The 144,179-nt window shown below is 43.9% G+C and overlaps 1 protein-coding gene across 3 annotated transcripts; it reads left to right on the top strand.

Moving 5' to 3' along the window:
• The first annotated feature begins 41,250 nt into the window (after positions 1-41,250).
• On the top strand, positions 41,251-142,814 carry PRDM6 (PR/SET domain 6). Of its 3 annotated transcripts, XM_041760411.1 has the most exons (9): positions 41,251-41,386; positions 41,841-42,432; positions 51,404-51,711; positions 109,678-109,805; positions 113,314-113,438; positions 124,135-124,477; positions 132,932-133,108; positions 139,779-139,927; positions 140,041-142,814. In XM_041760411.1, exons 2-8 carry the CDS (start codon positions 41,856-41,858, stop codon positions 139,912-139,914), a joined length of 1,794 nt encoding a protein of 597 aa, XP_041616345.1. In that variant the 5' UTR covers positions 41,251-41,386; positions 41,841-41,855; the 3' UTR covers positions 139,915-139,927; positions 140,041-142,814. The 3 variants fall into 3 exon arrangements, with proteins under 3 accessions (XP_041616345.1, XP_041616347.1, XP_041616346.1); XM_041760413.1 differs by lacking the exons at positions 41,251-41,386; positions 140,041-142,814 and adding an exon at positions 139,291-139,370 and having other exon boundaries at positions 41,720-42,432; positions 139,779-139,905; XM_041760412.1 differs by lacking the exons at positions 41,251-41,386; positions 139,779-139,927 and having other exon boundaries at positions 41,720-42,432.
• The last annotated feature ends 1,365 nt before the right edge of the window (positions 142,815-144,179 follow it).

The raw sequence follows: 144,179 nt of genomic DNA, 5'->3' as shown, positions 1-144,179 counted from the left end.
AGGACATTCAGCCCTGTGAGAAAGATTGTTGAGAGGATATTGACCTTTCTCTTAGTTCCACTATGTCCGAGGCACCTTGCTCACACTGCCCCTTTGATGCCTGTGAGGCAGATAGTAAGATAAAACTGAGCAACTGAACTGACCTTGAAGCTTCCAACAGTCATGCTTCCGTGAATTTCAGGTGAGACAGGGACCCCACAAATCTGTAATGTAAAGTAATGGTTCGAAATGGCGAGTGTAGGGGATATGAAAGCGTGGTTGGCTTTGAGTATGAGAGCTGGGAGGCCAGGAGACATGGCGAACCCATGAATACAGGTTTTGGAACTTAGAGTGAAGTCAGAGATTGATTAAATATTGATTATAGTCCAAACATTAGGGAAAATCCTTTCATGTGAGGGCACTATAGTCAAGGGCTGTGGAAGTCTGATGGTTCCTCCTTCGGGCTGTGTTGGGCTGAGTGCCCCGTGTGTCGACCCTGATGGTTCCCGCCACCCTTTATGAAACTCTCTGGACCGCAGCCCGGGTGGCTCCGTGGTTTAGCACCGCCCTGGGCCCAGGGCATGACCCTGGAGACCCGGGATCCAGTCCCACGTCGGGCTCCCCGCAGGGAGCCTGCTTCTCCCTCTGCCTGTGTCTCTGCCTCTTTCTCTCTCTCATGGATAAATAAATAAAATCTTTAAAAAAAAAAAAGATAAAAAGAAAAAGAAACTCTCTGGAGACCATCTCTTGTTTAATTGATTGTTTTCTCTCCTGTTCACAGTTATTTATTTTTCACCAAGGCTGCCAACTTTTAAACAGTCCTGGTATAAATGTGTGTCCCTAACCCTTTGTTGATAGATGTGCTTTATGTAACAGTTATGAAGTGCATTAACATGAAGCACTGAAACACAAAAAGAAACTGAAGAGATTTATAAGCATGCAAAATGCCCTCACCAGATACAACTGAAATAATAAATCCAAAGTCAAAGGGCCATTTATGAAGTTACTGTGAACATGTTTATCTACTTCAAAACCTGTATTGTGGAACTGAATCATACTCTCTATGAGGCTTAATTTAAATGACAAAATACAAATTAACTCATTTCTGGGGGACGACTTACTGTGTTGAAGGAAACCACGCTATTGTGGAAGAGAGAAATCCGACTGTAAATACACATATGTCAGATGCATTCCTGGCGAAAGAAATTGCCTGAATGACATTTTTCTTTAAAAATTAGAAATTTGGGGAAGTTCAAATGGTTAGTATTTTTAAGGGACATTAAAAGACTTCCAGCATGCCTGTTTTATAAAAACAATCCCTGGTAGCAGCAGTAGTCTAGAGGACAATTTCTCCTTGGCTGCAATTTGAGATAGAATTGGTGTCCTCAGAAACGTCCCCCCCCCCCCAAAAAAAGTTAGCAAAGTGAAATGGCGGCATCTATCTCCTCGTTAAAACATCACATTGACAAAATCCATGTACTGTTCTGTTTCAAAAAGTTCCAGCTCTTTTAAACATTGACATTCTTATCATTTTGTGCGCTCGGTGCTGGCCACTGGCTCACAACATCTGTGTGGATTTCTGCTTGAATATCTTTCCTCCATCAGCTGATAAGCCAGTCATTCTGAGGATTTCTGCTCAAGAGCCCTGATCGAGAAAGCAAGCTGATAGTACATATTTGAAATTGTTACCGAAAATGTTCCTTCTCCTCTTACTCTGTCCATTTGTGTGTTTGTTTCTGTTCGAAGGTAGGTCTGAAGGGCCTACAGCTTTCACGTTGATGTGGCCTGGGCACCATAGTGGCAGTTTAACATGCTTTCCTAAGAGAGAAAAGACACTGGTATTGTAAATCTGGCCTGTACTCACTGTCACGGGGCTAATCCGTGGCCATAAAATTAGAGTCAAATATAAGATAAACTGCAGGCCACTGTTTTCCTGTCAATCCAAACAAACAAGCCTAAGCGTTATTTTAGGAGTGAAAACAAAATTCTTAATTACTGCTTAAACATGGGGCTCTAAGTATGGGCCTACTCTAACAAACAATTTTGAGCAAAGGAATTTTTCTCTTGTATGTAAAAAAGAATTTTTTTTTTTTTTTACCATGAAAGAGGTTATTATGCTTCAGGAAAATGAAAGGAAAAAATATTTTTCAAAATCTCAATCCCCCGGTGCAAACACTATTAAGATATTAGTGTTTTTTCTTTTCAGGCTTTTGGTTACTCCACTCACCTAATTTTGCATTTCATTTTTTTTTCATTGCATTCAGTTACTGTACTGTCCTCAGATGTCTTTGATGATATAGAAGTTCTAAGTTTAAGATGGTTTTGGAAGATGTAAGATGTCTCACGGAAAGGAAAACACAGTAAGGTTTGTCTCTCATGTGATTAATAAAAAGGCGAAAAGATTGTTCAAAAGACAAGATTTTCAAATCCTGTCAACACCACATGGTAGTTTCCAAATGTAGCAACTGAAAATGGAATTGGAGTAGGGAGCCGGCAGTGGTGGAGAAGTATCCTGGCCAACGCAGGAAGGCCCTGGACGCCTGCTTGCTCCTCCAGGGAGGCCTGTGGCAGAGGCTGGCAGAAAGGCCCTGTCCCCTCCGCCTGGCTCCTCGAGCCTCCCCAGATGTCAGCGGGAAAGCCTTTCATCTAGTGCCTGGGGTTTGACAGCCGAGAGGGCGAGGCCTGGGCGAAGAAGGAACCCTGCGCCGGGCTGGCTGTGCCACCACAGGCCCACCTGTCCACCCTGCACAGCTGCCCGGAGGACGGTGCCTGGGCCCCGGTCAACCCGTCTGCCAGCGGGGGCCCCACTGAAAGGTTTTCAATCAGGGGGAAGGAGACCTTTTACCTCTCTTTTTACCAAGGGCACGTGGAAAGATGTTCAGAACGACTCCTTTTTTTTTTTTTTTTAAAGATTTTATTTATTTATTCATGAGAGAGGCAGAGACACAGGCAGAGGGAGAAGCAGGCTCCCCACAGGAACCCTGTTGTGGGACTCGATCCTGAGGCCCCAGGTCGATGACGTGAGCTGAAGGCAGAGGCTCAACCACTGAGCCACCCAGGTGCCCCTGGAATGATTCTGAGAAGTCTCCAAGGTTTCCATTCACGGAGGGCACATGCCAGGGGACCTGGGACACTGAAGTTTCCAATAACAGGGCCTAGTAAAGTGCTTTAAGCCTTGATGTAGATGCTTCTGTTCCGGACTCTCACTGTCTGAAGGGGCTTCTTCTGCGGACATTCTTGTTAGGAGCGGATGACTTCTAAGCTGCAGTTCCCAAGAAGCCAAGGAGGTTATTAATTCCATCGTCAGAGGTCACTAAGATTCCCTCCTGCCTTCCACAGCAGCTGTTACAAAATAGTATTTCAAGTTTTCTTTTTTTTTTTTTAATAAAGATTTTTATTTATTTATTCTTGAGAGAGACAGAGAGTTAGAGACACAGGCAGAGGGAGAAGCAGGCTCCACCCCGGGGAGCCCAACGTGGGACTCGACCCCGGGTCTCCAGGACCACGCCCTGGGCCAAAGGCAGGCGCCAAACCACTGAGCGACCCAGGCTGCCCTACTTCAAGTTTTCTGAACTCCCGGACGACCACTGGGAAATTAGTGATCACGATGATGGGTGTGTTTGCCGGTGCGCACAGGGCGGAGTGGCTGGATTGTCCCGATGCCGTTTTCAGTTCTAAGTCAGCCCCGGCTGGCAGGTAGCTTAATGACAACAAAGCCCAGCTCCCTTCCGGGTAGCAGGTGTCACGCGGGGGCTCCTCTCCTCCAGGGATGAGGCCCGCTCCCCGCGCCTTGCTGCCGGCCGGGCGGCTTTGCTCAGGGCAATCGCGGTGGGGTGAGGCGAGCTCCCGGGCTGCAGCTCATGCAGCCCTGCGCTCCGCCCTTGCTTCTGGGAGCCCTGGGGACACCGGGGGGACACTGAAGGCCACGTGGGGCGAAGCCAGCTCCAGCGCTGGCACCGATGGCCACGCCTGTGAGGGAGCCAGTGGGGACCCATCACCCAGCCAGCAGTGCCCAGCCACCCAGCCAGCAGCGCCCCATCACCCAGCCAGCAGCACCCAGCCGCCCAGTCAGAAGTGCCTCATCACCCAACCAGCAGTGCCCAGCCGCCCAGACAGCAGCACCCCATCACCCAGCCAGCAGCACCCAGCCGCCCAGCCAGCAGCGCCTCATCACCCAACCAGCAGCGCCCAGCCAGCAGCACCCAGCCAGCAGCACCCAGCCGCCCAGCCAGCAGCGCCCCATCACCCAGCCAGCAGCGCCCAGCCGCCCAGCCAGCAGCGCCCCATCACCCAGCCATCAGTGCCCCATCACCCAACCAGCAGCGCCCAGCCTTGGGGAGCACAGGGAAGGCTGGCAGAGGAGCTGCCCAGCCAGCACACAAACGTGTGATACCACGTGAGTTGTTGCTTGAAGGTGCTAAGTTTTGAGGGGTGATCTGTCCTGCAGCCGCTGTTTTTTTCTTTTTTTTTTTTTTAGATTTTATTTATTTATCCATGAGAGACACACAGAGAGAGAAGCAGGGACACAGGCAGAGGGAGAGGCAGGCTCCATGGAGGGAGCCCGATGTGGGACTCGATCCCAGGTCTCCAGGATCTGGCCCTGGGCCGAAGGCAGCACTAAACCGCTGAGCCACCTGGGCTGCCCCTGCAGCCGCTGATAACAGCTACACCCGGTCACAATCTTGCGTCTGTAATTATCCTATAGGAGCTTATTGCTTAAAAGAACCCTGTGCAATCCCTGCGCAATCTTCCATTATTCCTCGTGGAGAGAGGCTGACCCTTAAGGAAACCTGTTCACTTTCTTGTTTTGTTTTAGGATTTTATTATTTGAGGGAGAGAGAGAGCATGGGCAGGGAGTGGGGAGAAGCAGGCTCCCCGCTGACCAGGGAGCCCCACTGGGGGCTCAGTCCTGAGATCCCAGAATCAGGAGCCCTGCGGAAGGCGGATGCTCAGCCCACTGAGCCACCAGGTGCCCCTGTTCACTTTCTGAACAAGAGAATACTCCAGGCTTCCCAGGCTGGTGGCAAGGAGAGGCGCTCGTAGAGGAGGGGCTGCTCCTGTTCTCTGGGGTCGGTATCACCACCCAGGGGAAATCGGACCCCCCCCCCACAGCATGCCACCCCACCCCCACCACCCCCGGACACACAGCTAATAATCCACCCCCAGCTGACTGGTTCCAAAATCTACACTGTCAGCAGCTACACTCCACGGCCGCAGAGCCCTGTGTGGTGGCTCCCAGCTGCGGTCACCTCGAGAGCCCGGGGCACACAGCGCACCCTGGGGAATTTCCTGCTGTACTAGCTCCTCATCTATGCCCCAGCCTGCCTGCTTGGCCAGAGGCCGTTTGCCCCCCCGCCACCTCGGAGCACCCTCCTGCTACAGCCCAGGCCCCAGGGTGGGAGCTCTTCATGCCAGCTGAGTAATGTGGGGAATTCCTGTTCCCTTCCAGGCGGAGAACCCACAGGCCTCACGTAGTAGTACCTTGCTGATGTCCCTCTTAGTTTTCCTTCTGGTGCTGTGAAGGCTGGAATGCTAAAACTACATTCTCCCAAGGACTTCCTTGAGGCTGGTGTCCACGTGGGACCCAGCTTTCACCAATGAGCAGTGCTTTTTCGGATTAGAGGTAGAGATGCCAAATGTGGGTGGTGGCCCTGCAGGGAGAGCTCACACCTCGCAAGTGCGATGAGTAAGGCACCTGGATTTCCCGGTTCAGCTGTGCTGTGTGTTGGGCGTCTGTCCCTGGTGTCCAGGGTGTAGTGGATGGCAGTGGTAGAGAACTTTCACTAGAACAACCCAGTAGAGTGGTTGGCTATTTCTCCTGGTTGCTTTGAAACTGGCAGCGTAACCAGCCAGCCCAGATCTCTATCCTTTCCAGAAATTTTCTGAACTACTTTATATCTTGTAATAAACTCCTCTCTGCTTAAATGCATGTGAACTCAGTTCCCTGCAATCAAAAGGCCTGACCAATATAAGGTCATTCTGTACCCCCAACCATAGGAACGTGCCCTACAAGCAAAGCACATTAGAACACAGTAGCCCAATGTCCGTAAAAGTTAGCTGCAAGGCCATTTCCTTTTGATTCCAGTTTCCATCTGCCATCTCCACCATGATGGGGGAAATTCAGAGGTCATACTGAGGGAGCCCAAGAATGGGGCCACAGAACCTGATTCAAAAAGCAAATGTTGGAATGTTGGATTGGGGATAGGCTGAGCCAACAGTGAAGTCAAACCCACAGAGACCTCACGTCTGAGCAAAAATGAGCAAGAGAATCCCCATCTGAAGAGCAAGGTCAAGTAGGTTGGAGAAGTAAAGCCAGGACACCAGGTAGCATTTGGCCAAGTCAGGAACCCTTTATGAAGAACCCTAGGCCCCTATGACAGGCTTACACATACTACTCTTAGTGGCACAAGATATAGGAGATGTCTTAGAACGTAATTAGTGACCTTGTTCCGTGTGTCATGAGGGAATGAGAAAAATGATATCTCCAACCCAGACATTAGAGAGATTTTTTTTTTTTTAGAAATTGTTCTTTGGATGAATGAAGAGAATTTCATATTGAAGAAGCTAACATTAGATTGTGAATATATTTTGGTTTAAGATGTGAAATGAATCTGAAGTAATCTGGCGCAGCTAGCCAAAATATCATCAAAAAATGTTTCATTTCAAGTGTTACTTCGGTTCATCTTTGTGAAATCAAGTATAGTCAATGGGAAGACACAAAAGCAAGGCAAAGTAAAGTTCCAATGAGCCAAACCCTGTCCAGAGGAAGTATCAAGAACTAGTACTTCCTCTGATTGACAGGTGGTGGGGGCTCTCAGAGGGGAGGAAGCCTTATGGGGCGAGGGAGGGCAGTACTGCCAACACAGCTTGCTTGTCTACGGGGTGCTGTGGGCCCCAACTCAATCTTCATGGCCTCCGCTTTGGGACAAGCCCAGGCAGCTGACCATCAGAGAAGGCTCTCTCCATCACCTGGCATCAGCTTCATTTCTCTGAAGGGAGAATGTCATTCGCTTAGGGCTTCTTCTTTATCCTCTTTGCCCACAGCAATTGCAGTGAATATATTGGGGTTGTTTTCCTTTTTTTTTTTTTTTAAGATTTATTGATTTATTAGGGAAAGAGAGAGAGAGACTGAGAGTGAGGGGAGGGGAGAGGGAGAGAATCTCAAGCAGATACTGTCCTGAGTGTGGAGCCCTATTTGACCCAGGGCTCAATCCAACAACTCTGAGATCATGAACTGAACCAAAATCAAGAGTCTGACACTTAACTGATGGAGCCACCCAGGCTCCCCAAGGGTTTTTTTTGTTTTGTTTTGTTTTTTTTACATTTTAAGTATGAAGAACAATCGGAGACTTTTCATAAACTCTTTCCCTTTGCCCGGATTCTTCTAGAGATTCCATATGCAAGGCCCTGTGGCCCAGGTGACTGATACTGACTTCCTGGCAGGTGTCTTTGCCAAACTTAGGGGAGACATGAGAGGAAATGTGACCTGTAACAGGAGGTACCCTTTGTTTGGCACTTTCCACATGAATTCCTACTTTTTTGATGAACAAGCACTAAAAGAGTCATTGCTTTTAGGGGCCATCTCCTTTCAGATGTCCGCACGAGGAGACAAACATGCTAACTGCAAGGCTATAGATTTCCATGTTACTATATTGACTTTATTTCAATATTGCAACATTATAATATTCCAATATTCTAATAAAGACTTTGGTTTTTTAGCATAAAAAAACATGAAAGGGGACTGATTAGGGTTTGTCTCTATCAAATACTCAGTAAGGTAGCATTGATCAGTTGTCAGGTGTTTTTTTTTTTTCTCTGCAGCTTCCTCTCTCCATAGTGGTTTAGGGACCATTTAAGGGGGATTTAGTCTACATTTATCTTTTTTGAGTTGGTCATTTCTATTTTCCCTGTTGGAAGTTGGGACTTAAAACATCATGTGTAACACATTAAAATTCTTCCTCTTCCTTCCTCCTGTCCGACCATTGCTTCCTTTAAAACTCAGAATTTCTGGTCCTTACCTCATAGTTTTATCTGGTATGATGATTCTAGCTGGTTAGGGAGGTAATTCATGTAACTGTCACAGTGACCTTTATCATATAATCTTGTATTACACACTTTCCACCGTTAGCACAAATATTTATAGTGGAGTAGAAAGAAACATGGTAGAACTTTCTAGATGAAGTGACAGATTGAACCCACTTGTCCTATTTTGCTGCTTCCAGAAGCCCTATGAAACCACCATCAAGAGATTTCAAATAAAAGATAAATTTACGAGGGGCAGGGTGGATACAACAGGAGATAAGAACTTTTTGTAACCTGGAAAACAGATGGACAGGAGGCATCTTAGCAAATGCAGGGAACCAGATTCTCAACCCGGAGCCCAGGCAGGTTGAGACTCAAGTTTGCTTCTCTGAAAAATCCTCAGAGGCTAGGAACTGGCAGCCTAGGGGGCTCCCGGAACCCAATGGGAGGGGCTGGGATGCAGAGCAAAATCAGGAGGCCTGATGGGAGTTGTCGTGGGGGTAGAGGCCTGGAGTATTAGTCCCCGTGGAAATCCAGAGGATGTCTGGACTAGGAGATGCCAGGCGGTGGTAAACAGGAGGACGGGGGAGGGGGTGACCATATGAAAACAGCAAAATTAAGGAAATGTTTTGTGCACTAAATAATGAATCCTCTCAGCCTCTTCTGCTCTCTAGCTCTCTGAAGCCAGGAAGCCAGGCATTTACATTCTAGGCAGGAGAGAAAGGAAGGTACTCCAGCTAGAAACTGCCTAGCTCCAGAGGACAGGCCTGCACCTACTGATATCAAGACTCCCCCCGCCCCCCCATCCCCAAACAATCCAGCCAGATCATGCAACAGTGAAGCGCAACATGGATAAGCCCGAACCAAACATTTCAAAACTTCTGATCAGCTTTTGGGTTCCCCCTGTTAAACCTAAGCAGACAGCCAAGGACTGCCAGACTTCTGTGGGCTGTCACTAACCCTGAAGATAGAAGCTAAAATCAACCAACAGGGAGAAAAGCAACTCGGAGACATTAGAAGCGGTGCAGAGAGAAGAAAAATGACAAAACAACCCCCGCCCCCCCACCAAATCATTACTATCCTCAGAGAGTTAAGGAAAGGTACTGCATTTAGGGGCAAATGCTATTGTCCAAAAGCACAAAACAAAAACATGAAACAAACAAACAAAAAAACCCAATCAAAAAAACCCAAAAAACTTCCAAAGAATGAGAAGGAATTTTTAGAAACTAAAAGCAAAGAAACAAAAACGATAAAGGGTTGGGATTAGTAACGTTGAAAAAGGAAGTTGAATAAATTTTCCAGAAAACAGAAGGGGGGAAAGAGGTAAATGGCAACAAAAGATTAAAGACAGTAAAATCAGGTAACTAGTATAGATGTTTCAATCATAGCTTAGAAAGAGAGGAAACAGAAGAAAGAGGGGAAGAAAGCATTAAAAAAAAATCCTTTTAATTTTTAAAAGTTTCCCGGAACTGAAGAACATACACCTCAGCTAAAGGAGCCAGTAGGTATCCAGGATCATGAATACAGAAGATGAATACAGGTGAGCCGCAGGAAAGGAATTCATTCTAAAATGTCAGAATAGGAGGAAGAGCCTACAAGGTTAAAAAAAAAAAAGAGTCACATACAAAGATGCAAGAGTCAGAATTCATGTTTCTCAACTGCATCATGCAAAGCCATAAGGTGATGGAGGAAAGACTCCAAGTGTTGAAGCAAAGTTATTTCCAGCCTAGAAGGCATTGCCAGCCAAAATATCAATCAAGTATAGAATAAAAACATTTTCAGATGTGAAAGCTCTAAAAATTTTTACCTTCTGGGCACCCTCTCTCAGGAAGCTCCTGGAGACCATGCCCTACCAAGGCAAGGGAGTAAATAAGCCATGAAAGAGGAAGACAGTGTGCGGTACGCAGGGCTGGAACTGAAGAGCATAGCAACAGCAATGCTCAGGGTAATTGGGAATGGGATGCCAGGATAACAGCTGCACAACAGGTGAGGAGGGAAACCAGTCCCGACTAGAGCAGCCGTGACTCAAGAGGTAGACATAGTCCCTTATGCTCCCCTTTTCTCCTCATGAACCTATTAGAGGCTGTGTTCTGCCAAAACAAGAGTGTACACCAAGCATGAGAATCAGGAGACAGAGAATCTAAACTTGGAGATAGACAAAGGTAGTTCAAGGTTGGCAGCCAAGGGAAAGGAGAGTTCTCTAGGAGATTATGCAATATATATATATATATATATAATGTGCAATATATATGTGTGCTTTTCAAATATATACACATATATTATATATATGTGTATATATCATTGAAGTTGGTCTGTATTGGAAATGCTTTAAAAGGCTATTGTTGGTATGGGAGGCATTAGTAAAGAAACTAAGCAAAGACAGTAAGCAAATGAAAAAAATCAAGGCAGTTATTATTTTCAGGAAAAACAAAGAGTATACAACATAGAATATATATATATATATATATATATTTTTTTTTTTTTTTTAAGTTGTGAAATTCTTTTATTAGTTTCTAATTTATAGGCCTCATCAGTGCCCCTGGTGGTACTGTTGAGACCATTTTACCTAGTTTAGAACTGAATGGAGATTTTTCCATTGCAGTCACTTTCTTTTATTTATTTATTTATTTATTTATTTATTTATTTATTTATGACAGTCACAGAGAGAGAAAGAGAGAGAGGCAGAGACATAGGCAGAGGGAGAAGCAGGCTCCATGCACCGGGAGCCCGATGTGGGACTCGATCCCGGGTCTCCAGGATCGCACCCTGGGCCAAAGGCAGGCGCCAAACCGCTGCGCCACCCAGGGATCCCTGCAGTCACTTTCTACAGAAGAAGTTGGTCACTTAGCATTATCATAAATTTCAAAGTGTCCTGTATGCTTTCTGCCACGCTTCAAAGCAGCTTGAGAAACGAATTTCCCTTTCATAAAGCAGAAGTTTTAGGATCAAATAGGGTCTTTAAAGAATGCTCAAAATTTTAACCATTAGAATGTATTTAACCAAAATTGTACTATAATGATACTGGGAGGATGGGGGTTGTGAAACAGATGGTGGTGTAAAAACAAAACAAAACCAAATCTCAGTCCTCAAATCCCATAAACAGAAGTCCCATGACAATGTCTAAAAGAGAGGAAGGAAAGCTAGCATAACTTACATATAGTATTTAGGACAGAAGTGTCATGGTGATTTTAACTTACTTGCTAAAGAATTCATCAAAAATGTGAGTGTGTAACTACATGGATGTGTATTTCTAAGCTTTTTGTATTTTTCATGATAAGAACTTAGAGATAAAAATACATAACATAGGGCAGCCCCGGTGGCTTAGCCGTTTAGCGGTCGCCGTCAGCCCGGGTTGTGATCCTGGAGACCCAGGACTGAGTCCTGCATCGGGCCCCCTGCATGGAGCCTGCTTCTCCCTCTGCTTGTGTCTCTGCCTCTCTCTCTGTGTGTCTCTCATGAATAAATAAATAAAATCTTTTAAAAATACATGATATAGAAAAAGATGTGTAAATACTAGAGGCAATAATAACTCAGTGGTACTCCCTGAAGACAGAGACCAGGAGTATGGTGAAGAGGTAAGTTAGGGATTGGTGTTTTTGTGTTCACTTTTGGTAAGAAATCTTTTAGTTGTTACTTTCTGACTTTGTGAACGATGACCATGCTTCACTTAGATAAAAATTAAAATTTACTTAAAAATTTAAAGAAAGAGAAGAAAAAAAGGACGTGTGGTCCACTTATGTTCTATCACCATTAGCCATGTGACTGGGCGAGTTGTGGACCACAGAAGACCACAGGGTTCTGAACTGTTCCGTGAAGTCCCACTAGCCCTCACTTCAAGTCAAAACTGCCACTACTCTCCTCAGATACAGCTTATTTGTTTATTTAAATGTTGTTCTTCGTTGCTTTAAATTTTGCATGTCTGAAGGTCCAAACCGCTTTCCGCATTATCCATTCGCATTGAATAGTAAAGTAATTCTTAACAGTGATGACTTCAGCTGTTTGTCACAAAAATTGGCACTTGTCCCTGGGTCGATCCTCTTTACCGTCAACAAGAAAACCTGGTCTTCCTAGATTCCTAGTCTTTAACGTGGAAAAAAAGATGAAGCGTGTGGAACAAAAATAGCTCACATGTAGAATCGCTCAGGGAATAATTTGGACTTACATAGTTAAGTGAAAAATCTCCAAAGTCATATTCGCCAGAATTACATCCAAGAACAACGTTTTATTTAGCAACTAACTGAGATGAATAGCAGCTTCAGTAGCTCTAAGCAAAGGCCCTATTCATCAAATTTAAGGACACAGGCAAAGGAAATTGATTCATTTCTGGACCTGAATGAGTTTCCACAGTTGGATGCATTGGAGAGAGACACGGCCTGAATGCTTCAATTCTCTGGTCATTGCCTGCATGTCATCTGGTCTGGAACACCCTGCCCTTGTGTCCTCGGGTCCCATACGGAAGAGACTCTTACCGCCAAACCACTTTTATGATAATCAGTGAGATCTTTAGGAAATACTTGTGATCTTTGCATGGAGGCACAGCCTTCTCTGAGGAGATGCAGTTGATGGGCAAACTAGAGAAGCACGATGTTTTGGATCACCTTATGAAAAGGAAGGCTTAGCCTGGTGCCTTGGACTCCGTTGGTATCTGGCAATGCTTGTTAAATCAATCAAAGGTCTCATGTTAAATTTACTATGTTTGACACGGTTACAGGATTTATTCTCACCTCCTCCCCCTCATCCTGTGAGTCTGCTTGGGAACCAGAAGGTCCTTCTCCTGTGGCATGTTATCACTGCCCCTTCTGTAGTTCTTTTGAGTCACCAAATCACACTGGCTCTCGAGGTGTCTTCATCACCTCTAGAGCATCAAGGCGAAGACCATGTCTGTTAATTCACCCTTCACAAGGCACCTAGCAGGTGACTGATAAATACTTGTTAGAGGAGCAGGTTTGGTTCTGGCTTACTATTCTCATCACCCAGGAGGTTTGTTGGGTGTCACGATGGTAGTTTCCTTAGTTCACGCATTAAATTGGGTTTGTTGGGATCCCTGGGTGGCGCGGCGGTTTGGCGCCTGCCTTTGGCTCAGGGCGCGATCCTGGAGACCTGGGATCGAGTCCCATGTCGGGCTCCCGGTGCATGGAGCCTGCTTCTCCCTCTGCCTGTGTCTCTGCCTCTCTCTCTCTCTCTGTGTGACTATCATAAATAAATACAATAAAATAAAATAAAATTAAAAAAAAATAAAAATAAAAAATAAATTGGGTTTGTAAGCCTTGCCCCTGAAGTCAAAAGCCCCTGGGTCTGAGCCCCACCTTGACCTATTAATTATGGGACCTCAGACCATTTTCTTAAACCCTCTGAGCTTCGGTGTCTTAGTTCTAAAAAGAAAGTGCTAACCTTCACAAGATTTTGATGAGAGTTTAATAAGATGATGTATTTATGGTGGTCTAGGATAGAATCTAGTACATCATAAGTACTCAGTAATGCTAGGTCTTTTCTGGTCACAGATCAGGTTACTGATCAGTATCACCTGAAAGGAGCAAGAAGGGGCTGCAAACGTTTTAGCAGTTCGGAAAGACCAGTAGAATTGTTATAGTGACTTAGAATATTAACAAAAACGGTAAGCTCTTTAGGGAAATGTATCAACTCTCTCCTGTTATCCAACAATCTTCCTTCCTACATACATATCTCAGATTAATTACAAATGAACTACTCATATATGTAACTTAGTATATAAAAACTCAAAATTTATGAAGTATCCTTGGTTTCTTGGAACGACAGCAGACCTTCGGTTATTCAGAATCACCTGTTTCTTGGGCCTGGCTCCCAGCTCTGCAATTACAAAGAGCTTACAGAATTTTGGGTGCTGAGTGTTCACCACTGGACTTTGAGTATATTTAGTAATAAAACTGAGCCAATTTTACAACAATAAGAACATATATTCTGTCTAGACTGAGTATAATTTCGCCTGAAACTCGTAACAACTGCATAGGTCTAGTTTTTGTTAGAGGATTTTATTGCAAATTACTAAATAGTGGATGATGGATCATTTTACCATAGGCTTTTATTATCAGATGGCCAGAATCTCACAGTGGCATGAAATGACCATGGCATTCTAAAGAAAAATAGAGTTATATTTAAAGAGTCCAGATTACTTGTGAAATCCCCAAAAACTTTTAGCTCTCTTGCGTTTTACTCTTTAAAATGTTTCAAGAAGGCAGCCCCAGTGGCTCAGCAGTTTGACGCTGCCTTCGGTCCAGGGTGCGATCCTGGAGACCCGGGATCGAGTCCCATGTCGGGCTCCCCGCATGGAGCCTGCTTCTCCCTCTGCCTGTGTCTCTTCCTCTCTCTCTCTCTCTCTCTCTCTCTCTCTCTCTCTCTCATGAATAAATAAATAAAATCTTTTTAAAAATGTTTCAAGAAATTATCAGTGAGAATACTTTGGGGGAAATAAGGTAGAGATATAAAATCAAAGGAGAGTAACTATTTCCTAGCCTCCTGAATACGCTATACAAATCCTAATGATTTCATTAGACTTCACCTGGTTATTTGTTTATTATCAAATTCCAATGGGTCGGGGATCCCTGGGTGGCTCAGCGGTTTAGTGCCTGCCTTTGGTCCAGGGCATGATCCTGGAGTCCCGGGATCAAGTCCTACATCGGGCTCCCTGCATGGAGCCTGTTTCTCCCTCTGCCTATGTCTCTACATCTTTCTCTGTGTCTCTCATGAATAAATAAATAAAATCTTTAAAAAAGAATTCCAATGGGCCTGTTTATGGCATAAGAAAAGCAAAAGGGGGAGGAAGAGAGATTTTTTTAAAGGTATTATTTATTTATCTGAGAGAGAGAAAACACAAGTAGAGGGACAGAGACAGAGGGAGAAGCGGATTCCTCCCAGAGCAGGAAGCCTGGTGCAGGACCTGATCTCAGGACCCTGAGATCATGACCTGAGCTGAATGCAGAGGCTTAACCACCTGAGCCACCCAGGCGCCCCGAGAGAGATCTTTTGATGTGCTAGTGTATTTCCTTATTTCTCTAATAGGTGGATGATTTTTATGTTATTTTGTATTCTTATGTTAAATTTCCCATGATCCTGGTTTGAATTAGACTGAAGCTGGATTGAAATTGGGAGAAGGACATTTTTTTCTTTTTCTTTTTTTTTTTACTAACAGAGCAACTAAACGTTAAGTCAGTGCAACCATGAGATAAATCCTTACTTACGTTTCCTTAAACCAAAGATGTTTACACTGCCCCCTTCCCATATTTTTATCACTGCTCTGTTGATAACCATGAAAACTTGCTCCTGGGAAGACTGATAAACCACAAGTAACCATGTGTCGTATGTGCCTCTTGGGCCTATAACATGACTCACATTTCTGTCACCTGTCCCTAAAGAATTTGTGTTGTGTGTTGTATCTTCCTTCTGAGGATCAATTCCATGATGAGGCTTGATATTCCACAGTAAATCTTGAAGATGTTGGCTACTTATTTGGATAAGAATTGTCTCTTCTAATCTTTTGCTCACAATATATAAAATAATTAAAAAGAGTTAAAAATAGATCTGCCCTACGACCCAGCAATTGCACTGTTGGGGATTTACCCCAAAGATACAGATGCAATGAAACACCGGGATACCTGCACCCCGATGTTTCTAGCAGCAATGTCCACAATAGCCAAACTGTGGAAGGAGCCTCGGTGTCCATCGAAAGATGAATGGATAAAGAAGCTGTGGTCTATGTATACAATGGGATATTAGAAACGACAAATACCCACCATTTGCTTCGACGTGGATGGAACTGGAGGGTATTATGCTGAGTGAAGTAAGTCAATCGGAGAAGGACAAACATTATATGGTCTCATTCATTTGGGGAATATAAATAATAGTGAAAGGGAATAAAGGGGAAAGGAGAAAAAATGGGTGGGAAATATCAGAAAGGGAGACAGAACATGGAAGACTCCTAATTCTGGGAAACGAACTAGGGGTGGTGGAAGGGGAGGTGGGCAGGGGTGGGGGTGACTGGGTGATGGGCACTGAGGAGGGCACTTGATGGGATGAGCACTGGGTGTTGTTCTATATGTTGGCAAATTGAACACCAATAAAAAATAAATTTATAAAAAAATAATTAAAAAGAGAACGTTATGAGCACATTTACCACAACTTGGATCTTGTAAAAGGATGAAAGGAAGCTCTCCATTTTCTTACCGAGTGTACGTTTTAATGACGAATACAACAATAATCATCTCTAGCATCCCATAATACTATTACATGATATTCACATGTCACATACTATGTTTCATTTCGCTTCTACAATAACCCTATGATGTAGATGGTACAAATATGATGAGTATCACTGTATAGATGAGGAAACTGAAGTCAGAGGAAATCTAAATTACACGCTTGTAGTGAAATGGCCAGTAGGTAATACATCAGGACTCAGTCTCTGATCCTCTTACTCTTCCTTCTGTATTTCTTTTTCCTCTTTTAAAAAATGAGTTGAGGGGCGCCTGAGTGGCTCAGTGGTTGAGCATCTGCCTTTGGCTCAGGTCATGATCCCGGGGTCCTGAGATTGAGTCCCACGTTGGGCTCCCCTCAGGGAGCCTACTTCTTCCTCTGCCTGTGTCTCTGCCTCTCTCTGTGTCTCTCATGAAGAAATAAACAAACAAAAATCTTTTTTAAAAATGAGGTGAAATTCACATACCATGAAATTAACACTTTTAAAGTGTACAATTCAGTAGCATTTATTACTTTCATAATATTATGCAATCAGTACCTCTATCTGGTTTCAAAATATTTTCATCACCCCCAAAGAAAATTCTGTACCCATTAAGCAGTAATACCTAGCCCCTCCCAACTACCAATCTGCCTTCTGTCTCTATACCTCATCCAGATATTTCATATAAATGAAATCATACAGTGTGTGACCTTTTGTGTTTGGCTTTCACTTAGCATGTTTTTGAGATTCACTCACATTGTAACACATATGGGTAGTTCACTTTTTATGGGTGAGTAATGTTCCATTTGATGCTTATGCTACAATTTTTTTATTCACTAATGCATGTTTGGATAGTTTCCACTTTTTAGTTTTTGTAAACAGTGCCAAGAACCTTTGGACACGTGTTCAAATAATGCTAATTGCTGCTAATGGATATTTGAGTTCTTTTCAGTTTTTGACCATTATGAATAATGCTATGAACATCCGTGTGCAGACTTCTGTGTGGGCATATGTTTTCGATTCTCTTTTATGTATATCAGGAGTGGAAATGCTGGGTCATGCGATCATTCTTTAACTTTAGAGGACCTGCCAAACCCTATTCTTCAGTCATTGTACTGTTTTACATTTCCACCAGAAATGTGGGAAGGTTTGAATGTATTCACATTCTCATTTACGTTTGCTATTCTGTTGTGTGTTTTAATTATACCCGTCCTAGTGGGTCTGAAGTGGTATCTCATTGTGGTTTTGATTTGCATTTTCCTAATGACTAATGATACTGAGATCTTTTCATGTGCTTATTGGCCATTTGCATATCTTCTGTGGACATATATTTATTAAGTTCTTTGCCCTTTTTCTTTTTCCTTCGCCCATTTTTTAATTGGGTTGCTTCTGTATTTCTTTTTAAACAATTATTCTTTCTCCCCTAAAATTCCATATTTGCTCCCTTGGAAAATTTACCTTCCTGCTCTATCAGTGTGTACTTACATAAAGAAAATATGCTTACACATTCTTGAGCTATTTTTTTTAAAGATTATATTTATTTATTCATGAGAAACACACAGAGAGAAGCAGAGACATAGGCAGAGGGAAAAGCAGGCTCCCTGCGAGGAGCCTGATGCGGGACTTGTCCCAGGACCGCAGGATCACGCCCTGAGCGGAAGGCAGATGCTCAAGCACGGAGCCACCCAGGAGCCCCTACATTTATACATTTTTTAAATGATCTTATTTATTCATTCATGAGAGACAGAGAAGAGACAGAGAGAGAGGGGCAGAGGCATAGGCAGAGGGAGAAGCAGGCTCCATGCAGGGAGCCTGACGTGGGTCTCGATCCCAGGCCTCCAGGATCATGCCCTGGGCTGAAGGTGGCCCTAAATCGCTGGGCCACCCGGGCTGCCCCACTTACACATTCTTGAGCTGTTTTTATGTGTGTGTGTGTGTGTGTGTGTGTGTGTGTGTGTTAGGGGGTCACCCTTACGTGCGAAACAGATCTAGATCTCCACACGTGGAGCTCATAAGTTCAAACTCGAAGACTGAGATCATTCTTGGTCTCACGGTTCTCATTCATGGTCATTTGCCAGTCACCACGGTGCTGTCCTCAGGAACAGCCTCGAGGAACCAAGGCTGATGGCAGATTTGAGGACATGGGCTTCTATTTAACTGAAGCCAGAAAGAAAAGAATCGCCTGGCTTGCTGTCCTGTGTCAGACAACAATGTGCTTTGAGAGGGCAGCGGGTGCCCCGCAGCCAGGCAAGCGGGAGGGCGGGGAGGCTGAGCACCCGCCAGAGGAGAGGGCTGCGGAGCCACTCGGCTGCCTTCCCCTGGGGCCGCCCTGCCAGCCTCTGCCTTCACCCGTCTCGCGGGGCTGTGTTCCGTGGCCAACATGACTGGATAATACTCGGAGATACTAATTTACAGACTTTTTTCATATTTTTCCCCTTTTACCTCCCTGCTTCTTTTTTTTTTTTTTAAAGATTTTATTTATGTATGATAGACACAGAGAGAGGCAGAGACAGGTAGAGGGAGAAGCAGGCTCCATGCGGGGAGCCCGACGTGGGACTGGATCCTGGGACCCCAAGATCACCGCTGGGCCGAAGGCAGATGCTCAACCGCTGAGCTACCCAGGGATCCCTCACCTCCCGTCTTTTAATCAGATGGTTGGCTCTGGTCCACACTTTCAGGAAAAGGAGATAACTGACTAAAATGCAGAAACACCCTATCAATGACTTATTTTTGTGCTCCCATAACCCAGATACTTGGGGGGAGCTTAGAAGATGCTGGATCTGAACAAAATGCCTGGTGGGTAAGGGGTGTGCTTTCCTTTTACCTCCAAACTTGAAAAGAGATTCTCCTGGGCTGAGGTGGGGATGCGGAGAGCTGAGGTCGGTACAGGGACAAGATTGTGGATGGGGTGTGGGGCCCAGAGCAGTCGGGGCAGTGCCCTCCTTTCCGGGAGAGCCTGGGTGGTGGTGAGGTCCCCGGAGGGAACAGCTCAGTGAAGTGTGCCAGGACCAATAACGGCCTGTCCCGAAATGCCCACATTCTAATTCCACAGTGCACATGTGTTAACTTACATGGCAAGGGGGACTTGGCGGAGGGGCTTACGGTAAGGATCTTGAGATGGGGAAAATGAGCCTGGAGTACTCAGGTGGATGCTGTGTAACCCCCAGAGGCCTGCAAGAGGGACGCAGGTGAGCAGGATCCCTGGCAATGTGATGGTCTCACCTGCTGGCTTGGAAGATAGAGAGAAAGCACCCGGAGTCCAGGCATGCAGGGGGCTTCCAGAAGGTGGCAAAAGCAAGTTAAACCAACTTTTTCCTCTGGCGCTTCCAGGAAGAACCAGCCCTGCTGATGCTTTAATTGTAGTGCATCAGACCCATTTTGGGACTTCTGACCATTCATGAAGAATGGTGTGACCATTCTACACATTCATGTTGTTTGTAGTGATTTGTTACAGAGGCACCTGGGGAGAGGGACAGTGGGGTGGGGGAGGCTGGGATGCCCGGAGTCTGGGCCCCAGGTGTGTCCCAGCAGCAGCAGGAAGCCAGCAGGACAGCTTAAGAAGCCATAACACGCAGGGCCAAGGGAAGTCCCAGCACTGACTGTGTGGATTGGTGACCAAGGACCCAGTGCCCTGGCAGGACAGGAGCACCCCAGAATTGCCTTGTCACAGTCCAAAGGAAGCCTTGTTCCCTCCAAGTAACATTAAGTGTGTGTCACCCAACCTAATTGAGAACTGAAAAATTAAATCAAGTAGGTGATCGTTCTCATACACTGAACACGGAGGCTGAAATGCTTACTCTGTACATAATGTTTTCATTTCAAGTGGAGGGGAAGGAGCATCCACTGTGAGCTCTGTGCTTTATGTGTGTTCTAGTGAGTTTTCACAATCCAGTGAGATAAGTATCCCTCATCATTGATTCAATTTGCTCCTGAAAATGTGCCAGGTAGAGGATTTGCAAAATGAGACTATATTCCATTATTTTTAAATACAAGATGTTATAGTGAGCTCCAGTCTTATCCAAAAATTACAATCAACTCGCTCCAAATATCACCGAACGTCTTATCTATACAGCCATTCATCATGGGTTTTATATAAAGCATTAAGAACACCAGTCGTCTATTAAACACAGTAGTTATTTTGTGTGTGATACAGAATACTGTGCAGTATTACATACCGACTCTATTTTCCTTCTACACTGAAGTCAACTATAATGAAAATAACCGGTAAGCATCTATGGTAAAGATACACAATAGGTGCAGGGAGCTCTCGGCCTTTCTGCAGGGTGCACGTCTGAGATGACTGTGGCGCTCTCGACAGCGTCCAGGCCAGGCGCAGCTGCACACTGTAGCTGCTTCTCAGCCGTGTCCCTGAGAATTCCTCAGAACCTGGGTGCCCGTAGCATTCATGACCGAGTTGGGACATATTTTTGTTAGGGGAAAGAGAGGGTACTGCTGATAATCTTGATAATCACGCTGGGATAATAGGAAAAACTGGAACTCTCTGGGGCAAAGGGGCGTCTGTGGTCATTAGAGCAGCTCTGCACTTCGGAGACTGGATTTTGCATTTTATGGTAAACACATGGATAGTAAGAGTCCAGGGTTTTCTTATTCCTGTTTTTCAGGCAAGAGAAAGCAGGATCGAAAGAGAGTAAGCCAAGGCCCAGGGTCCCACAGGGTAGAAATCCCGACCTTCTCCACACTTCGTGCTGTGGTTTTTGTGAGTGGTTTCATAGACTTTAACTTGGACCTCTTTCCTGAGACCCCAGGGAGTCTGTTCCAGCCTCACAAAAGGCGAGGGCTACTCTTCCCCCCTGCCCCTGGCTTACAGCCTCTGCTGCTGACTTTAAGGGGCTGGTGGAGGGTCCTTCATCTGGAGTGCCTGGGTCTCCATCAGAGGCTTCTCAACCGCAGGGGAGACAGACAGTCATTCTACTGATGAAGAGCCATCAATCCATTCATCAATCCTTTGCACTGATATTTATTACCTTTTGCTTGGAACCACAGTTCTGTTCAGAACCCCTCCGTTACTTTGCTAGCGCTGCCATAACAAAGCATCATGAGCTGGGTGGCTTAAAACAATAGAAACATATTCTCTCCCAGTTCGGGGACCCGAAGTCTAAAGTCAGGGTATTGGTTGGTGGGGTCGTGCTCCCTTCAAAGCCTCCAGAGGAGAATCCTTCCCTGCCCCTGCCAGCTGCAGGTGGCTCCTGGTGTTCAGGGGCTCCGGGCAGCCTGCCTCCATCAGAACCCCTGTCTTCATGTGGCCATCCTCCGTGGGGTCTGTGTCTCTACGGGGGCCTCCTTATGAGGCTATTGGTCATTGGATTTCAGAGCTACCCTAATCCTGTATGACCTCATTTCAAATACTTGCATCTGCAAAGATCTTATTTCCAAAAGTGATCACATTCTGAAGTTTCCAGCAGACATTCACTGGTGGGTGGCCTGGGGGTTACTATTCAACCCAGCAACACCCCTTCAACTTCTCACAAAATCACCACCTCTGTGTTCCTGCCAAGGCATGACCTAGAGTGAAACATCACTGAACTATATATGGGGAGAGTCTCGGGTGCCACAGTTTGGTGGCAAAAGACGGGGTCGAGGAGGGCCAGGGAACTTGTCTGGAAACTATGTTGGCTTGGCTCTTATTACAAGATTGGAGAAAAGTCCATTTCTTTACATGAATAGGGGTTATGGGGTCAGGGTTTCTGGTGGAAATTTGGGATCCTTAAGAGTGCCCAGAGCCGAGGCACCTGGCCAGCTTAGTCAGTAAAACATGCAACTTTTGATCTCAGGGTTGTGCATTCAAGCCCCACTTTGGCCTAGAGTTTACTTAACACAAACAAAAAACAGCTCTCTAGAGCCATTTTTTGCCATCACCACTATTGGGAGAGTTCTTTAGAATGAAGAAATTCTTCTCCACCTTCTTTTTTTAAAACTCAGTCTCTAAAAAAATTAATTTTAAAAAGTCAATCTTGGGCAGCCCGGCTGGCTCAGCCGTTTAGTGCTGCCTTCAGCCCAGGGTGATCCTGGGACTGGGGATCGAGTCCCATATTAGGCTCACTTCATGGAGTCTGCTTCTCCCTCTGCCTGTGTCTCTGCCTCTCTCTCTCTGTGTGTGTGTGTGTGTCTCATGAATAAATAAATTAAATCTTTAAAAAATAAAAAAATTAATATACACAGACATGAGTTAAGTCACATACATATTACTTGAGTGATTTGAGTTTTTAGACTTAAGGAATTTGGGGAAAAAAAGTTTCTGCATTTTCCTCTCGATTTGTCTATGTCAGACCCTCAATTGTGGGGTCTCATCTCACACCATTTCCAACACGTAATTTAAAAATTTTATGTTTTCTTACATGAGGTGTATTCTTGCCGCATCTAGCTCTCACTGTGTCATGGGCCAAATGCTTTGTGTTATCACTTAGTTTTCCTACTTCACTTCGATACCTCGGAAGGAACTTGCTAGATCCCTCAGTGCAACGTACCCTCAGCTTCAGTAGACTGCACGCATGCTGCACACACGTACTTCTTCATCTTGGCACCCCCAGTAGTGTACAGCATGCCTGGCATGGAGGGTACTCAGCCACATGCTTGGTGAACGAGGAACTACCACAGGTGAGAAAGAAACAGATTTCACTCCATTGGCTAAATGCACTTGTCGCCTTACCATCGTGTCCCTCCTCTCTGGAGCTGCCCCACAGAATGACGCATTGCTGCTCTCACCTCTCTGTGCTGGTGTGCATCTCATGCCTCCACCTAACAGCTGTGGTGCCTCTGCAGACTTTGCAACAAAGACAATATGAGCTGCAAGTTCATCATGATCTGAATCTTCTAGATTCCAGGTACGTGTTCAGATGCAAAGCACCTCATAAACATAGAGAGGTGAGGCCTTGACACACGCCAGGTAGACCCCTACTCAGATTCCATGCAGGATAGGCACCCTGCCTTGCTGCCTTGGAAAATGGCTTGGGTTTTTAGAGTAAGAGAACAGCCTGATGAAGCTCATGCTCCACAAAGAGCACACAGGTGCTCCATGAAGACAGCCTGTGGGTAATTCATGACCCGGCTCTAGGACAAAGTTTGGATCTTGCCAGCCAGTGTGCCTCAGTCTGAGCCTTCAGCACTTACCACTTGGGAATCACAGATCTTAGGTCATCCTAATTTGCATGTGTTTCAAATTCTAGTTCCTTAGGGGGACTGTTCACAGCAGAACTCTCCTAACCTTGCTAAGTATCTAGTCTTGAGAAACACAAAGGATTAGTTCCCCTTCTCAAATCACCATCATATTACCCACCATTAATTTCGTTTTGATGGTGGAGAGGTATCCTGAACAAGTACATGACATATATCACATTTCAATCCAGAGAATTGAAGAAAAAGACTTTGATGCCATGGAAAATCAAGTGAGTTATCCACCTTCCTCCTTTCCTCGTGCTCACCATAAGCTATATGGCAACGTCAGAGCGCTGGGGGTAATGTTTGTTCTTTATTGAGAAAGAAAGGCTCCCTTTTTGACCTCATGTAACAAATGTCTGAAGAGACTTCACTAGGATCCAAACACCCATGTCACTGCCACCCTTTACTTCTGTGCCACAAAATCTGTAGGGAATTGTATGGCCAAGATTTTGGGACACAGCTGATCACGTCACCTAACTGGACAAACTCTCCATTCAGTATTCATCTTGTTTCATTGCTCTAAATGCAGTCACTGGGGGCAGGCTGGGTAGCTCAGTGGTTTAGCGCTGCCTCCGGCCCAGGGTGTAATCCTGAAAACCCGGGATCAAATCCCGTGTCGGGCTCCCCACATGGAGCTCTGCCTCTCTCTCTCTCTCTCTCTCTCTCTCTGTCTCTAATAAATAAAATATTTTTAAAAATAATTTAAAAATGCAGCCACTGGTGCGGGGCCACTCTAAGGTCTGCGTGTGGCCCTCGATACTGGGCAGCCATCACAGGATGGCACACTTCTGTTCCCACCTGGCATGGGGCTGAATGGTCCCCAAGTTCGGAGTTGGTCACCTCAGGCATAGCAGGGCATGGATATGGAGCTCTGAAACTCTGTACCTTACCACATGGCATAGTCATTCAAAATGTATTGAGAGCAGGTACTGTTCTAGGCACTGGGCAAGAGCAGGAAACAAAACAGGCAAAGATTCTGGTGTTTCAGGAGCTGACGTTCTCTTGTGGGAGGCAGATAAGACAAATAACAAAAATATGCACTGCATAAAATGATGATACACACCGTGGAGAAAAATAAATCAAGGAAGGTGGATAAGCAAGGAAGGAGAAATCAAGAGGGTGACATTTCCATAAAGCCTGAAAGGGAAGAGGGACTGAACCATAAAGGTATCAAGGGGAAAAACATTCCAGGCAAAGGAAACAGCAAGTGCAAAGGTCCTGAGGTGGGAACATGCCTGTGTGTCCCGAGGAATAGGGAAGACACCAGTTTAGTTAGAGTAGGACTGACAAGGAGGAGGGTAGAAAGATATAAGGCTTGTCAAAGACTTGAGCAGTAAGGGATTTAGCATTGTCCAAGGAAAATTGCATTTTTGGGATTAAAAAAAAACAAGAAATGTAAAGTATTTGATGGAGAGGAAAATAGATGTAACTATCATTGATAAGGTCAGGTGCCCTTTTCATAGCTCAAGAGTGACAAGGGTGGGAGAAGAAGAGGAGGGAGCAAGAGTAGAGGGGAGTAGAGAGAGGAAAGGAAGGAGATGGGAGAGCTCGCCCAGCCCAGCCTGGCTCTGTCTGGTCTCTCCAACACACCCAGATCTCTTTGCTGGTCCCCCTCTGCCCACAGTGGCTGCCCCTGTACAGGACATCCAGAAATCATGAAGAACTGGGCTGTCCAGCTCGGCCACTACTCCAAGGCACATCTTCCATCTGCCCTGCCTGCAGGTTCACCTTTGACAGCCACCAGCCAGCTCCTAGTGGGAAGGCAAGAGGGTCGTATTTTCCTGACCCTAATGGAGAGGGAGAGATTATAACGGACCTGGTTTATTTATCCAGTGTTTGTTCATTGAGCAAATACCTCTTGAAGTTCTATTATGTGCCAGGCACTGCTACCTAGGATCAGACATCCTTGCCCCTACACCCAAGGACCTTATATGCCTGCTACGAATGAAGGGCACACTATTCTGGTGTTGAGGCTGCATTTTTTTTTCATCTGAACGAAATGGGCTGAAATAAGCACATAACTGTCTGAACACCCTCTGGGCACCACTGAAGACCTATGTGTTGGTACTTCAGGCTGAAAAGGAGGAGACTCCAATCAGGATGCCCTAAGAGTCCATCCCAACCAAGGCTGTGATATTCTTTAAGAATCAACACAACTTTAGAGGATGAGCCTTTATGTTCCTCAACAGCTGGCATCTTTTTATTCCTCACTTCTCCACTATGCTACTATGGGGAGACTCCGTTTCTTGCTCTCTCCCTCCAAAGAACCTGCTTTAAAAAAAACAACAACTATATCTATGTCTATGTCTATGTCTATGTCTATCTATATCTATATCTATATTTATTTTAGAGAGAGAGAGAGTGCAAGCAGGAGGAGGGGCAGAGGGATAAGGAGAGAGAAAATCTCAAGCAGACTCTGTGCCAAGTGCAGAGCCTTATGTGGGGCTCCATCTCATGACTCTGAGACCATGACCTGAGCTGAAATTAAGAGTCGGGTGCTGAACCAACTGAACCACCCAGGTGCCCCTCCAAAGAACCTGCTCCTCAAGACTCAAAGATTTTTGTCTCAAATTCACACCACCTGAGAGAGGAGATCTGACAGGTCAGCATTCTCCTTCCAGCACAGTATGACTTTGGGCTGAGATCATGGACAAGGACACTGAGGCATGGATAGGTAGCTCTGATGTGTCAGGCTCTCATTCCTGGTTAGACTAGCTGTGGCCAGTGCACTGATTTCACAGCGTACACTTCAATGTTACATTTACCTGTAGCCAAACTTTCACTCAGGAAGTGGTAGAAATGATGGGCACAGTGAGGTTTCCCTATCAAAACTCCTGCTGGCTTTTTTTGAAGAATTTGACAGACTGATCTGAAAACACCTGTGAGAATCCAAAGGACCCTAGAATAATAAAGAGAAACAAATCTCAAAAAAGAAGGGCAAAGTTGGAAGACTCAGACATTTCAGTTTCAAACTTTGCTACACAACTGTAGTAATCAAGACAGTGTAATGCTAGTGTAGGGACAGACATGTACATTTGTGGAATAAAATTGAGAGTCCAGAAGTAAACCTCACCTTTATGGTCAGTTGATACTCCACAAGGATGCCAAGACCATTCAATAATGAAATAATAGTCTTTACAACAGAGCGTGCCCAGCCAAATGGATTTCCACATGCAAAACAACAAAGTTGGACCCCTACTTCATGTCATGTTAAAAAACTAATTCAAAAGAGATTATAGACTTAAATGTAAGAATTAAACTATAAAACTATTAAGAGAAAACAGAAGAGCAAATCTTTGTTTACTCTTCTATTTGATCATAATAGGACACCAAAAGCCCCATGACAAAAGAAAAAAATAAATAAAATTGTACTTCATCCAAATTTAAAACATTTGTGCTTCAAAGGACAGCACCAGGAAAGTGAAAAGACAACCCCCAGAATAGGAGAAAAAATTTGCATGTTACAGACTTGTATCCAGGATACGTAAAAAGAAGTGTGCACTAAACAATAAGAATGCAGATAACCTAACTTTAAAATGAGGAAAGGATTTTCAAAAGCATTGCTCCAAAGAAAATATGCAAGTGGTCCATTAGCACATAAAACAATGCTTAACATCACTAGCATCAGGAGAAAATATTGATGTATTTAGTTATATAAAAGTTGTTTTGAATAATCTGCTCTGCACATACCACCATAACAAATTTTAATACCAAACTCATCTGGAGAAAAGATACAGGCAGTTCCTATCCCAGAGCAAGGGCTTATCTCCTTAACCTGTTAGGAGCTTTTACAAGTAATCATCATAATAACAAATACCACATTTTAGAGAGGAAAACAGGCAAAGGACGTGAATAGAGTTTTTTTTTTTTTGTAAAAAGAAATGTTATTTTCTTGACAGAGAGTGTGTGTGTATGTATGCACTGGTGAGCCCCAGCAGGAAGTGGGGAGTAGGCAGGGAGAGGTGGAGAAGGGGAGAGAGGGAGGATCAAGCAGGCTCTGCCCAGGGTGCAACCCAATTGGTGGGGGAGCCAAGGGGAGCCGGGAAGACTCCATCTCACCACCCTGAGACCATGACCTGAGCTGAAATCAAGAGTCCGATACTTGATCCACTGAGTTACCCAGGCGCTCCTGTAGAAAGAAATTTTAAAACTACATTTAAAAAGATGTTTATTTTCAATAATAAGTGGTATATGGATTACAACCTCATTGAGAAACCAATCTCCCTGATCAAAATAGTAAAGATCAATAATTCTGATAACACCAAGTTATTCAGGAATAACTTTCATACACTGCTAGGAGAAACCCATGAAGGGTAATTTGGCTATATACATCAAGATTGCAAGCACTACGTACCCTCTGAATCAGCAGTTCCAATATTGAGAAAGTGTTCAGGGGAAGCTGTACATACTTAACAACCAACTATCCTCCAAAATAAGGGAATGGGGGCCTTTAATCTGTAGACAGTGCCAGTTTTAATGGTGTAAATACTTCTACATAGTTAATTTCAAGCTGCTCTCCTAACATCAGCCAGTGCTCAGAGTTCCTGAAATTTTAACAAATGGCTCTCAAAAGCCCTTGTGAGCCTGCAACAACACCTATTAAATATTCATTAGAATATGCAAAAGAATATATGCAAAATTGTACCATTATGTATAATAACAGAGAACTGCCTAAATTAATGATTAGATCATAAATTTATTTTATTTTTTAAAGGTTTTATCTATTTATTTATTTTACACATACAGACAGAGAGAGAGAGAGAGAGAGCACAAGCAGGGGGAGAAGCAGTGGGAGAGGGAGAAGTAGATTCCCCACTGGGCAGGGAGCCTGATGTGGGCCTTGAACCCAGGACCCTGGGATCATGACCTGAACCAAAGGCATATACAACCAACTAAGCCACCCAGGTACCCTATCATAAAGTTATTTTAAAATTTTGAGAAAGCTCTTTATTGATCTGGAACAACTTCTGAGCTATATTACTTAAGTTAAAAAAAACCAAGGGGCATCGGTGGCTCAGTCAGTTTAAGTGGGGCTTAACCATGGGACTGGGCAGGTGAAGAGCTTTTCTCATTTCCTCTCCACCTCTCAGGGATTACGGTCTTTCACTGCCTGATGGTCAATGTTTTGACAACTATCGTTTTACATATTTTGTTGAGTTTCTTGGTTGGGTTGGACAGAAGGGTGAATTCAGTCCTCATTATTCCGTGTTGGCTGGAAATAGGAGTCCAATAATGGTTATCAAGAGAAATATATGGTAGACTATATTTGTGACTTCAGGATAGGGAAAGATTTCTTAATGAAGCATTAAACATTGATCATTTAAAAACGATTAAAATTTTACGTTGAAGTAAGGCCCTATAAAGAAAGTGAAAATATAAGTCACAGAAGGGGAAAAGATATCTGGAGTGCATCCAATAAACAAAAGACTCCTAAATAGACTGTATGAGGGAGGGGGCGGGAATGTTGCAAATCAAGATCTAAAAATCAGACAACCCAAGATAGCAAAAGCCATTAATAGGTACCACTCAAAAAGAAACTCTAAATAGTCCATAATCTTATAAAGTGGTGCTCAACTCATTAGTAATCAAGGAAATGCAAGTTAATACTGAAATGTCAAAATTTGCTGAAATAGACCAAAAAAATGTAAAAACCAACTCCAAGGTTGTTTGTTTGTTTGTTTGTTGGACTTTGTTAACTCCAAGGTTAATAAAGTATGGTCCAGCAAAAACTCTGTTCTTCTGCTTGTGGGAGTAAAAGGTAAGGTAACTGTTTTAGAAAACAGTTTGGTATTTTCTAGCAAAGTCTAAGATACACAAACCTCATGATCCAGCCAATACACTTATGGGTCTGTACCATTCAGAACCTCATGCATACATGTACCAAGATTTAGGTTCAGGAATGTTCACAGCAGCATCTTTCATAACAACCAGATAATAAAAACCACTGAAATGTCCATCAACCTAAAATGGATAAATTATGATATATATTCTTATGATATGTAACCATAAAAATCAGTGAGCTAGGTCATATACAACAATGTGAATAAAGCTTAACCTTATAATTTTGAGGAAAAAGAGGCCAGATTCTAAATAAAGCATTTGGTATGATTCTATTCATAAAATTCAGAAACAGGTGAGATGAAGCATAATATTTAGAGATGTGCTCTTAAGTAGCAAAACTGTAAATAAAATAACATAAATGTTTCCCTTAAAAAGTAACTTATATCAAAATGGAAATTACATGAAATGATACATGAAAAGCACAACCCATTAGTTGGTGCATAATCTATGCTCAATAAATTTTAGCTAAAGCTATTTACCTTTGTCCTAAAACCCAGTCCTTTTCCTGGCAAACAGCATGTACTTGAGTTGAGGGTGAGGAGGTGATAAGGTAGCCAATTAACTCCAAGATGAGTGTCCTAATGATCAAGACAGTGACCTACCACTTAGCCTACTTGTTATAGACTCTAAAATGGCATGTATTCCTCCTGAGGCATTTCTTTTTGTGTGAAATATATGTGTTCTCAATCATAACTATTGATTGCATACCAGCCTTTTCTTACAGTCAATGAGAAAATATATTCAGCCAAGGCAAGTAAGTGGGCATTTAAGAGATCAGCCCAAACATTGGAATAAATTTCTTGAAAGTGACTGGAACCAAGTTGGAAGAGAAAGATGAGGTCTACGGTCAAGGGGAACTTGGAGATGGCACAGACTCTCTTGACAATGCAGTCTGTTTATGGATAATGTTGCAATTCATAAATAAAAGGAAAAAAACCAAAGGCAACCTCAGTTTTCAGCTAGAGTTGAGTAAGGAAGTTGGTGGCATCATTTTGGAAATGGAAGGGGAAAACAAAAGGGCAAGGACCCGGAACAGGTAACCATCAGTGTCTTGGTGCCATGTGCTCCTTGCTGAACCGTATGTGTTACCTGTAGTTATCTCTAGCATACCAAAAATGTAGGAGCCATAGAATCTTAAGCAAATTTTTTAAAAATATTTTATTTTAATTTATTTACTCATGAGAGACACAGAGAGAGAGGCAGAGACATAGGCAGAGAGAGAGACAAGCAGGCTGCATGCAGGGAGCCCAATGTGGGACTCAATTCCGGGACTCTGGGATCATGCCCTGGCCCAAAGGCAGGCGCTCAACCGCTGAGCCACCCAGGGATCCCTCTTAAGCAAATTTTTAAAAGGCAATGTACATAGGAAGCTATAACATATAGAGAGTGCTTTCTGCATTGTAAGCATTTTTCCAGGACTAGCACATTGAATGCTCGTGACACTAGGAAATTATAGATGAAGTCCTTGAGGAAAAGAAAAGTTTAAATAATTTATCAAGGGTTACACAATTACCAGTTAAAGTGCTGGAGCTAGGTTTGAAGCCAAATGCTCTTAGAGTCACAGCCACTAACTATACCGTCAGCTATACTGCCCGTGTAGACAGTACGCCTTTGTAAAACATGAAAACCATGAGCTCAGCACCTGGATAGCAAGAATAATTACTAAAACTCGAGTCATTAGGTATACCTAATTAATAAAACCCTTCTGTAAACCACGTTGTGAATTACACAGATGATTTGGAAGTTTGTGTATTAGTTAAGATTGCCTTTGGCTGCAAGCATAGGGTTTACTTGTCTTGCTTATCAAGAAGGCTAGGGGCAGATGGTCCAAGGCTAGGATTATAGCACAGTGATTCCACACAGGGCATGGGCCCTTCACTTGTAGTTCTCTTCCACAGCAGCGCAAGATCACTGCTATACCTTCACTCATGATGTTTGTGTTCCAGGATGGAACAAGACAAAAGTCAGAAGTCTGAAGGGCATGGTAGCTGAAGTTCTCTCCTTAAAAGCTTTGTTAGAAAGTTCACTCGTCTTTCTGCTTATATGTCCTCAGCTGCTTCTCTGTCAATCCTAGAAAGTGAATAGGAAAATAAGGGGTGCAAATGGGAGCCAGGTTGGTCAAGGACTGGTGTGGGTCACAGGATGACTTACTCTTAGAGCCAAATGTGATAGTTACAGCTCTGCTCCTGGGAGACATTTATGGTGGTTTCAGGACAGAAGGCCAACTATTGCTGCCTATTATCCAAGGAATGAATACAGAATTGCTATCACTTGCCTGGGCCTGTCAATGGCAATATTCCCCATTATAAGGGACTTGTAGCTATTAGCAGGCAAAACCGTCCTAGGGGAAGGGCCATCTACTTTTACTTATTTGGCATTCATTTCTAAATCCACTAACAACACCTGATGTTTCTTTGAAAAACTATTCCTGTCCTAATCTTAGTCTCTGGATTTGGTTAGGGTAACACCCAGGCTTGGCCAGTCAATACACTCCATTTCCTTGGTTGCAGTGGTTATTAGGTCAGGGATAGCTGGGTGACTCAAATGAGCTCGTTAAGACTTCACACCAGAACTTCCGTTGCAGCAATTGGAATGAGTGAACTTTCCCCCTCAGATTGCTATCTGGAAGAATCAGGTGAGTGTGGAATTGCTGGGAGCAACTACATGGCAGATTTTGCATAAACTTAAAGTCAGAACACAGTGAGGCATCTGATGGCTGAGTGGGTTAGGCATCCAGCTCTTGATTTCAGCTCACGTCATGATTTCAGGGTCGTGGGATCGGGCCCATGTTGGGCTCTTTGCTGAGTGAGGAGCCTGCCTAAGATTCTCTCTCTCTCTCTCTGTCTCTCTGCCCCTACCTTTGCTCACACACGGATTCTCTCTCCTCTCTCTCAAAATAAAAATAAAGTCAGAACAGAGGAAGGCAGAACCAAGAGATCAAAGGAAATATCGAGACTTTATGATGTTGTTTGAACCCCTGAATCCATCTCTATTTGAAACCCCATAACCTGGTTTTTCATATGCAAGCCATAAAATCCTTTAAAAAAAAAAAAGCTATTAGTAGTTGAATTTGATTCCTACTATCTGCACTTGAAAGAGACTTCAGTAATATGCAGCCAGACTACATCATTGCTGATTCCTCAAATCCCAGTGGCCCTCTGTCTTCACACACACAATACAGTCACTCAGAGACTCATGTGGGCTTGATCCTCTCTTTTTTGTCAGGGAGAAGGGAGCAGAGGGACCCATGCCATCTGCTTTCACAACTCTGTATCTGGAAATGAGAAGACAAATAGTGCCAATAATGGTATCACAAGTAAAATGCTATCTATGCAGATGAAACACTACTAAGTGTGCATGTACCTCCACTCCCTTTCTACCAAGAAAAAAATATCATCTTGAAAATGCTTACACTTGTCTTACAAAGCATTTGGGGGGCTAGCCTTGAAGAGCAACCCATGAAAATCTCTAAGAGAATGTGACCAATAGAAAATCTTGAAGGTGATGAAATCATAGTGATGAACGTATTGAAGAGATTTGCTGGAATGCTTGGCCTCCTCTGCTGGCTCCAAAATAAACATTTGTTTGAGGAAACAATTGTGAGAAATGCTTCTGTTTGAAAAACATTTGCTTATGGAGCAAACATTTGATGTTGAAATCTATACTTAAACTATTAGGTTGCTGCCAAATAAAATACTTGTCCACCCAAATATATGTTTCAATTGAAAAATGCTTGCCAATGTAGACAGACAAGAAGGAAATGCCCCAAACGTGGTCATACTTAACAGTATGTTTAAAAGTCAAGTTGTTAATTACTGAATTTTTAAAATGTTAATTTTCCAATCAATGTCCCAGTGTCCCTTGTCAATTACTATATTATAAAGATGGACTAAGGATGTATTACATGAGCATATGTAGCCTTTTTGAAGTTTCATTTAAGAATCTGGCAGTCTTGCCCATGAAAAAATGGTTATTTTTCTTTGTGTCTCAAGAATCTCATCATTGTTCTACAATTTCCTTTTTTTCTTCTTTTGAAGAGGGGTTAACAATTATGAATCTGTGAACATCCTTGGGAAATCTATCTGCCTATTCTAAAACATTTTCTTACATGATTTTTACCTCAGAAGGATCTTTTAAACTTCTCTCAGGCCTAATATATACGTATTTTTTTTAAATAGAAATGTATATTTATAATAAGTTTTGTATAATAGATAAGATATAAAAAATATAAAGTAGATAAAATAGGTAAAATTACATTTATATTAAATTATATATAGAGGTGCCTGGGTAGCATGGTTGGTTAACCATCTGACAATTGGTTTGGGCTCAGGTTGTGACCCTGGGGTCATGAGATCAAGCTCTGAGTCTGGCTCCATGATCAGCAGGAAGTCTGCTTGACATTCTCTCTGTCTCCTTCTGCACCTCCTCCCACCTCTCTCAAATAAATAAATATTTTTTAAATTTTATATATATATGTATAAATATAAAAGAAAATAAATATAAATACATAAATATATAAAATAAATATAAAATATATTAAATATAAATATTAAATCTAGAAAAATATATTTATATTTTGTACTAATTTAATATTTAATATATATTATATAATATTTAATATTTAGCTTTAATTTAAATATTTATGTATATTTATATATAATGATATCACAAGTAAAATAGTATCTACACAGATGAAATATAATATTTATATATAAATTTAATATTTATATATCTATTTAAATATTTACATATTTAATATATATTTATATATTTTTTATATATTAACATAGTTCTTTATAGTTTGATAAAAGCAGTTCGGACAGTCATAGCTTAAACCTTCCAGAGCCAGAAGTGGCCTTGCTGAGCTTACCAAATCATGGTCCAGGGTACTTTTTGCTGTGCTGATGGCTTTATATTGGAGCTTTCAGCAGTTTTCCACTTACCATACGTAAGAGTTGAGTCTCAGACTTAAACTTGAGTGTATTAGTTAGGCACAGTCTCATAAAAACATTGTTCTGAATCTATGGAATATAACTACAGGGCCCCCAGGGAGGTGGTGCTCTGCCTCTGAGAGAGGGCAGCCAGCCATCTGCTTGTTATTTTTGTGAACGGACGAAGAAAAGTCACCCAAGTCTCCCAGTTTATTTGTGTTGGGTCCTTTCTTTGTGTCTCTCTGGTTCCTCCTAGCCTATAATGCCTCACTTCCTCTCTATCTGCCTGAATGCAGACAATCCTTACAGCCCACATCGTTTGTGAAGCTTTGCCTCATCTTCTCCTGGCCTAGATGGTCTCCTCTCTTGAACTCTTATGTCATCAATTGGCTCCAGGTCCTAGGAACTGGACTGGGAAAGCTGGGAAACCATAAGATTTCCCCAGATCACAGAAGGGAGGGGCATGGTGATTTATCCGCTTTTGCTTTCCCCCAGCAACCTGCACAGGGTCTTTGTTTCAGGCTAAAGACAACGTTTCCTGGTTCCAAAAGGGAAACTGAGAGTAGGTTCTATTCATTCATTCATTCATTCATTCATTCATTCATTCATTTCCTGGGAGGCTCTTAGACGGAGAACATAGACTCACCAGAAATCATACAATAAAAACACACTGTAGTGTTATCCTTTGAGCCATAATTTGGAGGAGGGCAAGAACACCAATCCAGCCATCCAGGTGTGTGATGAGGGGGCAGACAGGCTTCCCAGGGCTCCCACAGGTGCATGCGAGAGTGTGGGCCCTATATGCCCAGGCTGCCTTGGGACAAAGCCTTCAGGGCCCGCTCATAAATGGGGGTAACTGGAAGGACTGTTGCCAGGAACTCAGGGGAACCCACCACACACTAGGAACCACCAACCCTCGGAATATGATTCAGAATATGAATCAACCGGAGAGCATATGTTCCTAATTTCAAACAGATGCACCGCAATATGCCTGCCTCATCCTGATTAGAACTTAAGGCCTACAGGCTTCAACTAATTCAGGCAAATCTCTGGTGAACAAAAGCAGACTGCATTAGAACCAGGTAGCATTTGCTAGAAGAACATCCAAGGAGATTGTCCCAGAGATCCCTACCAGTGGTCTCTTGCACACAGCAGGCGTCCACTGGATGATGTTAGGTATAGCTGTTAATTTGTAGCTAACTTCAATTGGTCTTGTCTCCTCTTACAGATTCTGGTAAAAATGGAAAAGCAATTTGGGGGCAGTGGGGGCAGGGAATAGATAATATGAGGGAGATAGTGTAGGAACTCTAAGGGTTTCTGAAGGGACAGTGCCCCGTGTCTAATTATTTCTCTTTTCTTTTCCTTGTCAAGACGGGACGAGAAAAGAACAGCTGGTTTTCACTCAATGGCTATTCATGAAATCTTTATGGGACCGAACTTCCTCGATATGTTTTAAAGTCACGAGGCCTCTCCAAATCATAATAGCTGACTTCCCTGCCAACGGAAGGGATATATTTAAAGGCTTTCCTGGGAGAATGAATGGGCCCCAGGGATCGGTAATGGACGGGAGAGCCTTTCACCTCGAGGTCAGCAGGTCAAATCCAAATCAGGCCTGGGGTGGCGGAGAGGCATTGTGTGAGTGACAGCTGTTGGGGGACCCTGGTGAAAGGCACTGGCGGGTTCGGCTGCATTTCAAGTGAAGTGAACAGGTGCTGTCTGCGGTGATGTTGGCAGTGGATGAAAGAGGGCGGTCAGAAATAGGCTGAGCTTGGGCTCCTGGCCCCAGAGGCCGTCCCTGAGCTGGCAAAGTGAAGCACTTGCTTTCCCCATCCAGTCGTGACAGGAGACGAGCAAGTGGAGATCACGGATCTGAACTGCCAAGGCCTCAGGAGGACACAGAGCCTCCTACTGCAGCCTCTGAACAAAGAGCTGACTTCCTCTTCTTCATAGGGACCTTTCCAGTGCCTTCCATCCCCCTCACCCCCCCAGCCCTGTATCTTACCCCTCCGCCTCTGTCTTTCCAGAACGCTACTTCTATCACCCCTAGTGGGGAGGAAGGAGTGAAGACAGAAAGGGGTTAGTGAGAAGATGGCAGTGATTAAGGTAAATGATGTGGGTTTCCTGGGTTCCAATTTCTCTGTACTTTTTACATACCACAAGTGTAAAATCTTAGTCGCGTGGAGGTGGTGTAGAAAATGGGTGGGAAAGAGCAAGGTCGGAATTTGGTAGCTCCTTTATAAAAACCTTAGGTCAGAAAGCCACATGAGTCCATCCTTTCATTTGAACATTGAAGAAACAGAGGTGGGGGGGGGGGCAGTGGGAGGAAGGTCACTGGATGAGGCTCTAAGTCACCAACAGAGGGGGCTTCCGGTATTTCAAGTCACCACGGGACTTCAAATGCTAACTGCCCATTGTAAATTCTTTCCCCTTGTCCTTTTAAAAAAATTTTTTATTTAAATTCAATTAATTAAAATATAATGTATTACTGGTTTCAGGCGTAGAGTTCAATGATTCATCAGTCTTACATAGCACCCAGTGTTCATGACATCACATGCCCTTGTTAATGCCCATCACCCAGTTACCCCCTCCCCACCAGCGACCTTCAGTTTGTTTCCTATGAGTCTCTTACGGTTTTTGTCCCTCTCTGATTTGGTCTTTTCATTTTTTTTCCCTCTCCTTCCCTATGATCCTGTTTTGTTTCTTAACTTCCACAGGAGTGAGATCCAATGATAATTGTCTTTCTCTGACTTATTTTGCTTAGTGCAATACCCTTTAGTTCCATCCACGTTGTTGCAAATAGCAAGATTTCACTTTTTGATGGCTGAGTAGTATTCCACTGATATCCCCTTACCCTTTCTTAATTGCTCTCCACAGCTCTTATTAGCATCTGACAACCCCGCATTCATTATTTCATTTTTGCCGCTGCTCTCCCTCCCCCCACCCCCACCTTTAGTGTAGACCTCATGCAGATCTGGACTTGGTGGTTCGGTTTTGTTTGAATGCCCCACTGTGCCTTTCAGAGGGGAGAGTGTCCACCAGAAGCTGCCTGTGCCCTTTGCAAAGGAGCATCCTTTTGATTCCATTCCACATGGGGGCAAGTTGCAAAGCTCCTCCTCTGGGAACTTTGTGGTGGGGGGGGTAGGATAGTCTCCTTCCAGAGATTTCCCCCCCTTTGCCTGCATTCCAGAGTCCTCAGATGACTCTTCCAGATCTTAAAGCTGGACAAATGGGGGCTTTGTGAATATGGGGGAGTGAACCAGTGTGCACATAGGCAAAAGGACTCCGGGGGGGGGGGGCAGAGTCCCCAGGCTGTGTTTGGATGCCACATTTTCTACCAAGTTTTTGTCAGCAGGCTGGAGTGACCTGCCCATGAATCTGGCTAAACAAACATTCCTCCCAGCTGTGTCCAGCTCTCTCTGCATTTCCCTTTTTCTCCTTTTCCCTCCTTTCACCTGCAGCCCAACACCTGCCCCCCCTCCCCTCCATTTTCCAGGAAAATAAATCTCTGGAAGGAGGCGGCAGAGCGAGTCTCAGAGAACCCTTCTGAATAAATGTCTATATTAATGAATTATTAACTCAGCCATCCATGACCTTAAACCTAGAAGCCGGAGCGCCGAGGGCAGACAGGAGAGCTGCTGAATCCTTTATTGGAGTCCTGTCAAAGGCAACCGACCATTTGTTCCCCTCCTCCATCAGGAAAAAAAAAATAATTAATATGAAAGGCAAACTTTAAAATTGTATGTCAAACGAAATCAGATAAAGGGTCTCCCTGACCAGATCCTCTCCTGGCTTTCCTGCCCCTTCTTGCCACTCCCTCGTGGCTCTGGCCTCCAGCTCCCTTCTTCCCCTCCCAGCTAAGGGTACAACGGGCTTCCAAGGATAATTTTCAGGGGAAAAAAATTGCTCGAGAAAGTGATGAATTTGGGTAGTTAATTTATTGATCCCGGCTCCTCTTCCCACTTGTTTTATTTTAGAGGTCATTAATCAATGAAGAAAAACACCACCGTGTCCCCCCGTTTGCATTTAATACACTCACGCTCCTTATTTATTCCTCTGGAACAAATTCCCAGCAAATATTCACGCATCGATTTGGGGGCCATGGATTTTTATAAAGGTTTGATCGTTTCCTAAGTGGTCCAAGTGATTTGTTTCCATGGCCTTCTTCTAAATAATGAAGAGGAGGGGAGCGCATTTGAAGGGTGCAGGTCCTGGCGGCCAGTGGGCTCACTTGCTAAAACCCCGGGAGGAGACGTGTGCATGTGGGGGGGGGGGGCGGTGTGAGCCGGCTGGGTGGGTGGGCGGCGGCCTCCACCAGCACCCATCGCCCCAGGGCCGAGGGCATTCCCGCCTACCGAGGTCTGCGCCCGCGAGGGAGCCGGTCTCCGGGGCCCTCCGCCCCATCCCGGCCCTTCCTGCCACCTCCGGGTGCCACCAGGGCCCCGCCCCGCGTCGTGGGCCCACTGGGCAATGCTCGGACTCTCGCCACGCTCCCCCGCACACCTTGCCTTGCGCTCCCGGACTCCGGGGCCTTCTGAGCGCCCTAACTTTTAACCACCTCCCTCACGGAAGTTCTCTTAGGCCTCTGGACCCTGAGGGGCCCGTCGCCGGGAGATCTGCGCCCGCCGGGGGCCCCTGGCGGCGGCGGGGACCGAGGAGCTCGAACCTGACGAGTCAGGCACCCACACTCCGGCACAGCACGCGGAGGCTCCGCGGCAGTCTCTGCTTCTCCCCCTGGCCCCCACAGCAAGGGGAGCCAAATCTCCCTCCAGGCGCCCCTACACCCTTCTGGCGTCAGTCTGGAGGGTGAGGGCAGAGGTTGGACTAGGACGGGCAGGAAAATACATGCGGCGCCTCACTGTCCCGGTGTCCAGCACTCAGTAAGCGCGTGACCTTCGGCAACCTACTTTCTGAGCCTCAGTGTCCCCATCTGTAAGATGGGGTTAACGATAACGCTTTCTCCGCAGGGCTGCGGGGCCGCATAAACGTGGTGGAAGCGCCTCGCCGCGCCGCGCCGGGCCAATCCGCGGCTCTCACGAACCGCTCCGCTAATCTGCCCGGGAAGGCAAACCCCGGGCTTCCCAGGGTTCGGGCGCCAGGAGGCCTCGGGAGCAGTTGATGCAAGCAGCCTCTTAAAATCTCGAGATTTTCAAGTGTGTTTGGGGGGCGGGCCGGGGAGGAGTTCTCTGAGCCGGCCAGTCCCGGGGACCCAACGCTCGTGCGCAGCCAGCTTGGCCCCAAACGAGAAGGCGGCGGGGCCGCTGCCGCGGCGTCCGGGCTCCCCTCCCCGGGGCTCCCCGTCTCTCCGGGGAGCCAGCGGTGAACCAGGAGAGTGTGAGAAAGAGCGCTCGCCCCTTCTCCCGAGGCCCGACAGCTCCCCTTTGGCAGTTCCTCCAGCAAATTAATTGAGACGGGCCTGGAACTCCCTAGTCTCCTCCCGGTGGAGTCGTTCAAAGCCCCCGCAGACTGCTCGGTTGGCCTCGGGGGCCACCGCACGTGGGTTTTCCCCCGTGGCGTTTGCCTTAAACTTGGGCATTATCAATCTATCCAAGAATGACTGATGGCCTTGTCACAACGACGCCAGTCAAAACATTTTCGGTCCAACTCTGTTCCAACCAGCGTCGAGGCATCCTGCGTGAGACTCGGACGAAGTCTAAACAGCGCGGTTCCCAGGCTCAGGCGAAATGGTGGGAAGACAAAAAGAAACAAGCAGAAATCAGGAAAGAAGGGCCATCAATTGTTCAGAGTGGCGGGTGCTAAATAAGGTGGCTTGTTTGGGGAAAGGCAAACGTCATTTCTTCCCTGAGAGTGGACAGAGCACCCGCGCTGGGAAAGCGCCCGAGCGCGTCGGTTTCACACAGCCCGGCCGCGCCCTGCCCCCGCCCGGAGGTGCTGCGGGCCGGCGCCCAGCGCGTGGATGCGGGGCCGCGCGGGGAAGGGCAGCCGCGGCCCCGGCACCTGGAGGGGTCAGGGTGGAGGCGGGGCCGCTCTCCCAGCCCGCACCTCCGACGCCGGGTTTGGGGCCCGAGGCTTCCACTGGACGCCCGCCCCCAACCCCGGGGGCAGCCCCTAGCAGCCACGGGCAAAGGAGCTTGGCGGGGTCCCGGAGCCCTGGAAAGGCAGTGTAACAGAGCTCGGGATACTTGCCTCCGATGCCCACAAGGAGAAGCAGCGAGTCCCCCGGGGAGACTTCTGGAGAGCGAGCGGGCTTTAGGGCTGAGCCCCGGGAGACTCCGCTGCGGCCGGGACCAGCCGCCCTTAGGCACCCGGGGCTCGCGCCTCCCGGCTCACCGCAGCCTGCCTCCTGGGCTGCAACCCGGGGTTTCACAGCAGCCCGCTCCCCCCCCCGCCTCCCCCCGCCAGGCTTTCTGTGGGAAGTTGCGCGGCGGGCCGGCGGACCCTGGCACCCGGCAGTGCTCCGGGAAGAGTGAGCCGGGCGAAGGCGCGAGCCGGGCGCTGGGACTTGGTCCACCCGCCGGCTGGGCGCGCCCGCTCCGCTGCGGACGCCCGGGCGCCTGCGGACACGCATCCCGCTTTCCGCTGCTTTCGGCATCCGGGCAGGGAGCTGGCACCTCGAAAAGACTTATCATGGGCAGAAAGAGACAACAGGCGAGCGGGAGACGTCACGCCAAAAACCGAGCAGGCGGGTGGGTGGGGGAGCGTGGAGGAGTCATCGGTGCGGGCGAGGCGCACGGGCGGCGTGGGCTCCACCGACTCAGAACTTCCCCCTTCCCCTCTCCCCTCCCCTTCGATTATTCCGGCCGCCTCCGCCTCCCCCACTCCCCACCTCTCTCTCTCTCTCTCTTGCCTCTCCCTCTGTCTCTGTCTCTCCCGTCTCTCTGTGTCACACACACACACACACACACACACACACACACACACACTTGTATTTTGTGCTGTCGTAAAACCCACGTGTCCAGCCGGGAGGCTGCCAGAGCGCGGAGCTGAGGAACCGGGACCCGGCGGCGGCGAGCGCAGCAGCCCAGCGCGGCTCCGGTCCGCGCCCCGCTCGGGCCGCGCTCCCCCGCGCGCTCCCCCGCGCGCTCCGCCGGCCTCCGCGGGCCTCCGCTCGCTCGCCCGCCGCCCGGGAGGGTCCCGGCGGCCCCACCACCTCCAGGGCTTTCCTTTCCCGCGGCGCAGGGGCATGTAGTGCACCCGGGACGCACACTCTCCCGCACGCTCGCGGACACACACGCGCGCACGCACGCACCCGCCGGCGGCCCCGAGTTTCCAGGTAAGGCGCGGCTGGTCTGGGGCCGGGGTCTGGGGCCCCGGGGACAGGAGGCTGGAGGTCCCGGGCTGGGGGCGGGGGGCGAGACTGTCCCGCCTCCTGGCGCCGGAGGCCAGCGCGGCTCCGGGGCTGCGCCACTCCGGCTCGGGTCGGCTCCGGGCGCGGGCCGCGGGCGGGGGTGCGTCCTGCCGCCGAGTCCTGCGGGCGAGCGCCCGAGCGCCCGGCTTCCGCGGGGCGAGGCGGGGTGCACGGAGCTCCCTGCGCGCCGCGCCGCGGCTTCAGAGTAAACTTTGCGCCCTTGGAGTTGGAGAGGGGGAGCGGCGGCTCCGGGCTGCTGCAGGCGGAGCCCGGGCTCAGCTCTCGCCCCAGGGTCTGGGCGGCCATCCTCCCCGGCCCTCTCGCCCCCGGCCCCGGGGCCCGGCTCAGGCGCCCTCTCCTCTCTGCCCTCTGCCCCCAGCTTGAGAGGCCGGACATGCTGAAGCCCGGAGACCCCGGCGGCTCGGCCTTCCTCAAAGTGGACCCAGCCTATCTGCAGCACTGGCAGCAACTCTTCCCGCACGGCGGCAGCGGCGGCCCGCTCAAGGGCGGCGGCGCCGCGGGTCCCCTGGGCGCGCCGCAGCCTCTCCAGCCGCCGCCGCCGCCGCCCCCGGAGCGCGCCGAGCCTCCTCCGGACCCCTTGCGCCCGCGGCCCGCCTCGCTCTCCTCCGCCTCCTCCACTCCGGCGTCCTCCTCCACCTCGGCCTCCTCTGTCTCCTCCTGCGCCGCCGCCGCCGCCGCGCTGGCGGGTCTGTCGGCCCTGCCCGTGGCGCAGCTGCCGGTGTTCGCGCCTCTGGCCGCCGCCGCCGTGGCCGCCGAGCCGCTGCCCGCCAAGGACCTGTGCCTGGGCGCCGCCTCGGGCCCGGGGCCCGCCAAGTGCGGCGGCAGCGGCGGAGACGTGCGGGGCGGCCCGCGCTTCCGCTGCAGCGCGGAGGAGCTGGACTATTACCTGTACGGCCAGCAGCGCATGGAGATCATCCCGCTCAACCAGCACACCAGCGACCCCAACAACCGTACGTAGCCGCAGCCCGCGCGCGCTCTCCAGGGCCGCTGGCGCCGTCGAGCGCGGGCGCCCATCGGGAAGGGGGTCGCGGGGCCGGGCCCCAGGGGGTGGGCTGCCCCAGGCCGCGGCCCCGCACCTCCCAGACCGTCGTGGCAAAATTTTCCCAACGTTAGAGAAGGAGAGAGAACGGATGGGATGCCGGGTGGCACCTCAGGGTTACCCCTACCTCGTCCCCACCTCCCCTCCCGGCTTTGCAAGCCTTTAGACCACAGCGGCTCGAGGACCCGGCGGACAGACCTCCGCCCTCCCGCGGGATTGAGCCCGGGGCCCGGCGGGCGCCAGCTGCGCACGCTGGGGGCTTGGCCCGGCCTCGGAGGGACGCGGGAGGGACCCTCAGCGTTTCTGGGGAGCGTGCACTCCTCCTGTCCCTCACCTCGGGAGTTAACTACAGCAGCTCACTTTCCACCCGTGGGGTGGGCAGGGGACGCGCCGAGAGCTGCTGGCTGGCAGGGCCTCGCCCGAGTAGGAATTTTGCATGACACTGGGTCAGTCTCTCCCTGCAGGCAGGCATTATTCTTAGGTCTTCTATTTATTTAGAAAAGGAGGAGAAGAAAACTTGCCAGCTGCTTAATGAGAAAACGTTTCCGACTTTGGGGTAGGGTCATTCCCAGCGGATCCCGCGTACTCCGCGCACCCTTGGTCGTTTAAACGTTTGTTCGCAATCCGTAGGCTCGCTTGATTTGCTTTTTTTTTTTTTTTTTTTTATGACTCTGACAGTAGTTCTGTATTAGCAGTGTACGCTCCTTGTTCCCGAGTAAATGGCAAATGCCTAATTGAAAAATTAAGTAAGTGCCTAATTCAAGCTGCACGGTTCTCCTTCCTCTAGCTTCGATTCCTGTATTCAGATTTTCAAAGGCTTCTCGCAAGTACTGCTCCGTTTTGCGGTCTTGAGACAAAACGCTAACTGAAGACCAAGAATATGTATTGCTCTGTATCCAGTCCTTTTGGTCGTATCAGAAGTTAGGATACTCTTACACCTAAGGCATTGGTGTCAGTGCTCGATACACTTCCAGAGATCTCTGGAGAGAGTATTAAAGGTTAAGAGAGTCAAGTTGAAAGCAGTAGAGGATTTGAAAGATCAGCGCTCACTTAGCTCCTTTCATCTCATTCCCTCGTTTAGTTTCTGCATGAGGAAAGTTGATGATAAACGAGTATAATCATTCTGTTCTGAATAAGTCCCTTCTTGTAGAATGTCTACCGCTCCATGAACTTCTTAATTCGTTGTAAAAGCAAAATAACTACAAATTTTAGTTAAAGGACTCTTGGTGTCACTACTTTGATGAGAAAACACTAGCCACGAGCCTAGTGATGGCGGTGGTTCAGCCTTTTCAAAAGGGATGGGGATCATTTTTCTGATGGAGATAATTATTACTAACCATAAAAAGCAGTTGTATTTACTTTTTTCTCTCCAGAGTTTGAGGGTAAAGTACTAGTTTAAAATGAGGGTTTCAACTCAAATTTGCCCTGCTGTTAGGAAGACGTTTGTATTCCAGAGTTTAGAAAATTTTATAAAATGATATCGTCCTAATGGACTTCAAAAAAATACTTCTCTTCCTCCTGAATTTCTTGAACGTGTTGTTTTCAAAGCAGTTCTTTTAAAAATGTGAATTAAAAAGACAAGAAATGCTTTGGAAAAGACAGTCCTTACTGCTAAGTGAAATACAGTCACTGTGGGCTGAGAGTACTTTATCAAACTTGCACTTTCTCTTCTGCATTAAATGATTGTTGGCAAAGATGCCAGCAGCACACCCCAAAGCCCTGGCTGTGCTCTGAGTGCCTGTATTGTTCACAATGCAATCTTGAGGCTCAGTGCATTTTCACCAGAGAAAAACCTAGATTGATCTGAGAAAGAACTGGGATAGATTGCTAATTAATATATGGCTATTGAGCCAGTTTATCATCCAGGTAACGTTTTCCTCTGACTGGAGGAAATGAATTATGATGTATTTAAATTATTCCCATTGTGTTATCTTCTGGTATCTCTTTTTGAGTCAGCTGGACTGCTTCCCCTGTGCGAAGTGCAAGGGAAAACACAGAAGGCAAAGAAAGTCAGATTGCCCTGTTAGAGTTACACTTCACATTGCTTCCTCATTAAAGGGCATTTGAGAAAGAAAATAGAAAGCTGAGGTAGCTTTGTGTAATGCTGGCCAGCCAGGCCTGCCTTTCTTGCAGAAACTTCTCTGGGCAAGAGCACACACTCGTTTGAAACCTTGGGGTGCATGTTTTGCAAAGATGGATTGAGAAGTGATTGGGTTTAATCTAACGAGGGGATCAAAACCAAACAGAAATGCAAAGGGTGGGAAACTGTTGGTCCTCCATGGCGGGGGAAGTTGGTCTGCTGTTTGCAAGGTGGTGAAAACCAGAGCTGCTCCCCATTCCCAGGTTGTATGCAGTTGGGGGTGGGGGTGAGGTGAGAGGCTGCTCAGAAGGGAAGTGCCCAGTGATTTTTATCCCTACCCGCCTCCCCCCCCCCACATTTTCCTAGTTTCAGGTTCCTGCCACCCATGCTCTTGTAAGAGCATTCTGTGAAATGACCACTCAGCATCGCTTCCCTTTATTAGTATTTAAAAGGTGTTGAGTCATTTTCTCTTTTGCTCAGGAGGCAAAGACAGGGACCCCCTCACTTCTCTTCCCTTTAGAAGAGTCGCTCTTTGCCTGCAAGCCGCAACCCAGTAACACGTGTGAATCATTAACACTCGCTTCACCTTGAAACTTTATTGGCATCTTTGGCAAAGGCCACAGTGAAGGCATAGCGGAGGGTCCTTAAAACACACACACAAAGACTTAAAAAACAGCAGACGCGGTATAAAGCTAGCCGGGTGAACTCTTCCAATACAGTGCTCTTATCTGTGTGGGTTAATTTATTCCACGGTGGAAGGACACTTTCCACGGACCCTCTGCAGGCTGCTGTGCCTCCTGCTTTCATCTCCCTAACACCGGTGGGCGGTTTGCAACAGAAAAGGGGGATGGGGGTGGGGGGCTTCCTTCCCTGTCCTGTGTCAGCGCCCGCACGCCTTTGCTCCCTGGTTGCCTAAAGCCATTGATTACGTCAGGCGCCTTCGCTGTGGCCTCCTCCCGGGTTCTGGGAGCCGGTGCCTTGCCTGAGACCCTGTCACTCTTCTTGGAAGGTAGCGAAAGGCAGCCACAGGGCGCCCCTGGTGTTTGTAGGCGCGATACCTGGCGGTGTGATGGGGGGCGATCACCTTTCCAGACCTTTCAGGGAAGGTGCCCCTTTTACGTATCTGGGAAGGGGTTGGGAGCTAAGTCCGCCCGGGGTCTCCGCGGAAGCGAGACGCTTCGCAGCTTCCCCAGCTGGAGGTCTCTGCCACTTTCCGTCTCGGGGGAGCTCTGCTGCGCAGGGAACAGTGGTGGGAACAGCACGCGCAGATGCTCCGGTGTAGGAGCCGGGCGCGAGGCTCTCCGGCTGGGTAGCGCCAGCCTTTCCGAGGGCTGGGGAGGGGCTGTGGGCGAGAAGGGAATGGGGGGGTTCGTCCAGAGGGGTTAAAGAGGGAGCTAAAAGGAGAACGAGTATTTTCTGACCTTCCCTAATCTCTTCGCACCCAGTTGGGAGACGCAGGTCCTGTCTTCGGGAGCCCCCGAGCCCAGCAGCCCCGCAGTGGGGTCTTCCTGCTACCGAGGCACGGACCGCGCCGGCCACTCCCGCCCAGCGTCCCCGCTGTCAGCCGCCAGCGACTTAGATTTCAGACCTGGTCCCCGGTGGGAGGGAGGCTCGGAGTCAGCGTGTGGGCTTTTGTGTTGTTCTATTTTTCTTTTTCTCTTTTCTCTCTTTTTGTGTGCAGGCCCAGCCCCATCCCGTAACATACATGATTTAGCTATTTTACATCATTCGTTATCTAGCGCCCTGAAACTGAACATAGAGCCATATATTAGATTGAGGTTAGAAGAGGTGGCGACTGTTTATTTAAGGTGATAAAATGGTCCATCAGCAGTAATCTCCATCGATATGTGCCACCAGGAGATGAAGGATGAGGGGACAAGCCACAATTAATTGCCCTATAGTTTTGTAGGAGAGAGTGGAGCCAGCCCAGACCCGCTTCGATCCCCTCTCCGTCCTATTCATCATCTCCGCATTGTATACGGCGGCCTCGCAGGGGCAGGGGCAGGGGCAGGGGCAGGGGCAGGGGCTGGCCAGGTTTATCTCGGCGCAATATTCTCTCGCCCGCACACCCTGGCGCTCCCATTTAATTTATTAATACGGTCATCGGAAGACAAATAAAATCCACATTGCCCCCCCCCCCGCCCCTCCGCTTTCTTTCCCTCCCCCTTTGTCTCTCGCGCTCGTCCCTGGGCCCGGCCGGCAGCAGGCGGAGCGGGGCAAGCCCAGCGCCTGTGCCACTCGCGCGGAGCTTTCTGCTGCCCTACGGGGAGCCCTCCCGAAGGCTCCGTGCGCCCACCGCTGGCTCCCCTTCCCGGCGGTGGCGGCGCTCAGCCCGCACGGCCTCCCGGACGTGCCTCCAGGACCCCGCGGGAGGGAGGCCCTCGCCCGGCGGCGGCAGGCGAGGTGGGGGGCGGCGCGCGGGAAGGCCGGGGCCGGCAGGCGGGGGCCGGGGCCTGCGCGGTTCCGACGGGGCTGCGGGGCCTCCAGCGGGCCCGGGCCCAGCCGTGCACCCCGCCCCGTCCAGCGGCCGGCCCGGGGCTGGCGGAGAGGGCAAGGCCGCAGCCCGGGGGCGGGGGCGGGGGCGGGGGCGCGCCGACCAGCTCCGCCGGCCCCGGACCCCGCCGGGCCTCGGGACCCCGGCGACCCCGCGCCCGCAGCGCGCACGGCGCGGCCAGCAGGCGGCACTCCCGGGGCGCTCGCCCGCGGGATCGATGCGCGGCCGCCCCGCCGGGCTTGGCCTGCGGGGCCGGGGGCCGCCCCCTCCCCGGCGGTCGGGGAGGATTTATAGCTTAGTTGTCCCTGCCGCCCGGGCGGAGAGGCAGGCTTCTCGGCTGCTCCTCGGTGTCCTTTCCAGAGGGGGGTGAGGGCGGGCGCAGGAGGCCCAGAGGCGTCGGGGAACCCAGGGTCTGGGTGGGGGTGGGGGGGCCTCCCGCGGTCCTGGCTCGGCCGGGCCCACACGAGTCCGTCACCTCTGCAAACAGGGAAGAAAAAAAAAGGTCTCGAAACGTTTTAAATTTCACCTTTCCTAGAACAAGAAATGAAACACCAGAAAAGAAAACCATGCCTGTTTTGCCCCCCTTTACCTTAAAAAATAGAGCCGCTTTCCATTGCCACAGTAGTGTACGCACTTGGGGAAATACTCAAGAATCCACGAGGATGTGAAAGAAAGAGTGGAAGTGCGCTCTTCGTGACACCGAAGTCAGTAGGTGGCTAAGTCTGTGACCTAGGGAGACCTCCTTCCCTTATTCAGGGCCACAGAAACAGGAGCCCTGACATCCATTCACGATGAGAGGAGGGACCATGATCTCTGATATTGCCTAATTCGAAAATGGCATTTCAAAGTATCTTGCTTGGAGAATCTGATATTTCTCACAGATAGAGAAAACACTTTCCAAATAACAATTATGGACTTTCAGAAAATAACCCTGATTTTAGGATAATCTAGGAACATTTATTTGCTTATTCTTTATGAATACAAATACACTTGTATTATGTATTGCTCGGCGTGGAATGCTGTATGTAACGTATGCATTTATTATGTGTGTGTGTGTATATATATACATGCACATATATAAAATACATTTGGGGGGTGCACTTTGGGCATCTAGCCAGCCTTCTCCCTCCAACCTTTTCTTGTAGGCGTTTATGGCTCCTTTCTGGAAAACACTCTGCTAGCATGTTTGTCTATTTGTGCCACATTTGTCAACCCCGGAGTAAGAACTTGTCTTAAGCATCCTCAAGCTCCTTTGGGACCCTGAGACACAGAGTCAGAGGCCAGTTATTTTCAATGGCAGGGGTTTTGTGTATTAAAAAACATCAGGATATAACGTGTATTTGGATGTAATTGGTCAACTTCTCCAGCAGAATATTTTGATATAGCACAAAGTGGTTTATCAGTTAAGACTCGTGTAATTAAAGTGGATTAGCCTCCCTTACTCTCTGGACTTTACACACAGGTAGTCTTCTGTATATTGGGAGAAACTCAGCTTTTTCTTTGGCAAAATGCCACTATTAAGTTTTTCAACACCTGCTGGAGGCAACTGAAATTTAGTTGGTAGAAGAGAGTTTTAGAGGACTTCTTAGAGAAAGGGCTAGCTGTAGTTTTATCATGCATAGCAAATACAGGGAGTGAGTTTGCTGTCTGTGGATTGGTGGCTGGAGTTCCTCCTTATTTTATTACTGATGTAGTTGGGGTGATAGTGCATGTTGTGGAGATGTTGGAAGTTGATGTAATCTCTGGTGTGGACTGGTAGGGAGTGAATACCAACTGCTTTTGCTTCTCACCATATGCCTCACTGAGCCAGCCAGAAAGGGAAAGTAGGTTAAGCAGCTCCTTAGGGTGATTTGAGTTTTATTTTTACAGGACATATTGTTTTTGCTTATTGTCATTTGTTTTAAGCTATTTTTGCTAACGTGCTGAAAGGTCATCTCTGAGGCTAAAATCCAAAGTTATGGACATAATCTGTTCACTTTGCAGTACATTTAACCTCCCCAAACCCACGAGCGTGGGAGAGAGATTTGGAAATTTCTGTTATTCACCGATGCTAGAGCAATTTTTGTGGCCTGCCAAATAGTGCTTTCAGTGAAATACTTCAATTGTACTGATTATGAGTTTGGATGTAAAATTTTCCCAGCTTTCATTAGTCTCCCTAGATCTTTAGATTTGGAGGCTTTGAAGTAGGCAAACTTGACCGTGAATCTTTCTCTACCACTTTCTGGTTTCTGATCCTTGGTCTAGCTACATTGCTCGTGAAGCCTCAAATTACCTCATCTACAAAATGGGGATCATGATATGGTGATTATTCTGAGGTAGGTGTCTGGAACACTGTAGACACTGGGTGACTTTGAATATTTATTGTCTTTTTTTCCATTCCCTCCTTGGTCTTGAAGTAGTTATTTTCACAGTCAGAAGCAAGAGAGGATGTGTGAAGTGTATCTGGAAGGGCTGACATGTGGTAAGGGTAGGAATACTTTCTGTCTAGGCCCTAAAGGCAAAAGTAGAGCCTGACACAGTATTTACATTAGTTGGTATCACTGGGAGAGGGGGCTTTTGTGGGATAGAGGTCCAGAGCATGGGCACCTCCCCACCTGTAGAAACAGGTTGTCTCTTGTCACTTGAGAGGCCTGGGGATATCTCCAAGAAGCTGCAGTCAGAAGGTCCTGTCCTTTCCTGGGCCCTCTTGGGAAGAGTGTGGGAGTAGGGGACTGAGGGGAAGGCACAGCCTGCTGGAGCCTTCTCCACTGAAATAGGATGTTCACATGGTCAACCCTGGGCTTGCTTTGAAAGAAACGGCAAAACCAGGGTTCGCTCTGGGCGGCTGGGTTGCCCTTGGGGATTCCTTCCTTGTAGATTCCTCCCTGACTCACTTTGTGAAAAGTTAGGTAGGCTTGCCTCTGTTTTAGGATGGATGGAAGCACACTGAGAGTGACAGTGCCCTGTGCCCCCAACCCTAGACCTGGCGGACCTGAAGCTGGGTGCAGGTGCTAGGAGGCCTCAAGGGCCACCCGTCGCCCAGCGCTGGCGCATCTACCGATGCCCCAGCTCCCGCCACCCACCAGTTGGTACCCATCCCACCTCCTGTTCGGTGCCCTAGGGCTCAGTTGCGTGGGGGGGCCGTGGCTCCCCAGGGAGGCTGGGCCAGGGAGGCTGGGTTGTGCTGGCGGGCGCCGAGGCTGCCTCTCTGAGGCAGGTCTGCAGGGCCGGGGCGCAGACACCGCGGCTCCGCCAGGCCCATTAATAACCCGGAGGGCGCTGCGATTCGACAGCGCGGTCGCCGCAGGCTCTGCTTCCTGCGGCCGCCTGGCTTTTTCCCATCCAGTTTGAGTCGAGGGACACCGGGCATCCACAGCCACCCGACCCAGAGGGAGGGTGAGGATCCCCTCCTCTGGGCTGCTGGCTGCCCGGGGGAACGTCGGAGAGAGCCGGGTTCACGGCAGTTCTTCCCTCGCATGTAATTCACGAGGAGGATCGCGTGCAGCCTGGGGACCCATCATCTGGGCAGCAGCCACCCTCTCCACTCAGCCATTACCCAGATCCTTAAATTCACTATGTAGTCCTTTTTGGCTTCTGGTAAGAGCTTGCACTCCAGCACAGGCACCCCAAACCGGCTAGAATGGTCCCCCTTTCTCCACCCTTTCCTCTCTGGCTGGAGTGGCCAGTGTCTGGGGTTCTGCACCACCAGGGGCCAAGGACGGCTCCCCACTTTGGTGCCGGCTGCGGGCCGTGGGAGCGGGTGCTTCCCCAGGAGTCGGGAGGGTGCTTCGTGCTGGATGGGTCGCCCGCCTGCCCCGGTGATTTTGGAAGCATCTTCTCTCATTGTCGGAAGAGGAAAACCAAATATACCCAGGCGACCAAAGTAGAATCTCTCTGGGACAGAAGGTTGAGCAAGAGATAGGCTCTTTTCATGGGACAGTGATAAACACACATGGAAACACCCTGGACTGAGAGGACAGGAGAGAGAGTCAGAGGGAACTAGAGAGAGAAAGGCAGAGGGAGAGAGAGATACCCCCCTCCCCCCCCCCCAGAAGCAGAAGGGAGCTGGGGGTTCCACAGAGACAGCCATGCCACCCACACCCAGCAACCAAGGCTTTTGGGGCGCCAGGGGCTCGACTTCCAAGGCAGGGGTGCAGAGGAACCTCTCCCCCATTCCTAGTGGCCCCGGTGCCCTGAAGGTGTCCCCTCCCTCGCAGGTGGCATACCCGGGGAGGGGATGTGGTCGTCTCAGGATTGGCCCGAGGATGGGCCGCCTTGAGCGGCGGGTTAACCGTCTTCCTTCCCTCCCTCCCGCTCGTTCTCCGGCAGGTTGCGACATGTGCGCGGACAACCGCAACGGCGAGTGCCCCATGCACGGGCCGCTGCACTCGCTGCGTCGGCTTGTGGGCACCAGCAGCGCCGCGGCCGCCGCGCCCCCGCCCGAGCTGCCCGAGTGGCTCCGGGACCTGCCGCGGGAGGTGTGCTTGTGCACCAGCACCGTGCCCGGCCTGGCCTACGGCATTTGTGCGGCACAGAGGATCCAGCAGGGCACCTGGATCGGGCCCTTCCAGGGCGTCCTCCTGCCCCCGGAGAAGGTGCAGGCCGGCGCCGTGAGGAACACGCAGCATCTCTGGGAGGTAAGTCACTCATGGCTCAGCACCTCGCCAAACCAGAGCTTTGGCCGGCAAACAGCCTGGCCCTTGGTGGTGGGGGTGGGGCAGCTTACGGGAGAGCCTCCCCTGTTCTTCAGTGGGTAGGGGAGGATAGATTTCTCAGGTCATGCACATGCCGGGTGTCTGCCAAGGTACAGTTCTTAGGTGCAGAGCTTGGCCTGGCGCCTCAGCAACCCAGCCAGGAAGACAGGGCCTACAGGTTCCTGAAGGTGGGATCCCCTTAACAAGCCTCTGTTCCAGCTGGGATGGATTTGAGTTGTCTCCCTGGATCTTGGGAAAAAGAAAAGCCAGCTGAGGTTGATAGAGCAGAGGAGGCCTGGCATTGGGGTGTCAGCTAGGTGAATGTCCCATTCTGAGCTCTTCCACAGTATGTTTTTTGGGCACTGGGCAAGAAGGGACATAGCATAAACAGGAGGAAGAGAGTCAGGCTCCTTTTCTCAGATAAAAACAATTTTGTAAACGTTGAGCTTAAGAGACTGGGGCATGTTTCATAACTTTCAAAGCATCCCGAGTAAGCAAATTACATTGTGAATCTGAAATCACAAATTCTGCTTCTTTTCTGACAAAGTACAATTAGGCAGCCTTCAGCAAGACAGAAAATCTAAACATAGGAAAACTTGGAGCACTTTGATATCACCCAATTCATGATAATACTTAAGTGGCACAATCCCATGTCATGCTATGATTTAAAAACAAGGAATGCATTTGAAAAATGTTCATCTGAGATTTCTTCCAGAGCTTTGTTGTTATTGAGATCCAGTTCTGAAGAGGCAGATTCTTAGCCGTAGGTAATTCCCCCACCAGGTTTAGCCACCCCTCTCACCCAGGGGGTGATTTATGAAATAGAAGATGGTGGAAGTCTTACTCTTAGGGCCATATGTAAATCTGCCTGAGGCCAGGCGGTACAATGGAGTGGGAGTAGCCAGAAAAGAAAGTCACTTAAGTGCTAGAGGCCAACTTGGCAAGGACCTTAGGTCTCCATTAATGGGTCATTTCTACAGCAGCTTGTCTCATACAAGGTTCAGTGGCCTGTCAAGATGGGCATGCTGGCTGTGAGCAGCCTCGTAGTTACTAACTAAAACTCATGGGACTTGGTAATCCACTCACATTTTTGCTGAGCGCTCTGGACAGCACTATCTTAGGCTCTGGAGACACAGTGTTGTGAAAAACAAACCTGGTCTCCACAGCCATTACATGACTGTTGGCATGGGATGCTGGGGCTGGGGCCTGTGCCTGTAAAACCTCCTTTGATGGTGTAGGAGCTACATGGTGAGCTTACAGCCCAGGAGCCCAAGATGGCCTCATGGCGGCCATGGGCTGCGTAGTCTATGGTTATCTTCTGGGGCCCTGTGCCTAGGCTCCCAGGTTCTGTTTCACTTCTGGATTGGAAAAACAATTACACATTTTTAATCTCTCAGGATAGGATTCTTGAACGAGGAAGAAAACGTTGGGCATGTTTATGTCACCAAATAGTGCCCCCCCCTCCTTTTTTTAAACAGAAATTTTTATAGGGAAACAGGGCAGAAGAGAATGGCTCGGTACATAGAGCCAGGTTAGAAGTGAGAGCTTTTTGGATCGGAAAAACTGACAAGTGGGAAATAATCAAAGCATCTGGTTTTGAAATATTTCCCAGTTGGTTTTTGTTTCTGACTAATTAGTTGTAACCTCCAGTGCGGTTTAAAGTTTATAAAACACTTCCAGGCACTTTTCATGTTCCAGTAGTGTTATTAGGAGCTCTAATACCATACAGTTAAAGGTCTGCCAATACTTTTCTGAGGAGATTGTTAAACGATTGTTCAATGGTACAGATTCACTCTATCAGCAAATGTTAAAACCAAACACTGTTATATTGCCCTCTCATGCCCCAGGTTTTGAGCTCATCTGTTTTTACAGTGCCAGGGGACGAAGGCATAAACATGAAAAAAATCCCATAGTTCATAGTTTTGTTATAAAGGACGTGGATGCTTGTGATGTTGGCTGGAGATCACTACACATATAGAATATAATGATACATATTAATACTGAAAGCTGTGGAACCTTCCTTTTGTACCTTTCCTTGAGCTTGATTAAATTAGCACTGTTGAAATAAGGAGAGCGGGGATTGAGAGTTGTTGATACCTCAGTATCAGAGGAGAGGAAATTCGTCTTACCTATTGTTTCAGGTACTAAGTTGGTTCTGTGTTAGAAAAAAGACTTGCTGGGTGTATGCATGCTTGAAGGATCTCCAGATCCCTCCTTCTGAATTCAGAACATGACCTATTTATTTTTATCATCTGTAAGAAGAGTTAGAATAAGCAAACATTTCGGGGATTGAAGGGATATTAAAACTGCAGTGGTGCAAAATCTATCAGTCTACTGGGAGATCCTATAAACTGTGACAGAGTACGGCCAGGTACCTTAGTGCCAATGTCCATTTGTTAAGATGAAACTTACTCTCATAGGGTTTCAGGTTTTTATTAGTATGATTATTTTTAAGCTATGAAGCCTTGAGTTTTTAATTTTTAAGCATTATGATTTATTTTTTTATGAAATGTGGTGATTTGAATTTAAATTTATAACAGGAGAGTCTAAATGCTGGATTGTTCCTTAAACGTTAGTCTTTGCTTTCAAACCTCAATTTTATTGTGAAAAAAAAGTGTAGTCATCGTATTAGGAAAGAATCCATAGTCGGAATACAAGATAGATCTATAGGAAACTTTTGGCAATAATTGTTTAATGACTCACATAATAATTATCCATTTAAAAAAAAACACATTCTTTTAGATATCTTCCAGAATAGCAGGTCGACATAGAGCAGATCTTTAAAAACTTAAAAGCAGTTGAATCATTACCATTTCATTTTAAAAGTCAACTGGAATCGTCTCTCTTCCTCACATTTTTTTAAGTCACTTGCTGATGAAGAAATGTCTTTATATTTAGAGTTCAATACTCAGGTCCTGATGGATCTTACCAGGGTTACTTATCTTTATTTCAGTACAATAAATGGATTGCTAATCTTTTCCCGTCACTGTTTCCAAGTAGATGATGGATTTTTGTTTCAGTTTACAGTTCATTGTTTTTAGTATGGCTGTACTTTATTATACACATGAAGGCTTATTACAGAAACAATCAGATTCACCTTAGTTACTCCCTTTGTTTAATCATTAAAAGCTCTCTTTGTACAAAATGACTTTTTAATATTTAACGTACCTCAGCCATTGAGAGCTTATTTGATTGTTTTGTCAGTGTGCTTTTAGTTAATATTTTCTTTGTGCTAATCATCCTGTTTCTTAAAAAATACAGCAACTTAAAGAAAGTTCAATATCATTCCATTATCTGCAGTATATTTTGACTCTTTGGGGTATCTATGGGCAATTCGAAGAGTTTTTTCTTTTTTTCTCTTTTAAAGCAAGAAGCCCAGGTGATTTTTTTTTTCCTTTTAAGGAGATGAACAAACTGAAAGCCCAATTACTAGTCTTTTTTTTTTTTTTGGGGGGGGGTCAGTTTCTTTTAGAATCAGATTTCACTGTGTTTTACAAAAAATAATAAATTCACAGAGTCTAAAACAAAAACATTACAGGACGGATTAAACAATCACTCGTTTTGCTTATATACATTTATTCCAGCAAGACTTGGATGCATGGTATATTTCTAGCTTATTTGGCCATAATGAGAAAAATCTTTCTGAATGTTTCGCAAAGAAAACATACTCTTTCTCAGCAATTAGGTCTTATTGATGAGAGTGAGATAATTTTGCTCTAATGTGTTTTCTAATAAAGAAGTGAAAAGACACGTTTGATTTCAGCATTTATGAAAACATTATCTCAATTATTAATGTGCCCTTTTTCCCTTGAGATAAATTAATCTAGTTGCACATGGTTTCCCCTTTCTGCTTAACATCAGAATTTAATATGACTGGACCTGAGGAATGTACATCGTGTAAACTTAAAATTCTAGTGGATAGAAAATACGGAAGTTTAAAATAAAGTAACAGTTTAAGATAGGCCAGAATTACCCAGGCCTTTCAAATCAAAGTCTAATTTGACAGGAAATTTTAGTGACAATGACAAAATAAATTGCACTTATTTTCATCCTAGAAAAATTATTCTGCTAATTGAAGTATGTTGTGACTTGTTAGGATTACGGTCAAGGTACCAGAAAGGGCTTTAATTTTATAGAATCTGTCTTTGCCTCTGTAAATTTGAGTGTCTCATTTTCGTTTACACTATGTGAAAACCTTCATTATTTTTCTTCAGAAAATCAAGGGGGAATAACATAATATGGGGTAGGATTTTTTTTGTGGTTTGATTTTATGCCATAATATTTTAGATTTAATAAGAGATTTGCTTTTAAGCAAATGGTCTATTTTTCATCATTACCATTTAGCTTAGGTCAAAAGACATTGATGAAACCAATATTAAAAATATATTACACGTTGCTAAACGTTTATATTTCAAAACCATCATAGGAAACTGGTGCTTGGAGGAAATGATATGACTTCATATTTTAAACGCATTACTTAGGTTTTGTATAATCACCCAATTCCATGTATAGTACTGTACTCATTTGTATATAAATATTTAGATGTTAAAAAATAATTTAAAATTAATTATTTAAAATGAAATTAAAACCACTTAAAAATTTAACAGGAACCATTTTAAAATTGTTCTGGTGATAGCACTATAATTATATAGTCCATAGCTTTGCTTAATAGATTTTGGCTTGTTGGGTCTGATTCACCAAAGCACTAGGGGTTAGAATTATGTGGCTTTTCCAGTTATAGTGAAGTAGAAATTGTGCTTCTTAGTAATTTATCATTTAATATACTAGATTGCTTGTCAGCTTGGTTTTGAATATGTCAATTTCATGAACTCCAAATAAATTCTTCCTAAAAAGAAGCCATAGTCATGTTGCTGTTATGTTTTAAATTTACAGAGGAACAGCTGGTGTATCTCTCTGGCTTTGCCTCATTTGATTTGAAGATGTCTGTGATAGTGGTGCCCATTTGATAGAGTGTGAGCATTTTGTAGTTTTACATAAACTGTAAAACCATCTGCCGCCTCTTGGAATGGTTTCCAGCATTGTGTTCACAATCAAAACTTGGTACTTAAAGTTGGCTTGGCAAAGGCCCGTTCAAGTCCTGGTTCTCTTTGGTTTATGTATCACCCTGCACAGTGCCACTCGTGGTTTTCTAAAATTCAAAAGTGATAGTGCTTTAAAAAAAAAAAAAAGACATCTATTGTAGCCATTTGGAAATTCTCACACTAGTGAGGTTCAATCCAAATATGCATGTGATGAGACAGTGTTTCAGTTGCAAATACTTTATGAAGAGTGATATGTTCTGTATCTGCGGGATGATTTCTCTCATTAGTTCATTTTATCTGTTGTTTACAGATCACTTCTCTTATTGATAATATTTTGTCCATGTGGAAAAAAAAAAAAACCTCATAAGTATTTCCTGTCACAACTGCATATTTCCTTACATCAGGTGATTCTCTCTGCCCCCCCCCCCCTTTCTTCCACACTGACTGGAAAAGAGGATCAAGGAATTAAACTCAGAACCTCAGTCTTCCCCACTGGTAGCCAGCGAGCCGATGAAAATGTGTTGATGGTCATGTTGGACCTGAGGAACTTGCACAGGAGCCTCTTTGTTTTATTATTTTACTGTGTCACTTAAGGCACTTTGAATTATTTGATTAATCTCTTTTGTTACCCAGAAATCACTTCATGGTGGTAGGGTAATATTACGGGTCTGACAAATGTCATGGAATACAAAATGGTGCTTGGTAGTTAGCTGAGGAATCAGGCCCACCATCTCCAGATCCAGCCTCCATCTGCCGATCTGAAGAATGCGGGGCCTGGAACCAGGGCGGGGACTGCCTTGCGTGCTCTCTCTCTCTCTCTCTCTCTCTCTCTCTCTTTCTCTCTCTCTCTCTCTCTTTTTCAGAATCTTATAGACTCCCAGATTTAATGAGTTTAGACATTCCTTGTGTATTTACACAAGAAATACAGACCCCGGCATCACTACTTAGCATAAAAGCCAAGAGAAGCCAGAGCAGAATATACTTTTCCTTGTAAGCATTTGCCACCTCGCTCAGATAAGTTACAGAATTCCATTATCCAAATTGTTACACATGTGTGACAGAGGTTGACCTTTTGTCATGTCAATCCTTTTTTGTGTAGGCTCCAGGCTCCAGCCTAATGGCTCAAACCCTGATTTACTCACTGTAATAAGGGCAGGAGGTCGAGCAATTGTCAGGCTGCCTGTTCGTACTCTTCTCGGAGTCTGGTTGAAGGCTGTTAACACAAAGCTTTTCAAAGTGAATTTACAACCAGCCCCACTGACAGAGGCCAATCAGTGCACCATAAATGTCAGGTTAGTGAGATTGAGCAGTAAGTAAAGTACTGACAGTACACCATTGGCTGGAATCAATTGGCCAGGGTTTAACCCAGAAGAGCAATCTACGCGTGGCGGGTTGAGGGAAGGAGCCAAGCGTGCCGCCTGGGTGTCCAGGTGGGAGAGCATCCGTGTACCTGTTAGGGGGCATGGGAGGGTGAGGATCAGGTCTCCTCCGAGGGGCCGTGCTGCACAATGCACTGACTTCATGGGGGGCTGCTGGCCGAGCCTGCTGACTCTGAGGCTGGGTGGCGAGGAAGGGCTCAGCGTTAGGACAGGGAGGAGAACTGACCCAGTGTGGTGCTTTCAAAACCAGAGGACGCAGGCAGTGCCTGACTATCTAGCCAAAAGGTGACTTTTGCTACTCAAAACTCCAAAACCGTGACCGGGATGTCCCCCGAGGCCTAGACACAGGTCAGTGGCTTCCTCCGCCCTTCCAGAGGCTGAGCAATGTGAAACTTTGGTGGAGGTCACTAATGAATGATCATGGGCTGAGGGCCTGAATATCCATGTGGTGTGGCTTCCCCACCACGCGGAATGTTTTTATCATTTTGTGTCCTGACAGCCTGGACAACAATTCATTCCGCTCTGAAGGCATCAGCATTAAAATGGAGGAATCCATTAAAATGCTGTATGCAAGGATTTATAAATTAGGCAATTTCCTTGATTATTGCAATCATTTACAAAATTGATTGTCCCAGTGTGGTATAGACAGATTTCAGCAACTGTCATTGACAACAAACACATTCTCTGATATCTATAGCTACTGGCCACTAAACCAGGTCACTGGTCCTCACTGCCCCTCCCCTGTTGTGTGTGGTCTCAAGGTCAGGCCGACTTCTAGAGAACCTTACAATGATCAAGTTTCAGTTGCCTTCAGAGGTGACTCACTTAGGCAGGCGCAGGTTCTTTTAAAGGTTGTAGCATTGTTTGCACAGGTTGAGTTCAAATTTTGGAGGCAGGTGCTGAGGATCCTAATGTGCTTGGGATCAGAAGCGCAGATTCTGAAACGATGCCAGCTTAAAAGGAGATGATTTTTGCAAATTGCGGCTATAAATATTTGTTTGATTGAAGATCTGAAAGTCAATAATGTGTTTTATTCGTTGGTCCTTAGAGTTCTAATTATCCAATAGATATATCGTAGAGTCACTGGATTTTAGGTCAATTAATTCTGGAAGGCATAATAAAGACATTGTTACAAGCGTGAGGCTCTCAAAACGCTGTAGATTTTCCTATAGGGGAACACACACAACAAGTCCACTTGGTGCTTAATCACTAACCACAAACCACAGAGTTGCCTTTATTCCTGAAATATCAGAGGTGGGCATGCCAAATGTGTCTGCAGAGCTGGGTCCAATGAAAGCTGGCCATGCGGTTTATGCTTAGTACAAAATAACTGACTTTAGACATTTGTTTTTAATCATCATTTTGTTTTTAATCATAAATTTTCCCTTTTGGAACTCTGAAGCAAAATGGGGCTTGTAAAATAATAACACTTTAGAAAATCATTTCACACTGTTGTGAAGACAAAGAAAGAAGTTTTTCAGTTTGTCCTCATTTGAATACATTAATATTTGATATTAAGGTAGTCCTTTGTTTAAAAGGGAAAAACGTCATGTTTTAGGAAGTCCCTTGGCTTGGCGACGTGTCGTTGGGTTTGTGTGGGTATTGTTGTCTGAGAAGTCAGAATTTCCTTTTCATTTTTAATTAGTTGTAATATTCATGGCTTAAAAATTCAGTAGAAAGGCAGTGTTTTCATTTCAGCATCTTGATAGTATCACCCCATTTTTATTTAAAACGTTCTCTTCCACAGGTATTTCTGATTTCTGTTAAGACTTAAAAGCCACGGGACCAGATCTGTCTTGGGTCAACTGTGAAGGGAGGCACTCACTGTTATAGATGTTTCTGCCAGTGCCCTTGCCTATTTATTTAATAAACCGAAATCTCCAGCTTGCAACTGTGAAATAATGATATGGGGCTAAGCCCATTTTATTAAAATGAACAGTGTTTTTCACTCTCTGTGATCACTTTAAATTAAAGCTGCCTCAGATAATGAAGTGTCTTCTATAGAAACATTCAGTGTAATCTAATTCAGCAGAAACTTCTTAAGTGCTTTTTAATTGGAATCAAATTAAATGTAATCAAGTCATGTTTTCAGGGTCTTGTAAAGCACTGAGACCTAAGTGTTCTTAGTACACTTGGGAATATTAATGTTGATCACAAATTTAGTAAAACAGTGCTAAATTCTCACATATCCGTGCAAACTCCAAAATGGTAGATAAACCATAAATAAGTTTTTGGTTAGAGTACAGTGCTTTTGGAATCTGTTTTGTTTGTCTCCAAACTTATCTTCAAATTCATTTGTGATCTTAATTTTAAAAAAAGCACAAATCATTCCTGGAGGCAGAGAGTTCTGGAAAATGTTAGACTAGTGAGAAAAGCACTTAATTTCAGTTTGTTGCAATTAATTGCAACTTAGAATTTGACCTGGATAATCTACAAAGTGGAAAAATCTAATAATGAAGCTTTAAAAAATGGAAATGAGCTTTTCTATGGAACGTAGTTTATGCTCATTTTAAAAAAATTCAAACTATATAGAAGTATAAATCAGTGGTAACTATTATGACGTTTAAAAAAAAAAGATTTAAAAAAAAAAAAAAAGATTTTTTTTTCTAAGTAGTCTCAACCCCCCAACACAGGGCTCGAATCCATGACCCCAAGACCAAAGGTTGCATGCTCCACCAACTGAGCCAGCCAGGTGCCACCACCCCACCTCCACCCCCATTGTTGAGGATTTTTGTAATGGCCTTTTGAGAGATGACTTGTAATATAATACATATTTATCTGATTGAAATCACAGTTTTGGTAAAGATATTTGCTCAGTGTCCTTGGTACTACAAAACACTTTGAAGGCAACAACCAATGACATTGTTTTCATAGGATTTTCCTCAAATGGTTAAATTTGGCTCAGCCATGAGTAGGCTTTGATTTTGAGGTCTAGTTCCATCCTCCTGTCTGTGTATTTCTCCTGGTGGGAAATTTCATTAGCGGTCTGCAGGCCCTGCTGTATTACAGAAACACTTCTGATATTTTTGTATGTTTTTAGTACGTGTCTTTAATATGACCAGAGGCTTTCTGGGGTGGATAGGGAGATTTTAGCGGTCCTCAGAGAGGAAAAAATTTCTGTGTTCCTTTTTATACATGAAGGTGTTAACAAAAAAGCATCATCAGAGCTCTGAAATGCTTTTCTAAGTAGGAAGACTCATTAATTTGCCTACTTTCATGTTAGACTTTAGGGAAACTACTAAGTTTCTTCGTGCTGCTACTTCTCCTTGTGTAAAAGAGAGTCATACTGTACTACTGTGCAATTTAGACAGTATTTATGACTTCTTAAAATAAGAGATTTTTTCCCTTTTTCAACTGAGATTTTTATGGTAATTTTTAAGTCTCTAGCGTATTCTGCACATAGTTATAATGCCATTATTTATCTGTTAAAACAAAAAATTGGGCAGAGTAGACCATGACACACAGTTTGAATGGATTTGATTACTTACTATAAAATCAGGCTTAAATAGTATTTAAATGTAAACTTATTTAGTGCTGTTTATGCATAAGAAAAGATTATGTATTAAAGAGATCCCCATATAACATGGGTGTGAAAAAAATCATTGGATGGCTTCAACTTTTTTTAAGGTTTATTTATTGTTTTTAAAGTTTATTTATTTGTTTTTTTAGTAATCTCTACACCCAGTATGGGGCTCAAACTTATGACCCTGAGATCAAGAGTCACGTGTTCTTCCAGCTGAGCCAGCCAGTTGCCCCTGGATGGCTTTAATTTTTAAAACCACATTTCCAATGGAGGGCAACAAGGATAACCATAAATATTGGACACATAAATAAAAGTTTGTAGGTGTATGATTTCACTAAGTGATTACTCTCCATCCTCATGACGAGAACTGACTTACAATATGAAATGTAAGGGGAATGACTGAGAAGCATCTAGAAAAAGTCACACAGAAGCCCCAAAACCTGAAGGTCCTTGGACCATAGACCTCAAACCAGGAACAAATCATTAGGTAGGATTGACACTGCATATTGAATTCTGAATAGAATAGCATCTCAATGCCTAGCATATTGTGGCTTGTCAATATATATTAAATGACAATAAGTCAACATTGTGGCACATTTGCCACTGTCCATAAAAACACATGTGCCACTGCATGTGGACTCGTTAGTACTGGTACACCATACGAATTTTGAATGTGTCAGTGTAAACCCTATGAAAAGCAACAATTGTAAACTTGTTTTTTTTCTTCCTTTAAAGACTTATTTATTTATTTATTTATTTATTTATTTATTTATTTATGAGAGAAAGAGGGAATGTGCACAGGTAGGGGGAGAGGTAGAGGGATAGGGAAAAGCAGAGTCCCACCTGACCATGGAGCCCATGCGGCTCGATCGCAGGACCCTGAGATATGACCTGAGCTGAGATCGAGAGTTGGATGCTTAAGCAATGAGCCAGCCAGGTGCCCTGAAAAGGAAGAATTCTATGTGACAGTTTGCAATTAGAAAACTTTAGATGAAAAAGTCAAAATAAAACCGAAACAAAAAATAAATAAATAAAACCAAAACATATCCTAAAGAACTAAAATTTAGATTGAAATTAGTATTTTTAAAAATATATGTTTATTTCATGTTAATTCTATTTTGGTATCTAGAGTTACTACGTAGATGGCATTCTAAGCAGGGGTGATATTCAAGATATTTGACAACCAACTCAGCTCAGACTTTGCCCTGTGAACTGGGATGCCTGCCATTGGATCTGTGTCCCACAGGGTTGTGTATCAGCTCTCAATCTAGGATAGTTAGCTGAGCTTTGACAAAACTATTAAATAAAATCAGGAAGAATAATAATCTATAATAGGTATAGGGGTTTGGTTTTATAAGGTAAAAAGTTCGGGAGATTGGCTGCACAACCGTGTGAACCTACCTTATGCTACTAAACTGTACACTTAAGAATAGTTAAAATGGTAAATTGTGTGTATTTTACCCCAACTAAAAAATTAATCTACATTTTCAGCGACTTTTCTTCTAGCTCAGTAATTCTCAAACTCTAGCGTACAGAAGAATTTCCAGGTGCAGAGAGCCAAGCAAAATTCAATCTGGGGACTTGCTGCTAAAAGATTCTGACTCAGTCATCCTCTACTGGGGCCCATCACTCTGTTTTCTTAGCAAATGTCTCACGTGGTCCTCCAGCTGCACTTTAAGAAAACGGAATATGCCAGACCCCACTTTTCTCTACCTTACTCCTGTGGTTGTCAGCTTCTCTTCCTGCTTCTTCTCTTGTTTTGGCGCCTCTGGAGCAAACCTGGCCTCTCCCTTGCTTTGTTTCTACTCCTGGTCTAGCCTCTTCTGTTCCTGTGTTAATTCTAGTCTCACTTTCATTCCTGCTACACCTAGGCTAATGTCCAGGTATTTTCCATCTCCTACCTTACTGCCCCCGTCCAGATAGATAGATGAATAGACAGAGATAAAGATAGCTCTAAATATGGATAGAGCTAACAGACAGCAGAATGCACTACGATGACTTTCCATCTTCTATATATTTTGGAAGCCTACCTGGCCAGGTGTCAGGAAGTGTCTAAAAAAGGCAGAAAGCTTTATACTACGTGTGCACTGCCGTGTGTCCTTAGCCCCCGGGTAATCAAGGTGTGTTCAGAAGGAGGCGGCCTTCTGGATGGCATTTGGTGATGTTCAGAGGGCCTGAGCTCCAGCTCTCTCTGGGGCTGAGCTCTGTGACAGCAAGCCGACCCCTTAGCTCCCTCAGCTCTTACCGAACACTCCTTACCTCTCTGCCAGTCCCTTCTGTGCGCAGTCCCTCCACTGTGTCTAGAAACCAGATGCTCCTTGCACAACACTTGCAGTCTGTAAATTGTCCATGTACCACCTCGATCTGCAAACTTGCTAATCTTTTTCTGTCTTTCTCCTTAGTTTCCAGTTTCTGCCCATTGACCGAGATGGTCTGCGGGCCTGCAGCCTGGCTCTGGGGCTTCTCTTCTCAGGCTCAGCTCACCTGTTCTTATGGTTTCAATTGCTTTCTCGGCAGGGCGGGGGGGGATCTCACATTTGGGTTTCCACCCCAATCTTTGCTAAGGCCCGTGTTTTCAGTGTTCTTTGGGACATTGCTGTTGGAAAATGTTTTCTTTTCTTTCTTTCTTTTTTAAAAAGATTTTATTTATTTATTCATGAGAAACGCAGAGAAAGAGAGGCAGAGACATAGGCAGAGACATAGGTAGAGGGAGAAGCATGTTCCCTACAGGGAGCCCAATGCAGGACTAGATCCCAGGACCCTGGGGTCACAACATGAGCCACCCAGGCACCCCAGTGGGAGATGTTTCAAATTGAATTCAGTCTCTGTCCTCTGCCCCATATCTCCCCAAGTAGGTGGCTCTTTATCCTTAACTTACAGGGCTATCATAGTCCTTTTTGCCCGTTGGGCCCAACGTTTTGCAGTCATGCTAATGGTTTTTAAAAATATTTAGATTCCATGGGGGCAGCCCGGGTGGCTCAGCGGTTTAGTGCCGCCTTTAGCCCAGGGCCCGATTCTGGAGACCTGGGATTGAGTCCCACGTCAGGCTCCCTGCATGGAGCCTGCTTCTCTCTCTGCCTGTGTCTGTCTGTCTGTCTGTCTCTCTCTCTGTCTCTCATGAATAAATAAACAAAATCTTTAAAAAAGAAAAAGAATTTTCTTAAAAAAATATTTAGATTCCTGGAAACTAACAGAGTAATACACAAAAGGCACCTGTTCAACATGATCTGCTAGCAATGATAAGAACTAACACAGGTAATCTGAGATGGTGAGCCGGGTGCTCTGCTAATAAACTTCACAGGGTTTGTCTTAACTGATCCTTAGAATAAGGACTCCTGTCACTCATTTTTCAGATGAAGAAACTTTTCAGATGTGGGCAAAAGAAGCTAAGTAACTTACCTAAGATTGTATGGAGTAAAGGTAGGATTTCCACTGTGCTGGTGTGGGCTGTAGAGTCCTTGCTGTAGACGAGTCCATTGCTATACTACCTGCCCCCTTCTCTTTTAACCTCTGGACCCCATTATATTATGGGGCTCTGATGTGTGCCAAAGACTTCTTTCTCCATGCAGCTGCCCCTAGCTTCTGGGCCTGGATGTGAGCTTTCCCTCCTGGGTAGACACTGCTTTGGTTTCTCAGACATCTACTACTTGGTCCCTTGAAATGACCAGTCTACCCTGTGTTCTAGGACCATGGGCACCATATTTATGATGCCAGAGAATTCAGACTTGCCAGCCTTCAGAGAAGTGCATTTATTGAAAAGCCTACAGGTGGGAGGTGTGGTGCAGGTCACAGAGATGGGCGCAACCAATTCTGCCCTTAAGGACCATAGTATGGTAGGGCCTTGAGGAATTCCACTTGGAAACAGGTGCAGAAAGTGCTATTGCAGTGCCCAGAGGTGGCTTCCTGCTGGGAAGGCGGGGAGGGGGGGGTTGGGGGGGGTGGGAACGCTCAAAAGGAGGAGGGAGATAAATGGTTAATACTCCCGGAGTTGGGGAATGGGTGGGAAGTGCTTCTGGGGGAAGATCAGCCCCCATCCATGGATCCAGTCTTTCTAGCCCCAGCTGTATTGTCTCTGCCTCTCCTTCCTCTCAGCAAATGGCTTCCTATTTGGTATACCTGAGTCTTGCTAGTTTTCAGTGTTGTGATTTTTGCTTGAGCTGGTTCTCTACTCAGACCACACCTTTGACTTTCTTAAGAGCCATGACTCCTCTAAGAATTCATTTTAGGCTCATTGCAGTTCTCTACCACCCTATCCATGTTCCCTTGTCTTCAACCATCCCCTTGAAGGTTGTTGAAATTTTGCTTTATCACCTAATGTTACAGTTGTAGCCTCAGGTAGTAAGCTCATATTTGGAACATACTTAAACCAAAAAATAATTGATTATCTACGTGTAATTCAACTCTGACCAGAAGTCCTGTATTTTTATTTGTTTAATTTGGCAATCGTATTGGGATGATAATTGAGGAGAGACCTCCCAGAAAAGGGGATGACCCTTGAGACTGTCAGGAAGGCCAGTATGCCGGAAACTAAGGGATTTCAGAGAGGTATGGTGGAAGATAAAGTTGGAGGGACTATGGGAAAGACCGCATTTTATTGTGGTGAAGTAAATCTTGGGCCAGAAGTATTAGGAACTGACTTACGTTATAAAAGGTCATGTTGGGTTCTGTGTGGAGAAGTCTGTGGTGGAGCAAGGCTGGTTGCTGATAGCAGGAACCCACAGTACAAGGTAGATTTGGAGTTAATATGGTTATTTCAGTCCATAAGACTCCTTGAGCTCAACTGAGATGTGTGGGAAGGCAGCGCTTTGGCTAGAGGAAGGCTAACATATCTCTAGTTCTATCCACCTCTGTGAATTGGATCTATTAGTTAGATGTAGATTAAGGACCGTGCAGTTCCAGCCTAACATTTGGAGAGATGTAGGTATAGTCACAGATGTCCCTCCTCTGCCAGCAATGGGACCGGTCTTTACTTTTGCCTCTCTGGTTGGCATGGCAGTGAGGCACTAGTACAGTGATAACATAATGATGCTGCCTCTCCTGAACGTGTTGGAATCTGTGAACTATGAGGCCATTATATGCTTCAGTTGGGGTGTATCCAGGAATCCTTCTCCCCTCATCTCTCCTACTCACAGGGAAGTATCTGCCCATGCACACAGGTACAAAGTGAACACATACATGTTCACTACTGTCCTCTTACACTTATTTTCACAATACTTCTTGTGAAGTCATTATTTTTCTGATTACAAAGGGTAAAGAATAGGAATCTGGAAAATGCAGAAGATTATTTTTGAAGGCACGAGAAAAATGAGCTGTGAATTAATTTGGTGTCATTCTTATTGCCGTTAGGATTTTCTTTTAATATATAGGTAACAATATGCTCTTTGGTCTTAGCATAGAATCACAATTGAAAATTCATAGAGTGTTTAGCCAGTGATTCTTCTGGCTGTATACCCTGATGATGGTCAAATCCAGTTGTTCAGCATGTGTGTTGATCCTTCCTCCTTCTCTATCTCCATCCCTTCCTTCTTTCCTTCCTCCCTCTCTCCTTACTTTGAAGATATTACTAATCATTTGCTATCCTGAGTGTTTCAGATTGTGCTTGCCAAAATATCTGCAGGAGAAAACACACACAGAGAAACTATCTTTATACAAACAATAAGAATTCTAAGAACGACAGCAAATATTTATCCACCACTTTGTTGACTTAAAAGAGATTTCATAATGGGCTTGCTGATTTTCTTGCTGTGCCCTGTGAGAGCAGAGAGCACTCTGTTCCACCTGGTGCTAGGGAGATGGGAAAGCTGGATCTATGAGGCTAGGTAGAGCTGGCTCTTTTGACCTGTGTGCTCCAGGGGAGCTTTCCATCTGTCCAAATGTTAGGCTGGAACTAAACGCCTCCACACAGTGATGAAATCCCTAACAAATGTAGTGACAACACTGAACATAAGGCCTTAATTTTTTTCAAATTGCTTGCATTTACAGTTAATTCAATTTGAAAGATAAGTCACCTCCATGCGAATGACTCATGCACTTATTATTATGAGCTTTGTTTTCTGGAGTACACAAGACTGAGAAGTTGGTTTGCAAACTGTGCAGAGCCAAGGTAATATCTCAACTGGTTTCTAGTTGAGAAAGTTGTCTCATATCTTTATGCACCGTGTATTCCAGGTCTGGAGTTACACAAGAAAACGGAAATATCTTTTAAAAGCATATTTGGACCACTGTCCGCAATGGCAGTGGACGGGATAAAATATGCAAATCAAACTTAACGTAGGTCACAAAGTGAAAAACAGTGTTTTTCTCTGTTACAGAGCATTTTGCTTCAGATCAGCTGAGACCCCTTTCCCAAGTCCAGGCCTTTGGGGATCTAGAGGGGCAGATAGATTGGGCCTTGCAGACTGTGACAGAAGGGAGGAAATGATTTCAAAAGCAAATCACTTCCACGCTGTAGCAAAAGACCAGAGGGAAACAGTAAGGAAATGTCCAGAAAACAACCATATAAATAGATGATTGCTGAAATATTTGGATAATTTTGAGAATAAATGCAGGCTAACATTTTTGGACAGTGAAATCAGCTTTTCATAATAACTCTGTCTCCCAGCCAGTAATTTCCTTGTTCTCCCTAATTTACTTCACTTCTCTGTAACTGGCAAATTCCTGTGTTCTGTACCTCAAATCAACTGGCTTTCCAGCTACCAGGTTCTGTTGTGAGACGCTTGCCTCCTCTCCACCTGCTTTTAATGCACAAATTGGTTCGCATCCCTGGGTCAGGGGGCTCCAAAGCCCCTCAAAGGGGCTTTGGGCTTTCTGATGACTTTCTGCATGGCACCTCCCGGGATGCCCAGCATCCCAACACTACATTTAATTTTGGACCTAGGTCCAGAGTAACTCCTGAGTTATACAACTTATGACAATCTTATGGCTCCTGGTAAGGGCAGTAGGGACCGGGAGACGGCAGTCAGTATGCCCAGGCCTACTCCAGTAGGGGCTTATGGCACAAATGGTCACTGCCAAGATTGGACTGCTGTGGAAGGCAGTGGGTCATTCCAGGTACCTTTGGATTTGGCATTTGTTTTTTTCCTGGCCCAGGGTGAGGAGCAGCAGCAGTGACTTCTCCTTCTGAAAACACTGTTCTGTGGCCCTGGCATGATGGAAATTTTCATCCTCTTGACTTTGGATGGCTTCAAGTTTGTGTCTGGAAAGTTGAAAATATTTTTAGGGACACATGAGAAAGGACTAGATAACCCATAGAAAACATGGTGGGTTCCATATTGATGTCCCATGAACTCTCTTGTTTGGCTGGAGTCACTGATGGGTTTTTCCTCAGATTTACCCCATTGAGGTCAGATCGCTAATGATGGACATTCTATTTTAAATCTTGCTGAAGCTAGAGCAAGGTGTTCTGTGTGGAGTGACCATGGAGCATGTGGCAGGGGTTGCGTGTGAAGTCCAAGCAGCATTTGCTTTGTGTAGCATGAATGGTGGTAGAGAACTGGACTGGAAATTGTGGAGTTGTGTGAAATGTTCACCGAGGCAGTCCAGGTTCTGGAGGAATGAGGAGAACCCTTGATCTAGCCCTATATTTGACAAGCTTTTCCTATGTGCAAGGCACTGCACAGGGTTGATAGAAGATGGCGCTGTGTTCGAAAGACAGTGTTGTGTTGCAAGGCGCCTGGGTGGCTCAGTCTGTGGAGCATCTGACTTTTGATCTCAGCTCAGATATTGAAACTCAGGATCGTGAGTTCAGGCCCCACGTTAGGCTCCACATGGGACCCATGTGGAGACCACTTAAAAAAAAGGAACAGAGACATAGTCTATGTTTGGGAGGAGCTTACAACCTGTGAGGAAGGCCTCAAATATTCGAGAGACATATTAAAGTGAAACAAGTCCGGGGAACCTGGGTGACTTAGTGATTGAGTGTCTGCTTTTGGCTGAGGTCATGATCCCAGGATGCCGGGATGGAGTCCCGCATTGGGCTCCCCATAGGGAGCCTGCTTTCCCCTCTGCCTATGTCTCTGCCTCTCTCTGTGTGTCTCTCATGAATAAATAAATAAAAATCTTTAAAAAAAAAAAAAAAAAGTGAAACAAGTCCAAGAGAGTATCAGTGGACACGTGATTGTGAAGATCCAGGGGGAGATCCGAGGAGGTGAGTGAAGGTCTGGTTGTAGAGCAGAGCCCTCTTGTGCCTCCCGAGGCAGCTTTGCCAGTAGGTTTTTCAGGGAGGAGTGATACAGAGAAGAAGAGGGGGTATAAAATGGGAAGAATAGCAAGTGCAGAAGGCCAGAGGAGGGGTCCAGAAGCTATTTTTGTCCAGAAGGTTGTCTTGGTCCCTGGGTCTCTTTCAGTGGGGCAATGGAAGTCAGGCTGCAGACACAGGAGGGCACATCAGTGAGTTTCTTGAAACCCCGTTACAGGGTTGAGATTTGGGGTGTGTGGAGGAAACTACAACCTGCTCTTGGGCAAGGGAACACAAAGCAGACCAGTGGCAGATGAACAGGACCTGGATTTGACTCGACAGGTCATGTTTGGATGAGCACAGCTATAGGTATCAGAAGTCTCTGGGATGCATGAGATCTCCCCTTCAGTCAGGCCAAGGATGCTCGCACTAAGGCCAGGGGCATCCCAGGACAGCAGAGGGTTGCAGTGACGAAGCCCAGTTGAGCTGACCCGCGAGTCATCAGTGACAGGGTACAGCACCTCGAAGGCACTCGGGTCCTAGATTTGGTCCGAAACTCCAGGTGGCATCTAGTTAGGTGGACAGGGAGAGCAGGGAAGCAGGGAATGGTCCTCTACATGGGAGGGGGGTGGTCTGAGCTTTTCAAAGGTAGAGAGCAGTGCTCTGGGTTGGAAGCTTTTTGTTTCCCCCTTTATGGATGGTGATTGTAGTAGAGTCACTGACAGGTGTGTATGATTGTCTTTTAGCACAAAGATGAGTGTCTTCAGCTTTGTGCCAAATGAATGCATCTTCTTCCATTCAGGATCTCCTTGTGTCTGCCCTTAGGTGGTCTTTTAGCCAGCAGCACTGACTGAGCTGTGCAAATTTGGAGGAAGAAACCCAGCAGAAATCTAGGGAAACTCTGCTGTCTAGGAGCACAGAGTAGAAAGATGCTCATGTGTGTGTGTGTGTGGGGGGGGGGTTGTTCACATGACACTTCCAGGAAAATTTGGATAAAGGACCAGTGACTCATGTGCAGCAGGCTGCATTCGTGGTTATCATTTTCTGCACACCAACACCAAAATCGAAACACCAGTTCCACAGACTCAGAGGAACAGGAGGGAATGCAAACTGCTGAGTGTGTAGAGATCATCGGAGGGAAGACCAAAATGAGATGGATCTCAGCTGAAGGAATGAGAACAGAATGGTTGATACAGGTTAGGCATTGAGAGGGATGGGACCTGGGCAGGGGATAATCGTCTACTGAGAAGATGGAGAAAGGCCAGCCGAGGTGGGGAGGACCCAGTGATAGCAGGTGGTGTGCAGGTGCCCATAGCCTCCCGCCCCCCCCCCCCCCCGCCCCCGCCCCCTGCTGGGGCCACCATGCCACTTCCTCAGCTGCAATTTCTTTACTCCTGCTAGAGTGACCAGAAGCTTCCTCGGTGATGCCTGGCCCTGCCCTGCCCGCCCCCCCTTGGAATTAGAGGAATGCATCTGTTTGAGGGCAGGAGATTAGAGTTTCGGGCTGAAGGGTGTACAGGGAAAGCTGCCTTTTTGGGTGGCCTCACAAGACAGGCTTCAGAGCCAAAGCTGATACTTCAAAACTTCCTTCTCTGATAATCTATAATATGCTGTTTTTAGAACTACATTGTCAGTGGTGTCAGAGAGACCCTTCTCAGATGATTCATCCATTTAAGACTAGCAGTAATATCTCTTGTTTGGAAATTAAGCAACAGAAAGGAATTCAAGGGGGCAAGCTCAATAACGACGTTTTAAATGAAAATATATCTGTGGTTATGCCACCAAGTTGAGCCAGATTGGTTTTATCCCAGAGTTTGTATAAGGTTAAAAGATTATATCTTAATAGCTCTTTCAATTTTTTTTAATTTGAAAAGCTTACGTTGAGTTAAAATTATTTTGGAAAGTCTTTCCCTTCCTGTGTCTCCTCTCATGTAGATACACATTCAGTATCTTGTGAAGAGTTTTTGGTTAGTTTTGAGTATCTTTAGTTTTGTTAGAGACCTTTGTTTAGCCTCTGTTCACCTTGTTCCAGAAAAGTGGCTCTGGGAAAGTCTGAGTTTAGAGATGAGCAGGTGTTTCAGATGAAACTGGGTGGTTCGAAATAGAAACAAAGGTGCATAATTTAAACATATTTAAGAAACTTTTTGATGCTGGGATGTGTTATATCCATACAGTGTTGTTTTGGCCTGGTTCCTTGATGGATGCCTTCTCCAGGAGTTTTGTTGTCTGTAGGTTTGTGTGTAGGATGGATATGTTGTTAGCATGATGTGATGTTTTGCTCCATCATCCGGACCCATTGAAACAGCAGTAGAGTGAGATGTGCAGTCTCAGACTGAGATCTCATTCTGTGGGCCTTAGCTGACAAGTTGTTACAATGCTGGGTTTCTTTCTTCAATTGTTATTTTTGTCTTAATAAACAAATAACTGGTGCTATTATCAAAAACTGAGAAAATACAGAAAAAAATTAAATTCTCATAATCCACTACCTAGAGACAAACTCCTCTTATACAATTTTACATGTATTTTTTTCTAGAAAATTAGATATCCATTCATATGTATATATTCTTCTGAGAACCTTTTTTTACTTAAAATTATTAGCATGTCCTATATGATTAATACTTGGTAATCATCCTCTTGGACATATTGTCCATCAAATGAATGAGTCAGAATTTGCTTAACTATTTCCTGATCATTAGACGCTTAGTGTTTGTGTTGCTTACAGTTTTCATTATTTTAGCGAACATATTTAGAAATGTTACCTCATCTTTGGGAGTCATAATTTGGACTTTTCTCTCTATTGGGAATTATTTTTCTCTTTTAGGGGTTATAGTAATAATGAATAAAGTAATACATGATAAACAAATGCCTATGAAATATGGGTCCCATTTTTGATATAATAGGACTGTCTTTAGTAGGTGGAGTTGACATTTATAAACATTAAGTCATTGATGTTTTACAAATGATAATCCCCAAAATGTGAAGTTTCATACTTTGTGCAACACATTTGTTAATATCATCTAATTTCCGTATTCCATTATTTCCTCCCCTGCATCTTTCTTACAGCTGGAGGTTTGAATAACAGTCAAAACAGGATCTGCACATTGCATTTTGTTGAAATATGTCTTAAGTCTCTTTTCATTTCTAATAATTCAGTAGTCGGGGAGCTTTTTTATTTTTAATGAGAATTCTTGAGTCTCACCTTGAAGCTACGAAATCAGGATTATCAGGAATGTGGTCCGATGGTCTGAATTTTATAAAAGCTCTAGTGGTGATTCTGACTGACAAACAGCTTTGAGGACCTCTGCACAGAGGAACATTACTTTAAGACACCTTAGGAATGAATATTTTAGTAGAGAAGTAAATTGGAAATATAAATAATCACCCTCCTTGTTTCCTAGTTTATTTATTTTATAAATGTGAACCTTTTCTTTATTGGATTTCCCCCAAATGGGACTCCCTTTTTGCATGGATGGTAGTTGAGATGCCTTGTGGCTTTTTTCTATGATGGCTTCTTTTTCTTCTGGTGATATGCCTTGTTGTGGGTGTTTTTACTGATTTCTGTTGAGAACTCTATGATAAATTTATCAGTCTATTTGCATCAGAACTGTAGTTACTTGTCTTCACTTGGCAAGAAATTTTAGAACTGAAAATATGCGGGGAAGTAGGAAGAGATAAAAATTACCTGCAATCTCTCTGCTTAGAGGTAACCACTGTTAGTAGTTTCACTGTATTTCATTATGATCTTTTACTATGACAATAAAAAACATGGGACACCTGAGTGACTCACTCAGTTAAGCGTCTCAGTCTTGGTTTTGGCTCAGGTCGTGGTCCCAGGGTTGTGAGATCGAGCCACGTCTCAGGCTCCATGCTGGGCGTGGAGCCTGCTTGGGATTCTCTTTCCCTCTGCTTATTCCTCTCACAAAATGAAAAATTAATAAAAACAAAGTCTAAACTCTGACTTTGAAAATTTTTGTGACTTTCACACATAATATATTACAGGCGTGTTTTTGGTGACTAAACATTCTTTATTGTATGTTCAATGGCTGTCTAGTATTCCAGCATATAGGTGTGGTCTAACTTTGGATATTTGTCTTAAATTTTTTCTCTTGGGATACCTGGGTGCTCAAAGGATGAGTGTCTGCCTTCGGATCAGGGCATGATCCCGGGGTCCTGGGATCGAGTCCCACATTAGGCTCCCCATGGGGGGCCTGCTTCTCCTTCTTCCTATGTCTCTGCCTCTCTCTGTGTGTCTCTCATGAATAAGTAAATAAATAAAATCTTTAAAAATTTGTTTTCTCTTGTATTGATAACACTCTGAGAATCCATATAGGGTTTTTTTTGTTGTTGTTTTGGGGTTTTTCTCTTGCACATCTCTGATTATATTCCTGATTTAAATTTCTCTATTTCTGAGTTAAAATGTTGATTTGTTTTAACAGCCTTTAACTTTGCCTAATTTGCCTTCTAACGGATTCAGTCAGTTTACATTTATCAGAGTGGCAGAGGGAGTGTTTATTTCGCTGATTTCTCCTCTATACTGTGCTCCTTCTCACTGTGTAATTTTCGTGTGTCCTTCCCTCTTTAATATTAGTGGTTTTTAATATAGCCGCTTCATTATGCTCTCTGAGTCACATCACATCTGATGATGCATATTTGGCCCTTCTGACTATGTGAGTGTTAGGAAAACACACTTTGGAGGTCTGGGAAACCACCCGTGGTCAGTTCAAAAGCCCTCAGCTCTCATTACAGGGATCAAAGATGATCAGAACCGTGTAGCTGGCTAAGGAAGTTTTTTTTCCATCGACTTTGAATATTTTAGATACTACATTATTGGCCGAGATCATGAAATGTCCAGGTTCTTACAGGTGGCTGCACTTCATGGGTAAGCAAAGTGAATCCAGAATAAATACATTTTGTCAGTTACCTTTAGGATCCTTGGGGGTCCAGGTTTTTAGAACAAATATTTTATAGTTGGTTGTATTACTTTCATTTTTGGTGCCCTTTGTTCTTTTTCTGCATTTACACTGATGCTTTAGTAACTGTGTAATCTCTCTCTCTTCCCAGGCAAACTCCGATACCATTCTGATAAAGTTTGAAACTTTAGCTCCATTTAATACAGACCCTTAGATGTGCCTCCTGATTTCTTGTCTGATTTTTCTGGCTGCCTCTGGTCAGGTCTCTTGTCTGAGATGGGAGCTCGGTGGGCTCTTATTACAGGGTGACTAAAAAAAGAGTAACGTGGAGAAAAAAGGGACAACCAGCCAAAGTTTTGGTGGGGAAAGGCAGAGCTAGAATATTTGAATATTTTGGAAAAATGGGAAAAATCCATGGTTTTGTGTGGAAATAGCCCCTTCAACAGAACTCACCAGAGTGGAATGGCAGGGTCAGAGAAGATAGGATCCCTGGCAGATTCCAACCCAGCCCCGGAATGAGCAGCCTTGGAGACTGACCTGCCAGGCTGAGCAGCTGCTCTTTCTATGTTGAGGGCAAGTTGAGTGGTACGTCTCTGTTCGGTGCTGCGATAGTCCTGAGCAGCCACACCAGAATGCTTCACATTTGTGACTGTTTGTGTAGCACAACAGGAAGAGCCAATCTGGTGGTTTTCTAAATAATTATTTCAGGGTAGATGGCCAGCAGGATAATTCAGACGCCAATGGAAATGATTTTATCTTAAATTGTCCACTTTAGGCATTCACATTGGTAGAACGAATGTTGCCAAATTGCAGTTTACTTTTGTGCTGTTTAGACACACTTCATATGGTGCTTTGTTTAAAAGACCTCAAAGTATTTTTTTATGGAAGTATTTACAGGAAGTTTGGTTCTCAAGGGCTAAGGCAAAAATACTATTACCTCATTGGTAAATGTATTTATCCACATCTGCTTTATAAGACAATAGCCCAACTTTGACTCTAGCATTAAGTAGAATGGCTCAGGTCTTTCACAGATACAGTGTCTAATTCAGAAACTTTGCTGTTTTTGGCAATCACACTGCCTTGATTTAGGTGGGACAGAGATCAGGGATTAAAATGGCTCTACCCAGGAGGAAAGGAGACAAGTTTGACAGCAATGAAAGCCAAGACATTGCTGCATCCAGGAAATTTATGGTTAAGACTAGGGAAGTCTGGAAAGTTAGACAGCTCTGTCATTTATTGATTTATCAGCCTGCACAACATGTTTTACTTTAGAAGACTGATCTATGACCTCTGAAAGGATATGTCTTCAAGCTCAGTTTTTTTTTCCTTCATATAAAATAAGGATAGTCTACATACAGTTTTCTAAAACAGAAAAGTAAGGGAGCTGTACTTTTGCATCCAGATCTGTGAAAAAACTATACTTTTCCTCCATTCACATTTTATATACTCCAAAGTTTTGATGGCAAAACCTCATCATTACAGTATTTCTCTGGTGACGGAGTACAGGCGACTTGTAAATTTTTTGTTTTTTGTTTTTTAGCTTTATGTTGCATTTTCCTAAAAATTCTTTCCTATACCCTGCCCAGTCCACATAACTTTACACACACACACACACACACACACACACACACAGGAGCCCAGAGACTCTTTAACTCTGGGTACCTTTTGCACTACTCACCCAGCTGGGCTTGTAGTACATTTTAGATTTTGGTGATTCAGACTCTTATTTGTTTTGATGCCTCATTTGCATTGTGGTATCATAAATCACTCCATTTTTTAATCATTTGAGCAGCAAACACCCCAAAGCATTAAAGCTAAACAATGTTAATGGGGATTTACTTTGGATGCCATTGTTTTAATATGACGAATGGCCATGCATCAAGCTGCGTAGCACGGTTTATTTATGCAGACATAATTAGGCCTTTGAAATGAAATATACAGTGAGCCATTTGCCAGAAATTCAAAGCCTACTTGACTTGGTCCCTCCTCTGATCTTCCTTCTCCTGTGTGCTTGACAGCTCTCAAGCAAAATGTAAACTAGATGAATACTCTTGGTTGGGATAAAGTGTAATTTGGCTCAGGAGAGAAATCACCTGGTCTTCAGAATGGAATGCTTCCTCCTCTGTAGCTTTGGCCTTCATTTGGTGACTTCTAGTGGGAGAGAATTGAAAGTTAGAAGGAAAAAAAAATGTTTTTGGCTTCAGGCATCCAAAAAAGAGGCATTTTCCCAAAGTGGTCTCACTGAGGAGAAGGGACATTTCAGGCTCTAAAAGACCCTGAGCCAAGACATGTGGGTTCTAGAAAGAAACTACAGGACGCACTTTCTCGGATCTTTCTCAGGAATCTAGAACAGCATGTGTGTGTGTGCCTTTTTGGGTCTTTGTCAAGATTCTAAAGGGTCCTTGTCTCCACAATTGTATGTTGATAGTCTGCTGTGCTTATGTGTGGGTGAGAAGGGTTAGAGATGTAGTAGTACATTTAGTGCTGGTAGATATTACTTTAAGGTCCTAGTCACTTACACTTTGGGAGCTGGCAGGTGGGGACTCAGTTGGCCCAGCAGACAAGGCCTGGGAGTGGGGAGCCAGCCCTCAGGGAAGGAATTCTCACAAATTCCTGTTTCTCACTCTTGTTCATGCATAACTAGGTCTCATCTTCCTCATTTTGAGAAGGACCACGATTCCATGAGTTCTAGCACATCTGTGGCAATTACTGTTTCTCTTGCTTGGCGTGGAACATCAAGGAGGTGGGTGACTGCTTCAGATTCTGTAAGCAGGGAGTTGTTGACCTTACTGGATCATGGTATTTCTGGTGAAGTTTCGAATGTAGTATCTCTGTAGTGATGTAGAGCTGAGATCCCTGGCAGGGACCAGGGGAACCAGCACTCTTTGGGTGGAATGAGCATTTTTTCTAGGCTTAGCTAATTAGTTCTGGAAATGGTCTCACGTCAGCCTCAACCACTTAGTGTGGTACATTTTACTGAAAAGCTAGACTCCCAAAATGTCAGCCACCACCAGTGTCTCAGACTCCACTTTAACCAAGTTTTGGCTGTTTAAGCAGGATGTATGCCCTAGACAACAGATGATACATGTTCTTCCATGGTCTTAGAATGTAAGGAATAAGATTAATTTAAAGGAGCATATTTCTAGCCAATCACATATTCCTAGCCAATCATAAGAATTACCCGTGTCCCTACCTTGGTTTCTGAGAAAGAACTCTCCCTGCCACTCCACCTGATTCTAGCTTCCAAAGACTCATCATGATCATAATCACTAATAAGCCTTTTGTGTTTTATATTGTGATGCAAAGTGGCTTCTACTGTTGACGTGAGGAAAATCCATGAATGTTTTTCGCTTTTATTGTTTTGTTTTTATTGTTTTGGTACAAAAGACTTAGCGGCCTCTTGAGCTGAAAAGACAGATTCTGAAAATTTAGGGAAAGACCCCCCCCCCCCTCCACTCTCAACACTTACTTTCTCTTACTCCTGTTTCCTAGAATCACTGAGAAAATCTCACAGTTGAGGTGGAAGAAAAAAATTGAGAGGTTGGGAAAAAATTCCCATTTCCACACCTTAGGACTGTAAATTTGAGGGGAAAAGATCTGGTCTCTTTTCTCAGTATAAAAAGATGGTGTCTGCAGCATCACTTAGAGAAGTAAATGGAGAAGTGACTTTTTGAGGTTGAAAAAAAATGAAAACGTTGTTAGTTATGAAACATAGCCCTTTTTAAAATTTGTTAACTTCTCAATCTGTGCCTGGAAAAATCTGTGAATGAAAATAAAGCCAAAGCATTTGATCTTGAAAATGGAACTTTTAAAGAAATGATTTTCTAAGGGATTTCTCAGGTTATATGTGAGTATGAAGCCATTTAGCATCACATTGAACCCAGGACTTGGTATATAGATTATTAATAATAAAACAGCATCTTCAAATGCAGGGAGAACCTTCTCGGGTATTCATTGAAGCGGTAGGTATACCCTAACCCTGCTGAGGCCAGCTCTCTGATGACACCTTGCATTGTAAACAAGCACAACAGCATTTGAGGATATTTTAAAAAGGTTTTGTTGGTCTTCCATGCATCTTCTGGTGCTGCATAGAGAATAAATCTTCATGTGAAAGAAGCTCTGTGGGATAACAATGAATAAAGCCTTAGCAGCCATACCTCTTCGTTCAAACCCTAACTACTTCGCGGGACCCAGACAAGTCTCTTTTAACTTTCCTTAGCTTCATTTTTCTCATGTGTAAGATGAGAAACACCAATCTTATCTAACTTTGATGAGGCTGTAATATTAACTTCACAGCCTGTTGTTTATCACATAGTAGGTTCACTGTAAATTTTTCTTTTTCTCTATTGCATTAGAAAAAAAAATCTGGAGTATGAAGTTCTGTTCCATGTAGGATCTAAGCCAGAGAGAATCAGAAAATCCAGGATTCCAAACCAAGCAGTTCCTATTTATTTATTTTTTTTCTATTTATTTATTTTTAAATTTAAAGATTTTATTTATTAGAGAGGGAATGAGAGTGGGGAGGGGCAGAGAGAGGGAGAGAGAAAGAGGCAGACTCCCTACTGAGCAGGAAGCCGGATGTGGGGCTTGGTCCCAGGACCCACCCCAGGATCTGGAGATCATGACCTGAGCCCAAGGCAGATGCTTAACCACTTAACCCACTGAGCCACCAGGTGCCCCAAGCAATTTCTATGTATAAAAACAGCCTCTGAACAAACTGCCTGCATTTCCTCCTCCCCTTCACTGTCTCCTCCTCCCTCCCTTCTCCTCTTTTCTCTTTACTTGTTTCTCCATAGCAGTTAGCCCTGGCACATGTTTTAACTATCAGGAAATCCTCAAGCATGGGGAGTAACTAATTTCCAAATACACTCAGCGGTGCTTGTATGATTTTGGCTTAGAATCGGACCCACAGGGTCTCCTTTCGTAATGGCTTTATTTAAATTCTCTCATTTATTTCGGGATATTTTTCAAACAATAAAGTCCATGTGTTTCTTTCATGGGTTTATTTCATTAAGAGATCAAAATTACACTTGAGCCAAATGATGGGCAATAAGCACTTGTTAATTTTCTCAAGAAATGGTCTCAGAGTTTGATACAGCTACAGTTCCGTTCTTACCAGCACATATTTCCTGCTACTCTGTTTATTATGTTAAAAATTATCCTTATTTGTATTAACAGCATTTACCATGTGCCAGGCATTGTTCTCTGTGCTTTGCACACACCATCCATCCTAATCCTTGAACCTTCCCTTTGAGAGTGGTTTAATTATTCCCATTTTACACATCCATGACTGAGGCCTTGAGAGGCTGTACCTGTCATGATGTTGTGCTGCATTTTCATCATAAACTTCACTATCTGTGTTTCTCAGGAGAAGGAATGAAAGGAACTTGAGGTCAGAGGTCGTGTTTGCCTCAAATGCATATGCTCATGTTGTGATACATATTTGTTGAATGAACAGTGGCGATGAGAGTGATTTCTCGATAGTGAGTGCTTCCTGTGTGCCTAGGACAGTGTTAGCTGTTTTGCATTCAGAATGACATGGACAGGGGCATGGTTCAGGGTTCAGCTTTGTTCCCTGGTAGGAGGATGTCCTGGGGTGTTGCTCAGGCTTCCGGTGTCACAGGTCCCTCAGAAGCAACATAGACATCATTATAGTATCTTTTCTGTAGAGCTGTTTGGGGATTGAGTTAACACAAAAAGCACTTAAAACAGGACCTAGTACAGAGCGAGCAGCCTACAGATGTCACCCATCATTATTGTTTCCATCTCGGGCACATCTTATTCTGAGGTATGCCTCACCTGTTTTTCTCTGAAAAAGTTTATGTAATATGTGAGGCATACAACAGGATAATTCAGTATGCGTAGACGGAGTGAAATGATGCCTGTAGGCCAGCCAGCACATCACTACCTTCCACAGCAACATGGTATGTATGTGAATGAGCACTCTTGAAATACCTCTCTTAGTGCGTTTCCACTGTTCAGAATGGTATTATTATTAAGTATGCTCACCATGCCTGCTCATTTGCTTTCTTAATGTCCTAATCAAATATGTGGATGCAGAGAGAGCCAAACTTCCTTTGTCTCATTACTGGAGCAAAATTCCTACGTTGTGGTCTCTTTAGCACCTAGAACCTCATCCATTCACACATGGAGTGCATAAGTGTGGAGAGACACCTCAGGCCTTTCAAAATTAGAATTATTGCAGCTCAGGCTTCATATAAGCAGGATAAACAAAGTCCCCTGTCCAAGTAACCATGAGGTATGTGGCTTCTCTTGTTTGTTTCTCCTTCCTCACTTATCACAGAGAAGCTTCCAGATCCTGGATGCTCTGTAAGTACTTTCTAATGGGTTTCCTTGTTTAGTTTTTCACAAGAGCAGGTATATCATCCTCATATCTTTGGTGGAACGCTCTCAAAGCGTGTTGACATTTCAGGAAGCCTTGGATGTTTCTAAATGCATCAGTGTTTGAGGCTGAGGGGTTGGCTTAGATTCTGAGAACTGTGTCTACACAAGATTGTTTCCAAGTATGATCTCTGACACGATACAGTTGTGGTTGCAGGTCTGTGTGTGTGCGTGTATGTGTGTGTGTACCGGTCCACACCTCTTACAGACCCCTGCCCCGCTTCCTTTTTCTTAACATTATTATTTTAGACGTTTTAATTATATATAAAAATATATTCTCTCCCAGATATGTTAGCTTTTTGTTCATGTTTTTTTTTTTTTAATTTTTCCCAGCATGTAAGTTTTCTAACTTTCCATTTACTGAAGTTTGGAAGACTCCTACATGTTGTCTTTAACCAATATTACCTAGAAGACTGTTTTCTGACAAACAGGGCATTTTATCCATTCACTTCTCCTAGCCCATGCAGGTAGAGTAGTCCTGTAATTGTCACCCCAGTAAGGGGCCTGTAAGAAGGACACGCTGATACAGATAACACAATTTATGTTCTGGGAAAGAGAAAATCAGGAACACCGAGTACGGGAAGGCTGTGGGACACGGAAGTAAAAAGAAAATAGGACATGGTTGCAGAAATCGTGTAAATCACCTTTGTCAGAATCTTTTTCATTGAAAACAAAGTATTCTCATTATCATGGGTTATGCATTTTGCCAAACTGAGAGAGTCGTAGAAATCTCATAAATTCCTACTACAAGTGTGTGTGTTGCCTGTAAGTGAGGGAAATAATCTTTGTTGATAGCATTAGTATTCTTCTACTTTTAAAATGAAATCAGACTGAGAAATTCCATCCTAGAAAAGGAGGGGAAAAAATAGTTCTGGTAGCTTGTTGCACTTTCCTTGGGGAGAAAAAAAAAAAAACAAGAAGACAAAGGAACAAAACACAACCAAAATATTTTTTTTCATTAAAAGTCAGAATTAGCATTGCAAATACAATCCAGAACTTCGGAGCTGTCACTTAGGGTGAACCTTTTGATAAATTAGATCTTGATATTTACAAAATCTATTAAAATACAACCAATAGTGTGTTTGTTTATATGTTGACAAGATGATATACACCCTGAAGGTCAAGGGTGATGTGAACTGTTATAGTGTTCTTGTCAAAGTAGCTAAAAAAGAGGGGGGCTATTTAAAGAGTTTTGATGGAATGATGGTTTCACCGCGCGTGACAGCAAATGCAAGAATCATTGTGAAAAAGTTCGATTGATTTGAAACAAGATCTGTGATGTTTATCAATCAAAAAAAAAAAAAAGGAGAGAGAAACTTTCTCTTCCTTCTGTAACATGTTAAAAAATTGGCAGCTTAAATGGAAAAACAAATAGTGAAATTAAACAGAAAAGCATTGATTTAACTTCTTGGGTGGTTTATCAAAATGCCACAACGAACTTTTCGTTCTTCTTGTCATTTATTAATTATCATCTTTTAATCAAACCAGTTAAGGATCACTTTACAAATTTTGGGACTACTTCTATATAAATAGTTCCAAAACTGAAAGTCACTTTGCCTTTTCTTTTTCCTTTTCTTTCTTTCTTTCTTTCTTTCTTTCTTTCTTTCTTTCTTTCTTTCTTCCTTTTTCTTTTTTCTTTCTTTTTTTTTTTTTTGGTACCAAATATCTTACTCTAATTGTCAGCCAAGTTGTAGTTCTTTTTCCCTTGGAAAAACTCAAAATGTATCCGAGAAATAAATGCGAGGTTTGCGTAAGATTTTTCCTAGCATGATTTTGCCACTGCATTTGGGTTCCTTATTCTTTTTTCCTTAACAGTTGTAATGGCCTTAATTATTGGAGACTTTAGTTCTAAAATGTCACACCAGAAAGGACATAGATGCATTCAAAGTCGGTTAAGTTTTTCAGTAGAGGTCTTTATTTTGTACTTCAAACTAGAAGAAACAGTAAAAATTGTTCATGGTAACTTCAAGGGAATAGATGAAGCTTTAAAGAATAGGGTTTGTTAACAGGCTGTTAACAAAATGTGAACTGGTATAGGGAGGTAGACTTAGATGTTAGATCTCCTTGTATTTAGAAATCATTTTAATTTTTACATATTTTAGGTTATAGTAGCACATACAGAAAGCCATTTATTTAATGGGCACCTTTGAATTTGTTTTTGAAAGGAGCTGAACTTTTCCATGTGTCTGCCATAAAATGGATTAATTAAATGAAATTAAGCCCAAATAACTGAAAACAGGCATAAAAATTATTAACCTTATATCTCCACTGTTTTCACTCTTAAGATTTCTGCTAAACAGATTTCTGCCCCCTCGGGAATTAATTCTTTGAGAACTTTTCAATAAACCGATTCATCTCGAGTTACTGCTCTCAGCATGCAGAGATGTGTAATAGGATGTTATATAAGGCATCAGTGTTTTAAGAAGCTAATCATATTGCAGTGCAGGGACTCTTAACCTGTAGTGGTTGACACATTCAGCTTCTATGGGCAACAAGGAGAAACAGATCTCAGCAAAATAAATGCAAGAAAAAGAGCAAAAATAGGCTCTAAGAAATACTGATCTGTGTTCTCCTTAAGTTAATTAAAAACTTTTGCTGAAAACAAATTTCTCTGGTTGTGTTCATCTAAAAGAACGTGGATAACCCAGAATTAGCAATTGTTAGATGGTTTATACAGGCTGCTAGCCATAGTGAGGTCAATTATATGCAATTATTTTGAAACTAACAAAGTCCTACACAAGTGTTACCATTTGAACAAGGAGCGAAGCCACCTTTGTGTGCATTTCAAAACATATTACTCATCCCATCAGATGAAGTTTTAGAAATCAACAACTCAGATGAAAGGGTTAGTGGAAGATCTTTAAGGCAGTATAGGATTGTGAAAGTCACATGCTGGAAAAGCTAAGGTGGTTCTCCAAAAGAAAACAAAACAAAACAGAAAGACGTCACAGGCTGCAAGAGTGGATGTAGGAGTCCATCCCCCCCACCCCTCGGGTGGCTCCACTCTTCCTACATGCCCCAGGGCTGCAATTCAGCTTCATATTTAAAGACCTGTGGATTTTAAAACTTTACAGTGTGTCCACTAATGGTTGCTATAGATGGGATGTTGGTAACGCAACATTACCCCAAACCCCTAAACTAAGCCACTAAGCTATTACTAAAGCTGATTAATCACCCCTGACTGCTTCGAAATAAAACAAATGATTTAAGAATTAAAGTTTCTGTATCCCATTATCAAACTCATTAAGTCATCTCAAACTGCCGAATTTTGGATGAATTTCTAAATTCCTAAGAATATATTCATGCACATTCATCACCCCCCCAAACACACACACACACACACACACACACACACACACACGTTACACAAATACTAAAATAACCAAACCAATCCATTTGGACAGCGCAGTTCAACAATTATTTTAGAGTTTCATTAGTTTGTTTTGTTAACTGTCCCATTGCATTGGGATATTAAAAAAATGTTTTTAATACTTTTTCACTCCAAGTAAAGGAAATTAAAGTATTAAAATTATGTTTGCAGATGGTCTCAGATCTTACCAAAAAAACAAAACTTTCTTGTTAGGCCAAGCCTCACCGTTTTGCTGGGTGTGCATAGGTTTTTGAGAGTTCTTGGTGAAGTGAAAGTGACTAGATTTTTCATGAGAGTTTCAAGGAGGATTTAAAAGAAAAGGCCATCTTTTTGAAAAGCCCTGTCCCACTTGGAAGTCAAACATTTATCTCCTTTTGGAAATCATTCTACTTATGCGTTTCAAGACTATGATCGTATGGCTCCAGCTTTGAATGTATTCCTTGGCACATTGCATGGTGTAACGTGAACCACATAGGCCTAACATGAACCACACCACTCCTATTTTATTTCTGCCCTGACCGTTTTACTGTGTTTATGAGGTTCACGCTGGCCGCGAACAGCAGTGAGCTATAGAAGGTTGTTCACCCAGCACAGTAGACTATTTTACAAAGTAGATGTCCAAGAGGCCCACATGTTTCCAATTGTTATTATTTGCTGTTCTTGTGTAGAAAGAATGAAGGTGTAAAAAGAAAGAACAACCTAAAAAAAAAAAAAAAAAAAAAAGAAAGAACAACCTAATTGGAAATTACTTAAGTAGCCAATCTAAGAGATTACAAATAGAATTTTGGTACATTCGACTCAATTTGGCAACATTTGCACCACAGTTTTTTATTTTTTTAAAGATTCTTATTTATTCACGAGAGACACAGAGAGGCAGAAACATAGGCAGAGGGAGCAGGCTTCCTGTGGGGAGCCCGACATGGGACTCGATCCCAGGACTCCCGGGATCACAACCTGAGCTGAGGGTAGATGCTCAACCAATAAGCCACACAGGTGTCCTTGGATCACAGTTTTTTAAAATTTAATCTTCTTTTATGGGGAAGAGGCTGGGGATATAATGTGATTTGGATGGTTTCAGTTTGAGTTTTGGTTGTTTGTAGTGCTGTCCAACGGTTTAATTCTGCTGATGTTATGTATGCAAATTTATGCAGAGTAATACATGTTGTACTAGAATTTTTCTTTCTAGTTTTCCTTCTTCTTTTCCAGGTGCTGTTCACTTTCCATATTATTTTTGGTGTTCTCTCTCTCTGCCTCCCACTGCTCTACTCACATCTTCAGAGTTGCCACCAAAGTGTGCATGGGAACCTCAGTAGCTGAGGGGCACCCCAAATCCATAGTGTGCTGTGGTGACAAAAGCCCACACTCTGTGGCCAGGCCCTGGGGGCCCTGATTCCCACCTATGTCGCTTCCAAAACAACCCTATTATCTTGCACAAGTTACTTCTTTTACCTCAGTTTCCTATCTGCGAAATAGGTTAAGAGATTGTTTTTTTTTTAAGAGATAGTTTTTAAGACTAAGTGACATAACACATGATCGTGTCTTTGCAAACACCCCTGGAGCAGGGCACGCGCTAGATATGCGTTTGCTGTCAGTGTGCTCATTTCCATATCACTTGCACATTTGTGTGCACAGTAGGAGGAGAACAAAAGAGCACCAAATTGGGAGTCCAGAAACCTGAGGGTCAGATCTGGTTCTATCCTGATTTACTGTGCAAGGTGACTGTCACCAGATGTTCTGGGAACGCACATTTTAGAATTTAGAAGACTTCTCAGGTTACCCTATGTTCCACTTATGAATGAGCAAAGCAGGAGGTCTGCAGCGCTTGAAATGACTGGCCCATGTCACACATACCTAGGGCATGACTGGCTCTGGACGTCCTAAGCCAGCCTCTCCCAAAGTGGGGCATGTTGTTGTATTCAAAATAATTTTAGGTCATCTGCAGAAAAGTGGTTTTAATGTATCTAGTACCTCAAACCCACAATTTTATAAACATTACTGCTTTTGATGATGCCAACGTGAACAGACTGATTTAAAATCATTTCAAGAAGAATATGAAGTATGTAACGGTACAGGTTGTGTAAAGATAAAGGAAAGCTCTTCAGTGTTGATGCTCAAGTGTAGGAAATCCTGCCTGGTCCCGGGGCAGCCTCGTCCCTTGCACATACTAAGAGAGGCCAGAACTCTGTGACAGCCCAAAGCATTTTCTATGATTTAAGATTTTTTTTTCAGTCATGATTCTATGTCCAGAGATCAAAATCTTTCAGGCTTGAGGAGTTTTTCCTCGTCTAATAACTTTTTGTTTTGTTTTGCTTTGTTTCTTTTAAATGAGAGCATAAGTGAATATTGGTTCACTGGATGACATACTCTTCTGGAATCCTAAGTGCAAAGGGAAGCAGTAGTTTTTGGCAATGGCACCAAGCTGAGTGAAAGTGTGAAACGCACTTTAGAAGAAAAAAGGCAGATATGAAAACCAAAATGTCAGGAATGGTTCTGATAGTGGTTATCTTATCACATGCATATGAAGGTTTGCCCATTCACTTTCAGCAAAGATTGTCCAGAGCCTCTATGGTCTCATCTCCTTATCTGTGTCTACACACAGGTAGACCTCATTTCACACCTAGCTGTATTTTTGAAATGTTGTAAATACACTGAATTGTTTTTCTTCGAGTCATACTTTAGAGCTCCTGGGAAGTCAGATGGTTTAAGGAACTTAAGTAAAGCATTTTGTCAGGCAGAGTCACCTCTTTATCTCTGGTAAATTTGGATTTTGCTCTGTCACATTTTCTTAAAGCAAAGCAAGCATAATCAGAACTCAGAGTTTGGGGCCTATTAGATAACAGGTGTCTGGTTTTGGTGCAGTTGTTTGTGTTTGTTGTTTATTTTTGGAGGCATGGAGGGAAGCCATTGGGAATGTCAGCTGGTCTTGGGGAGAGGAGAGGCAGGGACTCTTAAGCACAGTGCTCCCTTCGACCACTACCTTTCAAGTGCACTCCAAGGTCATTTTTTTAGATGAATTGAAGTTCTAACATTAAATTGCAGTTCTTTGACAAATAAGAAAAAGAAGTTTATTTTTTTTAAGATTTTATTCATTCATTCATTCATTCATTCATTCATTCATGAGAGAGACAGAGAGGCAGGCTCCATGCAGGGAGCCTGATGTGGGACTCGATTCCAGGACTCTAGGATCACGCCCTGAGCCAAAGGCAAACGCTCAACCACTGAGCCACCCAGGCGTCCCAAGAAATTTCTTTAAAAAGAAAAAAAAGATTTTATTTATTTATAAGAGACACAGAGAGAGGCAGAGACATAGGCAGAGGGAGAAGCAGGCTCCCTGTGGGGAGCCTGATGCGGGCTTGATACCACGACCCCAGGATCACATCCTGGGCTGAAGGCGGATGCTCAACCACTGAGCCACCCAGGGATCCTGAAGAAGAAGTTTCTTATGTCTCAAGCTAGAGATATAGCCTGGCTGAAATGAGCTTTAAAGGATGCCATGGAGGGATGCCTGGGTGGCTCAGCGGTGGAGCGTCTGCCTTTGGCTCTGGTAGTGATCCTGGGGTCCCAGGATCGAATTCCACATCAGGCTCCCCACATGGAGCCTGCTTCTCCTTCTGCCTGTGTCTCTGCCTCTCTATGTCTCTCATAAATAAATAAATAAAATCTTTAACAATAAAATGAAAGATGCCATGGAATGTCTTGGTGGATGCTGAGTGCCATTCCTTTTGAGGGTGGTCTGTGAGCTAATCTCATGTGGACAGTTTAGAAGGAGCAGAGCTCCTAATTACAGATAATACTTAGTGAAGTTTTGGTCTCACAGCTGCGTTGTTAAATTAGCATCCATTCCGTGTGTGTGAGGCTTGGTATGCTGAGCTTGAGAGGAGGAGGATGTGGACAATGTGGGCCATAGGATCTAGGATCTTTTGCTCTTCTTGAAAAGTTCTTTGGAGAATTTTTTCATTCCTGGCATATGCTGAACCCATCTTTGAGGACACCAGCTTCAGTCAGTGCAGGCAGGCTCTACTGACCCTGGGACTTATTTCTATAGAAATCCACCACATGTGGGCCACCTGTGTGGTTAAGCATCTGTGTGTCAGTTAAGCATCTGCCTTCAGCCCAGGTCATGATCCCAGGGTCCTAAGATTGAGCCCTGTGTCAGGCTCCCCACTCAGTAGGGAGCCTGCTTCTCCCTCTCCCTCTGCAGTTCCCCCTGCTTGTGCTTGCTCTCTTTCTCTCAAATGAATGAATAAAATCTTAGGGGGAAAAAAAAGAAGCCCACCACATCTAGTGTTTTGATTTCGTTGATTCATCCAATCAGTCCTTAAAATGTGCAGATTTGGACTTTGGGTCCAAAGTTGAATTGAAAGAAGGCAGAGATTCTGGAATCCACATGGGCTGAACTAAATAGAAGTTTGTGGGATGGGCTGGGTGACAGAGGAGGGGGAAGGACCCCTGGCCAAGAGGATGCTGCAGGAATGGCCTCCATTTGACATAAATGCTTTTATAATTTGTTTGTGAAAAGATGCTGACATAACCGTAGCCCTTATTTCAAACTGCGGTAAGCCCTGCATCTGATTTTTTTTTTTTTTAAAGAAAGGAACTGTGGTATCAGTCATCACAGTTTTTATGAAACCATTAAAAAATACTCTAAGCGCTATTTGTGAGCTCCTAAGACTTTCTAAGTGACATCATAATTTCAGATCTTAATTATATCATAATTACTGCAATTGATGAAAAAAATGGGCTGAGTTCTAAGATACTATAACATCTTTAATCTGAAATTATCTGTGCTGGCCAAATTGGCTTGCCTGTATTTTCTTTCCCAAAACATTTGGTCTCAATTGTAGTTTTCTTTCTTTTTTTTTAAAAAAAAAGGTCAGAAAAAGTTCAAAATGACATGATGGAATATATATTTGTTTGGAAAAATGATCTGGTTATTGCCATGGCAGCTATATTAAATTTTTAGGGTTATGTGATATAGTTTTTATATTAATACCATCTTTGAAATTTATTTACATGATGTAACAGCTCTGATGGTTACATTACATCCTTGAAAGCAAAAATGTACAAACTAGCCAAGATTTATGCAGCTTCTTAGCAGGAGACAATTATTCAGTTTTAAAGGGAAAAAAAGGTATTCGTTGGGTTTTAATTATACCATTGAGAAGATGGCATGTATTTAATTTATTGCCAAAGAAATGCAAAGATGGTTCATAGAAAAAAAATTCTTACCTAGTAAAAGATGTCTTAGTAAAGCTATATTTTGCTTTGTAATGAAAGCAGTTGTCTGAGAAATGGGTTTCATGAGCAAGACAGTCTTTGTAGTCATTCTTCCCTCTCGTATGTGGAATTGTTATATGTGTTTACTCTTGCTGGGACTTGGGTTTTTAAAGAGCTTACTGATCAAGAGAAGCCAAATTGTTAGGACACCTGGGTGGCTCAGCGGTTGAGCGTTGGTCTTCCACACAGGTTGTGATCCTCGGGTCCCGGGATCAAGTTCCTCATCAGGCTCCCCATGTGGACCCTGCTTCTCCCTCCACCTGTGTCTCTGCTGCTCTCTCTTTGTGTCTCTTATGAAGAAATAAATAAAATCTTTTTTTTTAAAGTCGAAACCAAATTATTAATTCTTAAATAGAGTATAATTATAGGTGTTAGTGTTTCTAAAGTTGTTTATTGGCTTCTTTCAGACACATCTCCCCTTTTAAATTGAACTTTAGATTCTCAGTTTAAAAAGGAAGTCCTTTTTTAAAAAGGAAGTCTTTTAATTTTAGGGTTAATTTTATTTTTTTTATTATTATTTTTTTTAATTTTTATTTATTTATGATAGTCACAGAGAGAGAGAGAGAGGCAGAGACACAGGCGGAGGGAGAAGCAGGCTCCATGCACCGGGAGCCCGATGTGGGATTCGATCCTGGGTCTCCAGGATCGCGCCCTGGGCCAAAGGCAGGCGCCAAACCGCTGCGCCACCCAGGGATCCCTAGGGTTAATTTTAATAGTCATTACAAGGGTGATCATAGAAAATGAAATATTGCTGATAGAAAAGTATACATTTTCTGAAGTTTCTCATTATTATCCTTCCTAGGTTTTATAACCCAGTTTTGAGTGATTATACCCCAAGAGCAGAATTTTTCTATAAAATAAATATATCCATTTTTTGATGAGATAGAAGTAATGTTATTTTCCCCCTTTAAACTGTTATTTTAACTTAAAAGGAAATACTGTATGAGCCACTGAGCTAAAACTGAGATGATTTGGAAATTCAGTTTCAAGTTGAAATGTGCCTCAGTTAATATTTATAAACATTGGCATTTATGTTTTTAATTAGTAACTATTTTTAAATTAACAAACGATTGTATAGAGGTTTTTCAAAATTTGTTATGATTTGACACTTTCAGTATTTAAGGTAGTGGGGTCACTGGGCTACAGAAAAAAATGGATTTTTATTTTTCTAGGAATTCCTTTTGTAGCTGCATGTGAGGCACTATCTTAACCCCATTATAGCCTTATTTTCCTTAATCCTTACACGCCCTGTGGGGTGGTTATTCTCTTTTTACACCTGAGAAAACAGAGAAATTAAGTAATGTGCCCAAAGTCACATGGCTGAGGTTCCTGATTCCTGCCTGGCCCAATTCCACTTAACACATAACACCTGAGGGTTGAAAAGTATGTCATTTTTCTTCTGTACCTAGTTTTTTAGAAGTATTGAAGTGGATGGACATTTGTTTTGGAAAGGAAAACCCAAACCCTCCAGTAAAAAAAAAAAACAATGAAAATGGTGTGCCTTATTGAGCACTTACTATGTTTGAGGCATTTATATGGATTCTCTTATTTCATCCTCATGGAAACCCTTGGAAGTTGCACAAACATCTTCCCCATCTTACAGGTGAGATAAATGTTTTGCTCAGGATGACACAGCTCATCACTGCCGAATCCAAAATTTGTACCCAGATGGGCTAATTCTACTCTTACCATGGCTCCTTTACACTAAAATCTAAATGTATTCAATTACATATTTGTGTAATTGAATTCACTTTCAATTACGTGGAACTTAAAAGAATATAACTGTGTAAAAGCTTATTCTTAACTTGGTTCTCTTCTACCACTTGGAAAGGATCAATTGTAATTAAATTTGCACAGGTGTAATAGAAAAGCATGTGACTTTAAGGAGGGCATGTGACGTACCGAGCACAGGGTGTTATATAAGACTGATGAATCGCTGATCTCTCCCTCTGAAACCAATAATACATTATATGTTAATTACTTGAATTTAAATAAAATTTTAAAATTTAATTTAAAAAGAAAAGCATGTAATTTATGTTTATGTTGTTCTGTCTCCCCTATTGGGTGTCAAAATATTTTTGTGTATGCTTGAAATGGTTGTGTTATGGTTTTTACCCTTTTGGATTCCAGCTGCCAAGTATTTATATGTGAGACATATTTTTACATAGCTGTCATTTCACAGGATCAAAGAAGTTGGGCTGGAGCATCCTGAAGATCATCTAATTTAATGTCCCTGCCTCTTATTGGAGGACGTGGAGAGTCAGATGAAGTGATTTACTGACACACAAAGTTAGTACTGCCCAAGTTAGAATTAGAACCCAGTATTCTTAATCTGTAGCTCATCTACTGATGTATATAAAGCACTTTATATATATATATATAAAGACAGAAGCCAAAGGAAGATAATCATTGCTTTCATTTATAAAAATTTTACAGCTTACAAAGCAAGTGGTTCTCCAGGGTCGACTGATTCAATGTGAGTATGTACTTTCTTTTTAGTAGGAAAAAATGGCAACATCAAAGGGTTTGATCCAAGCTGGAAGGGAATGCTTTGGAGTATTAATAACTATTAACTCACTAAATCCAGCAACAGGGCAGTGTTTAATGTTCACAAGGCTTGAAAACACTGAGCTGCCTGATGTAATCTGGTCCACTCACATGATCTCTCCTCTAAAAATATCTGTCTTAGGAACTAAACCAACCTAAGGACTCTATTCCAGTTTACTTTTCTAGTGCTCCTGAAAATATGGTCCAAGATCTGAGCAAAACCAATACATCAAAACACATCTGCTGTCAAATACAAAATGAAAGTACTGTAAAAAGGAACATAGGAAGCCCGAAGTCTGTAGACCTGGAAAGAAAGAAATGAAAGTGAAATATGGTGCTTCGGAGACCCAGAAGTCTGAGTCTCAAGAGAACTTTCTTAGAAGCACATAACCCATGCTAAGAATTCTAGTTCATTTGCTGGTGTTCTCCTCTCTGTTTCTCCATTCAGTACTATCCTAGCTGAAAGTGTGGAATTGGCAGTAGTTTTGTGTGTTTGGGGCGGGGGGAATAATATGTGTAGTGTGTGTATATCGTATGTCTATGAGTGCTGTGTGTGTGGTTGTATTCTGTGAGTGTGGCTATATAGGATGATGTGTTGTATGTGGTTATATAGTATGTTGTGCGTGTGTGTGTGTGTGTGTGTGTGTAAACACACCCCTTTGAGAATGCCATGAGAGCTCTGAGACTTCCTCCCAAAGTTGATCCAGATGCACATACGCCATCTTCTTGAAGCTTTCGGGTATTCATAGCCTCACCTGAAACCCCTCCACAGATCCCACTGTGAGAGAGCTTGACATTCTTTCATTTTGGCCTACACATGCTTCCTGTGGAAAGAAGGGACTCTAAGTCTTGTCTAAAAATGAGGAAGTGTGCAGGTCATCACAAGGTGGTAATTAGGTGGTTGCTTTCTTTGGGTGTTGATGTTAGTTATACCTTTGCTCACCAGAGGTTTGGCACACCTCATGCCTGAGACATTGAGGTTTACTGGATCTCTGGGTTGGATTTCCGGGGAATCATGCCTTGTGGACTTGACTGCCTCCCCAGGCACACAGGGCTGTGTCTCAGTGAGAAAAGTCTGCGTCCCTTCCCTGGCTGCACACTGGCCAGCCCTCTGGAGTGACGGTGTGCATGGGGCTTTATTAACAAGCCCAGACCAGGGCTCTATAGAGGCCGGGCCACTTCCATGTCTTGAGACCCTTAATATATCGAAAGATGAAAAAAAGCCACGACGGGGTTACAAAAACAGTAGTACACTTTAAATGTTTACCTTTCACAACTTAATGCTTTTAATACCAGAAACGTAGAATTGTGCTATTCATAAGTTAATTACAGGATTTATAAAAATGTTAATATATGTCTAACTGCAGGCGTGTGGTCCTGTCAGGGGACCCGGTTGAAAGTGTGCAGGGAAGGTCTCTCAATCTTCCCGGTCTGTCTCTGGGATTGTGTGCATAACCTCGTTTGGAAGGGACTTCAGAGATCTCCATTGGAGGCTCTTTATGACCCTGAGGCTGAATGGCCCTGCTGGCACGCCCTGGGGAGAATCCACAGCATCCTGTTGTGCAGGAGGCCCTGGGTTGCCCCTGCACCAGTCTCCTCTGAGCTTCTTCAGGTGCCTGTGCTCCTGTCCCAGAGCCGAGGCCCTGTAGTGGCCTCGCCCTGTGTCTCTACAAGGACCCACCAGGGATCCTCAGTGCCACAGGAGGGATGTGAGGAATGGTCATCTGTCCCCACCTGCCCCCCCACCCCAGGGTGATTTCAGCCTTTGCTATGATGTTTAAATTCCTTTAAAAGGATACACCCATGTTCAAAGCTTGCTTGGAGACAAAGCTCAAAATGCAACAATTCTTCCCAGAATAATACCTTGACCTAGTTTCATGCTCCCAGAATCCTGATGAGGGGAACCTTGGCCCTAGAAGTGAAAGGTTGGAACCTGATGAGGGGAGAACAAGAATTGCCCCAAGGGAAGACTGGGGAGAGTGACCATCGTCAGCAGGGGCGGGGCAGAATTTGGGGGTTGGAATGGCCCGAGGAACCAACATTTGCAGAGAGCTGGGTGCTCTAAGCTCAGGTAGTCTCCAGCCTTGCCATTGGCTGAAATCTCCATCCGGCTGCTCTGCAGCTGCCTCCCCTCTGCAGAGACTCTTGGGAGTTTTTAAAGAAAATGGTAATTTTAGCCAGGCAACCTTGCATCTTTTAAAATACTCACAGTTGGGTTCAGCTCTGCTTTTGCTGTATGAGTCTTCCCAGAGAACAGATGGACATGGTGCAGCACTTAATGCTTAGGTACCTAGAAGGTATCCTATACTTTCATCTATATTCTTCTGGCTGTCTTCACATTCATTTTACCTGCCATCCATACCTCTATCCACACCTCCATCCATACCTCCATCTACACCTCCATGCACACATGCACCCACACCTCCTCTCAACCTCCATCCACACCTCTATCCATGCATGCATCCACACCTCTAGGTACACCTCCATCCACACATGCATCCACACCTCCATCCATCCACACATGCATCCACATGCCCATCCACTCATGCATCCATACCTCCCGTCAACATCTCCATCCATACAACCAGCCAGGTAGTCAGACAACCAACCAAGGGACATTTCTTGAAGACTAAGCTCTGTGTCAATGAGTAAAGATACAATGGCAAATATGGCAGACTTTATGTTCACCTTCCTCAAGGTTACAGTCTGGTAGGTTTTAATCCAATGTTTGTTTAATGCTGCCTTCACAGTCCAGAATTTGGTAAAATAACTCATTTTAACTCTCTAAGTCCTGATGTCCTTTTTTATCTTTGGCAAAATAGTAATGGATTGCCCTTCCTAAACCCAGCAATGCCATTATGGACATAAAATGTCCCCAGGATTGTGTGGAAAAATCTGTAGATTGTAGTGCTAGAATAAATGTCTTCTGATTTGCTTCTGTGTGTATGTCTCTTGTTGAAGTATAAATTCCTTTTTTTTTTTTTTAAAGATTTTATTCATTTATTTGACAGAGATGGAGTACAAGCAGGGGGAGCAGCAGACAGAGGCAGAGGGAAAAGCAGGCTCCATGCTGAGCAGGGAGCCTGATGCGGGGCCTGATCCCAGGACCCCTGGGATCATGATCTGAGCCGAAGGCAGATGCTCACCCAGCTGAGCCACCCAGGTGCCCCTGAACTGTAAATTCCTTGAGGCCAGGGACTGGGTCTTAAGTTTTTAATGCCTTGCATCACATGCAGTGGCTGGCACATAGTAGCTGCTTACTAAATGTTGGTTAAAACAGTGCTGCCTGGGAGGTTGGGTGGCCACATTTGAGTATCGCCATTACTGACATCGCCTTCTGTCCTTGGTGTCTCATCTTCTGGATACTGATGGGAAAGTGACCTGTGACAAACCACTGGATTCATTCCGTCCTCTTTGCAACTGTGTAGCCCTTCCTTTAAGAAAAATGGTTCTGGGGAACCTGGGTGGCTCAGTCAGTAAGCATCTGCCTTAGGCTTAGGTCATGGTATTAGGGTCTTGGGATTGAGCCCCATATCGGGCTCCCTGCTCAATGGGGAGTCTGCTTCTCCCTCTCCTTCTACCTCTCCTTCTTGCTCTCTCCCTCAAATGAATAAATAAAAATCTTTTTTTTTAAGATTTTATTTATTTATTCATGAGACACAGAGCGAGGGGGGGGGGGCAGGCAAAGGGAGAAGGAGGCTCCATACAGGGAGCCCGACATGAGACTTGATCCCGGGTCTCCAGGATCACACCCTGAGCTGAAGGCGGCGCTAAACCGCTGAGCCATCTGGGCTGCCCTAAAAATCTTTTTTTAAAAAAGGAAAGAGAAATGCTTCTAAGAAACCAAAATCCATCCCTCTCCCATGTCTCTTGCTCTAGGACAGACTTAGATTTCGTGAGGATTTTTCCCTGTGAGCAGTTATCTTTAGAAGACAGCTGTCTAAGGGTCCCAATCTGGGGGCTGTGCTGAGTCTCCACCATGCACGCATGGCCACTCCCACACTTTACAGTCTTAAGTGGCCTGAATTGGAGGATTTACTCTGTCTCTACCATTGTTCTATGATCAAGGGCAAGATGGTATAAACTGAGCGCTTGCTAAGCACTGCTCTAACTTGATGTAAGGAATGTCTCTCCTAAATTATATAAGATCTGAAAATATGTTTTCACTCTGGACAGATGGTCATTTTCCCCTTATAAAGTGTGTCTGACAATCACACTTTATTGGTGTGGTTAGGAAAAGAATGTCGTAGACTTGGGAAAACATAATAATTTAAGGACTGACACATTTCAGCAAAGAAATAAAGCCGTAGACCATCGGAAAACCATTACTTCATTGGGACAAACATTCAGTGTCTTCAGAAAGTTCTTACTAAAAAAAAACAGGTGAGCTCTAGGGCCTGGTGTGTGTTTGACTACACATACATGGAAGTAGCCTCTCTCTCAGGGACATTCCCTTTACAAACATTCCCTACTTAGTACCTTGTTAAGTATTTAATATGATTGCTAACATCGCCGTTTGCACCAGGCTCTGGTCCAAGCAGCTTCTTGGAAATCATATTCTTCAGTAGCTACCACGCTGAGCTGTAAAATTAGTAATAGTTTTCAGCAGGGCCTATATGGTGTCAGACCCACTAGAATTTGTAAACCCGAAATCTCTCCTACAGCAAGGGTTAAGTCGTATTCCGTAAGATATATTGCATGAACCATGTGGAGATTTCACATGTATACCACAGTGTAATAACTTGAATGTGTTATTTTACAGTTCTCAAATATTGAACTATTCAGTATCCTCTTTTAGTTTGTAAATCCTTCAGTTCACCCTGGTGTTATTTGTGGGCTTATTTTAATAACATAATGGTCCTCTTTCCTATTTGGTGGAAAGCGAAGGCTTTGATTTTCCAAGTGGAGGAGCACGTTAATTCATATTTCCCTGTAATTTTATTTTATTTTATTTATTTTAATTTGTTTTTTAAAAGATTTTATTTATTCATGAGAGACACAGAGAGGCAGAGACATAGGCAGAGGGAGCCCAATGCGGGACCAGATCCCAGGACCCCGGGATCACCACCTGAGCTGAAAACAGACGTTCAACCATTGAGCCACCCAGCTGGCCCTGTAATTTGTTTTTAAAAACTGATGCTTTCTCACATGCAGCACATCATTGTCGTTTTTGATATTTTTTTGAAATCCCCCTTTCATTTATGTGAGAAAGGATGGCAAGTAGCTGAGTGTGTTTGCCAGCCAGGTTCTGGAGTCAGCCCCGTGGCCCTATTCTGTGATGCTGGGTGCTGAGATCCAGTTCTGCTGATCCATTTCCACTTCCGCAGAAATGCAAATTTGAGAGAGGAGCAGGAAAGGGGAGGGAAGCTGGAAACTGTGGTGTCATTACTCATTCATTTCAGTATATGGAGAAAAACATGGTCATAACGTGCGTCGCCCTTTGTTTATAGCACACACAATTCATGGCAGCAGGCTTTATAACCCCCCACCGGCACTTAATAACTGGGAGAAGATACAGGTTTCTTGATTACGTAGATCTAAATGTTTATTCAAACTTTCACGAGAGTTTTTCTTCATTTACACAGAGTTCTCTCTGCTGAATGAATATCCATTTTAAAATGTGGGCTCTGTGCATACGAAACACGTTTTCATGGCATCCAGATTCATTTCGTTTGTAAATATATTTAGTGGAGGTCAGGACTTCTTGTCGGTTGCTTTGATTAAAACTGGATTTCTTTTTTTTAAACTGAACTGAAGCAGTTTTTAAATGGGTAGGTCGTGTCAAAGCATTTTACAGTTTATGAGAGACATTAGTGCTAATATTTTAGAAAAAAAAAAGGAAAGGAAGAAAAGAAATAGCCGCATGAAAATACTTGCAAGGCTTTTCTCAGCACCAGAGGATTAGCCGTATTTTCCTTTTCAGTGTTGATGTTGTTTGGGCACTGGAGACAGTGTTGCACTGTGGATATTATTGCTGTGACGGAGGAGAGATAGCATTGCAGCAGAGCCCGTGGATGGCACCAAGCCAGTGCCCTGAAAAATGGCAAATATGTCACAGCTAACAGCTGGATGCAGAAATATTTCTCTTTAATTTGGACGGATAAAATTTTTTTCACAGCAGGGCACTCTCCAAAGAGTCCAACATCAAAGAGGGTGGGTCTCACCAGTCAGACATCAGCTGGCTCCGGGATGGAGCAAAATGAATGAACTGTCAGGACTTTTCCAGCGTACATGCTTCTGCCAAGTGAAAAGTTAAAGGTTCAGTGGCTTGTTCAGATCACAGACAAAGTCCTGATAATGGGAGCCCGATTCCCCACCAAAGTCTTCCTCTGATCAACAGACAGAGGATGTCTGAAGAAGACTCCAGATTGATGGATGGCAGGCTTCCTATTGACGGCCGCCACCGCAGTCCTCAGAGATAAGTAGGATTCCCCAAATGCTCTCCAGCTCCCAGGAGTTCTCGGGCCTCCGGGCGGGGATCCTCCCAGCACCCCCCACCCAAAACACACACACACACACACACACACACACACATACACACACACATTGTCTTCTGCTCGACTGACACTTAGCAGCAGCTGCCCCACCGTGGGACCAACACACCCGATTCTGTTTCTTCACATGGCCGGCTCTCTGATGCAGGCTTCGCCAACACCACCCCGGGTGTTTTACAGTTTATTGACACTTTTCAACTGTTTTTCTGATTACCATATTTCAGTCTTGACTTATATGTTAGTATTATCTGCAAGCTCAACATAAACCTCTAATGATTTTCTAATATTTCTGGAACTTGATGAATGTGAATTGACATAGTACAGTATATAGCTTTATATCAGCATTACTGAAAATACAACAACGGTGTATATAACCATTACTCATTTATTTTATGGGGCATTTATTACGTGACCTTTGAAGCCGCATCTTAAAATCTTGGCATTCCAGACATTCCCAAATATGCCAAACCCAAGGAGAAGGAAAGGGTTTTCCTGTTTGAAAGAACAACAAAGTAAGTAAATTCTAATGGAGGAAGGAGAAATTATTGAAACAAGACAACCCATGGGTATATATCTGAGATAAAAGTCGAAAAACTGAACACACATAAATATGGGCACACTGGCTGGTGTGTACTTTAATGAAGCAGCTTGCATTGTAAAATCTGCTGCTTCCTCTGTAGGCTTAATGTCCCTACCGTTTTTGATGTTTCAGGTCATTATTGCCAGGGCAAGGAGAATGATTTTTCATAGAGCTGGGGGGTTGTACCTTTCTTCAGTTGCATGCTTGCTTTGTGCAAATTTTACCAACACATTAAGTAATTCTCGTTAAATGGGCATGTGCTCTGAAAATAGGAGTTTATTTCATGCGTGGCATTATTAATCATTATGAACATTTTTATGACCCTCACTTGGAAAATTTCAGATGCTTTTAAAGAAAAAGCTCTACATTTCTCCCTGATTGGACAGATGGGATATGATGGAAAAAAGCAATAATGAGGTGGCCTATGATTGCGGGGCAGGGGGGTGAGAGGGGGAAGGGAGTTTATCCTTGTCACATTCACCTATCAACCGTATGACTGTGGACAAGTCATTTAACCCTTCTTAGCCTGTGGTTTTTATCTGTAAAATGGAGTAACATTCTAGCCTACCTTGTAGGTCAGTCGTGAGGTTGCGGTGAGCTCAAAAAAGTACGTTGTAAGCTAAAATGCCACACGCACATGTGTGACCTAGCCATTCACTGCTGCTCCTTCATTGTGTTAAGGTGGAGGCGGATGCTCTCCTCATTTTAAAAATGCCGCTCTGTGGTCTCTCTTCTCAAGCTCTGATCCGAATGTTCAGGAGCGGAGAGGTTAGGAGCCCACAGTGGTGTGGATCTTGCTGTCTACCTCTCTAGCCTGGGAGGATGGTGTTCCCAGCCCATCCGATGCTCCAGGCTGCCATCTACAGATGTTCCCTGCTTCTCATCCAGGACATTTGATTGCTCAGACAGCTCACCTACCTTGAACATGTTCAGGGCTCGTAGAGAAATGAGGCAGTGTAAGTCGGGGCCTCCTGTGGCCAAATAATGTCACTGACTTCAGAGGTCAAGCAATGCTATGTCGTAGGTGGTATTCACTGAGGTGGTTTTGGGGTTGTGAAGCCACAGTTCATTAAAATGCATGTAATGACCGCCAGTTTGTTATAAATATGCCCCAGATATGTTCTTAAGAATATGCTGGGTACTTGTGTCTTTTGAATGACATTTTAATTTAATTTTATTATTTATTTATTTTAAAGATTTTATTTATTCATGAGAGACACACAGGGAGAGGCAGAGACGTAGGCAGAGGGAGAAGCAGGCTCCCCACGGGGAGCCCAATGGGACTTGATCCCAGGACCACAGGATCACGACCTGAACCAAAGGCTGACACTCAACTACTGAGCCACCCAGGCGGCCCTTGAGTGACATTTTTATAACACTGCCCTAAACGGAAGACTGAGGAAGTTTAGGAAATGGGAAATGTAGAATGGAAGAGATACTTCTCTACTGTTTTCTAGATGGTGTTCATGTCCATGCAGCATTTAGAATATTTTGTTTTATCCTGTAATAGCTTCATCTGGGGGATGAAAACACAAACTAGAATGACTGTTTTACTTGCACATCTCCCTCGTGTCATTTCAAATCCTTTTCCTCTCTCTCTCTCTTTTTCTCTTTGGACAGACGTTGATTTCCTGGTATGTACAGAGATGTGTGTAAGGTGCCTCTGGGGAAAGTTAAAAAGTGAATACAGCATATTCCTGTCCTCAATGGGCTTGGGGTCTGGGAACCACCTCCATAGTCATGAGTTTGCTTAGATTACACATATTATCCTGTGGTCAGTGTCCCCCAGCAGGTTGGTTGATTTGATGACATTCGGGCTGATGTTTCCTATTTAATTATAGCGATGGCCTGAGGGTAGCTAATATTCTTGGGGCTTCTACTGGGTGCCCAGCTTGAATTTAAAGACTTCCCATATACTAGCCCATCTGATTTTTCTGTTAGCCCTTTGATGTAGGAACTGTCATTAGCATCACTTTTTCAAAGAAGACCTCAGCTTCTTCAAGAGGTTCAGGAACCATCCAGAGTCACTTGGCCACCCAAGGTGGAGTCATGCTATCAGCTCACCCACAGTGGAGCTCACAGCCACATGCCCTCGGTAGTTGCTCCTGACTTTAGTGACTTCTGTGGTGTGCTTTCATTGGTAATATTGAAGAAAGCCTCCTGAACAATCCTACTGTCTTTTAAAAGAAAGTAAAAGCTTGTATTTAGCAACAGGTACATTCTGGTTTTTAAGCTTTCTCAGTCACAACAAGTCAAGAATTACTCTTTGGTGGCAGTGATCATGCAGATCTCCTCGGGCCACAAAGATTCTGTGCCCTCCCCCTCTGACACACAGGAATCCCACAGTGAAATATTATTATCCATCTTGGTGAATAATATATGTTTTCAGTGAAGATTCTCAAATTCCTAATACAATTGATTATTGCAACCCTGCTTTTCTGAATTTTATAGAAAGATGAGACCGTATTAAGGCGCTCTGGAGAATAGGTAAAGGAGAGAGGAGAAACCATCTTTTTCTCTGCTCTTCCCTGGCTCTTGGCTCCTCCAGATGCTGTAGAAGCACATAAAACAGTGCTGGGCTTTCAGGTCGAAACTGGAAAACTGCTGAAGACCACTTCTTGGCGCTTTCTGTGGGAAGTGTTTATTAACATTTGAACCAGCGCGTGAAACGCATCTCTGCATTTCATACAATTAAGAAAAGTTAGATTCAAGGAGGATGTTGTATTTTCTTTCATGAGCCCGGGGGTTTGTGAAATCTTAGGATGGAGTTTTAATTATTGTGAGGCTTCATTTCAGCTCACTTCAGTATGTGTTGAGGTCCTCCTATGTGCCAGGCCCTGGGTTAGATGTTTGCGCCTTAAGAACCGAGGGCAGCTGGCATTTCAGTACACGACTGTCTGGGGCCTTGGCACAGGGACAGACCCAAGTGTAGAAATGAAGATGAGGGGGCCGCAGATGTCTCCATACTCAGGAACAATTGGCCAGTCCTTTTCATATAAAGCCATTGGGTCTTTTATTTATTTTTTCTTTTTCTCCATACCCAAATTCAAGGACCCAGGTTCTAGAAGGTACAGATCAGTGTTTAAGCTGTAAAGTGAGTTCCTTTTGTGTAGTTTCATGGGCTTTCTTCAGGGACTTGTGACAGTAGAGGAGGTGGGGAAGGCTCGGCACATTCCCAGTGGGAAGGCAGGGGGATGGAGGGTGGCAGGAGGCCTGGAAATGCCCTCTCCCCACCACTGGCTAGTAGTCTCATTTTGTCTAAGTCACCAACTTTTGAAGCCCCCATTTCATTGTGATGGAAATGGTTAGGTTGGGACAGATGGTCTGTGAGGTCTCTTTCAAACTGATTATCCTGGGGGCTATATTTATTTATTTAGTATATAAAGATTATTTATTTATTTATTTATTTACTTATTTATTTATTTATTTATTAAAAGGTTTATTTATTTGAAACAGAGAGAGAGAGAGTGCACGCATGCACGGGGGTGGGGGGAGAAGCAGAGGGAGAGAATCTCAAGCAGACTCCACCTTGAGCATAGAGTGCCACTCAGGACTTGATCTTACGACCCTGGGATCATGAACCTGAGCCAAGACCAAGAGTTGGACACTCAGCCAACTGAGCCACCCAGGTGCCCCTGTAAAGATTTTTTTAAAAACAGGACCAAAATATGGGGAACCTGGATGGCTCAGTCAGTTAAGCATCCGAATTTCAATCTCAAGTCTTTCTTTTGCTTTTCATTTAAATTCAGTTTGTCAACATAAAGTATAACACCCAGTGCTCATCCCCTTAAGTGTTCTCCTTAGTGCTGGGCTCTAAATTTAGCCAAGGGTACTCAGCATTGTAGCAGATGAATGGTGACTAAAATCTTCCCAGAAGCCCAACCACTGAAGGAAGTGCTCTGCCTGAGGCTTTTAAAATAGGGTCCCCCTAGTTCACCGTGAGCCCTTGGTGATATCCCCACAACCATCTCTTAGAGGAAGCCTGAGGTGAGCTGATTCGGCGCTTTTTCTGGTGGGCTTTTCTTTTTCTGTTTTTATAGTGGAATTCCTTTCACAACTTCTTTGAGTTAAAGGGGATCTTTGCTTAAGAAGATCACTGAAAGCCTCCACTGGTAAAACTGAAAGAGCTGAACTCTGCTCTCTCACTCCTTGGAAAATTGCAGTCCAGAAAGCTTGAGTCTCAGCCAGATGGGAGCTTCTGGGCAGCATAGGAGGAATGAATGTTTGCAGTGTTTCCAGGTTATCAGTTCAAAAGATTTTCCTTGAACGCCTCCTAGCTATCACAGGCTGATGTTTAGTGGTAACAATAATTTCTTTAAGGCTAGGATTACCAACTTAAATGCTTAATGAGGCCAAGCAGGTAAGTAAAGGAGTGAAGTGTGGAGAGTGCAAGACAATTGGGAGGGGTAGGGACTGTGGGGAAATGGAATAGCACATGGCTGATCTAAAGGGAGTGACCTTCTTTCCTCTGCTTCAGCGGATTATTGCCAGAGATTGGGGACTCACGTTTTGATATTTTTTTTTAGAACAATTATAAATAACAGAAAATTTCCAAATTTTTAATACATTGTGGAGGAAAAACAAAGTTGATCAATTGCCTGAGTTCAGCCCAAGAGCCCCTGGTTTGCAAATCTTGCTTTAGAGAAAGACATTGCTCAGAGCTGCTAATATACACAAATTACTATCGTTCAGAAGATGGTTTTCCTACCTTATGTGAAAATAAGCCCAACTTAGTTGCTGGCTTACGCTGTTGCTGTGATTATTATCCTGAATGCAAATTGGCAAATTCATAAACGACAAAGCTGTGGACCAGCTACTCAGGATTAGTGTTTAGAACACAACACAGGGTGTATTTTTTACTTACACTGTTCTTATTTAAAGTAGATTCTTGTTCTAGGAAAGGAAGGTCATGGGAGGCAGTGGTGCTTCCTGATACCCAGGATTGTGATAAATGTGTGGCTTACACATGGTGGTTTTCAGTTAATGCCATGCAAGGCTCATAATAAGCAAGAATGTGTGATCATTATTTCAACCACGTGTGTGGTGTCCCAATAAATATTATTGCATTGAAAATTGCAAAAATCCCTGTAAAACGGTAAGAATTAGCTTTCCCCCTTACTTATCTCTCCAGTCCCATTGATAAAAGAGAAAAGAGAAAGTGCCGACCAAAAACAATGGTTTTAAAACAGGAACAACAACATCATAAAAGAAATCAGTGGCTGATAATGTAGTGATACATATTACAAATATTTTCCTAGAAGGATAACACAGAGTTTTTAACCTTGGGTGAGATAATCTTGCTTCTCTATTTCAACAACGCATGCAAAAGCCAAACTACAAGGACATAAATGTCTAGGTTTTCATTTGTTTTTCTCTCTTTGATTTTTTTTTTTAGAAAAACAATCAGAAAAGCACAAAGTATAATATATAAATGTCAATATATAGGCCAGCAAAAAAGTGAATGTTTAAGTGTTTGCCATATTCTCTTCGGATTTTTTAAAGAAAAATTAAGCTTTTCAGATAAAGCTTCAGATAAATTCCCTTTATTTTGCCGGCATTCCTTTTTTTCCCCAAGGCCAGTGCTCTCATAATGTTATCAAGTACCTTATCAATGTCTTTTCAGAATTTACTGTATGTATAGTTAATTACATGTATATTACAAAATACACTGTTATAAAATATACTGTTGACTGTTATTTTGTATATTTTGAAATGTTAACAAATGGTATCAATCTGCACCCTGTTTTTCTCAGTCCGCTCTCTGTTCTTGATGTTTATCCTTATCAACCAGATCTGAATACAAACAGATCCACATGTTCATTTTCTTTAAGTGTTTTATACTGTTTTATTGGATAATTAAAGCACAATTTATTTATTCTTATGATGATTCCATCATTTCTCATTATTTACTTTTACAAACAATGCTACAGTGAATGCCCTTGGATTTGTCTCCTTGTTTTCAGTGGAATCATTTCCTAGAAGTGATATTGCTGAGTCCTAGGATTTATGCATCATCAGCTTTCTTTCGATGTTACCAAAGTATTTCCCAATATGACTGTGCTTTCTTACCCTCCGTTTCAGCAAAGCTGGAGCTAGCTTGCTTTCTTTCATCCCTTTTAAAATAATTATTATTTTAAACTAGTTTTCTAGAACCAATATGCTAGATATACTTCCTATAGTTTTGAGAGTTGTCTACTGTAAAATTTTATCTTTTTCCCCACCAAGTATCCTGTGTGTTTCTTTACATATATTTCCCTCATTTTCACAAGGTCCTTTCTTTGCTTCTTTAGAAAGAACTGAGCAAATATGAAACCTTCGGTTGTTCACGTTCATTCAGAACAAAGCGCAAAGTTTAAAGCAAAACTATGCTTTATTCAAGCGTTCTTCCCAAATGAATCTTCCTCTTAATATAAATTTCACTGTCTTGCCTTCATTGTCATTATTTGAATGAATAAAATTACTGACCTTGCTGACGTCTTCAAAGATCCTGAGAGGATTGTCTTAGCACTTTGTGTATGAGTTTTGATATTTTCCTGCTTATTTTAAATTTTTTGAAAGGAAATGAAAACAAAATGAATATCAGCGTTAGCCATAATTCAGCTCCTTAACTTCTTTAAGTTTTTTTAGACCTACTAGGTATCTAACTTAGAATTTCATTTTAGTGTCACACAAATGTAGATGTTAATATGACTGCCAAAAAATGCCTTCCTGAAATTAAAATTGTTGCTGTAGCCTGAAACTTGTTGAAATACTTCCTTACTTATCGTTCCTTCTGTCTTGGAGGAAGGAAGTCAGCCCCTGTCCAGTAGAGTAGATGGATATGGGCACAGTGTTCAGTTACATGAGGAATTTTATATATATATATCCCCCTTTTAATTTTTTTTTTTTACATTTTTTTAGAGAGGGAGAGAAGTAAGGAGGGACCAAGGGAGAGGGAGAGAGAGAATCTTAAGCAGGCTTCACACCCAGTGTGGAGCCTGACGTAGGGCTCAATCTCACGACCCTGAGATCATGACCCTAGCTGAAATCAAGAGTCAGACACTCAACTGACTGAGCCACCCAGGTGCCCCCACATCTTCCCTTTTTAAAAACACTGAACTCTTAATTGAATTTAAATTTAAAAATGTAAAAAACAAATAAACACTGAACTCTTAAACGGAAACAAAGTTGGACTGATGATGAAAGTTAAGGATAGAGCCCAGACAAGTACCTTGAACTTTTCTGAGGAGATCATCCTTAGTTCCTGTTTAGGATAACCTTTGAATATCTTGGTTTTCCCACTATTATTCTCCTTTTACCAGAGGAATGAACAGAAGTAAGCATCAGTATTACCTCCTGGCCCATTGTTCCTCTTTCAAGAAACACTGAGTTTAACTGTTAGCTCTTAACAGCACAGAGCAGAAAGGGTTCAGGATCGTCGTGAGCCAAGTACTCAGGCCTACATTTTTGGCCTCTCTAAATAACTTTGATAGGTGGTGCTTGGTCTTACTAGCATGTTGAGCCCAATTGAGGAAGTGCCACATGTACAACCATCTGTTGTCATGACTTGACATTTTATGACGTTCATGATGCATTTATTTTGAGGAGGGACCTGAGTGAAAAGGATGTAATCAGATTTGTTTTTTGAAAGTGCGGTCTGGCTGTGGTGTAGAGACTGGGTTGGAGGGGCCCAGGGAAGGTATAGGGAGGTCTGTGGGGAGCCAGATGCAGTGCCACAGGTGCTCAAGGAATCCCGCCCCAGCTGGGAGGGTGACAAGGCAAGGGGAGAGATGGATGCACTTGAGAAACATTTAGGGGGTGGTGAATTGAACTGGATTTGGTGGTAGCCAGGCACTGGGGGCTGAGGGAGAAAACAACATCAGGATCAAATGAGTTTCTTATACTTTGATTGGATGCACAGCTATGGAATCTAACAGGGTACCTGAAATTGCCATCACCGCTCCATGTGAAATAGTGTAAAATCAGTATTAGCTGAAGGCAGGGAGGCACATCCCCATGTCCTATGCTACATTTTGTGATGCTTGGAAAAAAACCTTGGGAATAGCCATCTACTTTTCCTCAAGGCAGGTAACAAGAAGGCAAAAATGGTAGGATTCCTGTAGTTACACTCTGTGTAGATTGAGGAGATTTTTGCTGAAACAGGAGTGTAGGAAGAAACCTCTTCGTACTCATTTTCAAGACTGACTGGCTAGTGTCTGGTGTTCAGATGTGCCATCGTTCAAGGCAGCACCCGCTGCACGCAAAGGTTAGAGAGTTTTATGTGCCGTTCATGACATTGGCTAGAAGCACAGAGGAGAATTGTTCTTCTCAAAATGCTTTGTAATTATTTTCGGCAGCAGCTCTCAAGGAAAGTTTGTTCATTGGGGAAGGATAGGGCAGAGGGCTGGGTCATCAACATTTTTGGCTCCATTTTAGATAAACATTGGTGTCTGAAGAACTGATGGCTTTTGTTCAATGTCGCATGGACTGTCAACAGCCGACTCAGGGTTGAGACTTTGAATCTTAGAGCTTCCTAGAAGGGACACAAAAGCAAAAGTACAATGGAATACCCACAGTGTGACCTAACCTAAATGCAAAATCTCTCATTAGTTTGCTCAGGTGGCAGATGTGTCCACACCGTGAAAGGATTCCACTCTCTGCCACGATCCTCAAACTAGGAATTTAGAAAAGCCATTAATCTTTAATATAATTTAATTCAGGAATCTCTTTATTCTTCTCAGGCAGCATTGATTATCAGCTGTGATCACGCTGGCAAGCCATCCAGTCAAAGCTTCTCCAACCATTGCCGTCATTAGATTGATGTCTGCCTTTTATTTGGGGGTGGGGTGGTTCGTGTAAAGGTTGGGAGTGGAGACAAATGAGTTGAAGAAAAGCAAAAAAAAAAAAAAAGTCAGCTGTTTGAAAATGACTGGAGATAATAAAAGAAACTGTCATCACTAAGCCCTCTGGCCCCCAGAACAGAAATACTGAGCTAAATTAATATGAATGACGATACTAATTTTAGGGTCTAATGTAACCAGTGAGTCTCTCTGTAAGACGAACTCTCCATTTCTGTTTGGAAGAGAACAATGGAAAGGCTGATCAGAGGGTAAGAAAATGATTTGTCAGGATGCTCTGGGGAACACCTCAGCAGTCACCAGGATCCCATCACTGATTTTATTTGAAAGGGACCAGCCATACCATGGTCCTTCTGATGACTCTACCCCTTATGTCTCAGATACCCCTAGGACTGGGACTCCCTTCTGGAGTTGTTGTACATATGTAAGCCCCTGGTCTCCCACTCATCGAGATACCACATCCTACAAGGTGCCCAGGGCTGACCTGGTTTCTGGAAGTGGGAGCCCATTACCTCTGTGGTCGGTGCTGACTCCCGAGTATGCTGGACTGGCTAGCGTTATGCATGAGACTTTTTGTCGCATGCTCTTTGCTTTGAAGCACATTTCATTTCCTTGAGTATGATCTGAAAAGAAAATTTGCATAAGATGACCTTAAGCAATCATTATCAGACCAACCTCAGTTAAGACATAGAAAATCCATAGGAAACAATTTTTTCTATTTTTGAGGGTCTTTCTTTTTTGATGGTCCTCCTTAGAGTTTCAGGTTCTGACAGTTGAAGTCCCACATCCTCTGTGACATGAGAGTCCATTTATTTCATTTGAATCAGGGGAGGGGTTTTGGGTTTTTTGGGGGGGTTGTTTGTTTTTTCACCAGTTCTGTACATTTCCACACCGCTCCACCTGCCTTCCGCTGGGTGTCACTGAGCTTGTCTAGCAGATGGTTACTGCCTCCTGAATGCCTTCAAACAGTTACGTGTTTTGAGCTCAGGGGCCCGTCGTGTGGACGTTCCAGCCATGTCAGCGTGGCCTCTCTCTTCAGCTTGCTTTGTTTATCTGGCAGCTCATTACTTAAGAGTAGCCTGTCAAAATAGGTTTAAATATCCTTTGGGAAACATGGTCACTCACATCCTTGAGATACCAGAAATATGTTGAATACAGGGAAGATTGGCTTGATAAGAAAAACACGATCGGCTTGCATCACCAAAAAATATTTTCCCGTTATTCCGGTTGAGTTTCCACAAACATCAGTAAGTGCTCACAAACCTACAGGCAATACATTTCTGCAGCCGACACATAAAGACACCGAGGGAAGCAGGGAAAATGATTGCTGATGATTCGTTCTAACTACTTGACCTTCTGACCTCTTCTCTAGATATATGACCAAGATGGGACACTACAGCACTTTATTGATGGTGGGGAACCTAGTAAGTCGAGCTGGATGAGGTATATCCGATGTGCAAGGCACTGTGGAGAACAGAATCTAACAGTAGTTCAGTACAGGTAAAGTATATCTTGATTTACCACTTACAGAGCTGAAGCCCTTTGGCTTGCATTTACGAATCCAGGCTTGCTGCTAGTTTTGAAAAAAATCCTGCAGAGAGTCCTACAGACCCCTGTGGGAACTGGCAGGAAGTTTTCACTAGGTTTCTGGAATCTCCTTAGTTCTTGCAACAGTAATGCCGTGAGAATTCAGGAATCAAGATGCTAGTGGAAGGCCTCTTCCTCGGTGCACATGGTCAGGCTCCTCCCAGGTCACTTCCCCGAACATTCACAACTGCCTGAATGAGCCTGGAAACCCCAATGATGGGGGGGGAGGGTGAGCCTCCCCTCAACCGCAGCACATGTGTACATGCACATAAATCACAGTGCAGAGATGCAGCCTTGGATCCCCTACAGCCCGTCATCTTCAGGCTTGCTGCCTCAGGAAACTGTCATTCGCACACAAAGGCGTGGGAAACGGAGGACTCACGCTCACCCTGCCCCGGGCTGCTGAGCCTGATTAACCTCTCCTGCTCCATCGAAAGGTGCCAAAGGGTTTGGCTTTGGCTCTTGGACAATTCAGAATATGTTTTAGGTGATGAGGCAGTTTTAGGTGTTGAGAAGTTTGCTCAAAGCCCAAAAGGTAGCAAAGATGAGGCACGGCCACCCTCATTTCCCAGAATCCCATGTGGGGGGTGCAGAGGAGCAAGGTGGACTCCCAGATCCCCGCCGCATCCGCTCAGCGCACCTGTTCGTCCAGCATTTCCACTTAGTGCCAAAGAAGGCAGGAGGGGAGATGGGGGCCCAAAAACAGATCACATAGGGAAAAAGCCCTTTTTGCAAAATCCCTCGAAAACACGTGCCATATAAATATATGACCTCAGTTATAAACAGCCGTGTTCCCTTTAGAATCAGAAGCAACTGTTTCGCTTTATTAGGCACCACAGACACATCAAAGCAGAAGGCCCTGTACTCGGCAACTTGGAGCCCTGCCCCTGGCTATTTATTTTCTTTCTTTCTTTTTTTTCTTTTTTAAACACGGAGCCTTATAAAGGGAAAAAAAGGGGGGGTGTTTTATCCCCCTTATAGGTTAAAGGCTGCACAAATCTGGCTGGCTCTCCGAAGGTCTCCAGTTCAAAAGGAACATATTTGGGCAGCGTGTGACTCACTGCCATGGTTTCTTGTGCAGTTCTATTTCATTAAATAATGGTTTCAGTGAAATAGTGCATGACGGTATTTGGTTACACTGCCATGTGCAGGCTTTACCCACCTTTATTGCAGCCGCATTTCTGCCATGAAGGTTTTGTTTTGTTTTGTTTTGTTTTTATGAAACTTGAAGCTCGAAAATTAGTAAACATCGTGCTTGTCCATTCAGCAAGAAATCATTTGGCTGGTTCTGTCATGAGCACCCGGGGAGATCTCGAGGCAAATTCTGAATTGGGGGAAGCAAGACGCCCCTAGGGGGGAGGTGGGCCGGGGTAAGGCAGTCACCTCTCTGTCAATAATAAGTGGATTTTACAGCTCCCCTTTCGTGATGGCGCTGAGACTTCTAGATCTCCATGCTGATCTGTTTTCGATTACTTCGGATCTTTCTAAAATGAACTACAAAAACACAATTTAAAAAAAAAAAAACTGGCATCCATCACCAGTGACCACGTCCAAGAGTAAGAAAATAGAAAAGTTGGACTCTGAAGAGCCAGCTTAATTTTTATTGTACATGAATGTCCTCTTCACGAAGAGTCAGCTGGTTTAGATTCATTCTGTTATGATTTGTAATATCTAAATGGTATTTTCTTCAAAGCGCCCTTGATTGATTGACCCTTTGCTGAACGTTTTGTTTTTATTTTGAGGCTGACAATAATGTTTGTTGGCATGTGTTCTGCTTCAACTGCGTTGGGACGCCATGAAGCTATCTTTATGAGTCATCCAACCACAATACTAAATACATGTCAGCAAAGGAAATATTATCTGAAAAGGGAAAAATCCCTTTGATGTGCTCCAACATGCAGAGATTTCTGCGAGTTTTGGAAGCTCTGCCCTCTTGTAAGGAACGGTGTACGCTTACACGGGTTTTTTTTTTTTTTTCTCCCCCTCTCGGCCTACTCCGAGCCTCAGAAGACCACCCATTGCTCGAAAACAGTTCTGCTCTTTCAGCGGCAAAGTGTGTCATTTGGTTTTAGCACATTCATTTGCCGGGCGCTGTGTTTATATTAAGGGAAGCCAAACGGAGAGATGAAATGTTACAAGGGTGAAGTCCAAAGTCGACTCAATTTTTCTCAAGTTAGGAGATGCCAGTGATTTATAGCTCGGCTCCAATTTTGATTTTTTTTTTTTTATGTAGCAGTGGAAAGAATTAATAAAATGCACAGCTCTTGGAGTTGCGCAGGGAGGAGGGTAGTGAGGTCTGGACAACTGGCTGGAGTTTTTGTCAGATATTCATAGAATGTTGGGAAAAACATTCTGCTTAGCTAGCAGTGCCCTCGTGAGACAGAATGGCAGCAAGTAAGGAAAATAACAAGATAAATGAAATTTTTGCAGCTGCAAGTAAAATATTGAGAATCTGCACTTTTTTATTGATCTTTATGATCCTATTGCCAAGAGCCACTTTGTGGTGACAAAATATGTTGACAAGTGCATATCTCACTGCCATGAAAAATGTGGTGAAGGATTCACCTTATGTCTGCAGTGTTATACAAGGAACAAATTGCCCCACTACAGCCAATTCCTTGCAGAAAGGCTAAATTTAAGGCCCACCAACCCTAAACACTTTTATCTTGAACTTGAGGCTAATATTTGTAGCAATTCCTCATTGAGGAAGCCGGTCACGGTCTCATTTTTTTTTTTTTAATCTGTAGGTTTTTCTTTATAGTACCAAAGCTGTTATAAAAAATGTTTATTTCTTGGTGCGTTCACTCTATCATTTCAGAGGGTAATCTTTCAGCCAGAGTAAAGTGCTCCCCTTGTATTTATTGAATTTCCATTTGTTCCCCGTAAGAGGGGTTTTCTCTTCTCTTGTGTCAAACTTTAGAAGACAGGCAATGGGGGGAGATTTTTTTTTTTACTTCCCTCCATCCTTCTGTCACAAAGCAGCTTGATTTTACTGCAAATTTGGGGACTGCCAGTGCCAAGTCGCAGGAATACGTGTAATGCTTTTCCTTCAAATAAGAAATCAATAACATTAATTTATATATGAGGGTGAGGCACCGGTGTCTGCAATTTGCCAAGAGACAGAATTTTCTCATTAGTGTAAGATGGAATTTTTTTTTTTTTTTAATGAGCCCTGGCTTTCTGGTATCTCCTGGGCCTCATATCTGTCTCTCCAGCCACGATGTTCTGTGGAGGGACACTGTAGGCATAAACTGGAAGGTGTTTATCACTCTGGGATACAGGCTCTAATTGGTTGCTGGGAATGATAAGGGGTGGTGGTGCAGATTTTATTACAAACTGTGTAGATGGAGCTGGGCACAAGTTTTTCGGGGCAATAACAATGTACCTCTTACTAAGCTGGGTTTTCTTTTGTTTTGAATAGGTCGAATATATTCTACCGAGCCTGTATAGATATCCCCAGGGGTACCGAGCTTCTGGTGTGGTACAATGACAGCTATACGTCTTTCTTTGGGATCCCCTTACAATGCATTGCCCAGGATGAAAACTGTAAGAATTTATTTTAGCTCTGCATTCACCTCTCAAAATACCTCTTTGAAAGCTAACGTTTTAAGAGTGTTGCTTGAGACTCCTGAAATATGATTCGCTCTGATACGTGATGCAAATGTGCACGAGTCTGTTCCCTCGATTTCTTTTCCCCTCTGTTGTGCTTTGCTTTTTCACAGGGCATCTCGACTTACACAGGCCAGTCCTTTCTTCACCTGTTTACGATTTCAAAACCGTTGTCAGACTTCTAAATGATCGGTGGTAGCGATGTGAAGGCAGCTGGTATTTATCAAGCACCTACTATGTGTCTGGTTCTGTGCTTGCCGCCTTATGGGGTTACTAGAGCCGCACAAGGTACAGCTCCTGCTCTGAAGGGATGTATGGTCTCGCCAGAGGCACATTATATGCAAAAATGAAATAATGACAAAACAGTGCTATGGAATTAGGAGTAAAAGCCCTCTGGTTAATTGGGTGTGCCTCCTCCTAAGTAGTCATCGGGATGAGAAACAGCAACACTCATAGACCTATGACTGAGGAACTTGTCTAAGTTTCTTAGTCTAAAATAAACCATGTGACTTTCTTCTATCTTTATGACCGTGGCAATGACTATCTCTCAAAAAATCATCTGATGTCTAGGCAAATCCTAACTTGAAGTCATTTTTTGCTCAAAACTTTTATTTATGTTTTATCAGTTCTTTGGAAAATATTGTAAGGTGGTTTCCAGGATTTGGAACAGAATTAAGGCATTCTGCTGTGTTTCAGTGATGTCATTTTTGCCTTGGCACTCAACTGGCAACGGATAATTGCGATGAGCTAATAATTTGAGATTATGTAACAGGAAAAGACCCAGAGAGAACAGATCTGTTGAAGAAATTTCATTTTGAAAAAGAAGTTTTATTTTTCCTTTTCTGCTTACTTTCTCCCCTGCCCCCCCGCCCCAAACTCCACTAAAAAATATTCATGTTACTACTGAGGAAAATTCTGATCAGACATTTCTTTTCCACATTGTCTTTATTTTCCTTGCAAAAAATTAGAATCCTCAAAAAACATGTTACTGTCAACTTTCCCTTTCTACTTTACCCTAACCCCAAACCAATCTCAAATCAAAAAATGAATCTTTGGACGTATAGTACATTCCTCTTGCTTCCCAAGTTTCAACTGGAAAGTTCTTTTCTGCAGTCATACTCATGTTTGAGGAAGTGTCTGTTTTCATAGGAGAAAATCTCAGTGTTGGACATGAGTGTGCGGTTGCCGTTAGAAGCAGATATGGACAGGACACCAGTACATGCTGTCTTCCCACAATGGCTCCAGGCCCTTGTTCTACTAAAACTAGACCAAAGTCCCTATACAGAAGGACTCTACTACCCGACCCCCTGACCTGCTGAAATAGATAGGCCTGTCTCCTGAATCTTTGATGTACCCTCACCTTCTGGAATGTGGAATCGACCCAACAGCATTTCTGAAATACTGTATAGTCCTCTGTTTCCTCCATTAACGAAACCCACTACAGACTCTGAAGACGTTATTGTGGTATATGTGTCCAGAAATATCTGAGAATAAGCCTATCAAAGCCTAGAGTTCTGATGTACCTAGCACATAGTCCAAGGATTTATTCATTCATTGCTCACATATTTATTGAACACCTTCAGGGGGCCAGTGTCTTTGTAGGTGCTACATATACAGAGCCAAAAAAGCGGATGAGAATTTCGGCCCTTGTGGAGCTTATGTTCTAGTGGAGGGAGACATATTAATAAATAAAGAAAGAAAGGAGTAAATAAATGGTTTGTTAGGTGGTACGTTTTGTAGAGAGATGGAAGCAGAGAAGGGATGACGCATGCCAGGAGTTGGGAGTTGCAGTTTTTGAGAGTGATCAGGTTGGGCCCCACTGGGACCGTGGCCTTTGGGATGAGATTTGAGGAGGGGAAGGAGCAGCCACATTTCCACATTTGTTAGTTGGGAGAAGGGTGTTTCAGGTGACGTGATGAAAAGTGTAACGGCCCTATGATGGGATGTTCCTGGCCTGTTGGAAGAGTGTCATGGAGTTTAGCGTGGGTGTTTTGGAGTGAGTGAGGTGAGGAGAAGTTAGGTAGAGCACAAGCAAGGACAAGTTAGATGTCAGATAGGGCATGAGCAAGGACCTCGTGGGGCCCAGGAGGCCCCTGTCAGGAGCCTGGCTTTTCCTCTGTGTGGGCCACGCAAAGGGTACTACAGCTGAATTTTGAGAAGAAGAGTGATATGTTCTGGCTGCCTTTGTAAGAGGATTACTCTGGCCACTGAGTGGAGACCAGACAGTAGGGGCTAAGGGTAGAGCAGAGAATCCAGTCCCAGGCTCTTGCAGGAATCCATGGGAGAGATAATGGTAGTTTGAGCCAGTATAGACATGGTGGAGGTGGTGAGAAGTGGTTGGATTCTGGATGCATTTCGAAAGTAAAGTCAACAGCATTTGCTGACACCTTGGGTGTTGAGTGAGAGAAAAAGGAATCAAGGATAACTCTAGGTCTCTGGTCTGAGGAGATGGAAGGATGGAATGGCCATTTACTGAGTTATGAGTCAGAAATGGAAACCACCGTGTAATGACTTCTTAGGGAATGCATTTCAAACCCTTGATGTGATCTCTGAGGTGGAAGTCATACATTTACACCATTGCTTCCACCTCATGATGTTGTTATATGGATGAGACAGATTTAAGGATTGGGCTGGAGGATTTTGGGGTCTTGTGTGCCATTCACAGCCACCTGACAATAGGTGTCTGAGAGCGTACCATCTGGTTTTTAGATTCAGTGCCGACGTGTCATCAAAAGGGTAGTTTCTGGAAGCACCAGATGCTTTGCTTTTCAATCCCTCTCTCTCCTAGAATCTGACTGTGTAAAGCACTCTTGAGGTTGCCTGTTAGAGTATTCCATTAACTCTCCCAGGGCATATGTTATATCATTTAGCACCTGAAACCCTTGGGAGAAAATTTGAAAATGGTTAGCAGCGTAAAGTATTGTGGAGTAGCTCTTTTGCATTGAGTTCCAAGCTCAAAGTGAGGGTGGAGGGAGAAGTTTAAAAAAAAATTAAGCCACTGACCAAAATGCTCCACAGTGACAATCCCCCCTTCCCCCTAAGGGTATTATAGGAATTTTATTTCCATTCCCGTCTCAAAGTCATATATCTGTCATGTGATTGGCCACCCAAGGAACCAGCAGAATGCTTCATCAGATAGCGTAGGGGAGATATATGACTTGAACTCTAAGATGGATTCTCATTCCACATGATTCACTGAGAGAGCTGGAAATGTTTTATAATGAGGGTCCCTTATTCTGTGCAGAGAAAATACTCTGTGTGATTTAAAAGCACAAATGTGTGAAAGGGTAGGGCAGATAATTTAACAGGTCCCTTCCATAGCCCTGAGTAATTTAAATCTTCTCAACCAGATTAGCAATTCCGAGAAAATTTTTATCCCACTGAACTGGCTACAAAATAAATGAGGTACCTTAAAAAAGAAGCTTCTTGATACCAGAGACGTATTTGACAAAAATGCTTCCACAGAGCCCCCTCATAGTGCTACACATGCACCGATTAATAATAAATGCCCACTGGATGTATATCAAGAATCTCATCCTATGATTTGGAGGAATTAAACATTTCAGCCTGGTTTTCCTTTTGCTGATGACACGGATATGTGGCCCAAGACAACATTCAAGGGAAATATGATTTCATTGAGTGAATAACACTAATTAAGCTCTTGCATTTATTAAAATCTCATTTTTCTCCCATTGTTCTTTCAACGGCGAAAGCACACATTTCCTCCTGAGTGTGTGTGGTAGGTCGAGGCTTGAGTGACCATCCCCCCTCCGGCGGCGCCCCTCGAGTGGTGGGCACACTCCGGGGCCCAGACAAGCCACTGAAAGCCGCCGAGCCTCAAGGCGAAGGCTGCCTTTCACACAGGCATTTGGGCTCTGGAAGCAATTCCTCTGTTATTTTCTTTTTTAAGAAACCGGGCTTACAAATGTAATAGAGCCCCAGGGAGAGAGCTGCTCCATCCACCGTGGGCCTTTCAGGAGATCCCGGAGGAAAGCCGGTGTCGACAGATTGCATCCGTGAGGAGGAATGAGGCTCCCCGAAGCTTCCAGTGGGGGATTAGCTCCTGCGGAGTGTAAAGAGCATCGTGTGTTCATATTCCTTTCAGAGGAAATTAAAAAGAAAAAAAACGGGGAATAAATGTTCAACAAGTCTTCCTGCGGCTCTCTCTGTCTTGGCATGTGACGCTGAGGTAGGCAGAATGTGGAACTCAGTGGCCCCATGGCAGTTCCCACACTGACGTAACCTCTGCCTCTTCCTCTTGATCCTCCAGAGCAGAGAACAAAAAGGGGCACTTCTGCGTAGAGCCCCTCACCCTTGCTACCCTACCAACAGGGAGGAGCTAAAAGAGCTAGGCCCAGGCTCACGCCCTACCTCCAGGAAGGAGAGGCTTGCAGTAGAGCTGGGTCCAGCAGGACCGGCTGTGCGCTGAGCCTTGTTACAAGCCATAGAAACTCAGGCCCTGTCCTCACATCTAGAAGAAGGCACACAAGCATGCAGCTGCAAACCACACACAACACAGGAGCCAGGTGACATGACCATGGCAGTGAGCCTGAGACAGGGGGGTTGGGCCAAGTACTAATGCAGTTGAGGGGAGTAAAGGTTCCAGGCCCCGTGTGTACTGTAGGAAGCTGGGATTGGACTCCTCACATAAGACCAGGCACCGGAAGTTACTGTTCTGTCACTGACAGTGGACTAGAAAAATACTACCTGGTCAGTAAGCCAAGGAACTGCCTATCTCAGGACACTGGCACAACCAAGTGCCGCTCTCTAAAAATAAGCCCCGGCCTCTGGGATGTTGTGGAGCTTGATTTCGTACTACCTGCCAGGTTTAGAAGCCTTGAGCCAACAAACAAAGATTGATTCAGAACCACAGAAACCTGTAGAGTGCTAGCAGGAGCAAAGAGAAGTCACCCCATAGGGATCCTCTGTATCAGCATAGGACTCCCAACAGAAGGCACTGCCCACTGAAAATGCACCCATAGCAAGAAATGACAGAAAACATAGGGAAATCCACTATTGTGAAAGATCTGATCTCTTCGGGTGCTTTGGGATGCTGGGGCGTGCCACCTAGATCACAACCATGTTGTCAGCTTGATGCACTCATTCTCCCAGTTTGTGGGAGAAGAAGGGGTTACCAGCTTTCAGATCAGTTTGTCCCCAGGAGTTACCTTCTGCCTAAGAAAGCCACTTTGCCCTTGTTTGTGCTCCTCTTCTGCAAAGCCGGTGTCCAGTGACTGGTTGGTGTGGGGGCTGCCAAAGACTGCTGATCTTGTCCCAGAGCAGGACAGCAGTGAAGGATCTCCCCGAGCTCTGGAGCTGCCAGTCTCCTCCATGGACATGGTCCTCCTGTGTCACTCTCCACGAAATGTTAATCCCAGGAGCACTCCTCAGTAAATCTCCTGCACACAAGACTGCAAATCTCCATTTCAGAGTCTTGTCCCAGGGGACCTAGATTTGCATTTCCAATCCAGATCTCTCTACTGAGCCCCATTCTCCTATCCAGTTATCTGCTCCACCTCTGCCTTTGGCATCTTCCCTGAGTGTCCGACTCAGCATGTACAGCTGAAACCATTCTGCCTCTCTCCCAATTTAGTAGCTCACCCCCATTCATCCAGTTGTTCTTTCTAGAAACCCTGACCCTCTCTCTAAATCACCTTTCTATCCAGGTACAAAGCCCTGTTGATTGTGTATTCTTAGGTACACTTCTCTTTACTTCTTCTGCCACCCCTTGGTCAACATGAGCATCAGCTTAAGCACGGATCACTGCCGTAGTCTCCTCCTGCATGTCACATTTTCCTTGGTGGCATCACAGCAGCCAAACTGAAATCTTCATTTGCTTATTGTATTGTTTCAGGTCATTTGCATGTTTTGTTAATAGGTAATTTGGTTCCATAGATCAAAATCTAGAAGATACTGTGGTCATATAATTCTGCTGAGAAGTCAGTTGATAGATTCCCAGGTTTCCCTCTAGACTTTTTTTTTTTTTGGCCTACTCTATTCGAGCATGTTCTCCCCCTCTTTCTCTGGCTCTCACTCTGCCCCTCTCCCCTTTCTGCAGACAGCCAGCATACTGTATACATTGCTCTGCACCTCACTTTTTCATTTAGCAGTATAGAATGATGATGTGTTTAAAGCATAAATCTCATAACCTCACACCCTAACTTAAATCCCTTTTTTTGGTTTGTCTTACTCTTATAATGAATCCCCAGTTCTTTAATATGATAGCCCATGGGCTGTATAGAGTCTCCCGAAAGTATTTTGTATAGCTCACATAGTGTTAATACAGAATTAGAGCCCGGGCATCATTGGATCTGGCCCCGTTTAGTTTGTTACGGACCCTACATCCTCTGTCAAACTCTGTCCCAACTTGGCATCCACACACACCCTATGGCAGAGCTGCCCACGTTTCATCTTCTTGTATTGCCTTTTTCCCCCTTCCCACCTGTCTGACTACCTGTGTGCCCTACAGGACTCACATTCAGGATCACTGCCTTAGGACATCTGCCCCTCACACCCTAACTGTAGCCATCCCGCATATATGCTTGCTGGGCACCACTTCGTCTCTCTCATAGCACGTATCACACTTGTAGCAACTGTGTATTGTAAAGAATGGAATTTTAGATGTGATGAAAAAAGCCGAGTAAATACTTACTCTTAAGAACATTTGTTTGCTCTCTATCTCACTAGAGTGTAAGTGGCATGAGGACAGGGGCTGGGGTTTGCTTGTTCTCACCCTCCCCACTCCCAACCCACCCCCAAACCCACAGTACCAGTGGTGTCAGGCATGGAGTAGACATGCTTCCTAAGTATTTGTGGACTGAACAAATGGGACCGAAAGTTCTTTTATGGCTTTTGCATTTGCCGCTCTCACTGTTTTAATTTTCCAGGATTTGATGAGTCCATGGCTTTGAGAGTTTGCCCTCTACCCCTTCATCTTTGTCTGGTGGTTGGAAGAGGTTTTACCAGCTCCTGTGTCTTCATGTAGAAACCACTTCATCTTCTAGGTCACATCAGTCATCTTTGGGCCTTTTGCAGTTGTCTGGATGGGCTGTCCCCTTTCTGATCATTTGCTGTGTTTTGTTAATACTTTCGATTATTATAGCCAGTGAGGCTATTTAGGAAGAACAGTGTTCTGGGTCCAATAAGTCCTGCTTTAAAAAGCTATACTTTGTACATCTTTAGAGTCCTATGGAAGTGCACAGGAGCTCTGCAGGGCAGCATAGAAATCAATTATGGTCGCTTTTGTGATACTTCTTTCTTCCTATCCTTAACTTTTTCTTCTCTCTCCATTGCCTGCTCATTTAACTTAGTGGGATTGAATTGAGTCATACTTATAGTAATGGAGCATACCAAAAGTAGAGTGTCATTGTTGCTACTTATGTGTTAAAAGCATATTACCTTTGCTCTGAGGTGTCCCAGAGAGAAGGAAATAATGAGACAGGGCATAATTTTATTCCAACTGTCTGCACTGTTATTGCCTAATATTATTACTACCCCAGATCCCATATATCCCAGATTATTTTACAAACTGGTATAAATTTTTCTTTATTACCATGTTGACATTGAGCATTAAAGTTAAATTCGTTTGCCCACCAATTCTCATGATTCATATAAAGGTGACGGGACCTTAAACAGTTTTTGAAAATTAATGTATTAGGTTATTTTTCAGGAGAAGTGAGAAGTCAGAATTTATCATCTATACTTAAAGTCTCCTTTGCGTTAATTTCCCCCAAAGGTGTTACAGTCCTCTTCCCACAGTGAAGCTTCTGGCTGGTGCTCCTGCTCTCAGACATGTTGATGACATCTCCATTCGATGATCTTTTCACTGTGTCTTTCCATTGGTCTGGGATTTCACACCCCACAAGAGCCTAGCATTGCCTGAAAATGTGTGGGTTTCCCTGTGCTTTGTTTCTTCTGGATTAGTTCTAAACAGGCTACACAAAACGGATTCTGCCCTGATCCGTGACAATGCTGCTGTTATTTCTCACTAAAAAAGTGCTAAACCATGGTAAAACATTCCTCTTAATCTTTTGATTCTTATTTAAAAAGAGTAGCATTCTGTGTGCAATGATTTTTTTTTTGGAAGCCTAGAATGTGCCAACAGATTTCATATGGATTATATATTGTTGCCTCAGAAGTCGAAATTCCGTGTAAATATTTGTGTATAAAATAAAGATATGCACATAAATGTGTATAGGTATATATATGTATATATCGCATATATATGCTATATATGTTTATACCCATAAGATATGGTATTAGCTATAAGATTTTCCTTTTATTTTTGAAGTACAGCTGGTAAGCAGTGATGAGATAGGAATATGGCCAGAGAAAAAAATGCCTTGGAAGTTAAAAGGCTAAAGCTTCTAGCTCAGCTGTGTCCTTGACCACATGTGTGACCCTGGGCAAGTTCCAGTATTGGACCTTCTGGGACTTCAGATTTTTTTATTTGTAGTAAGAGAGGATTGACTTAGATCAGTGATTCTGGAACCTGATTGTCCATGAGAGGCATTTGGGGGAGCTTCTAAGAGTGCAGATGTCCAGGTCCTATCAAGAGATTCCGATTCCCTGTGAGTATAATGTATGTTCAACTCTTCCCAGGTGTGCGAGACTCTTGCTTTCTTTTCCCATCCTAAGACAGGATGGGCCATGCTGACAGAGCCCTGTAGACAGAGCTGTTCCTTTTGGTAGATTTGTGTAATAGCTGTGGTTATGCAGAACACTCTCTGGGTTGGAGTCGCTAATGGCAACACACCATTCCCTCTGTGTCTCCACCACTCATGGCATCTCCCTGTCCACTCAAGCACAGAGCCTCCTGGTGGTCATGGTCCAATACCATTTGCTCTTTGTAGTTGAGCTTGCAGGCTGCATAGGCATCTCAGCGGTGGTCCGTGGCAGGGAAGGATGAGAGCCCCCAGGTCATTTGTGTCCTTCTGTGTGGACTTGAACCAGTGGCCAAGGGCCATCATTTACTTCTCATCACCAGTCTTTTTTCCCATCAACTTCTTCAAATTTGGGGGTCTCTAATTTTCTTCTCTTGCCTGCTCTGTGACTGTTAGTCCTTCTGACCCCTGAAATAACCAATAAATACATTTTATTGACACAGTAGTTACTATAACAAGAATGGTAGTTTTAAATCATACTAAGTTCTGATCACTTCTACGGCTGTGGGTTGACCAGTGAGTGCATGAGATAGATTGTTAACACCATAATGACTTTAAAAATGAAAACTATTTCACATATATTAGGTTCCCTTCCTTGGAAATGTTTCTTACTTCCACCATTGCAGTTAACATATCTGCCTTCATTCTAGACTCTTCTCTATAATAAGAGTGATGGCTGCCTTGTTGATAGGAGGCCCTGTGACGGATACTTTCATTTGCTCATTTATGTGTTATCACAGGGGATTTACAGATGAAGCCAGTGCTCCTAGGACTCAACATTTATGGAGTGGTAGCCATGGCATTTCTACTTACTATCTACGCATTGACTCACTCAATTCTTAGGGTGACCGTTTTACAATTCACCAAGGACAAAATTGTAGATTTCAACTTCTGTACTTGCCAGCAGTCCCCAAGCCCATATAAACAGTAGAATTAAGACAGAGGCTATGTCAACCACTTAGCCATGCTGCTGTTACTTTGGAGATCGTTACTCCCACTGTCCTCACTTTACAGATGGAGAAACTGAGGCACCAAGCTATATATATATATATTTTTATGATTTGCCTAGGTTCACCAAGCTAATGAAAGGTAGAATCAGGATTTGAACCTTGGTCTTCCTGATTCCAAAACCCTAGTTGCCAGCACCATATACTCTTTTGCCCCTCACAAAGGGGCTGCACCCCACCTGTAAATCACACCTGACTCAGACCTACCCTGCACACATTTCTCTTGCCATTTTCTTGCTTTTTTTCCCCTTGCTATTTCTGTACAGAGACACTCTGTGTCTACATCCTAGGTCTGACATCCTTTCTTTACTTATTTGGACTTTAAGGAGCCTCTGAGGCCTGCCCCCTCTTACACTCCTTATTCCCACAGTGTTGAGAACCCATGCCCTGCTTGGCCAGCCTGTCTCCATCACCATCCTACCAAGAAGGTGCCAGACTTCCATCTCTAGGTGTCTTTCACATTGCTCCCTTCATCTTTTAGTCAGTTTTTCTGGAATTTCCTGGGCTGGCAAGGTCCTGTGGAGGGCCTGAAACCCTGAGAGCTTGGATCTCTGCCTTTTCAACATTGCTCAGGGTTAGCCTCTGTGGCTAGCCACCCATTCTCTCCTGTTCTTTTGCGAATTTTCCCTTCTGAGCTCCCTCTAAACTTAGGGCATAGTGTGGAGCCTCGTTATGGAGTCCTTATAAGTGGGGTTCAGCTCGTAAGTGAACTCTGGGAGGCAAAGACAATGTGTGAACGATCCTGAGCATATAGTATTTGCTAAATAAACAGGCGTTGAGTGAGAGTAATTTATGGCTGTCGTGCTTTCCCTCTCAAGTCAAATAGGCTATTACTATGTTAATTTGGAGTCCAGAAAAAATTTTTAAATCTTGTTGATATATGGGATTTCTTAAGTGTGTGTTGTTGTGTTTATTTTAAAAGCTAACAAAACTGATCTTCTAATACTATTACTGTTCTCCCAGTAAATGTCCCGTCAACGGTCATGGAAGCCATGTGCAGACAGGATGCCCTGCAGCCTTTCAGCAAGAGCAACAAGCTGTCCCCAGCAGCCCAGCAGCGCTCTGTGGTTTTCCCGCAGACCCCCTGCAGCAGGAACTTCTCTCTCCTGGATAAGTCGGGGCCTATGGAATCGGGATTTAACCAGATCAACGTGAAAAACCAGCGAGTCCTTGCGAGCCCGACTTCCACAAGCCAGCTCCACTCGGAGTTCAGTGACTGGCATCTCTGGAAATGCGGGCAGTGCTTTAAGACTTTCACGCAGCGGATCCTCTTACAGATGCATGTGTGCACCCAGAACCCCGACAGGTAACCCCGACTCTCCCTGCTCCCCACGTGTCTGCTTAGTGAGACCCACTGCTTGCCTTCCACCAGGCTCTGGGTACCTCCTCCAGCCACACCTCTCCTCAGGGCAGTGGGGGAGGAGTGGAGGCCCTATGATGGGAGGTGTGTGCGTCCTGGAAGGACAGAGATTAATGGTGGGGCCACTGCTCCACTTTATCGTTGAGACAGGCTATGGGAACGGGAATGACAGTGGTTGCAAGGAGGACTCTGCTCTTGCCTTCCAGGTGGTTCTGTCCAGGTCCAAAGGAGAGCAAAGTAGACAACACATTTCTGAATATCATAGATGGAAAAATGAGGTCAGGATAATCAGAATCCTCTCTGTCTTCCTAAGATAATATAGCTGGCTGCTCTGCTTGCTGTCACGGGCATTTCAGGGTTCACCTCCAGTGTGCCGTGGGTATGAACTTAATTAAGTACTAAGAGGTAATGAATTGGAATTTTTTGCTTAGTACTATTTTTCTTCAGAGCATGCAAAGCCATAAATCCTGCAAAGCTGTCAAAAGGAAATACCTACTCTGCTAGTGATGTGGAGGAAAACAGATGCCACTTATTCAATAAACTAATATCCACACAGAAGAAAAATGTTGACTAGATACCTCAGAGTCAAAGTTGGTTTGAAAGTTTGTCAATAAAGAATTTTATGGCCATGAACTGAGGATGAAATTTAGCTGAACAAGTGAATTAAAATTTCAGGTACTCTGACGAGTGGCACAGTAGATATAATGGAACTATTATTTATGAATCAAAACTGGTTTATTCGACAGTCTTGATAGCTGGGAGCGCAAAAGACAAAAATCAAAATAATTCAATAAGAAAGGATTGTGTTTTCTCTTTCATGTCCTATGAAGATTTGATTAAACCCAAAATATCTAAGAATAGCCTTGAAAACGCACTTTGAATGGAAAAGTGGAAGAGGATTTTTGGAAGGAAGATAGGACACTTAGGAAAAAAAAGTCTTCTGAATTATTTTCTTAATTTGGCTACTGATTAACTTAAGCCACTCAAGCTCTCTTTGCCTTATATTGTACACCTAGCCGTCTGCTCCCAGCCATGCAGAAAACCCAGCCAGGGATACAGAGTGGAGGTGTGCTGGAGAGGGGGTGGAAGTCATCTAAAATAATAAAAAGAGGGCAGCCCAGGTGGCTCAGCAGTTTAGCGCTGCCTTCAGCCCGGGGCATGATCCTAGAGACCTGGGATCGGGTCCCAGGTCTGGCTCCCTGTGGGGAGCCTGCTTCTCCCTCTGCCTGTGTCTCTGCTTCTCTCTGTGTGTGGCTCTCATGAATAAATAAATAAAATCTTTTTAAAAAAATAATAAAAAGAATCCCTTTTAGTGTACATGTACACATATATATGTGCATATGTTTTTATTTGTGCCTTTCTAGAAACCACTTGCTTAGCATCAAGCATTGTTGTAATTAATTAGTGTTGAAATGGTTGCATTAGGGCTGTTATGGCACGTGGGTCTTTACAATCTTTTATTTTCCATAGGAAAAGTGAAAAGTAAAAGTAAAGTCTGGTGAGAATATCATCATACCTCCAAACATCATAGTACTTTTGGGTTTAGAGGTGATACAAAAGTTTCTAAAATGTTTTCCTCACTCTGAAGGAGTTTTCTTAGAAAATCCCTCTCTCTTGCAAGTATACATAGGGCTTCAAGATCTATCTATTCAAAGTTTACAATGAATTTTAGTAGTTTAAGTATAAAAGATATATTAAATTGTATTATCAAATTGCTTTCTAAATTGAGTGCATTCAGATGTATGGATCTGTTATTTGCATGGGTGCACTGTTTTCATAGTAATTGAACATGCGAAGTAAAATGACATGATGGTTGGGAGTTTCTGGATACTGGAACGCAAAGCTTAGCTTTGAGTATGATATGACTTCATGCTGAGTATCACATAAAGCAATGAGAATATGTTACGGTAAATTGATACTAAGACTATTTTGTCTGACCCAGGTACACTTAGAAAACCATATGTGTGTTATGGTTTGATTCCCTACAAAGTCTGTCCCATAAAATAATAGTGTCATAATTTGCAAAACATCTATGTAGACCGTCAAAAAAAATGTCTGACAAATGGACAAAATGTACATATACAAAATACATTCCTATGAGAGACTGTTGGGTCGATGCTGATTCCAAGCTAATTTAGAACTATTGGCAAAAATCCCAGTGGTATGAGATTTCCGTCCTGTGTTAGGCTCTGATGGGTTTATTTGACTCAGATGCTCAGGTGTGGTGTGGCCAACCTTCCCAGATAAGGTAGAGTGATAGGTGCTGGTTACCTAGGTAGCTAGCCAGAGTGGGATCAGATTACTCAAGAGGTGGGTTCCTTCTCCCTTCCCTGTGCTTTGTTGGTGACCTCTTGAGAGGTGATCACCAGCTTTCATGCATCAGTTCAGTTTACCATTTATGACTTCAAAAAAATTAGACTCTTTACAGGGAAAGTAATAAAGTACAATGTTTCTGAGTAATGAGGAGGAGATGCTTGAAATACCCCCATCATATTCCAGATTGATTATTGGAGGCAAGGGGCAAATAGTGGAAGATACCCACTCACTCTGATGCACTTGTTTCTCTCTAGATACCTAATATGCTGTTAGACTCTAGGACTGGAATAGGTCTTTTCTCTTGTAGAACCTGGAGTGCTGTCTTTGTGCCAGCAAGTTTGGAAAGTAAAAGATACTCTCCATAATACTTAACCACATAAGTGACTTGCTAAATAGGAGAAATGTATAGAACTATATTGGAGCATCAAATTTCTCTCTGATGGTCAGGAAACTTGAAGCCTCTTATTATCCACATGGAGAATTACAACTGCCGAATGTACATATTTTCTTTAGTTATTGACTTCATAAATCAGCTGGCTTTTCGTCTTTGGCAGTTTGCACCCATTCAGCCCTATACCAAGCTTAGAACCCGCCAGTCTGACACCATTTCCCCTCTATTTGCAAGACTCAAACACTTTTATTTTGATAGGAAAACCTTGCTAGAACCAGAGGCAAAAAAGAGAGACACCGAAGACAAAGTCAGAAGGTAAACAGGTTAGAGTTTCAAACAGATCCAAATTTGAAACAGGCCTCTGAATCCGAGGTCCAAAAGATTTTTCACTCAACGGATGGAGTATTTGGCCATGAAACCCAAGACATTTGAACCTTCATCAAAGAGACTATATTCGTGAGCTTTTCCATGTGAGAGACCATCAAAAGGTCTCTGCTTTGATATAAAAGAAAAGGATCTGGGGACACCTAGGGTTGCCAGCATTACCATTTTTCATTACTACATTATTTATACTCAATGCAGAAAGAAATTCCAGTTGACCTGGCCAGGTAAAAATTAGCACTAAAGGTAAAAGCACATCCATGAGGGTCCAGAATTATTGTTTCTTATTTTGTTCTGTTAATATTAAACAAACCCATAGTTCTCTTCTTCCTTTTTCCCAAGCTACTGACTTTTTCTCTTCCTGAGTAAATTCAAAGGGAAGAAGATGTTAGGATCTAGATCCACCAAGATTTTTCTTTAGGGACCTCATAAACATGTGGGGTTTTGCGTTAGCTTATGACCTGGGCTAGGACAGCTTAAACCCCTTTTGCTTGAACCAGGAGTTAGAAATCCCTTTTCTCTTCTCTTCTGTTTTTCTGCTGCAGAAACTTTCAACCATCCCACTGGGGGGGCTCCAGAAAGGGGTAAGCAAAGCCTTCACTCTTGGTGGATTATTTTCTTGGATGAACATGTGTTCTTTTTATTTTCTGCAGAAAGTGTCTTTATAATGCTTATCTTTATGTTGTGTCCTTTTCTTTTCTTCTGTTTGATTTTTGCGTGGCACATGTTTGCCTGTTAGCCTCCTGGGTACCTGGTCAGCTGCTCATGTTTGTGTTGTTTTAAGTATCATTGTTTGTGATCGGATATGGTGGCATCAGGGGACAAGGTGACCCTGGAAGGTGCTGTTTGGTGGGAGGAGCCTGGAGATAATCCATCCCGTAATAGTTTCTTTGCAATGTGTCAGTGTTCTTGTGTTTCACCATCCTCATCCACCATCACCCCCCAACGCCCCCTGCCACCTCCCTCCCACCCCGCCCGTGAGTGTGAAACTTCTCTTCTTTCTAGGGCTCCATGTTCTCCAGGTCCTTTGGCTCTGCGCTTTTGCCACTTTCCTGAAATCTTTCCTCCTTCCATAGAGCTGCATTCTTTTCTCACTCCACCCAGCCCCGGCCGTGACCTAAGTAGAGCTCCCTTTGAAGTCTTGGAAGGTTTGCACGTGGGAAGACTTGACGCGGGGCAAGGAGAGAACGTGGACCCCACCGATCAACTTTTGTCCCGGAGGCTTTCGTTGCCATGAAAGAAAAATCAAAGGATTAATATTTTAAACCAAAGCACACTTAATTTTGTTAAATGTTTCATCCTTTTTCTCTGTGTACACCAAACCAATTACAGACTCAAAGTAAATGAATTGCACATTGCGCCGGCGAGTAATCTTTGGCAGCGCTACTTACTGCCAGTTACAGAGTGCCAGGGGGTGTACGAAACTGTCTCGCCTCTCTCTCTGCTTAAAAATGTACCAACAGCAATAGATGTTAACTGACTCGACCTAGGCCTTTGTCTGTTTTTCAGTTGTTTTTGTTTTTGTTTTTGTTTTTACTGAGTACGGGGCACCTTCTCATTTTTCATGAAGCCTTGACATATCTGTGTTGGAACTAGTCACATACAGGCTAGGTACATTTTTTTTTTTTTTTTTTGAGGCTAGGTACATTTAAAGCAAAATTAAGTAAAATAGCACATCCCTTTCTCAGCCACCCTAATAACCACATTTCAAGAGCTAAACATGAGCTGTGTGGCTCCTGGCTTCCTTATTGGATAGGATGGATAAAGAACGTCTCCAGCATCGACAACAGTGCTATAGATGCCTCGAGTAGTAAAAGAGCAAGAAGTTTCTCTGGTTTGGAGATGTCCCCTGGTGAGGAATGCTGGTTGCGTTTGTTTGGCAAATAATGGAAATGTGGTCTGTATGCGGTGACTTGGGAGAATCAGAGTGCTCTAGAAAGGAGGTTCCAATTTAGCTGGGCATCTGGAAAGAGAGGATCTAAGCACAGAGCCTGCTGATGTCAACTCTTCCGAGCTTCTGCTGGTAGGACACATCGGAGGGAAGGGAGGAAGAACTTTGGAGTGGAAACTGTATCTACAAGTTTAGTAAAGTAAGCCTTACCTTTTGGCCAGACCCTGACAAGTGAATGAGAATGTTAGTCATCAGAATACAAAGCCTAGATGGCAACAAATTCCATGCCTTCAAAGCCCTTAACTCCTTTGGCCACTTGTTCTAAGGAAGATTCCATAGTGGTGATAAGTGTTTTCTAAGCCCTACCCTCGGGCTTGGAGATTTCCTTTTGCCTTGAATGTATGCCTTTGTCCTTAGGTGAAACCCAATAATGCAGTCGGTGTTAACATTCCTTTTGGATCATTTCCTTTTATTCATTTTTTAGGAAATAGTGAAAATCCAGGGAAAGAAGGACTCTTGTCCACTTGCTGTATAACTTCTGTACTTTCTCAAGGCTGACTTTCTATAAATTTCTAGGCTGAGAGACAAACTGTTATTATAGTGGCAGCTGGAGTACACACTTCAGTTTAGAATTCTTCATAAAGTCAGCTTCTGCAAAGATGAATGTAACCATGTGGTGTAAAATCTTATCCTTCGAGGTACCTAAGAATGAAAGAATATCAGTTTGTTTCTTGAGAGCAGTTAAAGTAAGGTTTGGGTCTACATTTTGGTGCCAAATTTTCTTGTTGCCTTGATTCTCAACTGTATACTAAGTTTAAATCGTTCATGTTCTAAGTAGCATGCGCGCGCACACACACACACACACACACAAACCATAAAAGACTCTGTGTCCAGGGAACTGGCTGGTACACAAAATAGAAGATGGAGGTCAGATTGTTGTTGCTGTGTCTCATGGGGCCGCATCTTGGACAGATCCTCCAGCATTGATTATCTGGAAGCAGGAACAGAGCATGATGGGATGCCAGAGAACAGCTAGTTCAGTCTATCCCTCTTAGAGAAGTAAGACAATAATCAGAAAGTCAAGTTGATTTGTCCAAGTCCCACAGCCACCTAATGCTAGTGGCTGAAGCAAGACTCTTCTTTGCTATCTTCCCTTTAGTCTAGACCCTTCCATTCAGTCAAGCTAAATTCCACCAAGTTTTTAAACCTGTGCCTTAGGTCACTGGATACCTAGCAAAGGGGATGTGTGAGGATCCTATTTGCCTTTCCTCAGAATTACCTGGATATGAGAGTTCAAGATAAGCCTCTCTCTATTTCTGCTCTTCTGTGTGCAAATCTTTGCCACCGAGACTATGAACATCAAAAGAATGGATTGACTTCTGACTGTAGAAAATAAATCACCCCAACTTTTGACAGCAGAGTTAGAAAAAAAGAAAAGATTAATTGGCTTTATTTAGTGGCTTATTGTTTATTGTGATAGCTATTAAAAATAGATAACCAGAGGCTAATAACTTTTAATGGTCCCTTCACCATTAGAAAAATCAATTGTCAGGGAATATAGCATATATTAATAAATTATTTTGTTTATTATCTTCCATAACATTTTACAAAGCTCACTCCTGAGAGGATTTGTTCTTGAGGAACACTAAGGTTAACGGTTACTACAAAAAAACAGACTTGGCAGGAGGACATTTGCATTTACGTACAATTTTAATGGCTTTCAAGGCATTATTTAATCATTGCAATCACATGCACGTGTAATTTATCAAGATTGATAAACTCCTTACCAAGGACGCTTATATATATTTTTTGAAACATGTTTGAGAGCAGTTAAATAGATTTCTAAATGTAAGTAATTAAAATTGTATAGTATTGAGTTATTGACCAATCCTGGACTATTAATCAAGCTAAAAAATTCTACAATCAGAGCTCAGTGTGCTGAAGCCTAGTAAAATAATAGTATTTGTGTTCAGTGAGGCAAGTAGCCACAATTAAGCACTTCGCTTGACAAATGAGAGGGTACACTTTATTTTGCACTTAATTGAATCGTTGTACAGGCTCGCTCACCATTGTCTTCTAGCCCTTCGTTTTGGTTTCTGGTCTTTGGTGCTTATGCATTTGCGGGAGGCAGAGCAATTAAGTCTCCCTCTGCCATTGGCTTTCTCAGCGCAGTCAGAAACGTCCAGGCCACAAACCAAGGGCTTTGTGAGCACTGTTCATTTCCTCGTGACACATTATTAATTTTCTTAACAAAAATTTTGATAAACAAATTAGAGCGCTGTCAAAAAATGATGTGAAGTAGCTTCTAATGGGGGGAAAACTCCAGGTTTTCTATCACTCACCGGATTCTGCTTAAGTCAGCAGCAGAACTTCGGTGGAGAAGAACAGAATTTTAATCTATTTTATGAAAACCCCAAATTGATTTCCTTCTCATGAGCTGGAAAGAATGTTCTCTGATAATCTTGCTAATTATCAGGTATTTGTCACAACTTCCTTCCATTTGCTCTCACATCACCATCATCCCTTCTGTGAACATAGTGACATCCCGTCATTTCTGTGCTGCTATAAATCATTGCTTGCCACCAAATTAAACTGGGGAGCTGAAGTTTAAGGAAAAAGACCCAGTGGATAGATGTATGTTTGTGTGTGTGTGTGTGTGTGTGTGTGTGATTGTGTGTGTGTTTGAAGAGTAAGCGCAGGTCAGGATTGCTTTTATAAAGAGACAGATCTGGGTACTCACCTGTGTCAGTCCACACACTCTCAGATGACCCCCAGTTGAGGTCATGCTTGCAGACCCCAAGGCAAGTGAGCATATCTTAAAACCCACATGCCGCTTGCTGACTTCTCTGTACAGTTTGCCTCAAGGTAACGTCCACACCCCCTACAGTGACCTTGGCCTTAAGAACTCGTTTCCAACTTGTTACCAGTGAGGACCATTTATCCTCAGTTTTCTGAACTGGCAGAGATAGTAACAGATGCTTTTTCCGTACCCAGGAGGATTAGCATGAAGGTGAAAGTGGGTAATTGATGAAGCGCTTTGAAAAGTTTAAAGTGCCACGGAATCAGGAGCAATAGTTACGTATCTCCTCTTGTAACCTTCTGCTTAGCCAGGGCTCCCAGAAGCCTGCTAACATCTGCCTCGGGTGGGGGTAAAACCAGGAAAGTATGGGTTCTTGAAATGGCAGGGTTAATACCAGAAAGGAATACTCGTCTGGGAACTAAAGTGCCTCGGAAGCTCTGTGAATTGTGTTCCCGTGGCAACAAGCACGGGGTCCTCGGGTACCCAACAGCCAGAGCCTGAGATGCTGTTTGCAAAACTGAGAAAGTATCACCAGAAAGTTCTGGCCCTTGCCTCGTGGTGCTGATTTGCCCTGACGGACACAGGCCAGGAATGACCAGGCAGTCTCTTTATTTGTTTCAGACCTTATCAGTGCGGTCACTGCTCCCAGTCGTTTTCACAACCATCTGAGCTGCGGAACCACGTGGTCACTCACTCCAGTGATCGGCCTTTCAAGTGTGGCTACTGTGGTCGCGCCTTCGCCGGGGCCACCACCCTCAACAACCACATCCGAACCCACACTGGAGAAAAACCCTTCAAGTAAGTAGAGCCTGACCCCGGAATCTCGTTTCTTCTCAGCCTTTTCTGAGAGCTACCAGATGAGCCGGCACAGTGCTGCTCGGTTCAGCCAGGGGGTGGAGAAGGCTGCTTGGGAGCTCAGCATCCAGGCTACAAGAGAACCTACCTGGTTAGTGGTGGGCATTTAGGAAGCAAAGTCAAGAAACCTATATACTGATCCTGGCTGAAGCTGTGTAGCCATGGGCACAGAATGATCTTTCTGGATTTGTTTTCTCATCAGTGACGTCAGCAAGTAGGAGTAAGTCATTTTAAGATTCTTTCTAGTTCCTGAGAATCCGTGCTTCTAGAATTTAAGCTGGGAGCCCCTACCAGGTGCCACCTTTTGGCCACCAGCAAGCCCATGACCATCAGTGAGGTGACCCCCACGTTTAGGACATCATCCCTTGGGAAACTTGAATGTTGTAGGATTCTGGTGGACTCTTTCCTCCTCTTTCTTACTGTTAAAGTGGTTTAAATCTGTGATAGCAGCCAATTTGTGGCTTTTCTGGTGTGACCTTCTGATTCTCAGAATTACTATGTTGTGACCCAAAACAAAATGAAACACACCCACATAGAGGGCACTTCCCAATTCTTGAGGGTCCAGGGAATGTGGAAAGAGATAGGACTGGACTCCAAGGACTTTGGCAAAGTAAGGGCACCTGTATGGGAGATTCTTTCTAGATATACAGTCATGAAAACAGTGGACATCTGATTCATGCAAGGTGGCCTGTTCCTTCACTCATTCATTTATTCATGTGTGTGTGTCATCCATTCAGCAGATACTTACTCCTTTTGTACTGGGTACCCAGCAAGGTGCAAAAGATACAAAGGTGAATGAGACCTTGCTCCCCCAGTCTTTGAAGACCACATAGTTTATAGGGAAGCCCAGTTAATAAACTAGTGTTACAACATAGGATGTAAAGTATAAAAGTGAAGAACAGTAAGACATATACATACAGAGCTGCAAGGTAGCACAGAAATGAAGTCATCTGTTCTGTCTGGGAGACGTGATGTTCAAGATGTGTTTTGAAGGATGACTAGGAGTTTTCCAGACATACAAAGGAAAGAGGCATTTCTGGCAGTCCAAGCCACATGTGGAAAGAATTGGGGAGCATGAACCAGTACATGTGACATGATCGGTTGTCTCAAAGCAACTTCCACTGTCTGTGTAATGGACTCTTTTCTCTTCACCCCTCTGCATATCTCTTTACTCATTTACTATTCGGTGTTCCCTGGTTCAGGAGGAAAATTCAAAGATTTGAATTTTTGATTCTACACGTAGATGTGTAGCCTATTTATTTTCTTTATGACAAGATCAAGCAAGAAGGGAGGTGACTTCAGGTAGTAGGAGATGAATCCCCTTGCTCAGTCTCAGCCTGTGAGTCTTTGTAGAGTCTTACTACCCATGGTTTTCCTCTTGGACCTAGTGGCATGGTACATTGTTGCCCTGGTGCTTGACCTGAGGCTAGGTTTGTCTCAGGGTAACAGTCCTCAGGCCTGGGTCCTGCCTGCCTCGGTGTCTGCCATCAGAGGGAGGAACTCATAAAAGGTTGTCAACTTCACTTACCACCCCAAGAATTAGTTACCTTTGTTCATTATCCTTAACTAGTTTCATCATGGTTTAATCTATGATGTTAATAGTAAGAGGAGTTTTAATTTTTGTCCGCGTACATGGGTGCAGCTTGTTCACTGCACAAAAAGCATCTGGCCAAATGGACAGGAAGAGGTCTAAAATAAAGCCTGTGCTACACCAGCCAAGCTGGACCCTCTGGAGCTGTGATAGACCAAAGGGGCCACTTTTTTCTAATTTACCTTAAGGGCCAGTGGTTAGCACAGGTACTGGAGTTGCTATTACAGGTGTTTGCATCCTGCACAGTAGACTTTGTCATCACCCTCAGGCCTGACTCTCAGGGGGTTCACAGATTCTACTTCATCACTGCTCTGGAAGTGGAAGAAGACAGTGGCCCAAGTCCCATGCCTTTGGGCAAAAGAGCTTTTCAAAAGCAAAGATGCAGGAGGATTGACGATCCATCTGGCCCCCTTACATTAGAGAGGGCAGCCCGACAGACACAGTGCCAGGAATCAGATTGATTTTTATCTTGTTGCTGTGTAAATAGATTTTAGTAATTAATTGAAGAGGTTCCGGGGTCAAAATGGGAAATAGATTTCTATTAATGTTAAGGTGTTACTTATGTGTAACCTCGTTGACTCCACTCAATTTTTTTTCTCTAACATCCTATTTTTGTCATGTTTCCAATAGAGTTGCCGTTTTAACTTACTTTTAATTCATCAGATTAATATCTGAGGGGCTTTAATAATTGCATCTTCTTCCTTTCATAAAATGTGTTTTTGTGACCATCACCTAATTTCATCTAGAAAATGAATTAAGGAAAACCAAGAGTTGGTTAAATTAGAGGCTGCGTACACCCTTTGGTTCGTTCTACTTCTACTGTTATTTGGATAGCTACATGCTGTATGTAGGGTAGGGTAGGGTTGTTTGTTTGTTTTTTTCTTTTGGTTTATCAAATATATATTCCCAGGGGAGAACTGAGTGTACACCCATTTTAATAGTGTAAGAGTTAAACATCTTCTAGGACATGGAAAGCTAAATCCTTCAGTGTATGCAATCTGATCGTTCAGGATTGAACTATCCCAAGGGAGTTTTGGGAAGCTTCTCACCATAGCTCACAGATCTCCATCCCACGGACATTTGTAAATATTATGAAGATACCCTTTTACAAGCTCATAAAACAAACATTCAAAAAAACTTTTGTTGCAGATTAGTCAATAAAACAGATTTCACTGCAACAGTTAATTTTACTACCTCAACTAATGGGCATTGGCTTAAACAATGTTACAAAGAAAGGAAAAGACCTCATAAAAATGTGGAATGCTAAACTGTATGCCTCAGGCAGCTTCCACAGAGATGCCCCAAATGGCTCAGCCCCCAAATTGTCCCACCCACCCAGGGCCCACCAGGCTTTCACAGAATTCTTAGGGGCCTGCCATGATTGGGGAGGGCCCTTGCCAACATCTAAAATCTTAAGATGGGAAGAAGGTGTAGGCAGATCAAGATTATTGCCATCCAGAGAAGGCTGGAGAAGATCCGACATTAAGAGATCAGAGTCTCAGTCCAGGCTTTGCCTCACAATCTGATTGGCTGCGGTCCCACAGGAATACTCCACCCCCATGAGGCAGGTAGATCATGGGCCTGTGGGCAGGCAACTTAGCTGTAAAGTTAGAACTTCCAAAGTAAGCACATAGGAAAAATTCCTACCAAAGGGGCATAAGGAAGGCCTTGGCTTTCAGTTTGTACCGTGAGACTGGAAGTCATGGACAGGAAGGAACAAAAGCAAGACATCATTTCATTTAGTGGCAATTGCCAGCTCTTTACTGAAAAGAGGATAGAAAGAAGGAGGGAAGGAAGGAAGGCAATTAATTGGCATATAAAACTTACTCTTTATAGCGAGGACTCCTTTCTGCTTCTCTTCCTCAATATAATCTCTGAAGATTTCAAGGGGCTGGGGCTGCTCTGCTCTGATGGGTCCATGTGAACTGCTTGATGCCCAGCTTTGGAACATGGGAAGACCAGGTCTTCCCATAGGAGAGGCTCTTCTCTTCATGTTTGTTAGAAGCAGGGGAAAATACTCATCAGTATGTTTTTGCCTTAAGTCAAGACAGATTGGCTCACTATTTAAAAAAAAACAAAAACAAAGGATATTCCAAAAAGCATCTAATATTTTAACAAGATTTAGGCAACAGAGCAAAGAAAAACAGCACATAAGTAAATATGCCTCGAGCACATCATATGCATAAGCCCTGTGCAACTGGGTTCAATCCAAGAAGTATTTGGTGACAGGCTGCAGATGCACACCAAAAAAGCTTCTTGCGGGTTTTCTCTGTATTGGAACTTGACATCATTTTGGCCTCTCTGTTTCAGGGGGTGATTTTTAGGCTCCCTGTACCTATAATTTACCCAGACATCACATTAAGTAAGGAATGACTTCAAATCTAAAAGGAAACCATATCTAACTAAGCTACCCCTACTCATATAAATTTGGGGGCTCTCTCTATGCCAGAGTATTTGGGTGACTTACACCTCAGCATTCCTGTGACGTACCCTTCAAGGCTGTGACATACCCAAGATGAGGAAGACCTGTATGCAAGAGCATTTCTTTGCTCCTGCTCCTTCCCCTCATCCTTTTTTTCTTCTTTTTTTAAATAATAAATTTATTTTTTATTGGTGTTCAATTTGCCAACATACAGAATAACACCCAGTGCTCATCCCGTCAAGTGCCCCCCTCAGTGCCTGTCACCCATTCACCGCCACCCCCCGCCCTCCTCCCCTTCCACCACCCCTAGTTCATTTCCCAGAGTTAGGAGTCTTCATGTTCTGTCTCCCTTTCTGATATTTCCTACCCATTTCTTCTCCCTTCCCTTTTTTTCTTCTTATTCTGCTTGCCACTGCATGAAGTGCGGGGTTACAGGTTCCCAGTCACTCGACTGGGTTGGAGCTCAGGGGTCATTCAGTGCCAACCCAGAGGAAATCTAGCTCTGACTTGCAAGAACCCAGGTATTTGCCTGGAGTCTTTCTAAGGAGTTTCATTGAGCTATAAAAATAACTCATAAAGGAAATTTTTCCAAAATTAAAGGCAATGAGCATAAAATGGAGGCTCTTCCTTCATTTAAAAGGATATTTTTTTCTGTCTAGCTCTCTTCGCCTCGTTGTTTGGTAAGGAAGCAACCCCCATAGATAAACATACCTGCATTTGTTTCCATTGTCCCTTGGAGCAGATGGCACTGGTGATGATATTTGGGTGAGGGTCCAGACAGACCAGACTTGGTGGATTTCCTTATTTTGGGAGTGTGAGCCAGTTAGGCACACTGCTTGAGAGAAAACAGAGATCTGAAGATCTCTGTCCCGTCAGGATATTTAATGATCACATAGAGACATACACTTTGCCTTATGCGAAGGATGAAACTTCCTACCTACGAATTTTTCATATTCTAATACCCAAGATTTTGAGAAGTGTGGAAATGTGACACGGGTAAAAGGGCTTCCTTCCTAATTGTTCCAACAGTTCTCTTTGAAATTGATTCTAAAGCTTCAGAGTTTTTTTTTTTAAAGGAATATAATAATTTGAAAGTTTGTCAGCAGTGAAAGGTAGTATATTTTGACACACCGATCTGGTAACTAATCAGTTTTCTAATAAACAATCAGCCGTTCGCTAACATGTCATCAGCACCTCAGGAGCTCTGGAGAGAGGATGAGCTGCCCGTGGACGTTAATGAATACACCAAAAATCATTAGCTGATCAATACTTCTGAGTTATTTTCATTGAGCTGATAGGTCTGATACATTAAAGCTGACATTATACATTTGTCAAGATCACAGTGCAGTTTTTAACAGTAAAACAGGCCGCTAAAAATATTCCCAGGAAGACAATCAAAGAAACACAACTTCTTCACCCTGACACATTCAGCTGGCACAGGCGCTCTGAAAAATCCAAGCGTGGTAGTCAAGTCCCCAGCCTCCCAACATTAAAAAAAAATACACAAGAACCCCCAAAGTGGATGGATGCATTCTGGTCTTTTTAAGGTAATTATCTCTGTGGCAAGGCACTTTGTGTGATGTACTTTAAAAAAGTAGAGAGAAGAGAGGACTGTCCACCAGATGATGTGGCGCACAATGGAGCAGTGAGGACTTTGTCTGGAGAGCTCTCGCACAACCCAGTAGCACAGGAACCTGAGACCAAAGGTTACATCATTTGAAAGAGAGACAAGTCTGTGCAGTGCTCCTGAGTATCTTTTCCTTCAAAGGATTGAGGAGAAGGCATTGAGGGGATGGCTGTGGTGGCCGCTCTGCCCTAGTGTGTGCTTGGCTAGTGCTGCACACAGCCCAGACATGCATAATTGTGTCATGGAAGTCACCGTCTGTGCCACTTGCTGCTACAGTTTCCCTGTGTGCATAATTGTAGACAACCAGAATCATAGCCACCCCAGAAAAACTAGAAGCCACCATTGGATGTGTGCATGTGTGTGCATGAGTTAGGTTTTTTTGTAGATTGAGTCCCCATCGAGCTAGTAAATGTGTTACATGGGAAGTGGGTCGAGCTCACGGTCTCTAGGTTACAATCCTTGTGTGTTTTTTGTTTTTTTTTAAGTGAAAGACAAAAGATGTTCTTGAAGCGGGATGCCAGTTTTCTCCTCATCAGACACACTGACCCTTAATTATGGCATACAGGTACATTCTTTACTGTACCTTCCAGAAGGGATGAACTTCTAGAGCCAAACATGTGTTGACTGAATTTTTCTGTCTGCCACCCCACTCTGCAAACACTCCTTTGGCTCTGCGTTTTGGTCACGCTGTCATACTTTTGCACAAAGGCAGCCTCCCGCACCCACCCACACCGCCCCCCAGTCCCGCAGACTGATGGACTGCTTCCTGAAGATTCCACATTCGGAGGTGGTGGCTCTTAGGCCGCTGTGCTGAGGGGAGGAGAATGCTCAATTCTAAATTAGCAGCAGGTGAAATTCTATTTGTCATCAATTTCTCTTTGGGGTTACGGAGCAGGAAACTGCAGACAAGCTGCTGCTTTGATGGCTCACTCCTAAAAATCTCTTTTTGTTCTTTATCTATTTGAACTGACAGTGATCAGAGCTGCAGCAGGACAGGACTCTCTGGAGAAATCACCTTCCCCCTGCCTATTGACAGATCCCTCTGTTCCGCATCAGACGGGCTTTGTCCCATTCCAGGCATCCAGGCCTTGGAAGGAGCCACCAATTAAACCTCTTGAGCCGGTAAAATCTGAAGCCACTTTGGAGTGTCTGTTCTCATTAGGCAGGATGAGAGGAAGCCCATCACCCTGCAGGCCCTGCTCCCCGGTCTCAATTTTCTCTCTTGCCTCCACCAGGTGCGAGAGGTGTGAGAGGAGCTTCACGCAGGCCACGCAGCTGAGCCGGCACCAGCGGATGCCCAATGAGTGCAAGCCAATAACCGAGAGCCCAGAATCAATTGAAGTGGATTAACTGATTGACTGGTTGGAATTAAACTGCAAGGAAAGTCATGATTAAATGTCATGGACACTTAAGCAAAACCAAAGATTTCCTCTGAGTAACTTTCAATCAGTCCCAGAAAACCAAAAGCAGTAATAAAATAAGTAAGATGTTCAGAGATATTGATCCTGGCGTGGAAGTCAGACCAGGAAAGAGATTATTTATTTATGACTAGGGATGAGACTTGTTTCGGTGGACAGTGAACCCGGGACGGTGCCCCATTTCCCGTCCCACTGCGTATTTGCTTTGTTTCTAAAAAGCTTTTTTAAACTGTTATTTAATACCAAAGGGAGGAATCCTGTGGGTTCTATGGCCCACACTTGTGACTAAGAACTCACAGGGACTTCTTTCGCGTTGCACCTTTTTTTAGTAGCATGATTCAAGGATACCCATTGTACAGACCACCCCCACCTCCACCCCACTCCCTGCCACTTGGGTGCGTGTGGCCTGTCACGGCTGCCCCACCAGGACCACAGGACCAGAAGCCAGAGCCTCCGGCCGGGTCAACATCCCTCGAGGACCCTGAGGCGGGTCTGTTTCTGTGTTTTCCTATGCACTTTCTACGTCACTTCTTCCATCCACCACCCTGGTCTTGATGCAGAAGAGCCTGGAAGAGGCAGGAAACGAGGTTCAGTTTCAAAATTCAAGGAAGAGAAGTGGGGGACCTCACTTTGGCCTCTCAACATCTCAAAAACATTGAAAATGTACAGAGCTTCATAATGCAGTATATTGTTCCAAAGTGGCTAGTTGAGACGATTTTGTTTTCAGTAACATTTTAGCTTAAAAAAACAAAAACAAAAAATAAAGTTCTTCGATATGAAGGTGACATAGAAGGTATGAGGCGTCAAGGAATTTTTTCATTGTGTCTCTGGAGGTGTTGAATATGCGAGCAGAAAGGGTGCCCTGCCCCACTGTCAGTGCCCTGGTTCTGGCCCTTTGCTCTTCTGTCCTGTAGGTGAAGCCCAGGACACCCCTTTGCTTTCCCCTGAGTGTCAGGGGAGCATTTCTGCAGGAATAAGTGACAGTAGCCCAGACCAGGAAACAGTGTGAGAGGAGGAGCCCCAGAGGGGGCTATAATAGAACAGACTGAGCAAGAAATCACTCCCTTGTATCAATTGGACTTACTTTTTCCTGTCCTCTGGCCCTTGACAGGGCTCTTCTTTCATCACCAATCTACTGAAAGAGGAAGGATGGAGTCCCTAATTTCAGTGTTCTTTGATTGAGTGCAAGGAGAGTGGGTGAATGTCAGCTAGCCTGCTAGCAGTTCAACAGCGGTGCCTGGTCGCATCCCATAAAATGATCCGTGACCCAGGAGGAACTGGTGGCTTCTGTGCTCTTTTCCATTAGCTGCCAGCATCATGGCAGGGACCCGGTCTACCTTGTAGATGTCTTGATCACCTGATAGCATAACACAGTTCCTTTAAAGGAACTCCTAGTCTTTCAGCCCTCCCATGGCCTTCCCTTAACACATAGACAAGACACAGGACTGGCTACTGGAAGCAGGGGTACTTGGTGGTTCACTTGAGTTGGTCCTCATGGCTTTGGCTCTCAGAAAAATTCTTCCTTCCCTTTATAATTTTGCTTTCATTTATATATATATATACTGTTAAAAAAACTGAATCAAGTAAATTTGTACATCTGATTGGTTTTATTAAAGGATTCATGGGTTGGGCCACATCCTATCTGGCAAGCAAAGAGATGCTCCCCAGAGTTGGATTAAGTAGGAGGTTTTCATAGGAAGGAGGGTAGGGCAAGGAAGGTGTCAGCAAAAGAAAAGGAAGGATTCTTTTAGGCCAGGACATCATCTTTTTTATGGGGGGTAGGGAACTGGCAGGATTTTTATCATGCAGGGGTTACCTCCCTAGTACCAGTCAGGAAATTCCAGATTGACTCTTAAAAGGTTATGTTCATGGGACAGTTTGAAACTGTAGTTAAAGTCTTGGTTGCCTCTTGTAGGGGGCAAGTGACTCCATTTTGGACTTATCTTTTTTCACAATATGTTTATATTTCAAAATCATCTCTAAGATTGTGAGCTCCAAAGAGGAATTTGAACAGTCCTGACCCCCAAAGTCCAACATAACCTAGAATGTTCCCTGCCTCCATTCTTTTTGGGCTCTTGGTCACAGAACTCATAAGCATTCTGTGCTCCTCTGTAACTGCTGCTGATTGAAAATATTCCATGTAGTAGATAGGAATGTCTTCCATTTTATAGTTCCTTTTCTTAAATGGTGGAGACATGTGCCAAAAATGTGTGCCATTAGAAGGGGTGGAAAGAACATGGAGCCATATGAACTGGAAACCTGTAAGAAAATAGCATGTTGGCCGTACAGAGAAGCAGGTGGTTTCATTTATTAAGGCTGAACCATTTGCTTGTACATTATGAACATGATAGTAAGGGACTCACCTGTATGTTCCTAACGCTTTCTTCAGTGAGAAGGATCAGTTCTGCCATTGGCCACATTTCAGTATTAGATGTGAGTGCACTCTCTGTTCCCGGGAGCTCCACATGCAAGAATGAGAGGACTTCACTCCTCCCTTGATGTCTGCCTTGGGAAGTTTCTTTCTTTTTTTTTAAAAAAAGATTTTGTTTATTTATTCATGAGAGAGAGAGAGAGAGAGGCAGAGACACAGGCAGAGGGAGAAGCAGGCTCCATGCAGGGAGCCTGATGTGGGACTTGATCCCGGGACTCCAGGATCATGCCCTGAGCCGAAGGCAGATGCGCAACCACTGAGCCACTCAGGTGTCCCGAGAGGTTTCCATAACAGTGTTCTGTGTCACTCTTCATGGTTTTGCCAGCTGACCCCCAAGTTCCACTTAGTATGGTGGTAGCCTTTCTTTTCTTTTTTTCTTTTCTTTTCTTTTCTTTTCTTTTCTTTTCTTTCTTTTCTTTTCTTTTCTTTTCTTTTCTTTTCTTTTCTTTTTTCTTTTTTTTCTTTTCTTTTTCTTTTTTCTTTTCTTTTTCTTTTCTTCTTTTCTTTCTTTTCTTTTCTTTTCTTTTCTTTTTTTTCTTTTCTTTTTTTTTTTTGTGGTAGCCTTTCTAAACCAGAAAGTTCTTCTCGCTTTCTTCTCTGCTTAAGTTCAGCTTCCCCTCTAATTAGTAAGGGAAGCTTTTGGCATGTATTTTCTACCAAACTTGGTCCGAAATATTTTCTCTTTAACAAATAGAAAACTGAGGGCACGCCTTCTGGTCACGTTGCTGAGCCATTACCTATTTCTAGCAGACTGACATAGGCTGGCTGGCTGTCCATAAGACAGGCCTCCACCTGTAAATTGACTTGGAGCCCTGAAGCAGGTCCTGACTTCGTGTGGGTCCCAAAGCCTTTTAGTTGAAATATGTGCTGCGGAAGGGGTTTCTCCTTAAAATCGTCCAACTATTCCTTTACTCTTTTTATTTTAAATTGACAGGTACTCAGCGCAGGCCTCTGCAAATGGCTGGCAGAAAGTGCAGTCATAAAAATTTGCTAGTTTCCCGTAGGAGTAACTTCCTAACTCATTATAGGATAAAGAGAGTAAAAGCTCTGAATCACTGCACTGGGGGAGGCATCAGCTGATGTGGTATTTGACTCCTGGAGTGTTCCCTCTTTGCCCTCTTCTCTCCATGGGGATCTTTTTCTTTTTCTTTTTTTTTTTTTCCAGAATAGGATGTACTATCCTCTCACATGCTCATTTGTCTCACTAAGAGTCTAAGCCAAAGGGTAATGCCAGGTGGGGCTGCAAACATCACATTTCTAGAAAAATCTCAGTAACTTGAAGTAAAGCTGAATATTTTCCCCAGGAAATGTGCGTGATTTTTTTTTTTAAGATAAGCATTTTGTTTTGGTTGTTTTTAATCTTTAAAAGTGGCTTTTTAAAAAAAGGGGGGGGGGATACACTTTTACAGAGTCACTGTATGGATAATTAAAGTTGTAAAACTAAATCTTGTATAATTTGTAAAATTTGATTCCCTTAGTAAATATTTATTGAATGTCCATTCAAGTGTAACTTTTTTGGGGGGGA

This window comes from Vulpes lagopus, chromosome 7 (assembly GCF_018345385.1).
Source record: "Vulpes lagopus strain Blue_001 chromosome 7, ASM1834538v1, whole genome shotgun sequence".
In the NCBI taxonomy this organism is placed as follows: domain Eukaryota; kingdom Metazoa; phylum Chordata; class Mammalia; order Carnivora; family Canidae; genus Vulpes; species Vulpes lagopus.
Note: the sequence above shows the minus strand (reverse complement) of the source record. Positions and strands in the feature narration are given on the sequence as shown.

What these genes read in the sequence shown, in the direction of transcription:
- PRDM6 (XM_041760411.1), top strand. Translation starts at nt 41,856, where the DNA reads ATGCTGAAGCCCGGAGACCCCGGCGGCTCGGCCTTCCTCAAAGTGGAC. An exon ending in CACCAGCGACCCCAACAACC is followed by an intron (nt 42,433 to 51,403) that starts GTACGTAGCCGC and finishes GTTCTCCGGCAG; the next exon opens with GTTGCGACATGTGCGCGGAC. An exon ending in ACTGGAGAAAAACCCTTCAA is followed by an intron (nt 133,109 to 139,778) that starts GTAAGTAGAGCC and finishes TTGAACTGACAG; the next exon opens with TGATCAGAGCTGCAGCAGGA.